A 121,896-nucleotide genomic window follows, 5' to 3' on the forward strand; every position below is an offset into this window, starting at 1 on the left:
TCAAGCCGGCGACCGCCCGTGTGCCGGCGGCCGCGGCTCCGCTCCCCGGCGCCGCCCGCCCCGCACGGCCCGCAGCCCGGGCTCTCCGCGTCCCCCCGCGCCCTCCCGCGCAGCGCCCCGTCCCCCCGGCAGATCCCCGCAAAAACTCCTGGCAAAGCCCAAGGGGAGAAGGGGAAATGGGGCGAGGTAAAAATGTAACGTTGGGGAAGGCCACCCCCAGGGCCTTGTTCGGCTTCGACCGGCGGCGGCCGCACCGCCACCGGCATCTTCAACTTGACCTTGGCGAGGGCTCCGCGTCTTCGCCTCATCTGTCACCCGCGCCCGGTGACAGTGATGCATTTCGCGGCATTGTCGGGGCAGGGCACGGGGAGAGCCGTCGGGGACGGGACGGGACGGGACGCGCTGGCGGCGGAGCGGGCGCGGTGTCTCCGGGCGGTGGCGGGGAACAAAAGTCATAGCGAGACGCCTGTGCGGCTAATTCCGTGAAAGGCGCGTCCCGGTCCCCCCCGCGGGAAGGTCAGTGCCGCGGGCTGCGCTCCGCCGAGGCGGGGGGAGCGGGGCTCCGCGCATCCCCGGCCCCGCCGACCGCGCCGTCGGGACGCGCCCGCCGCCCTGACACGTCCCGAGGGCTCCGTGTTTTCCCCCTCTTCCCAAAACTCTGCCGGCCCTGGGCCACCGGCGGCGGGCAGGCATCAGCGGGACTGTCCGAGCCGCGCCGGGACCCGCGAGGGCGCTCCCCGCCCGCCCCATCTCGCCCCCGGCCACTTCTCGCTTCTGCGGCGAGGGGCAGCTACCCGTGGCCTCGCCCGAGCCGGGGGCCGGCGCCGTCGGGGGTGCCCGTCCCTCCCCGGGAGCGTCCCCCCCCGCCATTCGCGGAGGAACCGTTGGCCCCGGGGCCGGGCGGTGTCTTTCGCCCGGGACATCGCTCTCCCCGGGGCCGTAGCGCAGGCGGCTGTGGCGGTGAGCGGCCGCCCCCGAACGGGCCGCGGCCCCGGGCGCACCCCCGGGGCACCGGGGCGCCCGGCGGAGACATTTCCCAGAACGGGAAGCCGCCTCCGCCCGCCCAGCGGGTGCGGAGCTCCCCTGCGCCCGGCCCTCTCACCGCGCCCCGCGGCGGCAGAGGGCTGGGGGTCCCCGTCGGGGCGGGGGCGCCGGCGGCAGCTTGTTGCCCGCCCGGGCAACCCCTCTGCACTTCTTCCCCCGGGGGGAGCGGGCAGCCTCCGTCCGGCGGGGCCGCGGGCTCAGACCGCGCCGCTCCGACCGGGGATCGTGGGCAGGCGAGGGTCGGGGGGACCGGGGCGACGGCGGCCCGTCCGGGCCGGGCAGGGCAAGGTCGGGCAGAGCGGCCGCAGCCTCTCGCCGCCCCGCGGCTGCCCCGCGGGGCGCCCGGAGCGGGGCGGGGGCGGCGGGGCCGGGCCTCCCCTGCCCTCTCCAAGCCGCTCGGCGTTACGGGTTGCGCGGAGCAGATGCACGGGGGGAGCGGCGGGCCGCGGCGGGCCGGGGCGGCGGGCGGAGGCCGGGGGCGCGGGAGCCGGGGCGGGCAGGGGGGCAGGCGCTCCCGCGGGACCCCCCGGGGGCCGGCTCCGCGCTGCCCGGGCGGGCGCCGCGCCCGCGGCCGGAGAGGCGAGCGCTGCCTCCGGAGCCGGCGCCGCCGCCCCAGGGGCAGCCCAGGGGGGAGCCCCGCTCCTCCCGGCGGGGCCGCCGCCAGACGGGGCCCGGCGGCTCCTCGCGGGGCCCCCCCCGGGGCCGCCCCAGGCGCGGCCGCCGCGGCGGGGCGGCCCCGCCGTCGTCCCCGGGGGCGCCCGGCAGCCGGTCCCCCTCTTGGAGACCTCCATGCGCAAACGCGGGCCGGCGGGCGGGAGACCCCCGCCGCCGCCGCCCGCCGCCGCCCGCCGGGGCCCCGACGGCGGCGGGGCGGCGGCGGGGGCCGCGGCCGGGACCCCCCCGCGGCGCGGGGCCGCCCTCCCCGCCTCCTCCCGGCCGCGGCGGCGGCGCGGGCGGCGGCGGGGAGCGGCGGGGCGCACGCGCGCCCGCGGCGGGGTCCGGTCCCGCGGCGGGGCGCGCGGCGGCGCGGGGCGCGGGGGCGGCGCGGGGACGGGGCGGCACGGGGGGGGGCGAGGGGGGGCGGCGGCGAGGCGGGGGGGGGGGTCGCGGAGACCCCTCGGTGCCCGCCGGGGCCGCCCCCGGTGGCGGCGGCGGAGGCGGCGGCGCGCTCGTCCCCGCCGGGCGGTCTCCGGCGAGGCCACCGTCGTCCGGGCGCGCCTGGGCTGCAGCCGGAGCCATTCATCCCCCGCCCCTTTGTTCGCCCTGAGAGTAACGCTGTGAATTAAAAGAAATGACAATATTTCGTATCTGCTCGCCCGGCCAGGAGAAGGGCCCTTGAGCCTGGCAAAAATCAGGCGGATCATTCATCGTGCCACCCCGCACCTGTGGGCTTGGCATTGAAAACCCCGCGGACCTCTTCCTATTAAACTTAATTATTCCCCCAAGGCGCACAATGGTTGAAATGGAGCAGGTTGGAGTCTGTTTATTGGTCGTAAATGTTTTTCTGAAGATCTTCTGAATCTCATTGTTAGCTCGTTGTTTGAGGCTGCCCTCTTTCTTTCAGACGAGAGTAGCCTTGGACTTTTCAATTTTCAATCGTAACATCTGCTTAATCGTACGGATCAAAATATGGAGACACAAAACATATGTAATGGTTGATTTGTTAAATCCTGGTAATGAGTTATTAACAAGGGAAAACAATAGGGCAGGATGGTGAGAGCCTTATGGTAACAGAGTCACTTTATGTAACGCCTGACGTTTCCCTTCTTGATAAATGGAACTAAGGTCTGAGCGCCAGGTGATAGCAAGAAAATCAATGTCTTTAGGGGCCGGCACCGAGACTTTTTTTCTATGTGAAAAATTAGGAGACATAAAATTTAATTGGCTGATCAGGGGAAAGCAGTGGTCTTAAGTTTAATTGCCAGTAGGCTTAGCGAGGGAGACAAAACAAGATTTGGGCCTGTTTGTTTGCTTGCATCCCAGCGCCGAGTCCAAGTGTATCGTTGAAAATGTGTTTTATTATAACACATGTCATGCTTTACAGTTCCCATATTGTGTAAAGACAATAGTTAATGGTACATTAAAGACAAGCAAACCATGCCAACACGTCTTGGACACATTGTAAGGGCCTCTCTCTTTGCTCGCTTTAGGCAGCTGCAGTCCAGGACCCAGAAGCACAAAAAGAACAAGTTTGAAATACCAGGTGCATCCGAGAGAACCACGACAGGGATTGATATGTTATAGCCCAGGACATGAACCTAGCAATAAAGATATCATTGCGATTGTTTGCGGCTTCCACGCCATGTAAAGCCGGAGGCGCCGGAGCAGGCTGCTTTCTGGCAGCGGAGGCTCTGCCTCCCCGGGCTCCCCCGGCGCCCTCCGCCAAACCCGAGCACCTGTTGGCCAGACCCCGGCCCCGTCGTGGGAATCGCCTCCCGCCCACGCTTCCAGGTCCCGGCAGCCCGGTTTGTTGTGGAGTTATTTAGGACCAATTCCCACCGGCTGCGGGATGCTTTGGAAAGCGGGAGGTTTACCAGGGGACACTCAACTGGTGTTTGTTCGACCTCGCAGCTGGTACTCGGTGCCAGCGAGAGATGCGTGAATGAAAGCGCGGTGAGATCCCGGGCTGGGGAGGCTTCACGCCCTGCGAGGCGCTCGCCCGACTGCCGGCAGATGAGAGGCCCTGGGAACCGCGGCGGGACGGGTTCACAGTGCCCGGGGCAGCCCCTGCCTGCGCACAGCGCGGCTCGGCAGGCACGCACGCCTTCCCAGCCCCGGCCAGCGGGCTGGTGCCTCCGATCCTCGGGGCTTGGCTGGGGGGGGGTTGTTCTTCTTCTTCTTGTTTGGTGTTTTGGTTGGTTGTTTGTTTGCTTGTTTGTTTTTGGTTTGTTTTTTTTTTTTTTTTTTTTAACGGGGGATTGTCCGTTTCGGATAATTAAATCGGCTTTTCACCTGGAGCATCACGAGTGAGCATCCTCCCATCCCGGGAGGGCAGCGTCAGCCTGCACACCCAGAGCCCCGCACCTCCCTCCTGGGAGCCTGCGGGGAGCGAGCCGCCTGCAAGCGCCTCTGACGCCCCCCCCCCCCCACCCCCAAAGTGGGGCTGGGGATTTCCCCGCTCCTTTCTTCACTCCTGTCCCCCTTTGCAGCCCCAGCCTCCGCGGGGATGCGGAGCCGGGTGTGGGGGGGAACGGGCCGGTCCCGGGAGGGCCTCCCCCTTCCCCCCGGGGCGCCGTCGGGGCAGCGCGGCCGCGGAGGGGCCGCCCCTGCGGGAGGCGGTGCGGGGTTTCAGGTGGGCGGGGGGGGCTCCGTGTGCGGGGCAGGGGCGCAGAGCAGGCGGGGAGGCGGTGGCCGGGGCGCGCCGCGGGGGGCAGCGCTGAGAAGGGGCAGCGGTCACCGCAATCCCCCCCGCTCCCGGCCGGGGGCAGGCGGTTGGGAACGGGGGCTGCGTGGCTGTCAGTCACGCCTGCCCCACGCTGGTCCTTACCGAGCCCAGCCGTGCTCCCCACCGGCAAAAGCCCCCCCAAAAAACTACCTCGAAAGCTGGGAGACGGGGTTGCGGGAACCGCCGGGTCTCTCCGGGTCCCTCCGGGCCGGGGGACCTGCACGGGCACTTTCCTCCTGCCCTGTGCGGCGGGATTTTGCGGCAGGAGCGCGGCGCTGGGGTGAATGGATGATGAGTCAGTCAAAAGGAGCTGTCAGTCTCTTTGAAGATTGGGTTTAAAGGGACTTGCCAAGTCAAGACGGGAGAGTGACAAGATAGAGACCCTGGTGTTTTACATGCGAAGGCCGGCTCTTCCGCTTCATCTGCACCATACTAAAGGATGTGTTGAAGCATTGAATCACAAAAAAAAAAAAAAAAAAAAAAAAAAGAAGTGGCACGCCAAAGAAAAGGTGCCACATAACAATGATTGTAGTGTTTTAATTGTGGGGGACCGCATCACCAAAGCCAATTGAGACGGACGGGGCTATACAGAGAAGGAAACGGTACAACACTTCCATAACTTATAATTAAGCTGAAGTCCGACTAACATTTGACTTTCTAATGAGTGGTAATGAGATTACATGCCTGATGGAAGCATTTGTGCAAAAGCGACTTTCTGTGTTTAATGAGGTCCTAATACAGGACAAGATCGAATTATAGGTCGGCTCTTTTTCTCGCTCAAAGAGCCCCGTTTAAGTTCAATGACACCGGTGCCGCCCGCCTCCCGCCCGCTGCCGGCCGGGGCGAGGCTCGCAGCCGGGCGGCCCCGGGCTCGCACGAAAAACGGGCAAATAAATAAGCAAAAAAAAAAAAAAACCCCGCCCCCGGCCCAGCCTCGGCGTGTTTGTGTGGGTAAGTAGCTCCTCTAATTGCTATTGGAATAGATCCATGCCATCCGCGCTAGGGAACTAAATGTGTCTAACTAGGTTAATGCAATTAGCATGCACGCAACATATTGCACCCACTTTGCGGCAGCTTTGAAAAAAAAAAAAAGAGAGAGAGAGGGAGAGATGTGCGGTATATGATGAGTAATAATTACACCTTGGCTCACCCGGGCCGTTCCCATCCGCCTGGGCACGGCCCCGCTCCGGCCCTGGGCCGGGCCGGGCATCTGGGGCTCTGCCGGGGGCCAAGCCGTCGGGGCTGAGCCGCGGGTGCCACGGGAAAATCAGCACCTGCGGCGCCGGGCCGAGCCCCCATCCCCGGGCCGCCCCCCCCTCCCGCCCCCGCCGGTAGCACTTGCAGCCCCCCGGCCCCTACCGCCCCCTCCCCTCGCCCCCGGGCAGGTGCAGCCCAGCCGCCCCCCCACACACACACCCCCTCCCAGCAGCCGGGCACGCTGAGCTGGGGCTACCAGGGCGACTCTGCCACCAGTTGCACGATAGTTTTGCCACTGCGACCCCCCAGCGGCATCCCCAGGGCGAGGGATGCGGGGGCTGTTTCCCAGGCGCGGCCCGCAGAAGGCGGGGGGCAACAGGCAAAGCCCCAGCGCCGGGACGCGCAGCCGCGGGGGGACAAGCCTGCACGCCCCCCCGCCTGGTCCCCGGCACTTTTGGGAAGAGCTTTGTGCGGGTCGGGGTAGCGCGCCCATCCCCGTGGCGGCGGAGCCGAGGGGGGACAAGGCGGCGCGGGGTAGGGGGGTACACACACACGACACCCTCTCGAGGTTGGTGTTTTGGGACTCGGGTCTTTCAGCTGGAAACCACAAGCAGAGCAGAGGCACTGAAAGGAGGGGACCTCCTAGAGATAGACAAAGACATCAGTTGGAAGCACTTCAGGAGAGGACGTCAAAAGGGGTGGAGAGAAGGAGAAAGTGTCCCCCCGTCCCCCCCCGGCTGTATAAGAGCAGCCCGAGACGGCGATGGGGCAGAGCGAGGTCGGACCCGGGCGGACGGTGGCGGCTGGGGCGGGCTCCAGCCCCGCGGGGCCCGGGGCTCCCCCCGCCCGCCCGGGGACCGGCCCCGGCGTTTGCTACAGGGCTGCCGCGGGATGCGGTGGGGCTCTGGGCTGACGCTTCCCACAAACACACTGCTCCGCAAAGTACAGTCCGGGTTTATTATTAACAAACACAGGAAGAGTCCACGTGCGGTAATAAATTATTTTCACAGGTTCTGGCATTATTTTTTTTTTCCCCCCAAAGAAAGGTGCTGGTGGAATAAACCTATTGCATCTCTTAAAAAAATCAGGATAAATTATATAAATTATACATTCAAAACAGACGATTCTACCTCATTATCACTACTCCGTAATAAATAGATAAATAAAGTTGATTGCCCTTAGAGTCTGAATCTTAAATTACATTTACAATATAGGTCTCTACATACAGCATGTACAGGGCGGGGCGGGGGCGGGGGCCACCCGCGCGGCGCCTCACGCCACGAAGTCGAAGGGGGGCTCGTTCTCGATGTCGTTGAGGGAGGGTTTGTTGTTCACCTTCCGCGGGTCCTCGGGGGTCCACACTTTGGCTGTCCGGATGATGTTTTGTTCCTTGAGTTGCTTTTCATCAGTCCACGACAGCGAGTGGCCGGCCAGAGGGGGGAGTCCGTAGTCGGGGTCGCTCGGGGAGGGAGATCCTAGGGGACAGGGAGAAAGGCAGAGGGGTTACTGCTGGGGCCGGCATTCCTGCGGAGCGCGGAGCCGGGACGGGACGGGCCGTACCGGGACGGGGCGGGCCGCCACTTACTTGTGCCGCGGTGGCAGATGATGATTTTCTTGGGCTGGCTGGGGCTCTCGCTGCTGGCGCTGCGCAGCGGCAGGTCGGACTGCACCAGCTCGCTGAGGAAGTTGATGTAGCCGATGGCCAGACGCAGCGTGTCCACCTTGGAGAGACGCTTCTCGTAGGGCAGGGTGGGGATGTGCGAGCGCAGCCCCTCGAAGGCATCGTTGATGGACTGCATCCGCCGCCGCTCCCGCACGTTGGCGGCCTGACGGAGCTGCTGCAGCTCCGCCTCGGAGCGCACCCGCCTCCGCCGCTTGGCCGAGCCCAGCGCCTGCAGCCTCCCCCCCGGGGACAGCAACGCCGCGCCCGCCGCCCCGCAGCACTCGTAGGCGAAGCCGGGCGAGGCGGGCGAGGGCGGGAAGGTGGCGGCCGGCGCCGGGCAGCGGTAGCCGCCCTCGGGGTCGCCGCCGTCGCGGTAGTACTCCTGCAGCTGCCGGCTGAGGAAATCCACCTCCGGCTCCAGCAGCCCGTCGACGGCCAGCGCCTCCCGCGGGGGCGGCTCGGGGAAGAGGTCCTCCTCGTCGAAGTAGGGGGGCGAGGAGAAGGAGTCCAGCCCCCCGGGGAAGTGCTCCAGCAGCACCGTCTCCATGCTGCGCCCGGCCCCGGCGGGGACGGGACGGGACGGGGCGGGACGGGACGGGACGGGACGGGGCAGGGGGGGGCAGCCCCGCCGGGACGCGCCTCCAGCCGCTCCCGCCGGCCCGCTCGCCCAGCCGCCCCGGCGGCGGCGGGCCCCCCGCCCCTGCCCTGCCCTCCCCGCCCCTGGGTGGCCGGGAGGCCGGGCCGGTGCCGCCGCCGCTCTCCGGGGAGGAGGCCGGAGCCGGCTGGCGCGGCGGGCCGGCACGCGAGGAGTCTTATAACGACATCCCCGGGCGCGTGCCGCTGACCGCCGCCGCCAGCCAATCAGCGCGAGCCGGGGGGGGGACGGGGACAACACCCCCCGTCCCCCCCGTCGGGGGGACACGGCGGCGCTACCGCCGGCCGAGGGGCGGGGACCGCGGCGGGGATGGGGGGGGATGGGGGGGGAGCGGGCGGGCCCCACCGGTACCCCCCGCCCGGCCCCGCCCGGCCCCGCCAGGCCCCCGGGTCCGCTCAGACCGCCGCTCCCCGCACGTCGGGCGAGCAGCCGCCGCCGCCGCCCGCCCCGGCACCTCTCCCCGCGAGCCGCTGGCCGGGACGCGCGCGTTGGCAGCCACCGGGCACCCAGCCACCGGGCACCAGGAGGGGATACACACGGACACACACACCGCGCATCTTCCCCCCAGCACTTTTCTCGGTCCCCCGGGCCCGCCAGTCCCCGCCGTCGGCAGAGCCAGCGCCGGAGCGGGCATCGGGTGGATCGATTCTATCGTAACATCGGAATAAATCACGTCAGCTCCTTGCGCCCGGCCGGGCATCGATTTTCGACCGCATCGGGCCCTCTTACGTTTTTCCTTTTCCCACTCCCGTTGCCCTCTCGGGACGAGCTCGTTTGGCAGAGGCTCTGTTAATAATTCTCTAACTGACTCTCACTGATTAAAGCCTTAAAAATTCTCACTGGGGTGAAATGGATTACCCGGCAGATTAGGGGAGGATTATCTCTGTCATTAGCGCTGCAATAGTTTGTCCGGCAGAGTCTGTCGAGGTTTATCGAAAGTGACTTTCCAGCGTGCCACCAGCATGGGCAGAGATCAAACCCCGAGTGGAAACGTTCCCCGCTCTATCAGCAGAGCAAGACAGGGCCAGCTCCGGGAAAGTAATAAATGACTCGACTTCAAAGCCAGTGACAACGCCGTGATAACGGCGGCGAAACGCGTGAGTCACGGGAGGGAACAAAGAGCTTTGCAAGAGCCACTTCTTGGAAAGTCCTGCCTGCCGACGGACCACGCGAAAAAAAACGGGACGGGAAGGAGGGAACCTTCGCGCGAAGCCAGGAACGCGCCCACGCGTGGCCGGGGGACCGCTGCCACCGTCCCGGACACGGGGAAGCGGAGGAAGCCTCCCCATCGAGGGGCGATGCGATGGCGAAGCGGCTCCCCGTTCACGTCCAACGGGGGGGCGGGGGCGAGCCGGGAGCTGCGGGCCCGGCGAGCGCTCACCAGCCGGGGTGGACGGGCGCCTCCGGCCGCGGCTCCCACCGCATCTACCGGCTGCTGCAGGGCCGCCACGCAATCTACCCTCCCAGCTCCGGGGAGCGCGAAGATGGGGGCGGGCAGGGAATGCTCGCGGTGTAAGGGGGCAGCGCAGCCCCCCCGGCGAGCCGCTCGTGGGTGTTTCCTGTACCGGCTGTCCCCAAATCGTCCGCGGGACTTAGATACGGTCTCACGAGTGCCGAGTGTGGGGGAATACTCCCTTCCCTCGGTTTCCTGGGCTGCCGTCGTGTTCGTGCAGCCCAGAGACGCTGCTGTCATCCTGTGTAGTCAGGGCACACGGCTGGCTCCCGCCCACCGGCACCCCCAGCCCTTCCAGCGACGCTCGGCGGGGACCGCTCCGAGCCGCACGGAGCACGGCGGGCAGGAGGCCCCTCGGTCCCCTCAGCCGGAGCTTGGCAGAGGCACCGCTCGCCCCTGGACCGCTCCTCCCGAGCAGCCCTGTCCCGCCGGGCCGAGAGACTCGCCTGGGAGAGCAAACAGCTTTCGGACCGCGTACGGGAACGGCGGTGCTTCCCCTTCCCCGCCCCGGGGCTCGCCATGGGGGCTGCGCTGCCCCCTTACACCGCGGGCATCCCCTGTCCCCCCGCCTTCGTGCTCCCCGGCGCTGAGAGGGTAGATGCGCGGCGGCCCCGCAGCAGCCGGGCGTGAGGCGCTGGTGGGAGGACAGGGACCCGCCGTGCCCGGCCCCGGAGGATGCTGGGGGGGGGTGGAGGGGCCAGGGGAGCCCACCACCGCCCCCGCATCCCCACGAACCCCAGGAGCCACAGCCGGTGCAAGACCCCGAGGGACGGGAGCTCGGGCCGACGTCCCTCTCGTTGCCGGTGCCGCTGGCTCGGCTAGGGCACATCTGGACGTGTGCCCGGTCCTTACGCACCGGACCGGGCACGCCGGGCCACGCCTGCGTTGGAGAATCTCCTTTTCCGAAAGGAGATCAGCCAGCAAACCAGCCTCCTTCCCTCCCGCGGCCTTATCCTGGGAGGAGCACAGCCGGGGAATGAACGCTGACTGTGAAGGCATCGCGTCTAAGAAGCACATTTATAAATCTTGCAGGAATCGTACATGAAATGCTCTTGGATCCGTGTCACTCTTACCCCAAAACACCGGGAAAAAGAAGAAAGCAAACCCCTAAATTCTAACAACGCTGAGGTGATTTTGCGGGGATTTCCTGGCTGCAGAGCTGGCTCTGTTCCCTCTCCTGCATGCCCAGGGAGTCATCACCCATGGGATGGCAAGTCTTCGCTCCTGCCACACTCCGTCTGGAGCCAGGGAGTTCAAAGCCGATGAGCAAACCACGTCGAGTGGCCCCTGTCACCATCGCACCCACTCGAGACACACACACAAACACACTCTGACACGGACCCACAGCTGGCCTTGCAGCACGCTCCCCAGGTCAGGCAGACCAAGCGCTGCCAGATGCAGAGGGGGAGCAACCTCCACGAAACAGGCTCTTTTCCCCCAAAGCCTCTGCCACCAGCGCAGCTCTTTGACCACGGTCTGTCCCTGTCTGTCCCTGTCTTTGTCCTTGAGAGAAAGACAGTGCCAGGACATTTCTCAATACCTGGTGAAGCACCTTCCCCGAGGGCCAAGCCTGAAGGCTTTAGTAGGTGATGGGGAAGGAGAAGCAGGATCCCTGCTGTGGATCCGAGGACTGTCTGTGCCCGGAGAGTCCAGGGGACCCCAGCCCATTTACCGTGCCCGGAGCCTCTCCCCCTTCCCCAGGGCCGGCGGTGCCCGCTTGGTACCGCACAGCCGGGGTGAGCCCTGCGGCGCCGGGCAGTGGATGTCACACTGTGCTGGTAGCACGGCAGCAGCAGAGGAGAGAGCAGAGAGGTATTTTCGGAACCCACTGCTTCCAAACTGCTGGGGACGCGGAGCCTGTCTTGAAACCGTTCAGACCTGGCAGATTTTTGGAAAGTTTGCAAGCAGCGTCCCAGGGGAGGTAAGCGATGCGTGGGGCTGGTCTCGTACAGCCCTTCTCCCCGCCGCCGGGCACGGCCGGGGTTCTGCGCGTGTGCCAGGGTGCGAAGGCAGCGGAACACCGCTCCCACCGGCTCCGCGCCGCTCGGTGCCCGCTGCGACGCCCGGCTCCGGGGCAGAAGGGATTCCCTCGCTGCGCCAATCTCAGCCCACGCCCCTACCGCAACGATGGCTTCAAAGACGGACAATTCCCGTTTCGTACATCTGCCTTCGAGAAATTAACACAGACCGTCCCCGAAGGAACCGCTTCAGACGCAGGAAAGCTCCTCTCAGGTTTCCTAAGGCGTTACAAAAAGGAAACTTGCGAAAACCGGGAGCCGGTTCCAGCGCAGCCCTGGCCACGGCAACGCACCTGGGCCAGCACCGCCTATGTCGCAAATGCCCTTCTTTCAATATTTGTCCCGCCCGGGTGTCTCATCCTCTTGCCCTTGGAACGACACCTCCCGCACCACTCTCTGACACTTCGTTATTTCAGTTCCCCGAGGGTAGGAACCGGGGGGGGGGGGGAGAGGCGGGGAAGGACGGGCCCCAGGGGGGCATTACCTTCCCTCCAGAGTCAATGGCCACACGACAAATCTACCTGGCAGCCACCTTTACGGGGACCAGGAGCCGCTAAATGTCCAGAGACGGGGAGGCAGATGGGGACAGGAAGGGCTGTATGCCGGGTCTGGCCAACATTCCCCCACTCCCGACCCTCCGTGGGCTCACGCAATGCCCCCCCACCCCCTCCCACGAGGGAATAAGGGTAGAGTGCGCACCCTGCACCGAGGGGACCCGGAGCACCCGGGCTTTCAGGTCCTGCCTCTGCCGGGGTGCTCGGTGCTGTACACGCCCCGGCCCGAGGACACTGAGCCCTCAGCAACGGATGGGGCCCGTCCCTGGCTCGGGAGGGCGGCAACGACCCCCTCCGCGGGCCAGGGGCCTCGCAGCACAGCTGGATCCCGAGCGGATCTGCTTCTCCAGGGCCCATCCCTTCCCCTTGACAGGATTCACCTCGGGGTCCCTCGGGACCGGGCAGCAGGAGCAGTCCCCGCCCCCGCCGGGACCGCAAAGCGCGCACGACCCCCGGCGATGCTCTGCACAGAGCACGGAAGGAAACCAGTCCCGGCGGCGCTGTGCACGGCCGTGCCGGGGGGGTCGGGCCCCGGTGGGCTCCGCACCTCCCAAGGGTCTGCCCCGACTACCTCGAACACCTTTTTTATCCGCTCGCCCATGCGCCTGGCTGCCTCAGCAGCGGGGGGGGGGGAAGGGGGGGAGCGGCTCCCTGCGAGCCCCCACGCAGGAACACGGGCCCGGGCGCTGCCCCCCAGCCCCTCCGCCGGCGTATGAGCCCAGCAGCGCTTGTCCTCGTCGCCTCTCCGCGCCCGCGGAGCCCCCCGGGGATGCTGCCCTGCTGCCCTTAGCGGGTAGAGGCAGCCGGTTCCCCCCGCTGCCCAGAGCCCCGCCGCCGCCTCCAACGCCCCCCGTCCGTGCGTGCCCCGGCTTCTCCTTTCTGCTACCTTTTACCTTGAAGAGTTGGGAGACAGAAAAATAGACAAAAGGTGGAAGTAAGTGAACAGCAGCGAGGAGCAGCAGCGAGGTCTGAGGTAGAGAGGAGCCACAGGTGACAGGGGTGAGGTCCGCACCCCATGTGTTGCCTTTCAGTCCAGAAATAGCTCCAAACTCATGTGATACACCAGAATAACGAAATTTAGCTAAAGCTAAGGCAAAACCCCAGGTCACCTAGGGTCCCCAGGTCTGCTGGATTTCCCATCCAGGCCTAAAATCCAGCTCTTACTCTAACGTTAGTTGCACATTTTCCCTAACTCCTATTGCTGACTTAATGCCATGAAAAGACGAGGCAGGAGAGTCCCCCTTCCTGGCTGCAGGCACTACCTAATATTCTTCTGCAAACCTTCACCTCCACCCTGCCGGTGTTTGGTTAAACAGGAGGTTTTGGGTCCATAAAGCCACAGTGGAGTAAATACCGAGTATGGCCGTATTTTCCTCAAGATTACAAAATTCACCACCTCCTATTGCTGTTCTTTGGTGTGCTGGACTCTTTCAGAGATCCAATTATTTGATGCGGAAAGGAAGCTGGAGGCTTTTAAAAGACTGGACCAGAGTTGACCCAATATCTATGCAAACAATATTTTACCACAAACGGGTTGAAAAAAAACCCCAAAACAACCAAAAAAAAACCTACAAAAAACAAACCCAAAACTACCCTATTGCAATTCCTGCTTTCAAATGGCACTTCAAATTGGAAAAGATAGTATCTTCTCGTTTCTTTTTATCAGTGAAGGCATAATTTAAACTAAGTTTGCTCAGTGCAACCTTGGGGGATTGTGTGTTTCCTGGTAATAAACTTTTATACAACTTTCCTGCTCTGGAGGCGAGGGGAGGAGACCCGCACTCCTCGCCGGGGGCGTCAGGTGTCCCACCGGTGTCCCTGACACCGGGCAGGTCTGCGCGCTGCCAGACACCGGAGGCCGAAATCCGCTTTGCGGAGACGGCTGCGGGAGCTCTTTTGCTTCCCGCGGGCCAGCAAAGTCCCACCAGCCCTCACCGGCTCCAGGCTGTGCCCCGCAGCATCCCCCGGCCCCCGAAGGCAGGTGCCCGGGACCCGTGCGTGAGGCCCATCAATGCGGCGGGGAGAAGCGCTCCCCCCTCGGCGCCGCTACCGGGGCGAGGGCGGCGCGGCGGGGTGGCGGCCCCACAAAGGCGGCGGGGCGGCCCCGGGCCCTCGCACGCCCGGCGGAGGAGGAGGCACCTGCAGCCGGGGTCGGCCAGGCTGCGCGCCCTCCCCTCCGAGCTGGTACCTGGGCGCTGGGCTGGTAATGCACCATAAAGAGCCTCTTTCAGGCTCTTTCAAGCCGAGATCGCGGAGGTCACCGTGTCTACAACCCCCCCTCTGTCGGCCGCTCGGGCCGGGGTGCCAGCGCGGCAAGCTGGAGAGCAGGCACAGCCCATGGGAATCCCAACACTTGTGCCGCTGGCTCCCCCGGCCCGCCCCGCTCCCCCGCTCCCCCGCCCCGAGGAGCCTCTGAATGTAACAAATGAGCTGCAATCGATCTGCGGGCACGGGGGAAAATCAAATTATATGGTGCGGCTGGCTGGGCGGCCGCGGCCGGCACAAGGTGCGGGCGAGCGGCGGGCGGGCTGCTGGCGCCCCGCCGCCGGAGCGCTCTCTCGCCTCGCTCCGCTCCCACCCAGCCCCGGCACGCTCGGCTTCGCCTCCCCGCTCCCCGGAGGGGCTCCTCTCCCGGGGCTGGGGCTGGCAAGGGAGGCAGCCCCGCTCCGGCATCCTGTCCCGCACCTGCGGAGCCCGGGGCTCGCCGCCGGGGGGGACGCACCGCCCCGGCCAGAGGAAAGCCGGGCAGCCGCCGGCCTGGGCGGGTTGTGATCGGGGCGGGGGTAGGGGGGGTCAGACAGCGAGCTCGTACCTGAGCCCTCCCCTCGTCCCCGAGACGTGCGTGTGGGGGCGGCTCCGCTTGGGAAAACCCCGCGCAAGGCCGGCGGTTGTCGGCGGGTCCATGGGAATCTGGCCACTTGTGCCGGCCGCAGCCGGGAGGGGGCTGTGCTTCCTTTACAAAAAGAGACACAATTAAGCAAAATGCTCAATGAACATTATAAATGATGTGCAATCGCCTCGCAGATTGCTTAGCAAATCAAATTATATGGTTGCTCACGGATGATTTCCATGTGCTTTAAAACGCAAACAGGTACTTTCTGATTTTGGTTTTTTTCTTCTTTTTTTTTTTCCTAAACAACAACAAAAAAGCGCAGCGCTTTAAACATTGCGGAGCAATGCCACACGCTGAAAGGCGGCTGTGTGAATATTCACGTTCTCCTTTGTTCGCCCCTGAATTTCACAATAGCCCGGGGAGGGCACGGCCACTGCACTCTTGTAAATTTACCAATCCTTGACTAAAACCGCCAGGCACCTGCTTGGCAGAGCACAAAGCTGCCTACGTTTCCACCAACAATTTACTGTTTCATCAGCTTCTAAATTGGCCCGACAACAGAAGGGCTCAAAGCTAATATCATTTAAATCAACGGAGATGGCCGAGTTCAAGGCTCCGCCGGCTGTGGAGGCGGCGGGGCCGGCGGCGCCTGCGGGAGCCGTTCAGGTGGGAGCGGGGCGGGCCGTGCCCTGTCTGCGGGGCCAGCCGGGGCTGCCCCGCCAGGCTCGGGGCGAGGGGAGCCCGGAGGAAAAGGCAGACGCGGTGCGGGGTGGGGGACGCCGGGCGGGCGCCGCTTTTGCTGGACGGGGTGGGGGGACACACGCAGTGACTCCCCCCAGAGCACCGCAGAGGAAGGAAACGGCAAGAAACCCAACGGACCCCGCGGAGAAATGGCGCGGAGGAGACGCGGGAGCCCGGGAGCAGGGACCGGCTCCCCCGCGCGTCCCGGAGCCCCCGGCGGCATCCCGCGGCGAGCCCTGCCCAGCGCTGCCCGAACCGGCAGCGGGGTGTCCCCTCCCCGCTCCCCCCGGGGGGTAAGCAAGGCCACTGGAGGAAAGCAGCATGTAAAAAGCACGTTTTGATAAGGAGTCCCGTATTTTCCAGCACAGAAAACCACTCATGCTCCCCGAGACCAGGTCCCGACAGCACCCTGCTCCGACCCAGAGGATCGCTCATTTGAGAAATTACACAAGACTGCCATCCTAACTGCAGAAGGGCTGGTTGACAACAAAGCAAAGCAGGTGACTGCCAATGAAAACGCTACTTGCACTCTGTAGCGTTTTTAAAAGAGTAATACAGATCCTTAACACCAGCTGGCAGGAGGCGCTATGACTTGGTCTCAATTTTTTTATACCTCATAACTTCTGATGATTAAGAGTCCTGTCCCAATGGATAACAGGGCACTTTTTCATTCTGGTAAACAGCCGTGTTACAACATCTCTTTCATAAATATATCTGGCTATAGATTAAATAGAAGTAAGTTTTTCCAGTCATTGCTCCTTTCTGTGGGGTCAGAGTCTCCATCTGTTTCCTAACCTCTTCTCTTGATTCATTCCTCCCTGTTTTTTGCCCATTTGCTCTTGTGCGAATGTGGGTTCCCATGAAAGATCTCAAATCTCCACGGGATTTTCCCTCAGGTTTATATACTGCCGCCACGGTCCTCTCATTTTGCCAGGGCAAGCAAAGCTAGGTCAGGATTAGACTCCCTGATTCTTTATCACCCAAATCACCTTTCCCTGTCCTTTTCTCCATGTAAGTTCATCTGCTGGGACAACCAGAACTGCAACTGTACACAGTCGTCCAGGATCCTCACAGCTCCTTGGAGAATGCCGTCAGCATTTGCCTTTCTGCTAAAACCCCTCACTTCGTATTTTTCATGGCCCTGTTCCTCCAGCGGCTCATAACTACTTTGTCATTAACTAATGCCCCAAGGTCTTTTTCCTCCTCTACCTGGCAAGGACTACCAAGACCACAGCCATAGCACATGTTCTTACCGTACGTCCCAAACGGGCGTCCTCTTAATACTGGATTTCATTCCTTCTTTGCCACTCTGGTACTCACAGTCCTGGGTTTCCTCATGATGACTTTTCAAGCCTCCTCTGTGCTGGGATGCCCTCTCTACTCTGCACCTTTGTTAGACATTGTTAGCAGAGTTCTTCTTTTGTTCTAAAACTGTCCATGGAAATTTTCCATTGAGTCCATAAGAGCAAAGAGATGACCATCTTGGGCCATGGCATAGGTCTATCCAATTCCCTTACCTGCCCGTGACAGTGGCAAGAGCTCAAAGACTTCTTTTGCCAGGGATTTGTTTTGTGTCTCTAAGAGCTCTTGATACATTTACCTCTATCTCTTCTGGCTTTTAGAACTCAAACGGCAAGTCGTTTTATTAAAATTATGAGATGCTATTTAGTAGAGCTGAGTTTTAAATGAATGATTCCTGATTTGGCAACAGATGCAAGATTTAGAGATGCAGGTAAAACCAGAGGCCTAAAAGCATCTTAGGGGTCCATGTTCCTCAAGGATCTCTCCTCAGCTACTGCCAAACACTCTCTCCTGAGGAGACACTGTTGGTGTTTTGTTGGTGTTTTGTTTAATAGTCTTGGCTGTAAGATGATGTGAAAACTATCCTGGTGATTTTTAGCTATGAAGAGCGGACTTGCCATGGTTGTTCAGTTCCAGGAGAGGATTTCCTGGTTGACATCCCTCAGCCCTCACCTCTAAGTGCAGTTATGTTTCTCTCCAGCCCAGAGTTAGACATCTTACATTTGTTGGCTCCTTGCTGAGCCCGCTGGCTCACTCTTGCATTCTTTGTTGATCACCCGCCTCTCATCATACCAGGAGCCTTGGGGCTGGGTGCCCAGCACCTACAATTTAGGCATTGCAAAACCACATCTCTGCATCCATTTAGCCCTGAGGCTTTTATCTTTGTGGCGAATTATTAACCAAGTCAGGGACATGAAAAACATCTACACAAGGAGATGCTGCATTTTCTTTGGAAGTTGTCCACACATGAATAGTACTGTTCTACCTCTTCTGGTACCCCTTCTCCTACGCTCACCTTCCAGTAGGCACAGGAGAACTTGTTCACTCCAGTCTATGAGAACCGTTCTCATAATATGGATTGGTTTTATGTCTCCTCTCAATGATCTCTTCCTGATACTAAACAAGTCCATTTCCCCTCAGTGGGTGCTTTTTAAACACCCTAACATTTTTTGCTGTTCTCTGCTAATCTCCCTGTACCTTTTCTTCAAGTATAGTGCCCCAAACTGGACACTATAGTTAAGCTAAGCCTCACCAGTGCCAAGTAGAGCAGAATAATTACCTCAGTGTTTTACCTAAAACACTGCTGCTAATATATCCCCCAACGCCATTTGTTTTCCTGCATAGGTTTTATCCCACTTCATGTAGTACATGGTTCACAACAACCGGTGGATCCATTCCTGCACTATTGCTGCCTTATCAGTTATTCCTCAGTTCACAAATCACGCATTTGATCTGTCTTTTGTCCCAAGGCTGCGTTTTGTACTTGTCTTTATTACAGTGCAGCTTATTGATTTCAGGCAAGCTTTCCAATCTGTGAAGATCAATGTGAGTCCTGATCCTGTTCTTCAAATCAACCTCTCCCAGCCTCTCCCAGCCAGTGCTCTCAGGAGTTGAATCAAACACACTCTTCTCCAGTAGCCAACTTATTGTTGAAAATATCGGTGCCACAACAGACACCTGCAGGACACCACTTGGCATGTCCAGCTTTGACAGTGAATTGAGGAGGAGTGGTGTGAATCAAACGTTATGTGCTCGTTCTAATCTGGGTTTCATTTAGATCTCATTACACGGTTTTGTTTATAAGAACAGTAAGGCTTTTGACATTAACGAAGTCAAAGTCGACATACATCACATCTATCCCTTTATACACTTGGCTAGTTAGTCCTTCAGATAAGGACACTGAATTAATTTGAAGTGATATGTTCTTGATTAATCCATGTTGATATGTTCTACTGCCTTCTTATCACTTCTGTGCTTACAAATTGATTAATAATTGACTCTCATTATCATGGTTACGCTGATGGATTAATACTTCCCAGGATCCTCTTCTTTGCTCCTTATTTGGGCTTGTAAACACATGCCTCTGGCCATCAATGTCCTCAAGCAAGTCACCTAGGGTGTGGGTCATCATTGCCTCTAACTTTAGCTAGTCAAAAACTGGACACTAATTAGGGGAGGGATTCAGTTCCTTACACACAGGAATATGACACACATAGTCTAGTATCATGTTAACTATATCATATATATAGTACTTATCAATATATAATGCTTAATAATACATAAGTATATATAATATACATAGTATAAGTAATTACATACAGTACTTATATAAATACTTATATATAGTACTTATACAATACATAGTATTCAAGACATTTCTTGGGGCTTGTAGATAAGACACAGGACCCAGAGGAGACCTTCACCCTTCTGGAAGCTCGGCGGGAGTGTCCATGCACGCTATCCATGCAGGATGCCTGATACCATCTAGAATGAGATAGGGCATCTATATCTATGTTAAAGTAACTGCACCCCTAAGTATAAGATGTTCATTAATATTTAAAGAGAAAAGATGGGTGTAACAAACAACCCTCAAGTGGTAACTTTCTTAAGATGGAGTCTGCTGGCCTTTGGAGATGCCATTCCCATTTCACTGGCAATAGACGCAACCAAAAAATTTTAGCTTCAAGGTACAGCACTACACACTTTTCAAGGCATTCTGACATTTAAATGGTCCAAATGACTAGCAAGCGTTTTGAAGTATCTAAGTGTCTCACTCCCAGACTGGCCCATGCTTATTCTGGCTGATTTGCAGTATTACCAAAGATACCCAATGTAGGAAACTAATTACTCCAAAGCCTCCCAAAATCTGGAGTGCCCTCTTTACATGCTCATAGCTCTCTAACACTTACCAAGAGAACCTGCACTGATTAAACCTTAGCTTGGGTGGTTTTGTTGGTTGAGAGGAACCCAGGGTTTTATAACTCAGCCCTATCTATTAAGTGCAGAAAACAGCCTTTCACTCACTCTCAGGGTGTTGTGAGGATAACCACATGAAAGCTTGTGGGGCACTCTCATCAAAGCCACATGCACCCAAGGCAGAAGGGTTTGATGCACAATACAGATTGCAATACTGGAAGCTCACCCGAGCTGCCCAGAGCCCTGAGCTGCGTTAAGACATTCCTCCAGATCTACAGACAGGACACTGATGGCAAGACACGCCTAACACAACTACAAATGCAGTAAATGAGGAAAACATCAAAGATTGCATCAGATGACAATTGCTTCTATTTTGTTACCAAAAGGCTCAAGACCTCTTCTGTACGTAGTGAGTCCCAAAGGTACACAAGCATTGCGAATCTAAAGGTTGAGCTGCATGCATACACTCCTGCTTTTGTGATGTAAGAGACCTTTACGATGAATTATAGCTGAATGAATGAATGGCATACAGTACTGGTGAGGAAGGGGTAGCTGGAGAAAGCAGCATTTCCCTCATCTGTGCCTTTATTTGCAAGCTGTCAGAAATTTGCAGGAATAATTCCACGGCCACTAGCATTCAGGCTGTTTTATTTAATCCGTGCCTCCATCAGCTTCCCCATCAACAGTGCCCGTGAGGAGTTATCATATAATAGTTCAGATCCAAATGAGCTGCTACAGTTTCCCACCCCAGCATGAGGACTAAACTGGAATTACCCTAGGCCACCTGTCCCCGCTCACCACTGCAATGTACAGTAGAGGGATTTAGCCCTTATTTGTAATCTTTTGTCTGCAGCCTTGTTGTTTGGGTGGGGCTGCACCTGTTCGTGGGGAGTGTGAATCCCTTAATTACGGCTGTGGGGCTGGGCAGCGAGAGCTGGCCCTGCGCACTGGCACACAAAGGCTTAGGGGAATGCGTGTGAATTCAGTGCCCTCTTTATGCCATGCCAGCATTCATTGCAAATCCTCCACAGGTCTTCACGGCTCAGCTCCTGCATTCACAGGGCTTCTGTCTGGTATTTCACACACCGGATCGTCCTTGCTTTAGAAGGCAGAGATGCTGCCTCCCTATATTTTAGAATCTTGGCCTCTGCAAATCTTTTGGAATAGCAGTTGAGGGACAATAATACATTTTAAGGTGTACTTTTGGCTATAGCATCACCAGTTCTTTCCCGTTATCAAATGAAAATTGAGTTTATTAGTGATCATATCCCCATTGCTTTGAAGTGTCATGTTGGTAACGATAGCTTCAGCCACAAAGACACCCAGGCTATACACTCTACTGAATCCCCAGGGATGATGTGACCCCAATCTCTTCCCCCACTAATCCCAGTTACTGACGGAAGCCCCTATCCATGCCGCTTCACTTCAGTGAGTGTCTCACTCCCTCAATCCCCTGCCCTACACCCCACCTCTGCCCTTTACACCTCATCTCCCGGTGCCCGGAGCTGCCATCTCCTTTTGCTCCCTCATCTCCCTCCCTACCCAAGCTTTGCCCCTCTGCATTTCAAGCCAAATGTCACTGTCTACCACCAAAATGCCACCAGAGAAGACACAGATAGCATGTCCGGCCTCCACCATTTCACTCCAGAGGTCAACGCCACAGAAAACTCTCAAGACTTCAACTAAATTTGTGCCTACACCTTCGCACTGCTGGGACGAAGCGTGACCTGCTCAGCAGCAAACTACGGCGTACTTGGCTGCCAAAATCGACCAAGCTTCTGTTTACAGACATCCCCCCCCTCCCCGGCAAAACTCACAACACAGCAGTTTCGTCCCCCCTTTTTTCCTGTCCAGCTCCTGCCAGTTTTGGCAATTCCTCGCGGAAAGATGAAGCCGGCCGACCCGGCGGCGGGACCCGTGAGGGCCCGGCCTCGGGGCTCTGCCGCCATCTTGTGACGCCTCGCGGAACGGGCGCTGACAGGGAACGGCCCTGTGATGGCGCTCCCGTCGTTCGCACAGGCCCGGGGGGGGGCTTGGCGGCGTGGCGGACACGAAGGCCCCGAGCCCCCATTCAGGGGCTCGGGGCCTTCGTGTCCGCCACGCTGCCAAGCCCCCCCCCCGGGCCTGGGTGGGCAGCAGCCGGGCCTCTCGGTGAGTCCCCACCTGTCATGGCCACCCCTCACCTTTCCACAGCAGGGCTCCCCAAAACAGGTTACCCCCCCCCCCGCAAAAGAACCCCACAGCCTCACCAAAGCACACCAATGCCCGCAACATTGCGATATCGACTAAAACACCCCTGAAAACTGGTTGAAATTAGTTTTCTTGGCGAATAATGGCACTTCCCCTTCGCCTCAGCGGCTTGTGGCAGTGGAATGGGCCGGTGCATGTTCTTCAGCCCGCATTGACCCACCATAAAGACTGAAGCCGGTACCAGGTAATGAACGAGTCCCACCATGAATGACTTTTGTGAAGAGAAGGAAAAGGGGGCTTAGATGGTGCCCCCTTCACCTCCTCGTCCCTGCAGAGCACAGCACCCCCGCAGCCTTCTCCTTCCCTCGCTCCGTGATGAGAACCCCACGTCCATACCTTCTTTGAACCTGTTGTAATAGCTGCGAGGATAAACCAGGGTTGAGAGCCAGCTGTTGTTGTTGAGTTTATATGACAAATGAGAGGTTCAGATGCAAGATTGATAGCAATTAGATTGCCACCTGCTATCGCTTTAATCCGTATCCCGGATTTTTAATTGTTAAGGGAGGGGGGTGGGGGCTGTTGGCACATGAATACAGAAGGACTATCTTAAAAGGCACAAAGTGTTAGGATTGCATCCCAGTCATCACAAGCGGGGCTGCCCATTTTTTAGTTTTAGCCTCTACTGTGAAATTTGGTCTCATTTTTGAACAGTTTTGTCCTGAGCTTTCTAGGACTTCTGTGCTCTACACTTCCATCCATGATTTTGTTTATTTATTTACTTTAGCAAATGCGGACAGTTTAATTTTAGTCTTGGCCAGCTCTTTCCAGTTTGGCTTCCTGACAACCTTCTGCTGTCAAGTGGCCTGCATTTCGTTTGCATTGTGTCTGATTTTCAGCAGGTCCCTATCTGAGGTCTATTCCTTCTGGCTGTTACCCAGGTGAGCAGTCCTACTGCCGTCAGAGTGATAATAGCTGTCAGTAATTGGTACTTCCACAGGTTTGTAGGGTCAGGGCTTGCTTCTTCCTCCCCTTTGGATAGTGCTAATCTGCTTTCGAGTCACGCTTCATCAGAAAAAGAGAACGCCGAGAATTTTGAAAGGTTTGCTATCAGGTTCCACAAAGGAAAATGCTCGGGAGAAATGTTGATTTTGTTGGAGAGACACACAAAATAGACTATGATTTGCATAAGGAGCTACTGAGAGAGAGGAACTTAAGAGGTCGAGGGAAGGGTTTTCATTGACTTCAAAGAGTATTGGATCAGATCCATGCAGAGCATCTGCAACTTCCTTTGATGCACTAGCAAACTGGAGATAACAAGCCTTTCTTCTCCGAACATGCTCTACCTAAGGCATTATGTGGAGAAAGACTTTGAGACTGGCAATGGCACAAGCCAGTCTTCGAAGAGAAAGTAGGTCTGTATAATCTATTTGGGAGAAGCTGTTTTTTTCTAAGTGATCTAGGGTTGCATCAGGTTTGAAAGCAAATGTACCCAAGAGGTCGCTGCAGAGCATCTATTTGAGCCGCTCTGTGTTCTGAGGGAAAATTGTCAAAATATTCTGGAATATTGAAGTAGATTTTTTTCCTAAATGTATTTTGAGGTGACTCTGAGTAGTCACTGTCCACCCCTCTCCAAAACCACCCAGCCATATGCCATACCTTCACAGAGCAGGATCCCCAAACTGTACCCCTTTATCTGTTCCAGGTGGACACCACCTACTCCCTATACCATACCTCACCCTGTGAAGTCTTCCTGCTGCAGAGTAGCCCAACCTCATCATCCTGTGTGTGGTCACATCTCCCCAGCACCCACAAGCTGCCTCCCCCTGCCATGGTCCCCACAAATAGTCTCCTTTGTCCTTCTCCAGCCAGGAGAATGGTTCTGATAGCAGATAGGTCCCTGAAGACGTTGTTGTGGTTGCTGCAGGCAGGAAAGTCATCACAAGCACAGCTGGACACCTTTGGTCTGCTGTAGTTATCTGTGCAGAGGTGCTTAATGGGCTTAGTTAAATACCATGGCCTGGGCGGAGTGGAGGAGTTTTACTGTGTCTCTTTGAAGCAGTTCATCTGCCATCTCTGTTTCAGGCAATGTTTTTTATTGGCAATTTCTGCCTATTCTTGAGGCAGGTGTAGAGCAAGAAGGTGAAACTTGCAGAATAGAAGATAAATTGGCACAGGGGTGATAGAAATAAGAATAGCAACAGGACCAAAATAATAAGCCATCATAAGCATTTCTACAGCCCTTTTCATCTGTGGATGTCAAGCAATTTGCAAGAGCTAAAAAAAAATTAAGCCTCTCAGCGGTGCTCATACGTCAGAAATATGCAGTTTCTTTCACCTATTGCTTAACTGCTGTCACTCCTGAATTAGGACAGAGAAGCTGTTCATTGCTCAAGGCAACAACGCCTTGCAATTTAGGGTGTGAGGGGCTAACTCAAACTGTAAGACAAGGCGGCATTTAGAGTCTAGAGTTGGCCAGGCCACTGCCTTACAAAAAGAGCCATGGATCTTTAACACCAAGTGGTCAGGCCCTCAGTTTGACGTCTCAGCTGATAAAACAGGAAAGGTGAAAGCAGGGGCAGAACCAATCTTTTAACAGCTGGCTATAGGAGAAGACAAATTTGTAAACTGAAAGAGGGACAAAGGAAAAACATTTACCCCCTGCTTTTAATAGAGATTCATTCATAAAAGTAAAGTGAAGGCTACAAGGTCATAGAAAGTTACATGTGATCCGGTTTTGGAAAATGCCCTTCTTACAGACCAAGCCTGGAGGCAGAGGCTATTTGGGCTATTGCCAAGGAGAAGTGTCATGGAGGCCCTTTTTTTCCTTCTCTGGGGGCCTAAGGAAACTCCAGCTAGACATATTGTACATGAGAAGGTTTAATGACCTTTGTTCATAATGGACCCGAGCATGAATACCCAAGTGCATTCAGGAGAGGCCCAGGACTAAGAGGTAATGTAAAGCCTGAAATGGGGAGGGAACATTTTCTGGATTGGGAATAGGGTCATTTCTGGGGCAGTGAATGTGTGAGGGTTCATTTTGCACCTGGTACTCTGATTAACAGTGCGGTCAATCTCCTGAACTTCCCAAGCATGAACACCTGCTTCTAGCTTTGCTCAGATCCTAGCCCTTCACAAGGCTTTCTCCTTCAGTAATCCAAGGACACGCATAGGCATCCCATGGCTCTGTCAGAACTATCCCCAAGAGAGTGTCACAACAGGGAGGATTGATCTCAGTTCCCCCATTCTTGAGATCTCACGGTCAGTTCTTTAGGTGCCATCCTCTACATGATTTCCATCCATCAGCTGTGTCCTTAAACTTCAGTGCGGACTCCTTCTGGAAAAGAAAACAGGAATTCTTATTGTCTCTCTTTGACTCCAGCACCTTCCTCTGTGTTGCCTTTGCCTCTTTCCTAACAGTTGTGCAAAATACTTTGGTATCCTTTCCTGTTCCTATCATAAAATGCCTGGGTCCATCTTCTGATCTTCCAAAAATGACGAAGATGACCTGGCTGTGGTCCACATTTCTACATCTCATACATCAGTAAAGTGGCAGGGCAGCACGGTTTTTGTTTCCAGAACTAAGTAGGCTACCTGAACATCTCTGATGACTTTTTATTTTCTTCTTCTGGATTTTGTGGCAGCTCCTCTGTCCCTGACAAGTTTTTTCTGGAAGTCACTTTGTAAATGCTGTCAAACTGTGTGCACAAAGGAGGCGAGCTGGATGAGCATAGCTGATGCCTGCTCTGACAACCTCCCCAGAGCCTGCAGGCCAGATCCCCACAGTCACGTCCAGCCTGTGCAGGTAGCTGCTGAGTCAGATGTGGGCGCAGGACTGCGTGTCTGAGCATCTCTCTGGCACCGAGGGAAGCGGACTGAGTGTATGGAACTAGGAGGGTTCAAGCACAAGGTGAGGGTGAGTGCGGTCAAGAAAGGGATTTCTGAGGAGGAGAGAGGAAGGATACCACAGAGCAAAGGAAAAAAAAAAACCAACAAAAGAGAAGACAGTAAAAAGAAATGCAATAATGGGCATGAATTTCTCTTTCTTCTGACCCATGGCAAGCTGCCAGTCCTTTCTACGCACATTCCTCAGCGCTACTAAAACCAGTCCCCATGGACACACCTGCCTTGAGACAAATTCTTTTAGTCTTGAAAAAATCTGGGCACTTCTTCAATAAAGAGCTTTGCTTTTAAACTACTTTGCCTTTGTGAATTTTGGCAGCAGCTCACACTTGGAGAGCTTTTGAGAACCTTTTCTGTAATCAGATTTCCCTGCCCTGCCCCAGGGGACTGTGGGCGAGTCACTTCCCACAGCTGTCCCTCAGCTTCCTATTCTGTGACATGTGGCTCACCACTACCTCAAAGGCCTGGGGCTGGGCATCATTTGTGTGTAGAGAGCTGTGAAATCCATGAGGTTGGTGGGGTGCTGAGCGTTACACGGCATGCTGTGAGGGTAGTGTTACCGCAGCTCATCACTTGGGTATAGCAGGAGGTGGGACAGGCACGGGAATATGCTTTAAAACACTTGGCTCCCAGTATGAGAAGTCATCAAGTTCAAGGCAGTTCAGTTGTGTGGTAACAGAACTCATTTCTTCTACACAGTAGGGCCAAGGTTGAAGACCAGAAGTTGCAAATGTGCTTAGGAGTACTAGCTAAGTCCTCACTGTCTTGTTCAAAACCAGAAAAAAAAGCAAAACCCAAACTGAGAATTTTTCAGTTCCTTCTCATGCAGGCTGCATCCTGAGCCACCTTATACTGGAGATGTTCTGGCGTGGCAAAATCCTGTTTTTCCTCTGAGAAAAGTCTCTTCTCTTGATCTGACCAGAATCAGACTAGGTTCTCAACAAGCTTAAAAGAGAATCCAAATGATTTGCAATGTGGTGTAGCAGAAAAGAGCATCCCTACAGTTCTGTGGACACATGGCTAAAATAATGGGCATTATGATTTCTGGAGAAAGGAGCATGAAGCTGCTAGTAGTATGAGAGTAACGTGCTCCGTCTTTCCTATCTTCTCTCTGTGCTCACAAAATAGCCACGCTACCTCCAAAGCAAAGAAGCTGCTTTTCGCAAGCTGCCTTGCGTCATTTCTACCTAAAGCTGTCTTGGAACATGAAGAACATTGATTCATTTTAAACAATACATGTCACAGCCAAAGAATGCAGTGGCGTAATTCTTAACCAAGCCCGTGCCACCTTTGCTGTGAGAAAGAGGTCAAGTATTGCTCTTTATGTGCCAAAGTTGCCCTAGTTGACTTAGCTTTGGTTTTAATACCACAGCTGGAAAAACATACTCTAATTTTACCTCCTCTTTTTCGATAATTCACCCCGCTAAACAATCAATTACCGAAACAAGTTTTAGAAAAAGTAGCGTCTGAAGATCTGGAAGCAGTTAGGAGCCATGCAGAGTCTAATTCTGGCTTGGCTGCAAATTTAATTTGTAGTCTTGAGCAAGTCAATTAAACTCTTCCCATCAAGTCTTCCCTCAGTAAAACTGAGAGTAATTACTTACCTTGTAGAGATGCTGCAAAGACTAAGGAAGTCTTTAAATAGTTATATTTAGGATGTTAAAATCTTTTAAGAATTATGTGGAAACCCCAATTAGAATTTATAAAAAGGTTATTTAAAAACACAATGGAATAAAAAGTATCATCATTGAAATTAATTAATGAAATAACAATGTTGAAAAACTTCTCAGTTGTGAAGGACGGAGCATAAATCTGCAGTTGCCTGGCAGAGTATATTCAGCTCTTTATTCGCTATGGTGGAACAAAGTCAGTGCAGATACATGAGGAAATTCTTGTAGCCTATGATATGCATCTTCCATTATTATCAGTCTTTATTATTCAAGATCTTAGAATGCTTTGGGCCTTTAGCTGGGATTTGTCCTGGTGTGGTTAGTACTACAGACACAGAAGATGAAGTTCCCTGCCCCAAAGAGCTTATGGTCAGAGGTCCTGAATGTCCAGCAGTTTACATCACACGAGGATGAGACCATAAATGTGAACAGCTGACAAATTTTAGGTTTATAGACATAAAATTAGTTTGTGTAAATGCATCATCATGGGACATAATCTCAAATACATGATGAGAAAGGTCACATGGATTCCCCTGGCAGATGCATGAAGCACAAGGTAGCGGTGGCATCATTATGGCTGGTGTAACTGTCAGAGTACCCAGTTGCTTAGATGTGCTCTGTGTGAGTACTGAGAGATGGGAATTTCAGAGAGGAGGCCAGGAAGAGGCAGGGTAACTAAATGGTCTTGCAGAGTCTTCAATGGATCTTCTCTTTGGTTTTGGCAGCCCAAGATAAAGCACAAACATATTTGAAGAAAACTTGACCTTAAATTTACAAAGGCAGACATTACTGGCAGAGCACAGGCTGGTACCATCAGCATGCCTGAGACAAAACACAAGGTGGGACCATGCTGTGATAGATCTTAAAAGTGAAAAGTAGAAATTTGAGCTGATATATAGAGAATGAAAAGCCAGCAGAGGGAATGGTAAAACCAGAGAGGCAGAAAGCTTGCAGTCTAATCATACATGCAGATCTTGGCATATCCTCAAAATCAATTTTTAACCTAGTAATAATAATGCCCTGCTCAAGACATAATTATCTCGTACCCAAATGAACATGGTCCTTCTCCCCCATCTTGTACTGTAAGACAAACAATAGAAAACAAGGCTATCAAATTTGCCATTCTATAAAGGACTACTGAGGAGTAACCCATTTGATCCATATCATTTTTTCACAAGTGATAATGTAATAGAAAGACCCCTGCCTTATCCCTACCACGCTACTCGAGATTGCTGTGCAACCAGTTCCAGCCGCTATCTGATACAGCAGGGAATGTAAGAGGAGTCAGACATTGCCAAAAAAAAGCATCAGAAGAGCTAATTCAAGAAGTTCATACCTATTTCCTCCACTCGTTCCTCCCTTACCTTCCCCCCTCCCTTTTCCTCTGCTCAGTCCTGCATCATTCGTTCGTGTGGCTGTGTTTTAATAGAAGAGGTGCAAACTACTCGCAGTGGGGAGGGCTGGGAGTGATAAGAGGGCTTCTGGTGATTTTGGGTTTTATTCCAAATTGATTATTGACCACGCTTGCAAAGCAACATTATTTCCCCTGTTTCCCTACCGATATATACACCTGGATACATACAAACAAACATCTAAACACTTTTAGATTTACAGTGAGGTGTAAGGGGCAGGATATTCAAACACCTCTCAGTATAGCTACTCCCAACTGCGGGGTACCCAGCCACACTGAAAGGTGATGTGCGATTACTCTGATTTTACATGTGGTGAAAGCCAAACCTTCCTCTTCTCCCCATTTTCATTTGAATAAGCAGAACAATATTGCTTAGCTCAGTGTCTGGTTTCTGGGGCAGTAGAGTTGTGCTTCATGTTTTTTGCTTGGTAACATATCAGTGTAATGCAGGTCAGGCGCTCTCCTTGGAGATACAGATTTGTTCATATGATTATGTATCTGTAATAAACACTGCAGAACCTAAACTGGAGCCTTACAGGACTCTTTCCTGTATGAATGAGGAGGCACCAGCTGCTGCTTAGCCCAAACATCCAGTTGCATAGAATGATGTTTATAGGTGTGAAATAAATGCTCTTTCTGCTCAGGCAAGCTTCCTCTGTCTTCCTCTGTCTCCACCAACCGTGTACGTCCAAGGTACTAAACGGAGTGTGGTTTGCATACAAGTCTATGTGTGAATATTTGTTTTGTCAGCTCCGTGGTGTATTTGTTTGTATGGCATTCGGTCTCATGTGTAGAAGGTGTCAGTGAGACCTGGTATTTGTGGGGACAGGCAAGAAACAGTTATTTTGCCAGTTCTCTTCCTACTTTCTGCCATTTGTAGAAATGAGGACCATTTCAGCTTGGTATGCCAGCCAAAAGTCTGAACACAGGAGTCCAGCTGGGGACACCTTCTAGTCACGCTCCTTTCTGAGACAACCCTCTCCTGATGGGAAAGGTGAGGAGCGGGGAGAGGGCTGCCTGACTAAAGAATGCCTGTAAGGGCCAAACCCACTTTCCAGTAGCTGTGCAGTAGATTTTAAGAAAAAAACAAACAAACCAGTGAATGAAAGTATATCAGGATAGGGGAGTACATGAATTCAGAGCGTATGAGGACAGTGATTTCTTTACAACCTGTGGAGACGCTTGAGAGCAGAGACCTGAGCAGGCTGGGAACGTACATGCTGGTCAGAGCAATAGGTGATACAGCAATGCTACAGGCTTGGGGCAGAGTGGCTGGAAAGCTGCCCAGCAGAAAAGGACCTGGGGGTGCTGGTGGACGGGCAGCTTAACATGAACGAGCAGTGTGCCCAGGTGGCCAAGAAGGCCAACAGCATTCTGGCTTGTATCAGGAATAGCGTGGCCAGCAGGAGTAGGGAAGCGATCATCCCCCTGTACTCAGCACTGGTGAGGCCTCACCTCGAGTGCTGTGTTCAGTTCTGGGCCCCTCTGTACAAGAGGGACATTGAAGTGCTGGAGCGTGTCCAGAGGAGAGCTACCAGGCTGGTGAGGGGTCTGGAGACCAAGTCATATGAGGAGATGCCAAGGGAGCTGGGCATGTTTAGCTTGGAGAAGAGGAGGCTGAGGGGAGACCTCATTGCCCTCTACAGCTACCTGAAAGGAGGTTGGAGAGAGGTGGGTGTTGGCCTCTTCTCCCAAGTAAATAACGACAGGACCAGAGGAAATGGTCTGAAGTTGCGGCAGGGGAGGTTTAGATTAGATATTAGGAAGAATGACTTTACTGAAAGAGTGGTCAGGCACTGGAACAGCCTGCCCAGGGAGGTGGTTGAGTCACCATCCCTAGAGGTATTTAAGAAACAAGTATATTTGGCACTTCAGGGCATGCTCTAGTGGCAGATATTGTAGGGTTTTTTTTTTCATGTGTATGGTTGGACTCGATCTTAAAGGTCCTTTCCAACCTTGAAGATTCTATGATCTCTGCAAGGCAGAGCGTAATGCAGCACAGACACAGAAAGCAGCATGCTGTTGCCATTAACAGATGCCTCTGATGACAATGTGGCTGTCACCACCAATACACTACATAAAACCAGTAGCAGCAAGTGTCTGCTTCATCTATGCTGCTTCACACCTCTGGTGGCCTTTGTGCCATTCTGGTTTAGGTTGGCTGTAGTGATCACTCTCTTCGTATGATGTTTTTAAAAGTTAAGAAACTGTAGAGTTCTCCTGTAGAAAGTACAGGAGAATGAAAAACTGCAGAGCTCCAAGAAAGAGTGAGCAAAAGTAAATTCAGTGCAATAGAGGTCCATTTTCTGAAGATATTAAACAGTTTTAAGACTACACCAGTAAATGAACACACCCTTTTTATTACTGAGGCAACCAAAGTGGGGAGAATGGAAACAGCCTGTTATAGGTAAAGCCAAATGAGATGTTGCCTAGTAACTCTCAGCAGGGAAGCATTTAAACCCAGCCAGTTTAGCGAAGCTGATGTTCTGACTCAGAGATTATTTTCTCTGGAAAAAAATCTGAAAGCAGGAAAGCTCAATTTAACAAACATATGATTTATTTTGCTGTTACAGCAAACCATGGTGACAATGCTTGGGAGAATACAGAAGTATTTACAAACTTGTACAAGGAAGAACAGACAAGGCGTATTTTCAACAAAAGCATCACTTTACTGAACATGTGTTTTGATGCTGATTTTTTCCCTTCATATACAGTAAATTTCACATTGATTTTTGGTTTTGGATTCTGAAATACACAAGTGATAACAGAAGTCTGGAGATATTACACAGATCGTTACATTATTATCATTTATGTATGAGGAAGTTTCTGGAGCAAACCCTACTTCAGCCTTGCTATTGGACACAGAATCAAAGTAATTGATTTAAAAGAAGAAAGACTCCGTGCTTCCACTGGTTCTGTTGCCTGGAATAGTTTTAATTAGGCCCTCCATCAGGACTTTGCTTTTATGGGTTCACGGAAAAGTCACTTGGCTTGGCTAAAGGTCTCTCACATCAGGAGACCCCCCCTCCAACCCTAATTTGGAAATTCACATTTTTTTTTATTCCCTTTAGAATGATATGATGATTTTACAGAAGTAAAAGGTCTGGCGTGATCAGCCATGTGCATCTGTATTCCTAGGTGCCACAACTATTGTTCGGCATAGGCAAAGTCAGGTCAGGAGAGCACTTAATTTCAGCATTCTCAATACAGTTAATGATGATAGTTATGAATGGGAACTATTGCATAGATTTTTTTTAAAATTAAAAATATACAATAAACAGATCAACGCTTACATCACACTAACCATGAAAAGGCAAACTGCTAAAGAGTTGCCATAAAAATATGTATTTTATCAACACTGATAACAGCTGGAAAGCAAAGCTGCAATGGCATAAGTACTAAAATTTGAGTTCTATATTAAAAGCGTGAGAGTTTTTCACAAGCCTGTTGTACGTGCAGTGAAAGGATGTTCTGTAAGCCACAGAGATCCACTTCTCACTAACCAGAGCCTGGTTTGAAGTTTAATGAAACACTGTTGATACAGAACCTCTGCCCAGAAGGTGTGGGACCATCATCAAACACATGGCCTAGATGGGCGTCACACTGCAACAGAAATGATGTACCCTTATTACCATTGCAATTATGGACCAATATTGTGCTGGTACCTACTGTGCTATCCTGGATTAAGAAACTTGTATAATTAATTCACTGTTGAGTTGAGTAGGTGGGGGAGTCTTGGGGAGTGACTAGAAATACATCCTGGAGTAATCACCTCTGGCCAGTGGGAGAATATCTGCCCTCAGACAAGCAGATCCCAGAAGAGGAAGTCAAAAGGTACTAATGCCAGAAAGTATGGGAAGTAAATGGGAGAATCTAGACATCCCAATATATAATGAAAATGTCAAGTTAATTGAGACAGTCACTATAGGTCCTTCTCACAGGTTAGCTGAGGATTCCCCCCCCCCAGATTACTGATAGGAAAAAATTAGACTCAGAATAGCTATCAGGGGCTCATTATAAAATTAGATGGTTGTCTTCAGCTGGGGTTCTTGAAAGGCGATTGCTGGATATTACTGCAAACATGAACTCTACCATGATAATGGACTGCAGCGGGTGCTTGTTACATTTGCAGATAATACCTAATCCTGCTAGAAATGGCTGCAAGCACACCGGAGGACAGTACTAGTAATCTTAACAGCTTGGAAAAACAGACAGACGCGCACACCCCCAACACAAAAAAAACCCAAAACCCCAGCCCAAGAAGCAATTCATTAAACTCAGTTGCATATTTTTATACCTTAACAAAAGTAATAAATAGTGCAGATTTAAGGTTGTGAAGAAATGATTAGGGGTGGCAGTTCTTGAAAAAAGGACCTGGGTATTACAGCAGGTCCCAAAACAAGTATGGGTCATGTGCCCATGGGTCAAGGTAAAAGTGTAAGGACAGGAGCACTATCTATAATGCACCTAAACAGCCTTGAATCTCTGATGCAGACTAGGCCCAGCTACAGTGCTATGTCCAGCTTTGCACTGGCCTTCAAGAAGCAAAAGGATCAACTGGAAGGAGTGCAAAATAGAGCAACAGGAAGATCAGAAGAGAGATGATGGAGGGAGTCAAAATAGCCACGCAAAATAGAAGGGTGGCTTCTGTGCAATAAGAGAACCCATAGAAGATAGTTGTGAAGATGCAGGGCACCACCATCACTGTGCAGGGCAAACAGTAATAAGTTTCAACTGCTGCAAAGCAAATTCAGTGTTTTCCCCAGTGTCTAACCAACAGTAGGAGACATGAAGGCTACAACTCATTACCTATTAAGGATGTGGAGTGTCCATCACTGCATAATTTAAGAAGAGCTTCAGCAAACATTTAGCGGGACTGAATTAGGAAGAACCGCCTCTGTGATGGGAAAATGTGTGGATTAAATCTCAGAGTCCTTTCTACTGTCTGTTGTGACATCCTGCAGTTCACCCAAGGTCCTCTGAATAAACATTCTGCCTAAACTCCAGCTCTTGGCTATACTTACACAACTGCTCTCCCCAGTGACATCATTTTCTTCACACCAAACTGACTATCTATATTTGATACTTTGAACTCTACTTGTGTTTTGTACCAAGAAGTGAGACAGAATGGTTCTAGTGGTTCTAGTGATACCGTAATTCTCACTGCTGTATTTAGGTAGATTCATTCACGGGCACAAAGAAAACTTACTTGTTAAGATTTGGATCTTTGGGTATCACCTCTAAAATAAACATACCTGTTTGCAGACGACTTCGGTTCTAGTTGATCCCAACGAGTTATCTGGTCGTCTTGTGATATTGGTATTACTTTCATCTCTGCCACAAGTACCATAAGCCTCAGAAAATGACGGCCATCCAGTCCCAGAATTGTACTTCTTCTCTGAGCTGTAGTGGAAATCGGATCTTCTTGTTAATTAATAACAGAGATGTTATAAAAAAGTCTGGTTTTAATAAGGACATTGGCTTTTTTCCTCATCTCTGTCTTGTACTACTATTAATAATATTTGGCACAGTAGAAGTTTTCTCACTGGCATCAAACTGTGCTGGAAGCACTTTTCCAAAGGGAATTCTCCATCAGCCCACGGCAGGAGCTTTTGCCTCACTGTTTCTATTTCACTGACAGGTTGGCATTTTATAAAGCTTGAAAAAAGGTTTTTCCAACAACTGAGCACATTGTTTAGCTGAATTACACCTGCAAAGTTGCTGTTCGAAGTGTGGCCCAATACACTACAACCTCAGAGAAGAGAGTTTACAAGACGAAACAAAGTATGGAAAATGGCTGGGTTGGGCCACCGGACCAGGCTCATGTCCAATGATATCTTCGGCCTGCAGTCAGCCATCAAACTGCTTTGGAAAATCAAATAGAGCCTTGCTCAAACCTTCAATCAACCAATGACGAGGCCTTACAGCACAAAGATCTACTTTTCCCAAGAGATAATCACAGCCATCAGAAACAGTACTACAGGCTCTCAACTTATGGGTGCCTCCTGTTAACATCCAGGATTATCAAGCCTGTTTAGTTGCGTATGAAAACCTAGATCATATTGGAAAATATTTTTGGGATTTAGCATACAGAAATGAGATAATACCTCCTTTTTAAAGTCGTGCGAGCTTTGATAGCAATAAGTACTTTCTCCTAGCGAAGAGTGACCTAGTGTGAGTTAAAGCGAGAAATGAAGACAGACTCACATACTACTAGGATAAGTGGTCTGGAGACCCACCACAACCGTTTTCCTCCCGGTTTCCCTTGTTTTATCCCAGTTTCACAATCCCAATGCTCTTACTGGCATCTAGTGGTAGATGGAGACACCAACACCAGCAGCAGTTTTCTATAATCCAGGGGATTAGTCCATCAGTCAATGCAGAATTTAAACAAGATATCTAGTATATATCACATATATTTTGGTAGGATATTAATACAGTGAAGAAAAACCTGCATATCCTACTTGCAGTGCCTTTTAGAAAGACAAGACAAGCAAGCTGGGCAGAAAGCTTAAAAAAATCCAACCCAAAGAACAGTGCATGCTTCAGCATGCATTTTATAATTAACTGTACAGAGCTGTCTTTAAAGAATACAAATGTGGAAATAAAAGAGGATTTTCAAACACAGAATGACCAAAGGTTAGTTTTTGTGGGGACTGCTGCTCAGTCCTTTGCATCAATCCACAAAGATCCATGAGAAATGCTCTCCTACCTCCACCCCTCCATAAAAATGGGGAGAAATAAGGACACAGCAGAGAAGCAGGCTGCACCAAAGCAAATGCAGTTTGCAGATGTAGGGCTCCAGGCCTATTTCATTCCAGCCAAAGAGGGCAAACCTCACGAACACTGTACCTGCCAGCCCCAGGATCCCAAAGAATCACCTGGGGGAACATAAATGTCCGTACATGCCCTCCAAGTTTCCCTGACATATACCTGTGCTGTTTCTTTTTTATTTTCAAAAGATTTCAATCAGAACCCTTCATTTTTTTTTGACACAGGGATCTTTCTGCGTATTCATACATAGATATGAGGATTCTCTCTGCAACCCTGTAGAGTCAAGGAAGGTCTTTAATGCTTTGTGGGCTTCGCGTCTGACCCTGACTGACTCGATTCCTTACATGCCGCTCACAACGCTTAAGTTTATTGTAGATGTTTTCCACTGCTAAAGGATCAATCTTTTGAGCTGTTAAACTAGGTCTCAACAGAAATGGTTTCTGTGTGGTTTTACTAACAGTAATATCACTTAGATTCCCTAATAGAAACATTTTAGTACCCCAAAATATTGCTGTTCAGGATCATATTTGTCCTTTGAAGTATTTCACCACTTAATTTATGGATAAATGGACTTTCCCTAAACATATGCATTAGATTAGCCTTCGACACACCATTCCTCCAGCACATGTCATTTACTTTGATCCCTGTTTCAGTCGTCCTGGATGGAATCCAGATAATTCTAAAAAGTGCTTTTTGTTGTATGAATCTCAGCTGTAGGTTTATGGTTCGGTGGAGGTTTGAGATTTCATTAAAGCACAACAATTTGCTATCTATAAAGGTTAGGGGGTTGTTCCATGTATTTCCAACTCTTTCAAATGAATATTTCATAGCAGAAGTTAATAAATTCTGGTATAAATATATGCACACACGTATACTTTGAAAGAAAGGAGGAAATGCTTTGTGTTTACCTGTAGCTAATGATCTAATGCATTGGAAAAAATAAGGACATTTTTAATGCACTAGGAAATAAACCTGATGAATGAATCTCTTATCAAATACCATTTTATCCCTCATTCTTAGTGTCCTCCACAACATAAAGCATTCATGGAAAATAGATTTTCAGACTATTTTGCACATTTAATAATTTTCTTAAAAGTTTTTTTCTGTTAAGTTTTTTTTTTTTCATCTCCCTGTATCAGTCTGTAAGGCTCAGCATTATTTTATGCTTTAAACAAAGGTACTTATATTCTCTGAGAGCTGGATACTGCAAAAAGCAGCATGATTGTTTGGTTATATTTTTGTTTTGTTATTAGTTTAGCAGCAGAAGCAATTCCCTCCAGTGTTCATCTCTCTTCATGTTGGCCTGTCAATATCTATTTTCTAATATAAAGGATGGCTAAATTGAAGGAACATTTGAAGGAATGGAAGGAACTCATCCACAGCTTTAGTAATTTAAAATTTCTCTAATTTATCTGAATTTTCCAGAGATATTTTTAGGTTTTGTATTTGTCTTCAGAATATTCTGCAATGCTGCATTAGCTTCTGAAATAAATTTATTTAAGAATGTTTATTAGCAAACCTCTACAGAAAAAGATACATTTAAGCAAATGTTCAGTTGCATAACAACAGTTTTCTGTACTTGGTCAAAGGAAAACTAACTGTTCACAATTATCAGCCTCTGATTTTACCATTTAATTGCTTAGTTTAGGTTTATTTTTAATACGGCCGTTACATTTTTCCTGTTTTCTTACTACCCAGATCTCCTGTTCCTCAGCTTCCCATTTGTGATGCAGCCTTTAAAGTCTTCATAAAAATGGGCATATCGGCCATATTCCATTGAACTCTCAGTTGGGAATAAATAAAGGCTATTTTCTAGATCAAAACTATGAGGAACTGTCTTTTCTGGTTCAGTTACAGAGAACAGAACACCCTCTGCACATCCTACTTCGAGGCACTCTATTTCCTTTTACTTAGACTTTAATGAAGTTGCAAAATATATAGTATTGTAAAGAGCACAGAGGTTAATAGCGCAGTCGTTCGCGGTCAGGTTTTAAAAAGTAGATGTAACCAAAAAGGCAAAAATAGTGGAATTTAATTTAGGGAACAAGAAGGGGGTGGGGGTGAAGAGAAAGTCTCAGCTCCAGTACGAGGGACCCAGCAGTAAACCCAGCCAGACTAAGGCAGACCAAAGGTCTCTCCAGCCCAGTAGCATGAGGGGCAGAAGATGACTGTGGAAGAGCAAACATACAGCGATACTCATTTGAGGAAACTTGTGGCTTAGGGACCTCTTAGCAGAGAGTTATTATCAAGCAAAAAGGACAGTGTGTATGGCAGGAGAAAAAGGCAGACCCTCATGTAGCAGCTGCTGTCTGCTGGCCACTGGAGACCCTCGTATGCTCAAGAAAAGGGCATACCATGTACCCGTATCACCACAGGTATGCTGGAGATCTTATACATACCACTCTGGCACCAAAGGATGGTTCTCCTGACCTACGCTTTCCGTTCCTCTCATGGAAACACACTGCCCCTCCTGCCACAGATACAGAATTTTAAGGACGCTGTGAAATCTGAAGGATGTTACCTGAACAGTGGGGCGTTGCAGCACACGCAGTAGTATATTCCCGATTCTGTGTTATTCAGATAGATCCCACTAAATGGCTTTTTAAAAAGGAAGAAAAAAAAAAAGAGAAGTTAATAATGCAGGTCTTTAAAAGCTCACCATCTGGAACAAGCATGTAGGAATCAGATTCAAAACAGGAGAAAAACCATAAAAAGAAGGCTTCACAGGGGGGCTTTGAAGAACAAACATTAGCAGCCTAAAGAAATGAAGGGGAGGATGCCTTTGGATTAATAGTGAAGACTAGCCCCTGCCCCAAGAAACTTTGAGACCAGTCAGATGCATAAATCATCCAGGTACCAGGGCCGGAGTCGTGACCTCCGAGGAACTTGTGACATGTGCAGGACCCCAAAGACCAGGGCTCTGCTGTGGAGTGACACGGCTTTAAAGTGTCTCTACAAAGGGACTCTCCTCCTCCGTGCATGCTCTGGAATTGGGATCTTTATTTTGCAGAGAAGGATTTGGGCATGGTTCACATGATTTAATCCCATGGTACACGCTCCACACACGCAGAATCCCTGTCTCTGGGCTAGGGACACCGGCTCTCCACCCACAACACTGTGGCCTCCATCACAGAAGGGAGTAAAGTGCAGGGACAGGTGGGTGGGTGATCTGGCACACGAGGGATAACCTGGCTCCTGAATGCAGTGCTATGTATAATATTTCCATGGCTAATCTACATATGGTCAAAAAAAGGAGACTATAGGACAAAAATATGATCTTCTCCCTCCCCTCAGGAGAGGCCTCCACTACTGCCACACAGACGGCTGAGCTGGCATTAAAGTATCCCAGAAAAAAAAACAGCAAAAACAAAATATGAAAAGAATGCAGAATGTTTTTTCATCTGCAAACCAGTCTGGGTCAGAACAAAACGCACACAGTTCAGTGTGTTGAGTCTAACCTTCATCTACAGAAAGGCAGGGGAAAACCTCTGAAGAAACTGAGTGGTGGCAGCTCCCCACAGCAGGTTTTTCTCTGCCCAACAGGCAGAGGAGGTGGCTTAACCTTGGATAACATCCGTGCTTTTGCTCACCGGTTCGGTTCCTTTTTCTCTTGTAACATAGAATTGCTCTGGAGTCAATTTTTTTTTCCAGTCCGTAGCAACAGTTGCTTCAGCTTGTTTAGTCAGAGAGCCTGTGTCTTCAATTAGATACAGAAAGTTAATTTGTATGATTTTTAACACCATTTTAACTTAGACACTGTTGATGTTTTCTGCCATCACCTCAATTCTCCCCAAGTTTCTGTGGGTACAGACAGGGCACAGGAGGGCAGCTCAGGGACACAAGAGCATGGGCGAGTGCAGGACTTTGCATCTGCTTTCCATTCTGTGTGCTGTGTATGGAGAGCAGCTCCAGCGCGCCACTGAATGGAAAGGGACACCTACGACCCAAGGTACCATCCACTTTCCCGGCGCAGCTCTCTGTCCTGGCTTGGGATAGCTGCTGGTCTGATGGTGCTCCTTCTTCATCCCCGGGTATCACTGAAAGCTTTGGCAGTTTGCCTCTTGGAAACCCTTGGAAATCAGAACTAATGCTCATTTATGGGCCATTAAAGACTAGCAACTTCCGCAAGCCTCAGTGAAAAGTGGTGCTGAGAGGGAGAACTGGAAGAAAGCAACACCTATAGCCCAAAAGAAATGGGGCCATAGTTATGTGAGGGACACTGAACAGGAGAGCAGAAGTCACCCATCATGGTGCAAACCTCCAGCAATGCCTCCTATGAATCTGTACTCAGCATGCAGAACATTTATGGTGGTATGGGATTGGCAAAGAATTAATGAAGAACTAATAAAGAAAAACAATGAGTAAAATAGTTTAATTCCCTCCTAATCAAAAAGTCTAAGGTGGGGAACAACCTCCACGCTTATCTCCCATCAGCATCCTGGAAGATCCCATCAAGGATCCTTGAAAAAAAAAATCAGTTCCTGAGTGATAAACACTTCCCTGGATTCATCTCTTGCAAGGCAGAGGTGATATTGCAGGGGGAAAAAAAAAAACGGAATTTGCAAATTACAGTGTAACTATAAAAACTGTAGTGTAGCCTGCCCGTTCAAGAGCAATACCCACAGCAGGCTGCCTTAGCCCTTTCCGGCGGGCTAGAGGACACCGGGGACGAGGATGCCCGCCCCTTGCAGGGCTGCTCCTGCCCTTTCCCCCCCGCCCTCCCCATGTACCTGTGCCACGGCGGGCGCAGCCGCCGCCGGAGCCCCGCGCCGGGGAGCGGAGGAGGAGGAGGAGGAGGCGGCGGCTCCCGAGCATCCTCCCGAGCAGACGAGCCGCCATATCGGCGGGGCGGGACCGGGGGAGACGTCTAATCCCTGCGTTCAACCTAAATAATTGCACCTTACAAAAGCAATGAGTAAAGCACCCGCTTAAATACCGATGCAGCCTTTGTAGGTAAAGGTTTCAATCACTTCTGACTGAGAGGCAAAGAGATCAGCTTAAAAATGGAACGATCGCTGCAGACATAAATATGCCATAGATACAACAAAATCCTGTCGAGGCATTTGTTTGCAGTTGTTATAGGTTGTTTTTAGGGAGAACAAGTGCGGTATTTGCATGCAAAAGTGCTCTTGCTCTCTTAAATGCATGTTATAGGCATTGCACTTAGTTATATTGATCAAGTAATCGCAAAGGCGAGGTGCTATTTAAGTGGCTACTTGTTTATGCAGCGTGATTTGCAGTCACAGCTGCTTTGACTTGGCCTATAAATATACCTGTAATAGGACACGTATTTTAGTTTGGCCCCCTGTGCTTGGAAGGTGAACCTAAGCACAAGTCAGTTTGCCAGGGTAAGCCTTACTGCTGTTCTCTGCTTTTTTTCCAGTAGCTCCCTTTCTAATTTGGAATTAGTTCATCATTACTGAATGATGTGGAAGGAACTGTTGTGATTGCATCAGATAACAAAGCTAATAATGGTGTTTAATGCAAAATAACTTTATTTTTAGTCTAATTCTTCTAGCATAATTTTAAAGTCAAAGCTAAAAAAGAAGTGTTGTGTGATCAGCCTTGTATATACATACCCTTCTTATTGAGCCAACCTCATGTCTAAGACGGTGAGTTCGATGGCAGCCAAGGATATCCAGCACAGCGTATGATCCATACCACGGCCGTAATCAAATGCTCTGCTGGGATGCACTAAGCTGTGCATGGAAAGAGGGACAGCAGCAGGGCTTGTAGATCATCGCATTCGCTGTCTGCAGTGGCCGGGGAGAGGGGGACACCCAGTTGGTTAATGGCTTTGTCCTATACAATGAGACACAGTGGAGCGGAGTCAGGATACCTCCGTAAAAATCTTGGACATGTGATGCCTGTGAGTCCTCAGGACCATGATTCGGGATGGAAGGGCAGTGGGGCTGCTGGACACAAAGGAGAGGGCTTCGCCAGGGCTCTCAGTGCTGGTGGAGGGCAGCGTCTATGCTGTAAGCAGAAGGATGACATTTTCCCATGTTCAGCCATTTGGGGAAGTGAAGACCAGAGAAAGATTTTTCCAAACCCCTTCTAGCTTACCCCTATGGCATCTTATATCAGTCATTTAGCCATGGTTTAGGAGGGAATTGGAGCATGTTAGGGAACTTCTGGAGAGACCCAATTTGACACTCCCCAAGTTCTGGCAAATGGCTTAGGTCTGGAACGTGGTGGCAGGTGATGGTGTTGCTCCCAGGGCTCGCTGCTGCTCTCTCCGTGGAAGGCACGCATTTCCCTCCCATTCCTGGCCTTGGTGTCAGGCAGTGTTTGCTGCTGAGGACAGGCAATCAATGGAGTTCTCCCTGAAGAACTGTATCTGGGAAGTGAGGGAGGGTGAGAGAAAGTGATTAGTCCTGAAACTTGCATGTTTTAGTGCAATTGACATTGATTTAACTGCTGCTTTTTTAAAAGACAAAATTCAATAAAAAATGAACCGTCAATATCTTCCTTGCAGGTCTCTGCTAGTGTTACTACCCCAAAATGCGGCAGTTTCGAGGCAGTGGGAACTGAACCAACACAGGTGCGTTGTGGTGCCGTGTTCCTCATGCTCTGGAGGAGAGGAGCGGGCGCCTGGGCCACGCGCCCTGGGGAGCAGGGGGAGCAGGAAGCATTAAGCTCGTCAGCCCTAGCCTCGTCATCCTCCCTGTTATCCAGTCTATCGCAAGCCACCCCCTGATGAAAATGAGCGCGGTGGTGGAAGAGGCAGTTCCTGTTCATCCCAGTGGCTGTGACCCACATGGGAGGTGTTGCATTGGCAGATCGCATCCTCCATTTTTTCCTCCAACAGAAGCCTGACCTGCAATCCTCCAAACCGGCATGACAGGTCTTCCTCAAGCAGAAAACAACCCCCCTGGCTGGAGGGATCTCATTTTTCAGATCTTCAGCGCTGAAAAACCAAATCATTGTCCTGTCATGCCTGTAATATTGCCTCCCATGGTTACAGCACATACCAAGCTTCGTAGCTAGGCAGAGAACCGGCCTGCATTTCTCCCCATAGACTGTTATAAAAGCCAATTAGGCTGTTACTTAATTTTCCTCCTTTTTTTTTCTCCCTTATGCACAAGGGGAAGCAGTTAAAAGTCTCCCTTAGCTACATTATGTAAATTCTCAAGTAAATTCTCCCTGAATCATAATTCAGTGGGTTTATTGTTAAAAATGTCACCTGACTCCAGCACATACAGAAGCCGCATCCAGGGAAGGGTCACTCATCAGAAGCACAATGTCTTATTAGATGTGTGGAGATGGGGGAGAAGCTCCTCGGCTCCTCCTGCAGCGTTCCTTTGCGCCGAGGCGGCAGCAGCAGCAGCAGCAGCAGCAGCATGTGTGTAGGCAGGTGAAGGTGAGAGTAGGAGGGAAGCGGTCACGGTCCAGGCTATCCTGCTAATATTTATTCGGCTCTAACCATTTCCCAGCCCAGGCTCTGTCTTGACTGACAGCTTTGGGGACAAGCAGAGCATCACATAATGCCTACGCTGGCAGATACTGAGCAGTCAGCCAGGAAGCGGCGAGGTGCAGAAATCAAATGAACCCTGTGCAAATTCAGACCTCCGCTTAAGCAGCTTTTGCTAATAAAGCCCCTTGACATTACTACGTGTGGAAGCAAACACCAAAACAGTGGTATTTTTATTTTATATGCATTTGCATGCAGTTTTCCTCTGCTGATTTTGTCACACCTAATGTATGTCCCCTCCTATGGGATGTTCCTGTTGAAACACATGGGAGCTCATCATACAAGAATTTAGCTTGGACCTGTCGTATGTGGTGGTCCTGTGTGCCCAGCTCCCCGGAGAATGAAGAAAAGGGGACCAGCATGAGCACTTCGGTAGGTAGGTTATATCTGTGGTGGGCTCCATGTTCCCCACAGAAATCCTCACAGCTTTTGTAGGAGGTGATCGCAGGAACTCCACATCCTTCCTCAGCAGAGTCTTCCCTCTCCTCTGATAGACTTGATACAACCCCACAACTACTTTCTAGACACTCAGATGTGATGAAACTCTAAGCTCCTTGTATACGGACATACTTTTTCTGCATGGAAATGTTATCCAAAGATACGTGGTAATGCTCCGGTGCTGAATTCCAATGGAAAGGGATTTCAGCAAAAAATATTAGTAGCAGAAGTGCAAAAGCACCTTGGAAAAGGGTGTTGCTGGTTTCCAGAGGCACGGAGAGACTGAACGCAGATCTGAACCTCCCTGAAGCTGAGCCATGGATTCTGCTGAGATTCATTTGTGGAGTAGCGTGATGTGATTCAGGTCAAAGAGGTCATCAGAAATAACAAACACACAATTTCTTGCCGTGTTTCCTTTACGGTTTAATATCTCTTTCTGCTAATCATAAGCTATAGGATACCTAATTATTCTGACCTCTGTTTTTAGAAAAAAAAAGGTCATATTTATGGACGAGCTTAAGCAGGAGCCTTCTACTGGAGTCTGAGAATGGAATTTAGAACAGCACGGCATAGCATAGCATAGCATAGAATAGTTCCAGATGGAAGAGACCTACAGGTTTGGTCCGCTGTGACAAATGCTTTGAGTTGGATTAGACCAAATGCCTTCTTTAGGTCCTGTCCAGCATAAATTATTCTGGGATTCTAAGTGCTTTGAGAAATTTCTTGCAAAATGACTGAAGACATGAATTCAGAGTGAAATGGGTATTTTGCAATCACTCTTTGATAGAAAACTCCACTCTGCAATCGGGCCACTTGCTCAGCTACATTTCGTCCACTTTGAAAAGTAGACATTCACTCTGGGATGGGGTGAATGTATCTGCAGGGGCAGCCAGCTATTGGGAAGCAACAACTCCGGGCTATTTCCCTGGATTGCCCCATGCATCCCCCTATATCATACCATCCAAGTTCCTTGAGCCACATAGACAGTAATAATACATTCCCCAAACTCGTGTGTGATTTCTTATCCCTTGTACTTCAAGGCAGTGAAGAACTGGGATGGTTCTTCTTCTAGTCAGTACCCAAAGCCTCAACAAAGCATTGAATAAACGGTTATTTGGCAGCAACCGCCGCAGCAGCAGCTTTCTGTAGGTTATCTTAATGGATTTATCACCCTGAACTAAGCTCTGACCATCTGTTCTATCCTCTAATTACAAATGCAGAAAAAGCTAATGCATGATTGCATCATAAAAAAGTAAAATATAAATGATTTAAGAGTAGAGTATGTCATGCTTCACACTCCGATTGGGGGAAACTGCTCTCCCTTCAATGGACTGACTTACCTGGTAGCAGTTTGTCTCTTTCCCAGCAAACAGGAATTCCTGAAGAGCAGGGCTCACCATAACACATCTTATTCACGCTTATTCATCTTAAATGTATTTTGAAATTGGGGATTCACATAAGTGCGGTTATGAACCTTCTTTCCTTCTTTCTTAGGTGAGCCCCAAAAGATTTATTTTTAATGCCTTTTCTAATCAGGGAAAGCACAAAATCATCCTCCTTAAAAATCCCCAACCCCCCCCAAACTCTGCCTTTCCTCCACCTCACGTTTGCTGTGATGCAGGCATGTCTGGTAGAGTTGCCCACTGGTTTTGTGCTGGTAACTCATCTTCACTGCAATGCTCTTGGCTTAGAAGATAGGCGGAAAGCAGGGGGCTGAGTGTGCATGCCCAGCTGCTTATGAATGACCTTAAATTCTTTTGTACAGCCACTGCCCGAGCTGCCGGCAGTGGTAACGGTTTAGCTGGGAGTTCAAGTTCTGCTTCGCTTGTGTGGTGTGGGTAAGGACTCCGAGCAGCATCTGTCCTCTGGGAATCCTATACTAAAAAATGGATGCAATTGAACAAGTTATGGGGCCAAGAAGCAATATCTTGGTCCTCTGTATTTTTTACGGGGTAAATCCTCCTGCCACCAGCACCTCTTCCCAGTATGAAGCGACACGCCCTGGGTCTGCAGCAGTTTTGGCAGAGCTTTCAGCAGCCCCAAAGGCCGTGCCCTGGCTTGTGGAGAAGTTTGGTGGGGCACTCGAACACGCTGCTGGCTCCCTGCAAGAGATACCTGCCTCGGGGCAACACAGGGAGGCTGGACTCGCCTCTTGATTTCACTCAGGTAAGAATTATGAAGTAGTGAACAGGGCTGTTGGTAAAGTAGATGAACAGTGGAAGGGGGGAAATATCAAAATCAATTAGGCATCTGGGGTTTTGGAGGCTTCTTAGTTGTTTTTTTTCCCCCCAGTTATCTATCTAGTTCGAAAAATTGCCTGAGGGATTTGCAGGTGTACAGTGTGTGGTTCTGTTTGCCTAGTGTGACTTGCCTGCCGTAAACTCATTCTTCCAGCAGTACTTCAGGATTTGGTTATAATACTTGGTCTCCAGCATGCTCACCAGTTGTCTGCTGGGTAAACTAGTTGGAAAAACCAGCATTCTCAAGGCATGAGCTGGTTTTCCATTTCATGAAATGGGCAGTCTGGCCCAGCTCCCGCAGGAACGGGGTTGCCTTTCCAGAGTCTATCTGAGCAGCTCTGGGCTGAGCAAAAACTTCTGCTCCAGCTTCACGTGATATAAACACTGGCCAGATCTGCAGGGACATCTACCTCTATGGGAACTGTAGGTTAGGAGCCTTTTAAAACACTGTACTGAGTAAATGCTGCTGCTGTAGATGTTTTAGTCCATATTTGCTATGTAGGAAGAGGGTAGAAAGGATCAGAGCAGGCTCTAGGTTTTACACAGACCTCTTGTTTCCACACCGGACTGCCATTCACCTAGCAGGGGAAAATACTGGTAGGTCAGGTATTGCTAGCATGTTCGTTAGCACGCATTGCTTTCATTTTTGAGTGGCAAGCAAAGACACCTTCCTAGCATACCTAATGTCCAGTGGCTTTCAGCACCAAAACTGAGCACAGACCTGACTGAAATCTGTGCTTTTGTTTACTACTGTATTTCTGTGGTCAGCAAACACACGGCAAGTGACACCACCACTCTAAATTGGCGATGGCCCCTTTCTTATCCCTCCTCTATCCCACGGTAACAAAAGCTTCAGACCAGTCCCTGTGTAAATAACCACAGATTTCTGGCACGAGGTTTCGCTCTGAAGAAGGCGCCCTGGCCAACGGAGCAGCGTGCTCCTTGGTGCGTGTAGCACTGCATCCTGCACTCACCCTGCACTTCCTCTTATTTGTATTTTAGAAACATGCCACCTGCTACACGGTGCTTGGCTTGCAGAAACTGCCATGAGATACTTACACCCAACATAAAATTTGGCCCAGTGCTGCAAAGCCCCAGTCCCTGTCAATTCCTGGTACTTAGCTGTCTCGTCATTGGGAATTCCTGAAGGAGTTTAATACCTGAATAGCTCTAAACTCATCCAATGTTTGGTCTTACGACCTCTGACTTTTTTTTCATATATTTATACCTAAGTGCCAGCCTTTTGTCATCTAGCTCTCTTTTTGGTACGGCAGCTCCTGTTAATAGCAGGTGGATCTAGGATTAAACTCACTTACATTAGAAGTCGACAGCAAAAATTGTGTCACGAAAAGGAATGGGCACTCACAGCATGTGATCCTTCTGTATGACCTGCCATAGATAAACTGTGCCTTAAGATCCCCATTTGTCGCAGAATGCTCTGATTTTCCAACTTTGGAAATTAGATATCAGTACCAAAATCTCTTACATCCTGAGACACTAAGCAGAACCTCCACCCTTTCATAAGTTGTTCCCTAATGCCAATTAAAACTAATGACGTGACACGTTGAAAAGCTTTTTGACTCTTTAATATCCTTTTGACACTTGGCCTTTAAGGAATCTCCTTTCGAACTCTGTCACTAAAAGCATCTTGTTTGGAGAAGTTCATATTAAAAAGGAATTAAAAACATGCTATGGTGTGTTTTTTTTCAAATCCTTCTTATAACTAGGAAGCACTGCTGATCTGTAGAAGGATGTAGTTAGAAAACACAAGAGATGAGTATCAGGAACAGTAAGATAATCCAGGGACATCTCCTGGAAACAGCAAGAGAGAGCAATAACGAAGAAATGGGGAACACTGAGTCTATGAGCTGTAATTTAGACGTGGGACCAGCATGCACTGAGGTGTCTGGTTGGGTCTTCTTGCAACAGAAGAATGGACTGGTTTTGGAGCAGTTCCTGTTCCACAAGAACTTAATCACCATGTTTTAAAGCAAACTTGCACGTCACTGGCCCCACAAAAGGGAAAGATGTTACACACTATGGAGTCCATGGAGGAGTTTGTTACTTTTGGCAGTTTTATGCAGTATGGATGAGGGAGGGAGCAACCGCAGTGGACATCTCTAAAGCTTTATGTAGACTGGAAAAGGTTTGCTCACAGATGGGCCTCCATGCAAAACCTAATGGCACTGCACTTTCTAGAACAGTCTTTTGCTGAAAAGCCTGTTTTGTCTCTTATTCTAAAATAAGCAAGGAGATCTTGCATTGATAAAGCATTAGGACTGCTGGAAGACAGGGCCAAAGAAACCCTCTGCTGTGCTCACTTGCAAGGTAGGACTAGGACGAGGAGAGCTGGTTGTAAGCAGCGCTTGTGTAGGCGGGTATAGCCCGGGCAGAGGACCTCATGGGCGACAGGACCTGCTGCCTACTTTGGTGTGATTGCTTTTCTCATCTTGCTATATTTCCCCCAACGTTTATCCAACTTCAAGCAAGAACTGACTTCAATTATGCTTTGCACATGGTTTCCATAGATGGCATCTCAGCATGTCAGTGAAACATCAACGAGCTGGAAGAACTAGCTGGTTCATTAGCATGCAAATAAGCTCACTGCTTAATGAAAGAAAAGCTTTTACTAGCTCATTGTGTCTCTGATACACTAATTTCGTCCATGTCCTACAAATAACATTTTTATAGGTCAAAGACGTGCGTGTGTGCATGTCTGTGTTTCTGTCATTTCTGCTCATGCGCTACCTGTACCTGAACTGTAAGTTCTGCCTGGGCCATAGTGGACAAGGAAGGCCAGATAAAGTTATTCCAATGTTTCTGATATCTTTCGGTGTCAAAGCCAGTGTCTGTGTAACAGAAAAAATAATTGGCTGATTAAGAGGGTAAAGTTCTGCTGTAAGAGCCGTACTGGTAAACAATGTGAAAAAACCATGCCCCAAGTCCCCATAGCTGTAACGCAAAGCCCATGGCAAAATGCTGGAGCAGAGTCCCTTGGCGGTTTCCCTCGTGCGGTTTGGGGAGAGGTGCAGCTGCCGGGGAGGGGAGGAGACACCTCGGCACAGGTAGTGGTAGAAGGTCTGCAGTCTGGATGTGCCAGTAGGTGGTTGTACGTGGGTATCTGCGCTGTCTTCTGTGTTTTCCCCTCTGTGTAGCGCGTCGTGGTGTTTTGGATGTGCGGGTCAGCGCTCAGCAGTTAACGTATTTTGGCTGCCCGCTGATTCCCACCCCTGCCCTCCGCAGGCACAGTCCTGCCTCCCGGAGCTCACGGCATGGCCAGCCCCACTTCTCAGCGTCTCGGTGGGATCCCTCTGAAATGTCCAGTGCCTCACATAGGTCCAATGTACAGCATTGAAAGAGCTCTTTTTTAGCTTCTGTAGTTCAGGGAAATAGTTCACACAGGTGAAAAAGAGGTCTTTTGTCAAGGTCCTTTGTCCCACCACCAGCTGTGGATACTTTGCTCCGTGTTATGACCCCAAGTGGCTCCCAGCATCCCCAGACACCACCCCCCAGTATGTCTTGTTGGACAGACATGCCTTAACACGTAGGCTACAAACCTGCAGGAACACGGGCTGAACACACACGCGGGCGGCCAACACAGGTCTTCCAGCTCACGTGCGTTGATGTGTGCTGCTGTACTTGTGCTTCTGCGTGTGGAAAAGTCCTCGAGAGAAGATGCAAAAAGAGAGCAAAAACAAAAAGGAGGGAAGGTGAAGGAAAGAAAGGAGAGAGCGGGTTAACAGATGATCTGTTACACAGGCCAGTATCATGAATAACGTACTGGTCATCTTCGATGATGCTTTTATTGTATAAATAATAACTTTCTGAACGCATCTTGATTGTCTCAGAGCTATGGTTTCCAGCAAGTGTCATGCCTTCCTGGTTCCCTGCTGGCCTGGTTGGTGTGGCTGGACCACGCTGCATGGGCACCGTGCCTGGGGGGACTGCCCTGCCCCAGTGTTTCGGGACGGGACACCCCAGCTCCTACCACAGAGCAATGCTTTGCATTTGGGTTTTTTTTAAGGATAGAGAAGGATACCAAATCTTTTTATTAGTTCAACTCATTTGTGAAAAAAACATCCCCTGAGACAAGGGGTCATTGTTAAGATGATGAGGATAAATACTAATAGGCGCACAGACTGGATGCGAGAATGCTTCTTCCCGTTACCTGTGGCTTGACGCAAGTGACGTTTCACCATCCACAGAAGCTGTCACTTTGGTTTGTGCTGTGTTCCTCTGTGCCAGCTGTCACCCAACAGGCCACGCTGGTTACTTGTTTGTAACTCCCATCACGGGGGCAGGGGATGGTGGCACCGGGGCTGGGCTGAAATGGGGTGCTGGGCTGCGGGCAGGGCTGGGGATGGCGGGTCAGGGCTGTTAAGGCCTGTTGCTTCACTCAGGACCCTGACAATTGATCATTATAGCAGGAATTTTTAGCCAACATCTCGCACTACAGTACCAAATATCCCAGTGGCCCAAACCTGCTATTGCTGCCTGAACTGTCACCTCCCCGGCGGCAGCAGCTGTCGCATGGTGGTACCTTGTTATGGAAAAAAAAAAGGCTTATGAAGAATGAAAACCTTTGTAGTATAAAATAAATAGATCTGAGTGACTAAATCAATAAATGTGACTCTGCTGACTGCCCATTTTCATACACCAGTGAAATCCTTGAGGTTTTTAAACGGAGCTGCCACTGAACCTCCTTCCTGGCCCTCCAAGCTCTGTAGCACTAAGAACTCTGGCACAGGATTAGAGACCCCATTTTCACAACCAGTCTCTGAAGGCAGAGCAGGAACAGTAACTGGAGAACACCTTCGGGAGCTTGTGGGACTCTACAAACCAAAATATTCAAGAGAACTGTGAAAGACTCATTTTTCTCATTTTGGCTGGCTAGCTGGTCCTTACACTGTGGGAGTGAAGCCATGGGAATGAAGGAATGAAGCTTGGCAGATGTATTCTTCTAGTTAATCAAGGAAGATACAAGAGGCACAAGAGTTGTGTATTTAATTCTTTCCTAAGTCTTGAACTTTGGGCTTGTCTTTATTGGGTACATCCTGGTCTTCAGACTCTTTCTCCGGTGTGTCTCACCATCCTCTAAGATCAGAGGCAACAGAGTGTATACATGAAATGGGCTAAGTCCATGAAGTTAAAAAAGCATCTCCTGGAACTTTGGACCTTCTACCTAGTGGAGCATAAGAGCTGCCATTTTACTGTTGCATTTAGCAGCTCAGGATGTCACAAAGGCATAATGGCCAAATCCTTTATTGCATACGGAAATTGTGTATTTTGAAGGCCTGGGGGACGAACCGCAATGCCGTGTTGAGCATGTAATTTCCAGAGACAACAAAGGAGATGCTTCTTTGCATAGTGAAGACAGAAAACTTTAAGGGATATTAAATACATCGACACATAGGAAGTCCTTGAACTGCAAACGCTGAACACTGCCAGAGCACTCTGGAAACGTGTAAATGTATTTGTGCCATGTTCTTAACCTTTTCTATATTGGCCATTGCTGGCGATGGGACACGTGGTTGGCTAGGCTCCTGGCTTGAGCCTGTACGGCCAGTCTTTTACTTTGCTGCGATGGCACAAGCTGTCTTCAGGCTTTAAATTACAGGGGGCTTATTTTTGCTTATTTTCAGTCTTCTGAAGGAAAATAGGTACTACCAATGTGTTTGGAGGAGAAGACTCTTGTATAAACCAGCAAGAGAGCTATGAATATAATAAATGTATTAGTGCACATTTCTATCTTAATTAAGTTGTCCCGCCAGCCAGTAAACGTCTACTGCCTCTGCGCAGTCTCCATTTTGACACTTTGCGTTGATAATGAGCTGGATTTATGGAGAAATGAATCATGTAGTAGAAGAGCTGCAGATTCATACACAGGAGCTATGAATGAAATAATATGTCATCATTCAAACCCCATATTTACTAGTAAAGACTTGTTTTTCCCTGAAGTCAAGTTTGATGTCAAAAATAACAGAAAAAAAAGTTCCTCTTGGGTCAGAAAAGAAACACATGTTTTGCTCTAAGAGCCTTGGATTCTTCTCGGGCTCAGTGGCAGAGATTTACTGGAGGAAGAGTTCGTTTCAATTTCTACCGTGCAAGGGAGTACAGTTTGAGGGAGTGACGTTCTGCCACTGCTGTAGTTTAGCAATGCGCAATTGGAAACTATTTGAAATGGGTTATTTCTATAAATTACACAGTTGTTCCCTGCTAGCATAGAGATAAAACAAGTGTAAGTTAACCTCAGTGCTCCTACTGCTCAGGGATCAAGGGCGACCGAAGGGAAGCACAGAAGTGCTGGTATTGCTGCTGCCAGCAACCTGTACTGCCTCTGCATCTGCTTGGGGAAATCAGAGGAATCCACTTCTGCAGCGAGGTGTTCACCAGAAGCACCCCTCAGAAACAGGCCTCGGCCAAAAACTGAAGAGCCCGGAATTATCCACTTAAAATCCCCTTATCCACGATGGTTCCGGCACACACCGAACAAGCAACGGCAGAGAAGTGTGCAGGGTCGAAGCATTAGACTCCCTCACACCAAAAGCTGTATTGCAACTTGAAATCACATTGGCAGCGCCACCAGTTTCGGTCTGCTGCTTTGCTGCTTCGTGTTCATTAGAAAGTTCGAAATCACGTCTGACCTTTCATCAACACAATCCGGTTTTGTATTTCTTGATATGCAGATGTGCTATATATTAAACGTTGTGTTTTTCAGTGACAAATCAAAATCAAAATTCTTTTTCATGAAAACGTGTGGCAGGGGTGAGCGTGTGTTCATTTGTGGTGTGTCAGTTCCAGGTGCCTTGGAACAGACCGTGCAATAAGCATCAAGCTGAGCAGGGCACTGAAGTTCAGCACAGCCAGTATTGAAGTTAAGTGGTTCCAGTGAACTAGGGGAACCAAGACTATGGTGTCCTCATGCTATCTTCTCTGAGAAGCACAGACATCACAGTAAGGATGACTTAGAGGTGCCTCTTTCAAATCAGGGTCTACGGTCCGCATCACTGCCCTGGGATAATCATCTACATGCCCTCTCTCTCAAGAAGCTGAGCATGTCTCATTTGGTTTCCATTCTGCACAGCTGCCGGCCATGAGGCCTACTTTTGTGTAATTGTCCAATGGTTACAGCTGTGGAGGAATGAACCTCCTTTCAGTTCCTGACTTTGGTTAAGACAGCTTTTCACCGTGCAGGAGAGCTCCTGCCCAGGAGCGTGTTGTTCTAGGTAGGGTACAGTTCCTACATTTTACAATAGACACGCAGTAAGCTGTAAGAACATTTCCAGCAGTGGGCACTGGAGACCCAGACTCTCTTTTCCCAAAGCAAAAAACCTAACTTAATATTAGACTGAAGAGGTTGTCCAACTTTTCTGTTTCTATAGTCTATAAATCCTGCATTCTTTTCTACATGACAGCAGAGCTTCAAAAAGGGGGCTGAAGAGTGCTTAGTGACTAGAATACACCCTGGCAAGTAGGTAGCTGCAGACTGTTTTGTTCATGATGAGGACGGTATCAAGCCAGACCCCTTCCATGTCCTGAGTGACCGATCTGCCAACCAAACCATTACGTAAAAGGAAAATTTGAGGCCCTTCCTGGTCTGGTCCTGAAAAGAAGGTAGGTGATCCCTTCACTCAGGCTTGGCCCAAGCCGAACGGTGTATGCTGGGCATGTCCTGGGAATATTCCCCCAGCTGAGCCCTGCAGAAACTTCTGAACATTTTGTTTTCGGATCCAGACCTGGAATGAGTGTGAGCTGGGCAGCTCGTGTCAAGGCTGGGGGAATTCTTCACCAGGGCATAGGCACAGCTACAGGTCCCCAGGAATCATCAAATAAAAAAGTGTGGCACCTCGTGACTCACTTGACAACTAAACTGCAGTTTTCAAAGCAACAATATGGGATTTAAGTGTTTATATGCTACCTAGATCTTATTTCTGAAACCCAAATGCATTACAATTTTGAAGTGACAGAACTCAGCTAACACAAAGCTAAAAATTGTGAAAGACATAAACCAACCCTCATCCAACATTTTTGGATCATCAAATTCCACATTATACAAGGTTGTGTAGTATTTTTTTTATTTGTTTAGCTAATAATTTTATGTAAAGCAAGTTTATATGTCTAAAATAGAAGTTTCCCATTTTTAATTTTGAAAAAGTTACATTTTGTCTTTTTTTATTTATTGACTTTTATTAGAAACAACAGAAATTGCTTTGATTTTTCAAGACCTCAAACAGAACAAGTCACACTTTTACATTATGGTTCCAATACAAAATAATGAAATTCCAGCGTAGGAAAACCATACGAAATGATAGCTAGTAGGAAATTAATTCTTATTTTACTTCCATTTCCTGCACTTTCAAAGTTGCAGGTTTCTACACCCGATCGTGCCTGTCAGCGAGAGCATATCGCTATTCAGCAGCCCCCTACCTGCTACGTAGCAATGATAAGAAACACATCCTCACCTTCCACTCGGTCCTGCTCGCGTATCATCTATTTTGTTTCCAGAGTTCTTTTTCATTCTGATGTCTAGGGTACTACTGAACATAAGGTAAAAAAAACCAAACATGAGGCCATATGAGTGAATTTACAACAGAAAGATAAAATGTCCCCCAAAGGGCTACCGGAAAATCATGCTGCCTGTCAGAGGAGGAGGGAGGGGGAGTGGTGGGATCACGCTCGTAAGCACTAATGAATTCAACGGATACAAACCTCTGCAAAGCAAAGCAAAGTAACTGTGCGTATACAAACATTAAAAAACTACAAGAACACAGACACCGCATTTTTTTATGGTTCTTGGGTTATTTCGCACAAAAAAATTGTCCGGTTGTTTTTAGGTGACTTGTTATTTCACCAGATGTCACGCTTCCTTGCTTCATGGATATATAATTCCTACAAATGTGCATGGGAATTGAAGGAGTGTAAAAAAAAAAAAAAGGATATAGTGTATTTGGGAAATAATTTAAACCTATTTAATAAGCATTATAATGTTAACACATACCAAATATTCTTGATCTCACAAATTTTAATCTGTAGTTTTACAGCTTAGTCTTAAAACAGTACCAAAAAATAAACAAAATTTCTAAGCCTTGAAGTTGGATATCTAAAATGTGTTTAATCAAACATTTAGGACAACATACCAGCTATGCTTCTTCTTGATAGCTGGACCTGAAACCCCTTATGTTTCATAAATATTAGCACTGCAAACATCTTTAACATAGTCATTTTGGCAAAATTTGTCAAGATGATTAAATATGTTTGTATTGATCTGCCTCTGCACTTCCTTGTTTTATCAAGAAGCCTGGCTCAAACATTAGATCTACCATATACTTTTTTGGAGGAAGCAGAAGCCCAGCTATTCCTTGAGGAGAGTCTTCAACCAATTCAACTTCATTCCACGCTCTGTTATACTCGCCACGAACTAAACTACAGCGAATGCCAATTCTGTCTGCTATCACCTAAAAAAGGAAAGAAAGAGGAGTTAATCGCAGTTACTACACGTGGCTTCTGTGATGTACAGCAAGGCCAAGAGATGCTTAAAAAGAAAACAAGTACCCGAAAGGCCAAGAGCTTTCTTGAAACAGACTTTGTAAATCTCTAAAGTGTTCCAAACTGCAAATGTTTATTTTTGGTTCCGCTTAGAAAGTGCAGGCTTTTAAATGTTATTTCTACCATATTCTATGCACAACACGAAAAATATTCATTTTAACTCTTTTCAGACACGGATACATTTGTTTATCAGCCAGTCCTTCAGATCTCAAATGAAGTGCAACACCCACAGTACCCAGCACTGGTTTTTTTCCAGTTGGAAGACTTATTTCTGAATAACATTTTGAAGAACCGTCTATTCAGGCAATGAGGTGCGTGTACCTTGCACACACACAGCTAGTATGAAATATTAAGTGCAAAAATGCAACACTTTTATCTGTGTAAGTTCAGGACCACTGCTTCGCTCCGAAGCACACTCCTTGCTTTTCAGGCCCGGGAATGTGGGAAGCAATGAAATGCGAGGCCAGCGCCTGTGAGATGAAACACCTGCCTTTCCTCTGTGCTGCGCTCTCACCGACAGACGCTTAATGGTTTCCAGCTACAAACCGGCTCCCTCAGAATGCATCTGCCGGGAAGGAATGAAATCCTGAAAGATTTTTAACTTGTTACAGGGATATCCGTTGCTTAGACTGCCATGGCTTTAAGAGAGGTGATCCGTCCCTACTGGCTCGGTATTGGGGCCAGTTCTGTTTAATATGTTTATCAATGATCGAACGAGGGGATCAAGTGCACCCTCAGAAAAGTTGCAGATGACACCAAGTTGGGTGGGAGAGTTGACCTGCTTGAACGTTAAAAAGGCTTTGCAGGGGGACCTGGACAGGCTGGATCAATGGGCTGAGGCCAATGGTATGAGGTTCAACAAGGCCAAGTGATGGGTCCTGCACTTGGGTCACAGCAACCCCAGGCAACGCTACAGGCTTGGGGGAGAGTGGGTGGAGAGCTGCCTGGTGGAAAAGGACCTGGCGGTGTTGGTCGACTGCCAGGTTAACATGAGCCAGCAGTGTGCCCAGGTGGCCAAGAAGGCCAACAGCATTCTGGCTTGTATCAAAAATAGTGTGGCCAGCAGGAGTAGGGAAGTGATTGTCCCCCTGTACTCGGCACCGCTGAAGCCCCACCTTAAGTACTGTGTCCAGTTTTGGGCCCCTCACCACAAAAAAGACATTGAGGTGCTGGAGCGGGTCCAGAGAAGGGCAATGAAACTGGTGAGGGGTCTGGAGAATAAGTCTTACGAGGAGCAGCAGAGGGAACTGGGGTCGTTTAGTCTGGAGAAAGAAGGCTGAGGGGAGACCTTATTGCTCTCTACAACTGCCTGAAAGGAGGCTGTAGAGAAGGGGGGGCTGGTCCTGGTCTCTTCTCCCAGGTAACAGGCAATAGGACAAGAGGAAATGGCCTCAAGTTGCGCCAGGGGAGGTTTAGGATGGATATTAGGATAAATTTTTCCACTGAAAGGGTTATTAAGCATTGGAACAGGCTGCCCAGGGAAGTGGTTGAGGCACCATCCCTGGAGGTATTTAAAAGATGTGTAGACGTAGTGCTTAGAGATATGGTTCAGTGACGGTTTTTGTCAGAGTTAGGTTGATGGTTGGACTAGATGACCTGAAAGATCCCTTCCAACCTAGGGAATTCTATGATTCTACGATTCTCTGAAAGGCTTCTTAGGACAGTGGAGGATACGCAAGCATCAGTGCTGCTCCAGTAGAATTAATTCATGCCCACAGACCTCATAAAATATGTCGGGAACTTTCTCTCCCCATGGATACTATAAATTTAGGATTGTGCTCTTTCTCCTGTGTACTGTTTCCTAGGTCCTTCCCACTAAATGTGCTATGCCTTTGCTTTTCTTTTCCTTTCCATCCAAGAAGGAGAAAAGTCCAGCCACCCAACAGCCAAGGAAAAAGGATGGGACAGATAAGCTGTACCAGTACAGCTTCACATGAGGACAGAAGAAATGAATCTTCCCAGACTAAGAAACTAGAACCTAAAAGCTGTTCTACACTATCATAGAATATTGGATAGATACCAAATAAAAATTATCCCAACAAGTGTACATTTGCAGCACAGGAAAAAAAGGAAGCTGCATAATTCAATATTTTACAGTTTACAGAAAATGTAAAATGTTTTGACTCCCAATCAAATATTTTGGCTTTTTGCCATTTATCAAGTATTCTGCTGATATCACTTAAGACAATTTAATGACAACAAGAATGTTTACAGAAAGAAGCGATGCTGGCTTTCATTCACTGGGAAATCAACTTTGCCAGTGAAAAATTACTTCAGTGTATACAAAAGATTTTGCATGAATATAAATATTATATTATACTGCTGCAAGTATACTTTAGTTCATAATACCCCTTTCATATCAATATGTTGTGTTGTAAAATAAATGTTAATGTACCTTGAAAAGTAAAGCCCTGTGGTAGAACGTCCCTTTTTTGACTTTCCCGATAGGCACGACGTTGCTTTTCAGTTCAAATTCTACTTCACTTACGTGAAGTTCCCAGCTGAAGTCATGTAGTTTGTCTCTTTCAATCGGGCCACCCATCTTGTCTGCAACAAACCTGTTCCAATGTGTTATCAATTACATCTATAATTCCTCTTCTATTTATCACAAAAGTATAGCAAAATGAAATGTATACAAGCAATATGTGAATGATATATAAGGCTTTAATACTCCTGCTATTTTGCTTTAGTTATTTTATTAACTCATATTTTAAATATGCTCACTGTTAAACACAGGTAACCGTAACTCAGGTCATTCACATTTGTCACAGACAGAGATTCTGGAGAGGCCTAGTATAGGCACAAAGTCCTCAGAGAAAATCACCAATATCAGTGTAATTACTGAGGAACTTGCTCTGAAGCTAACATCTTCTTTACATCTTTACATCATCTTTACAGCTAACAGATTATGTGAGCTATGTATTACAATCTCTAGCCCTTCCGTTTGTTTCAAATAGTAATAAAAACGTGTTGAGTCAGAAGGGGAGGAGGAGGAGGAGGCAGCAGCCATATTGAGAGACCTGGACAGGTTGGAGATTTGGGCAGAGAGGAACCTTATGAATTCAACAAGGGCAAGTGTAGGGTGCTGCACCTGGGGAGGAATAACCCCATGCACCAGTACAGGTTGGGGGCTGACCTGCTGGAGAGCAGCTCGGTGCAAAGAGACCTGGGAGTCCTGGTGGACAACAGGATGACCATGAGCCAGCAATGTGCCCTTGTGGCCAACAAGGCCAATGGCATCCTGGGGTGCATCAAGAAGAGTGTGGCCAGCAGGTCGAGGGAGGTCATCCTCCCCCTCTACTCTGCCCTGGTGAGGCCGCACCTGGAGTACTGTGTCCAGTTCTGGGCTCCCTGGTTCAAGAAGGACAGGGAACTGCTGGAGAGGGTGCAGCAAAGGGCTACAAAGATGACTAGGGGACTGGAACACCTCTCTTAGGAAGAAAGGCTGAGGGATTTGGGTCTCTTCAGTCTGGAAAAAAGACGACTGAGGGGGGACCTTATCAACACTTATAAATACTTAAAGGGTGGGTGTCAGGAGGATGGGGCCAGGCTCTTTTCAGTGGTGCCCAGGGACAGGACAAGAGGTAATGGGCACAAACTTGAACATGGGAAGTTCCACATAAACATGAGGAGGAACTTCTTCACTTTGAGGGTGGCAGAGCACTGGAACAGGCTGCCCAGAGAGGTGGTGGAGTCTCCGTCTCTGGAGACATTCAAAACCCACCTGGGCACGTTCCTGTGCAACCTGCTCTAGGTGACCCTGCTGTGGCAGGGGGGTTGGACTAGATGATCTCCAGAGGTCCCTTCCAGCCCCTCCCATTCTGTGATTCTGTGATTCTGTGATTCTATGTGACAAAAATAAAGCCATCGGTAATGATCCCAATATGGGAAAGCAACTATATCCAGGAAGGGTACTTCAACTTCTACATATGCTTTCTTATTCAGTGTTAGGTTTATGGTTGGACTTGATGATCTTAAAGGTCTTTTTCCAACCTAAATGATTCTACGATTGGTTATATCGAAGCCAATATTTGGGCGGTGAGGGACATGTATTTATCCATTAAAAAGGATGTCTCAGTCAAAGAAACAGAAGATCAGAAATCACAATCTGTGCAAGCATTGCCAAAAGCATGTCTTTTGGGTGATTGTGTATCTACAGGATCAAGCCCCTACCTCCTCATAGACACCTTCACCTCCCCTGTGCATGGCCCTGTATGCGAAGACCTTTGTTCCTCAACATGTCCTCAGCCACAGGCACCAGTGTTATTGAGGGTTCTCACTCTGAACAAAGTGTTGCAGAGCTGACGTGGGAATCACAAGCCACTGCTTTGGGCAGGGAGCTAAAATCTGCGTGACCTCCTCTGCGGTAACTGTGAACGGGTTCTGTCCTCACCGTACGTGCAAGGCAACCTCAAAGGCCGCATTTCTCAAACCCTAGTGCCTGAGGAGGTGCTGGTTGTGACAGCACGGGTACAGGGAGCTACCGCTGAGCAGGCTAGGCATGGTGGCTTGAAGTGGGGAACTACTGGATGAGCCTGAAGAAGCGGGGGGGCTCCACGCAGTCACTTGTGCCGCTTGTGCCTGCAGCCAGCCCCCAGTAAGGAGAGCAAAGCTTCCCAAGCCTACATGCACAGTACAGAGGTGTGCTGCCGTTGTTTAAAAGCAGAGAGCCAGCACTATCGCGTGTCCCCCCCTCTGCCCCAGCTCCCTCCCCTGTGAGCACAGCAGGAGCTCTGCTCGGGCTGCCCAGGGCTCTACAGCTGCCTTCTCCTCCTCCTCCTCCTCCTTGCCTTCCGACTCCACACACGCTGTCCAGGCAGCCCTTTAAAATGGAACATACACATAAAAATCCCTGCAGAAAACATTCTACTTAAATTTCCCGTGATTGTTTCTCTGGGTTATGCGCCTGCAAGTATTTTCGTTGGTGTGTTTGAAGAGGGGATTTGAAAGAGCGTTTTATGGATTCCACCTTGAGGAAGGCAGCGTGATTTATACACAGCTGGATAGTTAAGGATGAATATCTGTCCTGCCAAATTTTGCAATCAACAGAAAAGTCATTCCTCATATCACATTAGAGCACTTCATTAAAAATGAGAGTTAGTAGAAGAAACAAATTTTGTGAGACTCAGCGGGATCTGACGCCGAACTCCCCGGATTCAGGAGGCAGCCAGGAAACTGCTAAGATAGTAAAGGTTAAACCAAGGAGAAGATGAAAGCAGCACGCTGCTTGGAGATGACAGTGATTGGTGCCCAAGGCTGAGAAGTCAGTGTAACTAATGAATCACACATTGATAACAACAGTCTGTACACGCACCATTGCGATATTCTGGCACTATTAAATCATCAGGATGTTAATTACAGTAGCACCTAAAACCTACACTAGAAAAATGTCTCGTGCTTTTGGCTCCATAGGAAAACAAAATACAAGAGAGTTTCTGTCCCGAGGGGTTTCCAAACCAACTAGGCAAGAGAGGCTGTAAGAGAAACAACAGACATCCTACACTAAGTTGCAACAGTCTCAGTGTTAGGTGAGGGTGCCTCCAGTTCCTTGATGATATAGATGCTATGTGCAGCTGATGTGCTCCTTGGAAAGGATCAATACACGTATGTAAATGTGAAAAAAAAAAAAGAAATTGTCCATATGAATATTTTCAGAATGAGAAGTTTGTACCCTTTTGTTGCAAGTGGTATTTTATTTTAGAAAAATTAAACTAAATACAACAAATTTAGAAACAAGAAGCTTAAAATCTAAAATTATGTCAAAATTCTGGATCAAAGCTCATTTGGATTCCAATTAAGGATGGGAAAAATAAAAAATTTGGAAAAGTTGTCCTTGGATGAGAAAACTGTTATTTTACCAATTCAACTTATTTGCATTATCTACGGAAACACAATTCGGTACTCACTGCGCAAGAGCCACAACCTGTCCCCGGGTAGTAGTTAGTGGTAGAATTGTTCTGGAAGCATCATTAATGTAATCCAATAAAATGAAGTCAGGTGGTGGTAGCCAGTGTGAATTTTCTAGATTTATTTCATCCTGGACTTTAGATATAATCTGAGCAACTTCTTTCATTTTTTCATCTTCTTTTTTCCCCTTCCCTTTTCTTACACAGAAAAAAACCATACACATATTTAGAATACTGTAATCTCTAAAGTCCAAATTCTAATACAGTAGTTCTCCAACAGGACATTTTAGACAAGCTGATTTTGGGGGAAAGGTAGGGGAAATCTTTTCTCTTGATAATGAATAGTCCAAAATCTACAAAGCTGTAGAGAATATTTGTGGAACATGCCCTCAGGAGAGTGACACTAATTCCATATTAATATTCCTGTAAATTCTCAGTTTATGTTTGTCTGTGGCTCTGATATGCTTTTCCCATACATGGATTATCTAGGGGAGAAGACACTTACCTACATACAGCTACATAACAACAATACCAAGTTTTTAGAGAGTACATAGGAAACATTTTTAGACAGTTACAGCTCGGTTGCATACGGTCATGAATTAAAAATCATGAACTCCCCTGAGTTTTTACTCGATAGAGATTTGGACTTCAAATAAAGGAACAAACGGTCTCACGAGCCCGCCTGAAACCTTGGCAGGACATGCCAAGCGGTGGTCTCTGCAGTTGCAAATCCACGTGCTTCAAGCATTATACAAACTACAACAGGGTTTGCAGACGGAGATTTTACGAGGGATCTGTTTTTGCTGACTTTTTTCATTGTACACACTGCCTTTTTCACTAATGTTCAGAATCTGAAAAATGACTGTGATCCTGAAGAGGCACCATAAGCACCCAGCAGAGGTACAACTGAAATGCTCGTTCAGCTTAGCTAGTGCGTTTCACAACTTAGGCAGCAACCACAAAATCACTATCTTATCAGAGGTATCATTAAGATCTATACAATCAGACACTTCAGGATTCTTCCTTGGTGGGAACACAGGCAACTCGCGTTTTTGTAAACATTACGTCTTTTTTCAGCATAGGTCCCAAATAATTCCAATGTGAAATATGACAAAATTTCTTTCCTTAGTTTAAAAGTTCTGGCTTATTTTTTAAAATCCATAATACTTCTGGCATTCTTGGAAGGAAGAAAAAGAAATAAAGGACGACTGGAGTACACGGCTCCAGGGCACACTATCATTATTGTAAGATTTTCAAGTTATTCTTAAAATTTTTACAATGAACAGCACTCTTAAGACGGAAGGCACTGGATAAAGCAGAAGGGCATATACCATTATCGGTAATCTAATTCAAGCAATCTGTCTTCAGAATACTTTGCAAACTTTTCTTTTACCTATCGAAATTTATCATATTCACAAAAAGCCCTTTTCATAGATTTCATAAAGCGCATTTTTTTAGAAGGATAACCAATTAAGATTTAATCTCCAAATTATAGAAAATCCACCACCCTCTTAAATAAACTGTTCTGGTTATTAATTACACTTATATTTGAAAAAAGCAGACAAACAGTTTTCTTTATCTAATGTGACTCTATTTAACTATAGCCAGGGGACTTTACAATGGTGGATTAAACAGCTACCTACTTCTCCATTTATACACTTCTGATTATGGTTAAGTATATCCTGTTTAAAAAAAACCACCCTGAATTATTCCCACCTCTCTGGTGTCTGACTTAGCAGGTTTTCAAAACAACAATTTCTACAAATGGTATAATCCTTGTTCCTTGGCCATTCTCTCTCTGTGTCCCCTGCTCTTCCCTTCTCTTCTCCCAGTCCTTTCTTTTCTCTATGAAAAGTGCACTGCTAAATTACAGCGCTATAGCAGGAACATTTGTTCCCTTTTCCTATCTACTCAAATGACTCTTGAATTCTTATTCTCCTTCTTTCCAGTTTTCAGGAAGAACTTTTAGAAGACTCTAGTGTCTGAATTCATGAAAATATTTACTTTCTAGCCAGCTAGGCTATGTGGGATTCAAGGTCTTGGTGTTTTCGAGCCTTGCCAGGTGCATGGATGAGGAGGAGCGAGGCCCGGCCTGGCCAACAGGATTATTTTATACGGTGAACATCACATTCGGTATAAATTAGAGTGTTTGCTGCGTAGTTCTCTCTGTCCCTTGATGGTGGCGGTCCAGAGAACTCCTTGCCCCGGTGCCGGACCCCTGAGCCCTTCCCTTCCTCCCGAAGCCATAGCGCTCGCAGTGTCTGACATTTGCTGTCCACTGCTGGGAGTGCACAGCTTCCTGCTGATAGAATTGGCTGAGTATAATCCTTGGATGTTTTACATTGGTATCGGGATCAATACTGGTTCTTTAGTGTTATCGTTAATGATTTAGTCTTATCGTATTAAACCTATTTGTATTTCAACCCTTGTGTTTCCTTGCTTTTCCCGATTCCCCTTTCCAGCTGGGGAAGGGTCATCAGGTGATAGAATAATTGTCTAAACGACAATAAATTGTTATGGGTTTTCTTAAACCATAACAGTGAGGAAGAAAGCAGCCAATACAATACCCTACCACCAAAAGACAGCCACGACACCTATTTTCATTCCTTTTTTGCATAGCTTAATGCCTTGGCTGTTTTTAGAAAAGGACTAAATGAGCATTGGAAAATACTTCCTTAAATGCTATACTGCAACATAGCATGGAATAAACGCACATTTATCAGTCTACATTAAATATTATCTTTTAGCCCAGCCAATGTGTACATCAGATACACAACTGTTTGATCAAAAATGTCTCTATCTGTCTATGCAAATGTATGTCAAACTATCAGCGAGGCACTTCCTTTACATCTAATTCAAACACTTCCAGCAGACAATTCCAACTGCCCTTTCTCTTCGCTTTCAACTATGGTTTATATAAAGTAGTATCACATTTTCAAAACAATGGCTTTAAACTGTGTCCAGTAGTACTTTCCAAAATAATGATGAACAGAAGCATATGATCAAAGGAAAAAATATGTAGGAAGAAAGTCTAAGCATGTTTGAGACTTGGAGTCAGATACTGACCTTCAAGTAACTCCCATATATCTCACAAATTAATAATAATAATGATGTATGAATTATGGATTCAGAATGAATGACAATGGGGTTATAAATCATACAACTTGATCATGACATTCAAAAGCAATTATTTCATACTTGAAGAAAGAAGTCTTTGTATCTCTGCAAGTTTGCTATGTGAAACGGAACCACGTATTTGTTTTTTCCTGAAGAAAATTTTTTGCTTTCCAAAAGTGTTATGGTTGCTAACAGAGCAGTCATTTACTGTGTAACTGACATAAATTACAAGCAACCATCCATCCTCATCTCACACTGCAATAAACAAGCGTATTATCTCGTCAGAACAGGTCTCCCAGCTCTGCGCAGCTGCTTGAGACTATGCAACATGGTCTATGATTCCAGAGCATCTTCTGAGATGAAGGAATCCCCCACTGGTGCAGAACAAACTTAACTGGGGCTCAATATCTCCCCTTGCCTCCTGCTCCCTTTGAATAAACTGGCATACGTGTGCTGGGTGATGACCAGAGCATGCTGGGCATCAGGAGGACCTGGTAAACGAGCAGAAGCTAGAATAGGCCTGGTAAGACACTCAAGATGCAGTATCTACTCTTCTGCATCAGGAACTGTTTGCAACAGGAACCTTCCACAATGCCATCCATATGATCCATTTCAGATATCTACTACAAAATGATTTAAACTGAATTGCAGAAGTGCTTGCAGTCCAAATAACTAGTCAAATGTAAATGTCTGCCTTGGAAGTGAATAAATTCTGTATAGACTTATCTCACAAAGAGGGTCCTGATTTAAGTCAGAACCTCAACCCTTCACAGTCAGTAGCTATTATCTGTCAACAATTTGCATGTCAGTTCTAAACCAACTGATACACATATAATTCAACGTATAATACCTTAAGCCTTTTTCTCCAGTGCTGCTTTTGCTCAGTGAAGACCGTTGTCCAGATAACTCCTGCTTTTCCTCCACTGGAGATACCATTGAGCTCCTGAGATTACAAAGCAGGTTCCAATTTGCTCTTGATTTCATCTCTCAAGCACACACAGATACATACATACACAGACATATATAAGCAATCTAAGAAATCAACCATTATCTCTATCAATAAAATGCCTGTACAGACAGTAGGATGTCATAGTTCATGGATGAGCTCCAAGCTACAAACTGCAAGCACAGCACCTCAGTTCCTACAACAGACACTCCGTCTCTACCTTTTTTCCCAACCCTGCAGCGCTTAGCATTTTGTAACGCCCACCAACAACTAGAATCAAAAGCCCTGAGGCATGGCTAAGGCCCCCTGTACCATAAAATAAGGAAAACCAGGAAGTCAGGACTGGGACCCACAGAAACCAGCATGATAAATGGTCAGCAAACTAAGTTAGCTAACAGAAAAAATGAGAAGAGCTGTAGGTTACATCACAGTCCTACCATGGACTAGACACCATCCCACTGATAGCAAAGAGGCCCTATTTGGACTGGGTTTGGAATCCTGAACATTCCTCTGGAATTAGGCAGAGCCTTCTCTGACAGGCGCTGTCGTGGTTGTGATTGTGCTGCTGTTCTACATAAAGAGTTACCGGTTCAGTTGGGAGACCATGGTTCAGTTTTCTTCCACAGGAACAAACTAAGCATTTTATATTAAAAGTCACCAAGACAAAGAACTAGAACTTTGGTCTCGGCCCTCTCAGGTCAGTGCCCTAACAGCTGAAGTAGAAAGCTCTGTTCATTATGCCCCTTCGTTAGTGAACACCTACAACGAACCAGAATGAGACTGCTAAACCCCAAATATCTTGTGATCGGCTCTCTGCAGGTGGGAGGGGCAGGCTCAGATCCTCTGTCTGTAATAGAAGTAAATTAATTTCCCGCAACAAGGTTAGAGATTCTGACCTGTTTGGTGTGAGGGGACGTGCCCACCAGGTCAGTTCCACAGCAAGGACAGCAGGACTGTACCTGGTGTATTGTATGGGTCAGAGGGAGCCCTGCAAGAGCGAGGCTTTTTTAGGCTTGTTGCTGTCAAAACTGGCACAGTTCTGAGCACACCTCTCTCACCTCTAAGTCATCTATGGAATTTCACTGGAAGAAATTTAATCTAGAAATAAGGATGCATGTAGGCAGTGTAGGAACTTTTCGTGGGACTGGGTTCTAAACTGAGAAAGAACTTCTACCCCAATTTCCGTGGGTCTTGGTGTCAAGCTGTAAAATAACAGCATTTCACTGCCTTCAAGGGATATTGAAAGGAAAAACAGCCAAATAAATGGGATATGTCCAAATACAGCACGGGGAGGGAGAGGAATAATTACTAAGGTAGACAAAGGAAGATTACTGCAATTAGGAGGTGAAAGAAAGACTCTGAAAACATATTTAACATTGCATTTGAGCATCTGTACTCTGTTAGGAAACTGTCTATCACCATTTTTCACTCAGAATTCTACTTCTAATGTTAGAGCATTGACAACTAGCAAATCTTAAAACAATACCTTGCTCTGTCTCTACTGCTTTTTCTTGAAATAGAAGGTGACAAGATAGTCTGTTCAAAAAAGGAATCCTGTGCCTTCTCCTCTACTGCAAGACTGAAACGGAACAAGATATTTTTGCATGTTATTTGCAGAGCGAGTATTTGCATGTTAAACTATGAAAACAGAGTTCTGATTTTAAAGGGCCGTAAATATATTCATAGGAAGTATATAAGTGGAAGAAATACCATAACCACTGATAAACTGGATATTGATTCGGGGATCAAAAATGAAGTATGGAATACCAAATGATGAACACAAAAGTAACTGGGGAGTAAGACTGTTGCCAAGGTGCAAAGGCAAGAAGCTGTATCAAAGTCAAAGAAAGAAAACCTGATAGTTAAAGATAACACTAGGGATCAACACAAAGCATGGAAATTTCATTTGTCAAAGATATTCTCAGACATCTTTACGGTGTCATATACAAGCTTAAAAGGGAAGCTAATGATACTGTAAACCAAATATGTGATGTGTTGACAGAGAAGACGGTTTTGGACTTGCAAAATATTGGTAGAGCATTCTTTGATCTGTGAGACTGTTTACAGGAAATGACTCCCAGTTAAACAAGCCCAGTACCAACTTCCTGCATTCAAATCTAAGAAGATTTGTTAGGCTGGCTTCAACTTAAACAGAGAAGAAATGGACACAGGTTCTTTATCAAGCCCGAAAGCTCAGTGCTTGGCTTTGTCCTGCCTCTTGGGATGCTGTGCTTAAAACTCCATGCATTTGTCTGTACAAGAAGATCATCAGGTCATAGGTTTCATTGTCGCATGTTGACATTCAGCTTAGGTGACATAATTATTATGGCAGGTGACAAGCTTTGTTACAACTAATAAAACACGGGGTGTCCCACCATCAGGAATCAGAGGGTGTTAAATGAATGAGTTTTAGTGGCTGAGTTAAAAAAAACAACTCAACTGAATAAATCTTTTCTGTCTAGAGGGAAAAAAAGCTATTTTCCAAATTCTTATAAAATACAAATCTCTTGCCTTCTAGAACATGATGCCCTTTGCTGGGATTACAACAGATCTCTCTATTTTATATATGTGTACGTATATATATCTATACTACGTAGTTTGTACTGGAAACAGTGGAAATGATAGAAAAGATGAGCTATTGCAATAAATGCTAGTAGATCAAATGTCACTCACTCTTCTTTTGGTTTAGCATTAATGAAGATTATGGCCCGCTGGTCAGTAAGCTCTCGCATGCTGAGTTCCTCCAAAGATAAAAATTTCACTCCAGGTTTTATCTACAAGAAAATTAGCATAAAAGATAAGGTGTTCTGTTCAGTTAAAGATGAAGAGAAAAAATATATTTAAAAGGTATCTAAAGAGTAATTTAAAATTCCTGATCTTTAACAGAAGACTTACATAAGAACTTATAAGGCCATTCAAAATACATGAAATTGTTTTCTTCTTCTTTTGCATTTTCTTCATCAATTTTCTCAGAGAAGATTGTTTATAAATGATTTAACTTGTAGTTATTGTTAACTATGTCATTCCAAACAGTTCTTGAATAAGGAAATGTTCCTGTCTCTGAAGCCTTTACAATATAGGATGGAATCTTCAAAAGCAACCAAGTGCTTTAGGACCAGGTATTTCACTGATTTTCAGTAAGACTGGTATTTCTAATTCACTTAGGCATTTTGAAAAGTCCTTCTCAGATTTATACCGAACACAGCCCTCACAAGTGATGCTGGAGTCAGTTTTTATATATAAACACCGCTTTGTGAGAGAAAGGGTCATGACCAAGGTGATAATATGAACTCTTTACTTCTTTATGTAAAAATAAACAAGCAAAAAGTCCATAGGTCATTCAGTGTCAGGTTAGTGTTAAGTATACTGCAGGGAAAGAGACCAGAGGAACCAAGGTCTGAGAAAGGATCTGGAAAGGAACTAAGTCTGCAGAGCTTACATAGGATTGGGAAGCAGACTGCAGCTGGGGGATAGTGTGAAGATGATGAGATTTCATCCATGGAGAAAGATAATCAAGAGAAATCAGTATAAAAGTTGGGAAACTTCAGGACAAGAGAACAAAGTATTTTACATCGCCAGACTCTGGCTTTTGCTATAGTGCTCTTACTTTTTCTAAATCAAGATGAACATTTAAATCTTTCTAAGTAGAGGAATTTATTTAAAGTAGTTTACCTGACCACAATCGTAGAATCCATCAGTAATGATATTACTTGATGATAAATATCCCATCCGGCTGTACTTTTGGGAGAGATTGTTATCAAGTAACTTTTCCAGAGCAGCTTCACTATAGTTATTTTTGCACACTATTGATAGATTAATTTCTTCTAGGATGTCTAGAGCACTGTTAAACAAAATACAAAGGCTAATTCATCATTAAATACTAATTAATTGTTACTATAGAGTTCAGAGTTTTCAGCATTACCAAGGCCAAGAGAGATTCATTTCCAAGTGCTGCACAGAATTCTTTCTCTAGAGGAGGAAAACGCCTCGCAGTGCTCAAAAGCAAAAGGGATTCCTTTAGGCAGTTAAACTGTTACATAAAGAAATGCAGACAGGATGCCACGGCATTTTATCAGAAGGATGTTAGGACCACAGAGAAGTTCAGAAAAAGAAGGATGTAAAAATCGAGTAAAAGGAATAATGTTCAGAGCCGACCACGTGATACGGGTCAGGGAACCCCTCTCTCTCGCTCGCTCTCTGTCCAACTTGCAATGCAATTTGCAGATTCCAGTTGTGCATCCCGCCATGTGTGAATCCTTCTGGTTTAGGACTGTTGCTGTGTCCGCGCGGCTGGCAGAGATTTACTAAACACAGATGAGCACGGAAACACAAGCGGTTGTGTCAGCGACACCCGCATGGCAGGATTTTTGCAGCGGGGAGGTAGAAACAAATAGTTGTGTGGGGACACGGGAGGACAGGAATTCATTTCTTAAGCTGTTTCTGGTGCTGAAACCCACGTACTGATAAATTCTGACTTGAAAATCTTAGGAAAAGCTCACTAAGAAGATAAACTAAGAGGATAAAGGAAGCTGAATCAGGAGAACATAGCATACTGCAGTTTTGTAATTTTTTAGGAATGAGAAAAAAAAAAGAAAAAAAGGCAATATACTCGTGTGTGTGTGTGTGTACATATTCGAATTTATATCTGTGTGTGCCTATACACACAGGCAGACATTCTTCACGTGCTAAGGAATCAATATTTTACATATATATATATATACACACATACATATAAATGAACTCCACATTTAGACTGCCCATTTCTCTCTGTGAACTACACAGGGAGCCTCAGCTGTGGACATTTACAAGGTAGACTTCTGAAGGTACGTCAGATGAATTCCAGAGAACAAGTTTTTCAGGCAAGGCAAACGGCAACCTTCTCTTTTAGAAGAATCATAGAATCATAGAATGTGTTGGGTTGGAAGGGACCTTTAAAGGTCATCTAGTCCAACCCCCCTGCAGTAAGCAGGGACATCTTCAACGAGATCAGAACAATGGGAGAAAATATTGGAAGAGTACAGGCTCTTTGTCATGCAGCATACTGCAACAAAGTCAGGTAACCAGCAAGTAATGCAGGGAAGAATTTTAAAGGGGAAAATGAATAAGGAAAGGCTAATATGTACAGCAGTGTCTAAAACAGATGACATTACAGGCACAATGGCACATTACCCTCACATGGAGGAAAGATGAGTCAAAAAGGGACAAATACGGCTGCACCAAAAATTCAGTGAAGACCCATAAACCGAAAAAAGGACTCATACAGAAATGGAAACACTGACACTTCCAGCAGAAAAGAAAAAGTAAGGGACAAACCCAAAAGACCCACAGGCAAAGTGAGACACAACTGTTCAGGGACTGAAACCAAAATAAATGTTTCATATGCTGCAAGTCAGAGAGGCAAATGTAGGCCTATTACTCAATGTGGGAAGAAAACTCATAACAGATGGCACAGAAAAGACTGAAGTGTCTGATGCCTTTTTTGCTTCAGTTTTCATAAAAGGGTTGCAAGCAGATGCCTGGCAGTAATACTAACAAGGAGGTAGAAACAGTAGGTTTAATGTGTCTTCAATAAGTTTGAGGGGACAAAGTTAGCAGCCCCTGGGGACACTTATCTCATACTACTCTATGAATTGGTAAAAGCAACCTCTGAACTATTTATAATTGTATTTGAAAATTCAGGGAGGACAGGCTAGGTGCCAGGAGAGTGGGGAAGGGCAAAGATAGCATCTAGATTTGAAAAACAAAGAACAAGGCCAAATTTCAGTGTCCAAAGAACACCATATCAAATTATTAAACAATCAGTTTGCAAGCAACGAGAGATAAGAAATAGCCATTATGTATTTGTCAAGAATAAATCATGTAAAGCCAATCTAATCCTTTCCGTGATAGGGTAAATGACTTAATGTATAGGCAGAAGAAGTAGATGTGAGATATGAGTTGACTTTGAGATATGTTTTGACTTTAATAAGTCTTTTCACATACTCCTACTTCAATACTCATGAGCAAGTCAGGGAAATATGATCTACAGGAAAATAACACGAAGTAGTGTCTGACTGGTTGAAAAACTATGCTTAATGTATTGTTATCAATAATATGCTGTCAAACTGGAAGGACAGATAAATTATAATCCTACTCTGATACTGTCACAAAGAAGGGATTAAATAAGAACAGTGCTATATGCAAGATATAGAAAATAATTACTGAGCTTTATTTGATGGTGGTCTGACCTCAGTTGAAGTACCTCATCCAGGCTGGGAGGTGTCACTTCAAAATGGCATAAATAAGTGAGAGAAATTCAGAGATGTGTGACAAAATGACACAAGATTTCAAAAAAGAAAAGAAATTTAACATTTTTACTTTGTCATGAAACGAAGATGAGGGAGGGACATGGAACATGAGAAAATTCAATAAGTTAAACTCAAGTTGCTGTAAAAAAGGTAGTTATTCAATCCCACTGAACGTAGGACAACGTGTAGTTGGATTGATTTGCTCTAAGGGATATTTAGAACTCAGAAAACTCTTCTAATTGTAAGGATACTCCAGCACTGGAACAGGTTACCTCGGAAAGCTGTGAAAACCCCTCAGAATTGGTATTTACACTGAACAAGCAAAAATATGTCAGTGAACCTGATTCAGTCTTACAGTGGGCAGATGGATAACATCACCTTTGAGGTCCTCTCCTGACCTAAATTTCTGAGATTCTCACTCTGCAGAATCCCCTCATAGATGGATTGTAACTATCTGTGCAGTAAGCAGAGAAGTGTCCAGCAGAGGGAGCAGAGCAATTACATATATTTTAATTTAGCAATAACTAAAAAAGTCACCCTGTATAAGGTGCCCTGTGTCATAATTCTTATAACCTTTTGTAGTTCAGATATTAATATATAGAACTTGGAGCTTCTAAGAAGGAATACAATAGAGTCTCTTTTACGTGACAGTTCAGCACACCTGCAGTTAACCAGAGCTTGTAAATAAAATTTAGCCTGTGTGTAAGAAGTACAATTTACTGTATATTGAACCTAGCCTACAACCTTAATTTCAATTTCATATGTATGGGGCACTGTGGCATGTAATTTTGACTGAAATAAGTACACCTTCAATATAAAGCCTAATTCAGTCACAGAAACAATAAATGTTTTCATAATTCCAGACAGTTCTCTCTTCAGTCTTACGTTTTTTTCTTAAGGCTTCTGTTACTTAAAATCAGTACCCTTTCACCTGTAACATCTGTGGTGCAAAAGTAGTTTCTGCTTACCAAAAAGTATAGCTTAACTTTGTTATTCTGCTACAAATATGTAAAGATTGACTGAATGGAGGTCTCACTTCAAAATCTTCCCTCTGGCCCTTGATGCTACTTCTACTCACCCTAGCCTGCACAGTTCCACAGCAGTTAGTTCATCACTTGCACAGACCATAACAGCCAAACAGGCATTTCTTCTGACTTCTTTATTCTTAGAATGCAGCAATTCAACGAGGGGTCCCAGTCCACCTGCATTTCTTAACTATAAAAAAATGAAGACATTGCCACTTAGGTATTTCACCTATCCCAGCCTGTGAAGTTCACTGTCCAAAACACTCAAGCGTCGTAGACAAGCTGTGCTGGGCTGGCAGAAAGGCCATTTATGGGGATTCTGTGCTTCTGTGGACTCTGCATGGGCTGGAGCTGAAGCGAGCTTCAGAGCGGTTCAAGGCACACATCCCTCCTGGCTCCGCCGTGCTTTTCAGTTACTAGACCGTGGTGTGGAAACTGAAGAGACTGTGCAACCCAAGACTGCCACGGAGAGTGACACAGCTTTTTCTGTATTCTGTTGCCTCCTAGCAACTAATTTGCATCACAATGTATTTGAATTTGTATTGTATTGTATGTATGACAATCTTATAACATCCTATTCTCTTGTGTGCTATGGTCTCTTTCCTATACACGCTGGAGGAAATATTGCTCATTTGGATTTTTGAAGAGAAAGACATTTTAAGGACATCGGAGGAGGTAGATTAATTATCTATGCCCCTTATTCATGTCCTAATTAACAGCCTTGACCCATGAGAAAACCTCAGCTTATGATCCATGAATGCACATAGCATCATCCTCATTTATGAAAGGAAAATAGCATGACCATTGATAAACAGCAAAAAGTTCTACTTGCTGGATGCCACTGATCAAGGCATTAATTATATTTTGAGTTTTGTCTGAATTACATTTATGCCATGCACATCCAGTATCTTATTAATCAAGGTCAGACATTGCTGTACAGGCCTTGAAAGTGGGCAACAGAACGACACTGAGGGAGAGTAAAGAGGACAGAACTTATCTTCAAAGTTCAGCCGACAGTTGCAGCTGAGCGAAATCTTAATGTTTAATGCTCATAAACATGGGGATTAAGATATAGCCCTGGTTAAAGCTCACTGAAGCCGCTGGAAAGCTGTAAAAAATTAATTTGGTGCAAGCAAATACAGCAGTATAAATACAAATGAAAGAAAACTCTTTCCAAGTTCTCATGACAAACTGAGCTAAATGGAGCTGAACAAGCCGATGATGAAAGCAAAAAACTAGTTACTATCTACAAAGCTTGGGACTTTTAGGACAGACACAAAACACAAAGATTCTAGGTTAAGTATAACACCAACCTCAGGATCGAGAAATACAAATAACCACAACGTCGAAGAGCAGTTTTACCTCCGTTCTTGCATCAGCGTCACAACCAAACGCAGCCACAGCGAACGCCGCTTTGCTTTGCACTTGGCTGTTGGTCGAGCGCAGCGGTCCTGCAAGCGCACGCATAATACCACGGCTCTGGATATTTACGCGGAATGGCTCCTGCGAGGCCAGGTTTGTCAGCGCTGCAGCAGCATTAGCAACGGCTCCATCCCTCTGAGCGTTCAAGGTATTTACTAGTGGCTCGATTACTTCAGCCTCAGCAGCAGCCCTAGCAAAATGAAGGAGAAAAAAAAATAATCTTGGTTATTTTAGGACCATTTTTTCTTCTTAGTGTGCTGTATTTACCAACTAAATTAGTATTACATATCAAGATTTTATATATATATATATACACACATATGTCATTTATATATGACTCACAGTGTCAAGTTCAAGAGGCACAACCTACACAGACAGGCCAAGTCACAAACTTCTGGATTCTTTAACTTATTAGGACATGGATTCTTTCTGAGGTTTTGAACAAGTGAATTAAATCTTGCATCTTTTCAAAGATGCAGAATTTCTGTCCAGGCAAATGCTTCTGCAGACCTTTATCATCTCTCCCCATAATCATTCTAGCACTACTCCTAATAAGGATTATAGTGCATGGAATATCATGTTGTTGTTCTTTGTGCTGTCTCCCTAAATTTCTGTGATGAGATACCTAGGTGGCAGAAACGTCGTACACCAGTAGGTGTTCATGGTGCAGTTCAGAGCAATGTGGAAATTACTGAGCTGGCTTTATACAAGCTGATTTAGACAGCGGGAGTACAACAGACACATCGGCACAGAGCTCAGGGCTGACTATGGCCACGGTTCCACACCAAGTAGTCTATGAGATCCAGTTTAAATATCCCCTCTGCTCCCGGGTGATACTGCAGCCGTGGCTGAAGGGTGCTGCCCCCCAGCAGCGCTGGGGCAAATGCTGGTGCGGCCACATTCTAAGCTAGATGTGCAAAACAACCTGTTGGCAAATAAAATTGAGGAGGATTGTTGGGATTTTAAGGATCATTTCATAGATTTAGGTTAGAGAACAGCCAAGAAAAAAAAAGCAGTTGAAGAAGCACTAGTAAGGACATAGCAACTTCAGGCAGAAGACAGCAGAAGGGGCAGGCAGGTGCACCATTAGAGGACACATTCGCAAAGGACTTAAATTTTATGTGCTGCAAAAGCAACAGTCACGTGGGCCTACATCTCGGTCACAGCAGAAGGAACCGGCCTATGAACACTTCATCTCAACACTGCCATTCTGCTTCCGACACTCACTGGGATAGCGCCTTTTAAAAGAAAAAAAAGTCAACTTCATATTTAATACCTGGGGTAAAGAATATATTTGAAAGCAGCTGGCGACATGGTTTATAATGGTAGTAAACTCTTGACCGCTACTGACACAGACCCTCAGATGAAGAGAGAACCTGGCCTGGCTGAGGGGAAACTACCGTTCTCTAACAAATCTGAAAATGTTTCTGGGTTACCACTGCATTACGTATTCTTTGGTTTCTTTGCCATAGGCAAAAAAGACTGCTTATACAAACGTAGTTTACATTCTTCAGATGCCATAAGATATGCCATAACTTAAGATTTTTGTTGACCGTCTTGCCAAAACTTTGCTTTCTACTAAACAACAGGAACTTATTTCTTCGTATCATCTTTCATTCGTTTCAGTGGTATTTTTTCCAATGTCATTATAAACCAGCACACTATAAAAATTGAATTGTCTTCCTTCTGAGTTTGTATATAACATTTGATAAAATGATTTGAGGCATATGTCCAATTTACTATCTGCTCTTAGTAATTTTACATTGGGCTCATGTTTGTTAAACAAAAGTTGGCAATATTGTTAGCAATGGAAATGCGCAGATGGCAATTTGAATTTTCCTTGCAACTGCTTTTTATACCCCCTTTTAGTACATTTTGTCTATATCAAAAACACAACAAACTCTCCCACCTCTATACAAGCATATCTGAGCACTTCAACAACAGAAGAGTGCACATTTTTTCTAAGTTTTGCTAAATTTCTGTCAACACATTAATAAGAGAAATCTGGATGCGAAAATCTTATTTTTACTGTAACAGTGTCTTATCAAAATCCAACTAACCTTTTGGTAACTTTCACAGTTACAAAATAAATGCAAGCTTAGAAGCATTACAGATACAAGGAAGAGTTATGCTGTCAAAGACTGTCAAGGCATTGATAAAAAAAAACAACTCAGGAATGCTGATTCTGTGCTCTTATGCAACCAGGACAGAAAGCAGAATACGTGCCAACCTGTGCCAAAAAATCCCATTATAAGGGCAATGTGATGTTGATACTGCGGACTCAGTGCAAGTATCTCCCAAACCAGATTTTCAGAGAGGGGGATGCAGATCCTCCTGAGCATTCCTGGAATGGATCAGCAGAGGCTCACAGGGTTTGTCACCCTGATCTCTGCCTCAGTGACAAGGTGATGGCAGCTGATGGGTAGTGCAGGAGCACGGGGGTAAGGAAGGCTGGCAGGCAGGCGGGTTTGGAAAACCAGGGAAAAGGCAGCAATCCCGGGACTGAAAGTTTGTAGGGTTATTAGCTTGGGTGCAGCATAAAGGCATAGGGCCGGTTTGGTGTTGGCTAATTAATCCTCCTGGAGTAACTTTATCGCAAGCACTTGAGTCTCCGTTCAGTAGCAAATCCGATGTTTTCGGATGTCCTGCACTGCACTCCTCAGACTGTCTTCAATTTGCTGGATTTCCCCTTATCTGGGTGTCCTCCCTCCCCTTCCCTCCTTGACCAGATAAAGAAGAGATGAAAATGTTTTGTTTGGGTTTTATTTTTTGTTGGGCTTTTTTGTTGTTTTGTCTTTGTTTCGGTCTTGGTTGGTTGGTTGGTTGGTTGGTTGGGTTTTTACCCGCCACTGTATTTCTAGGCTCTCCGGTTAATATTGTCTTCTCTTCCCCATGAAAATTTTATCCAGATTTCCAGCTTCAGGAGTGCTGCAGCTCTATCCAGGCTGCTGTATATGACATGTTGATTGCACATGTAAGGATCAGCTATACACATGTATCACAGGTTTACCGGAAAACATCCCATTCATAGCACGTGTAACAATGACATAACGTACCTGCTGGCAAAGTGTGGGAGAGACTCACCATGGCAGCAAGGCATGTCCATAAGCTATCAGATTTACAGCATTATATACAGTATATACACACACAGCTTATCCAGGAAAAAAACCCAACCAAACAAAATCAAACAGGTTTTCCTGTACAATGTACATGCAGAAATTCCAGGATTTATGGGTCAGATCCAGTACTCATGAAATGCATCACTGCATCTCTCTGGTGCAGTATATCCAATACTTCTGCAGTAAGTATAGGACGTACTATTCCTATACTACCCCAAATAACACATGTATTCTCCCATAGGAAATCCTAATAAACATATAGTCCTTAACAGACTGATCCCAGGACGATACACGGAATTGAATGACGTAGCCCAATCACATTATAAGCAGATTTACTATAATTTCCATAAAGCCAGCAAGTACACAAGTACTTAACAAAAGAGCAAGGTGACAGCTCCTCGCGTGTTCAGAGCTGACCTCAGCGAGGTACAGAGCACAGCCAATTTTCTCAAGTGCCACTCAACTTCAAAAAGGTCGAGAACCACTGATTTAGACAATCATACATATTTATTTCAATCCTGCGTTCTACTTCTGTGAAGATTCATTTCGAATCACAGTTTCATGAGTACAGTTTAATCAAGTAGCACAATGAATCACAAGGCAGAAAGAATTCATGTGAGAAGTGACAACAGCAGGTAATGAGAGTTGAAGGCAACCAATACCTTTGAGAGTAAGATTTTAAGAGGGCGCGAACACCTGAGGGCAACGCTGTGCCCTGGTAACAGAGATGCGTACAGAAGAGGTTATGAGGGATGAAGGAGGAATGGGGAACCCATGGCTCAACTCACTCCTACTCTGTAGCCCTCTGGAGAACACAGAAACAGGGCTGTCACCCTGGGCCAGGGACCCCCAGCTGCTGAAGAGACAGCATAGCCTGACCTCAGAGAGGAGCTGAAAGAACAAATATGCTTAAGTTTTTAAGGTGCTGAAATACTACAACATTAAGATTGAAGGCTGGAGATCCTCGTTCCCTTCCATCTTCGGCAGAAATATTCACTCTGTCATTTTTTCATGACAAGGAAACAAAAGTCAGAGGAAGAAGCTTTTACCAGCACTGCCTTTGCCTAATGCAGATCAGCATCACCCTCTCTCCCCGCCTCCAGAACACACTCTGCTTCGGACACGTCCTGCTTGAGGTGGTGCACGTCATCAGTGCTCCCACTACAGGACTACATCCTCAAGGAAGAGGGGAGCCTTGGTTTAGCTGAAAAAAAGCATAGACTTTTTATGCGGAAAAGGAGTAAATTACATAAATGCACAGCTTTTTCCCTGCGTGTTGTGTAAAGATTCAGAATACATCAACTTCCCTAATCATGGAGAAGAAAGATCAGGGAAAAGGAAAAAAGACAATGAGAAGGGGCGGTGGGGGGGGAGGATGTTGCATTTGCAATATCACCATGTTTTTTTGAAAAGTGGAAGCTGACTATTTGAATTACAAACATACAAAAAAGAAAAAACAGACAAGATACGTGTAGAAATTGCAGAGCTTGGATTAAAGTTAAAATAATTTAAATGTTATGATTTATAAGCACATGGTTATGATCATTAGAGTGCCTAACCTAACAGGGTTAGGCATTTATCTTAATCAGGATATACACGGTTCAGGTACCCTAATGACCTTAACCACACCCTGGAGTGAAACAGTAAAATTCTGATTACAATTGAAGTCAAAATACTGTATTCAAGAATAGCTAAAATATTTTTCTCAAGTGTCAGTGGAAAGGCAAACATTAAAAGGTCGGATAATAAATATTTAATCTAAAACATTAATTTTAAATATACACTATAAGTTACTAAGAGATTTTCTTGAAAATTCTCTAAAAGATCGCTCAAGACTCAAAGAATAAATGCTGAAAGTTTGAGAACAACAAATGTTTTCTTTACTGTTTTTACTGCATCATTACCAAAAGTTTCACAATGCGAACTTTTTTTAAACAGTTACTTTGGAGACGCATGTGAATTTCACTGAACTGAATGTTTTGTTGCTTTAGTTGTCTGGGGTGCAAGAGGAAAGCTCAGACACTGGTAGAGTGTGGTGAAAACAATCATCAGTAAAAACTGGATGAAAACTCTGTGGGGCTTTTTTTATTATTATTTTATTTTTTTAGGACTGCAGGCTCTCTGGGGCAAGAACCACCTCTTTGTTGGCATCACATTAAGCACAATAGCTCTGGTCCCTGACCAAGCCTCTTGGCCATGGCAAGGAAGATAACGGATTATTTACTTAGCACATAGGGAATGGTCCAGCTAGCTTTTCCTCCTGAAGAGAAGGTCCAGCCTAACACAGAAAGCAACTATCAGTGTTCAAAGAGCTGACAGAAACGGCCGAGGCCGCCCCCCAAACCCATAACCCGTGGAGGGGAGATCAAGGGGAGATCACACCGCTCTCTAGTCTGGATTGTGCTTAATTTACACTAAACACCTTAGACCTTATGCTGCTATCCACTTCATAAAAATGGTAAAGTACGTTTGGTTTTGCTTCTTTTACCACAACTGAACACAAACTGGTTTATATTAAATTATATTTTTGTTCACTTCTATGCTGTTTACTTCCCCCCTTCTGACTGAGGATTTAACACAATTTCTGCTCAGAAAAAAATCAAATTTCTCCTCCTCACAAAGGCCGTTGGACTCTTTATGGACTTCATTTTCCAAATGTATTTGCAACTGCATGTTTAATTTCTGTGCAAAATTACTGTGATTGTGTGTGAGGTGCTTAGCTAGCCATTTATGCCTGTGCATATCTCATTTTCATACATAATTGCATGTAAATTATGCATAAGAATTATGCATCTAATTAAACACACATTTTTTAAAATCAACTCTATCTGTGTTAAATCGCATGACTTCTTTTTCACCCAAGGCGTTTTTGATCCAGCTCTACTACGTAATTTCTGACTGAGAAAGTATATCATAACCAGAAGTTTGAAAAAGCTCCAGAAATATCTTCCTTTTTATCCCTTAAATGTATTAGTATTCCTCATTTGCCTGGTTATGTCGTCAGAATAATCACATCCAATAAATGTCTTCTGCATTTACCAAAAATCCCACTTTGCGATTTAATTATTTTCCAAAGCAATTGACTGTTGTATATAGCCACTCGTATTTTATTTAAAGATTAATATTACTTCAATTTTCTTCACTATACAAGGGAAATTAATGTCAGTATGTTTATTCTGAGTTAGAATCTAGCACAAGAGGTGCTGATCTACAATTTGGGGCCCCTTTGTGCTACAATAAAAATATTGATGAAATCAACAAACCATATTCATTTTTCATTTCAGGAACTGAACCCTCTGTTCCTGTTTTTTAATGGCAAGTATCTTGTTAAAACATCAACCAACCCAAAATTCAATAAACCTCACGGTCTGGAAGCAATAAAATGTTAAACTGTCTGGTGTAGCAGAGACTGTAATACCTGACTCTCATTTAGCGATACACAGAGATCTTCTAATGTCAGTCACTGAACTCATCTGACAAAGTTACAAAAACCTCAGTTCTAAAGCTGTAGTATAGTTAATTTAAAATATTACAGGGGCACTGATAATGAGCTATCAATGCATGATATCTGAGCCTTTCAATTATAATAGTACTTGCAACTTTTATTAAGAATTTCTGACACTTCCACTATTCCGAGAAAGGCTTGAAATTCAGCAACAGAAACCCATTTTGCGTCTTAGAGATCCCACATAGCTTCAGCCAGGACAAGCTCATGAAAAAGACCCTACCTACCCCCCTCTCTCTTTTTCCTGATCCAAGAAGTAGTGCATGCAAAAATCAATAACTCAGCACAAATGCTGAGAGTCTGGAATCCACATTGTTACAAAAGCAAACCAACAGGGAACATTCAGGAGCTGCCAGAGTGGCCTTCATGGAGGTGTGAGGGAAGGAAAGAAGACAGAGCTGGGTCCTCACAGCAACTCGCCTGAACACGGGCACTGAGGACACAGTGGCTCTTCTTCATCTTTGGAAGCACCAGCTGAGAAAGGACAACGAAGCGGTGCCGAGTCTCTCTCTCTACACATAGTACTTGTAACATGAAGCTTGACCCCATCTTTCACTTCTGGATAAGTCTTTTCTGCACCACTGTGAACTTACCTCAAACGGCAGCAATCTGTTTTGCCTTGCTAAAGGCTCAAGCTCTTATGATGACTCAGTGTGGAGAAACATATGATTTTAGTTTTCTCTCTTAAAATTAAATCTCATATACTAGTACATTAAGATAAAATTACTGAGGTTGCAAGTCAAGAGGTTTGAAGTTATTTGTGAAAGCTTATTTTTACCCCCTTGTGTGTATGACAGTCCAATTAGACAACATGCCACAGTCGGCGCACAGGTTATTAAGTTTGGATGATCTGCCATAAACCTGCAATTCCCTCATATACATTTAAAATAAATAACTTCACACTATACTAAAGTTAAAACATACACTTAAATAACTTGAATTTAATTTAGAAATATGCTACACAGAAATTGTGCATGTAAAAGCATGAGTACATTTGTCTGAGGTTTACTCATATGTAAAATAACCCTTGCAACTTTTAATTCATAAAAAGTATAATTCATCTCAGTGCGCATCCCTGGATGTCATCGTAGGGATACACACTCAAGAGAAATCATTGTACTTGTGCCACTCCAAACCCCACAGTTTTCTCTCCCAGGCTTAAGAGTCTCCATCCAGGAAGAAAAAAGTTTCACCTGATCCCACAGAAATCTACCATGGGAAATTACAGGTGACAACACACAGGCTCTGAGTGAAATTCCAGCCTTCCAGAGCTGAGGTAAATACTGATCATCCTGCAAGGCTTTGAAGCTAGGAGAGTACAAACAGGCCAAATGATTTTGCTCTATCTATAAGGGGTAGAACTTCTATATAGTTGCCATTATCCCAATTTATAAGTGTTCTGTTTTCTATCTGAAACTATTTTGGATATACTTAGGTTCTCATGCACTGGAGGATGCTGTGACATGGGATTTGTGTTAGAGATGAATGCTCTATATTGGTTTCTGTCTTCAATATAGTTGCCTGATAGGCAACAGAATTAAAAAACAAACAAACAAACACACAGAATCATGGAATCGTTATGATTGGAAAAGACCTTTAAGATCACCAAGTCCAAAACGCATAAAAGGAAAATGAATAGCAATATTTTTTTTTGTGAAAGAAGAGCTGTACTGGGAACAAAATGCAGTTCCGGTGTCTGAGTCTATAGAGGGACTTTTCCATATAGCCACACCTTCACAAATCTAAGAGAGAAAACCAACAGCTGGCTGAGCGAAACATTTTGCACCTGCCAGCAGGGCATGATTTAGGGTACTGTGAGGGTGGTGAGGCACCGGAACAGGTTGTCCAGGGAAGTTGTGGATGCCCCATCCCTGGAAGTGTTCAAGGCCAGGCTGGATGGGGCTTTGAGCAGCCTGGTCTAGTGGGAGGTGTCCCTGCCCATGGCAGGGGGGTTGGAACTAGATGAGCTTTAAGGTCCCTTCCAACCCAAACCATTCTATGGTTCTATGGTTCTGTGGGTTGTCTCTCAGTCGTCTCATGTGATGTTAAAGTCATAAGGGGAACCCATTTCTGAATGACATCCCAGCATTAGGCCTTGATTCAGCTTTTCTGCCAAGGGAGAAATTTACCATAAAACGTTCTGCAGTTTTCAATGGAAGTCAATACGTAACTTGCAAGGAAAAGCTTGTCAGCTCTTGGGTAATGACCGTGTCGTCTTTTTTCTTTAGAAAACACCCATCATGCTATGGATACATAGTGAGGGAAAGTCAAAACAGGAATCTGTTCATGGCATGAGTTAACTGCATTTGCATAGGGCTCAGTAGAATGGCTGCTAATGTAAAAAATAACAACACAAACCACAAAACCCAACAAAATCCCTTTACCTTGCAGAACAGTACCTCAAAAATATAATTCAGTCACTAGGGGTCAGTATTAAAACATATTACCTTTACACAATACAGCTAGTGGCATTCTATTGTTGATTCCCTCCTTCAGAAACACAAACTTATGTTACGAAGAAGAACTATTAAACCATAAAAAAGATAAGACATATACAATGGATTACTATCTAATTTTGTTCTTAAATGTAGCTCTCACGTACTAGAAATTTTTGTTCCTGTTCTCATAAATTAAAACATATATTCATGCAAATGTATTATCTTATGTAATACCAACGTGTCAATATTGATCCACTTATATGAATTAGGTTCCATCTACAGTCTTGAATGAGAAAAGCTATTATTAAGTTTCCCGTATTCTAATAGGGAAGATTACTACCTAGTGATATTACTATTTAACAGTAATAATCATTGCTTCTTAATGATAATCACAGAATTTGAAATGTAAGAAAACTGGAAATTCTTTAAATTTGACAGCCATACCCATCTTAAAAACCATAAAAATCTGTTGTGGATACTGAAAATCCTCATTTAAGAAGGTGAGAGACTCGCACTACAGGTGAGCATTATCCACATGGAATAGACTGAGGATGTATTTTGGGTCACTAGATCAAGTATATGAATTTCGGTTTGGAATAGATGCAGCACCCCTGAAGTCAAGGAAACAACTCACTTTCTCCTCACTGGGCACTGCCCACAGCCAGTGGGCCCCAACTATCTCCCTATCCCCAACCTACTCCCAAATCTTGGAAATCTTGATGCATTTGAGAAAGCACACATTCAGGTGCCGTCATAACGCCTATAACTGCTGATATGGACATAATTTTGCTAATGTAAATAGGTCCACTGACTCCCCTGAAGAATGAAAGAATTAGAAAATTAAATAACATCAAGCTTGCTGACTTTGCAAATTTTGGGATGACACTTTACTATTTTGAATCCAGATATAATACTTAGAAATATGTAACATGACACTAATTATACACCCCAGGAGAAATATTCTGCCAGATCATAAGTCTGCCATGTACCATAATTTCCTGCGGCCCTTAGTACAGCTGAACAAAAACCATCCCTTTCCTTCTTCCCCCAGACCAAATTCTAACTGAATGCAATAAATTTTGCACTTAAAATAAACAATTTAAGACAAATATCATTGAGGCTGTTAATTAGTTTTCATGTCCAGTACAAAGCTCTAAATTTCAGAGCATATGTTTTTCTTTAGCTGTAACTCCATTAGGTGCCCAGAATTCAGACATTGCCAGATTTATGAAGACAGCTATTAGAAATGGCATTTGTGCTACGACAATACTGAAGAAAAGAGCTGGTCAAATTAATGTCTGACTAACGGGTACACCTGAGATCTCATTTCTATGTGTTACTTCTAACTATTTATACTGAACACAATTACCTTATCCTAAATACGCGAAAAGCAAAAATGATTGATTACTTTAAATTGATACTTTAAATGGGAAAAAAATAGGCAGAGGCTGAAGTAAAATGTTTGTTCTGTAGCTAGTTGTATAGCACAGAATAATTTATTTTTCTGTCCAATAGATGGCACTGCTGTTTCTTTGTTTGTGTGTAATTTTTCAATTTGTGCATAATGTACATTATTGAAGTGACTGTGCCTACATTTCCCGATGCTTGGACACATCAAAAATAGACAGATTTCAGAGAGCCCTTAAAATGGCATTCTGCTGTCCAAATAACTGTATACAGTTTTCAATAAAGCAAGTTAGTATTCTGGATTAAAAAATGTGAAGTGGATGCAAATACCCAGCTGAACATAATTTTCTTCTTCCCAGAAGCAGATCATAGAAACAAATTCTGACACATATCTCAAGGATGGCCTTGGAGTATGTAATGTTACCCAGAGTAACATAACAAAATAATTTCTTTATCATATGTTAGAATAAGTACATGTGATTTTAAACTGCAGTATACTTTGCAATTTTACTGTTATTTAGTCAAATTATTAACAAGTTTACAAAGCATTTACCATCAATATACAGCAGCATTAAAATTCTGTCATTACTTTATGATAAAATTCTGATAAAAGCATCATCTGGGGGTGTCAATCTGTAAACTAATGAGGCATTTGACCGCCGTACTTTTTTATATGTGCTACTGATGCATGACACAACATCAGCTCTGCAGCAAAAACTTCTTAAATGCTGCAATATTCTAGACGTTATTTATAGTAATTTTTGTGTTCTGGTAGAGATCATATTGAAAATCCAGGTTTTCCAGGAAACCTGAAAACTCAAACCGTTTGTATGGGACTCATGTTCTCTTCTGATCTAGATCTTTGGTTAAAATAGTACAGGGGCCAGAGTCATTCCTTGATTTATTTATTTTTGCCAAACTGTGGTTGTTTGGGGACTTGTGTGAAATGACAAGCTGGTCTCTGTCCCGTTCATCGTGAACAGGTGTTCTAATTACAAAACCTCCACCATATTTGACACCTTTATTAGCTGTCTCGGTCGAGAAACAAAGGATTGATTGGGTCAGGGTATAGAACGAGCCTTTCATTGCTGTGGGGAAGCACCTAAAGGTCAAGGTTAATATACATTAGCGGGGGGTAGTATTGCCCATTGCCTATGCTGTTCTTGTGTTATTAATCAATGGAAGACTTTATCCTTATGAGCTAGCTATTGTGGGAGCCTTAATTGCACAATTTGTTTTAACTTGTACTTTTTTCCACACAATGTGAAAAGCAGACAACACGACCAAATATTCCTAACAAAAACAACAGATCCCCAGCAAAAATGGCAGTGTCTTGTATTCTATTTACATGCTGTAATATATACTGTACACAATGGAAAGACAAGATACATATCCTTCAATCAATATAATACATGGAAAAATGCTCATGAAATGAAATACAGCAGAACGTGTGTATATGAGTTCAACAAGATTGAATTTTTGGCTGGCCACTAAAAAGTGAAAACATTTATAGTAAATAAGTCTTCCCCTTTACTGTAGCCATTTTGTTCTGGCCACATAAGGTCTACCTGCTACTACTAGCTTTATGATTTAATATTCTTGGAGGGTTTATAACAAGAATCTAATATATAACCAATAAAAGGGCACTAGTCTCATTAGTCTCATTTGGGACCAGAAAATTATCAACATAATTACACAGCTAAGTCACATCGTTATAAAAGTATATCAGCATCTTCATTATACATACACACTTCTTTTCAGTGGTTTACAAGACACACACACACAAAATATTCCGGAATGAAATATGATTATGGTAACTCAATCTGGAATGCATTTTCTCCAAACAATTTTTTTTCCTATTATGTGAATGTAAAATAAATATGGGCCAGATACTCAGTCAGTGAGCTGGAACTATACCAATTTGTATCAGCTGAGGGTTCAACTCTATATATTCATTTATAGATCCTAGTCACACTTGGACCCTTCTATGACTTATTAATGGTTTTGATTTAGAAATGAAGCTTTGAAGTAATTATATAGTCAGATGGCATTCATCCAATATACATATTTAATGTAAATTATTGCTTCCTGATTTTCACAGAAGACCTGTGATTAGATTATCTGGTGCTTCCATATTGTACTTGGAGCTGGATTGCGAAGAGAGAGAAGTATGTGTAAGCCACCTTTACAATTTCCTGACTCTGCCCAGCAAGAAACAAATACGGAGTCCATTATAATGCAGAGGAACAGAGACAGCTATTTCCCTGCCTGAGGTCTCAGCGAATTGTTCTAGCAGTTGAGCTAAACAATGTCCTGACTATCTCCTTGGCAAAAGAAACTGAATGAGTTGGCATAAGCTGCTATACCAACTCAAAACTCTCCAGAGATTCCCTTTTCACAATGTGAAACCTCAAAGGGCTGTGCTACGAAAAACAGCTGTAGCGGAGCTGAAAGTTTGACCCCTAGACTCCAGCACTGTGCTCTTTTTATGTGTGCATGACTCCCACTGACACCAACTGAAGAGTCGTCCACATGAGGAGAGCAGAAAATCAGACAAAAAAATCTACTATGTGAATCTGAGAACAGAGTATTATTCTCTTGTGTCAAAGTATATCTCCATCTGGTAACATTAAGCGAATACTGGTGACTATTAGAGCTGAATCAATAAATTGAAACAAATAATTTATTTGGTGAGTTATTTTACATTTTCACTTCAAAGAATGCCTGTGACTAGATTACAACTTCCTTAAGTATATTCCAGGAAACTTTTAAGGAATTTTATTTTATGGTTTGTTAGTTACATGTGATTGCTCATATACGTCAGGCTGCTCTGTTTCTTTTCCCTGAACAGAACTTTTAATAGAGTTGGGATAACAGAACTCTGCAACTGACAGTAGAATTTAGTTGATACAATTATTTTGGAACTTATAGTCAGCTAACGGTCCTTAGTTAGTTATTTTAGGTACTGAAGTTACACTTCTTTTAGAGAATGCACTGTGAGCATTCTCTATTACCTGGGAAACAATAAAAAAAGAAAGACAATGCCAATATTCAGAATATCTGAGTGCTAGCTCCCTCAAAGACTGGGTTTAGATCAGTCAAAAAAGTTGCACGGACCATCAAATTTGAAAGGATGCCTTACTGATTTTGGATTTTCAAAAAATATCTCACATCAAATGTCTTAGATTACGAGGCATATTTTCTTCATATGTTCTCTTCAAAACATGATTTATATCTCTGCTTTCATTACATCTGCTTCATACCTTCCCTTGATAAAGCAAATGTTAGTAGAGATAGCGTAACTCTTGTAACACTGATGAGAACCAACCTCTTCCAGATGACTCATAAGCACCAAAAAGTGCCTTACAGTCAAATTCAAACAGACCCGCCTTGTAGGATAAGGACAAGATGAGGCATTCTTTAAAAATCAAAATATTACCACTTCTGCTCAGATTAGTGTTTTAAGTAATAATTTAATTATTGCAGACTCACCTGGCGTTACTAGGACTGGCTGCTGTCAAATTAGCTAATGCTGTCACTGCAGCTTCTTTTACCTCTTCGTTGTCACTGCTTAGCAACTGCACTAGCTGGGGAATCCCTTTGAAAGAAATAATTGTATACATGAACCTTCAAATAAACCCTGGCAGTCTGCAAAATTATAATATGCTCCTTATAAAAGGAAAAGCGCAGATTCTCAGCTCATCCCTTCCCACCTTCCTTACCCTGGAGTCCCAGCGCACGTTTGCTAGCTGAATTCTCACACATGGCAGAAATTGCTTCGGAAGCAGCAACTTTCACTCCATCATTATTAATTTCCAGAAGGTTTATGAGACACTTCTCAACCTCTTCCTCCTTTAAGATTTTTCTGTTTTCCGCTTTAAACAAAAAAGAGTAATAGCATTAATCTGCATTCATTTTCCAAATCAGTGTAAGGACATGAATTTGATTTCATATAGTTGTTTCCAACATAACACTTGCTTTTGATACCATGGTAATGGAAATATTTTGGTAACAGAGGCACCAGCAATTAAGAAATGTGCACAAAGGACCTGATCCAAAACCCATTAAACTTCAGTGAACTCTGAATCAAGCCCAAAAGATGACTATTAAATACAGCTTTAAACATACATACCCCAACAGAATGCATAGTTTGTTCTTTATAAGACTCAAAACCGCAGAATGCATACAGGCTTGATGAAAACAGCTTTTCCAATTCAACAGATCATACTTACTCAGGATCATGCTTAACTTTGGTTTATGCTAACAAAGTCCAAATGCATAAAACTGAAGAATATACCGGTAAATGTAGAATTGAAGTTGGTGGAGTACCAGTTCACATACTACAATAGCCAAAAAAAGGCAAGAGGTGTTAAAAATTGAATTTTAAATTCTGCACTGCTTGCAGTTCTTCATTACTGCACACTGTGCAGAGAATTTAGATTTTGTATTTTAGCCTGGTGACACAGGGTTCGCTGCTGACCTACGCTGCAATGATCGGCCGCGGCTAAGGAAGGACATAGGTGTTCCCTTCCTCTACGCAAGTAACAGCAGAGAGTGTCTACAAAGTATCTACAGACATCTGACACTCATCCCAATCACTCATCCCAAAATGGATGAGATCAGAAGTGCAGGTGTTTGTTAGAAAGAGTCTTGAGTGAAACTTTCTCAGCCAGAAAGGCACTGGACACCATGGAAGATCTACAGTTACAAGGGTCAATAAACATTTAACTATATGCATAATTTAGAGCAGATTAGTCACATGTTTGGAGTTATATCTACATGGTAAAATTTTTTAATGTATCAAAGAAATTTAGGAACTGAGAAGTCGGCAGGGCTTCAACACATTTGGAAGTTTTACCAGTGCTTACCAATGCTTTGAAGGATCATTCGCTTATTTGGACCGCTGTCTTATGAATAAAAAATTTAAAAAGGACAGAAAAATAACGTAAGTAGTCTTTTAAATAAAACTGAATCTATAGTGAATAAAAGTAAACAAATAGAGGTCCACAAGGTCAATGAAATGAAAGTTTGATTAAAAATCTAGTTACAGCAGAAATGGCTCAATGAACACACATGAGGCAGCTAGCCGTTTTCTTCTCTCTAGCTCAATTTTAAATATTTTTAGAGTCATCAGAGATACGCAACTGAAATCACAAAGCAAAAGATGCAATAAAACAGAGAGGATTTTAAGTGCTAGCAGAACCTTGGCCACAACCTTGATGCGTATCAGCCAGCTCTCAAGAGAAGGCCTTAATTAGGATTACAGACTGTTTTGACAAGTTATCAAGTATGCCGCTGGCCTGTTGCTTGCCAAAGTAGTCCATAATCCCTAATAATGATCTCTAGAGGTTCTTCGTGCCTCAGTAATTTGCTTCTTGTACAGCAACTTACTTATTAATATACAGATTTTCTAAAAATTATTCTTGATTTTCAAGGCGGTTATGATGATGGGTAAGCATTTCATTTTAAAGATAATTTATGCTTATATGAAACAATAGTAATAAAATAAAATGAATAATTTATTTGAATGAGTGAAAATAGTGATTTAAAATATTTTAAACAGAATAAAGAATTTTTCAATAATGTGGAAAAACAGATCATGGATTTGAATTTACAGTAACGAGTATGCACCTATATTTAGCTAGGTAGACATACAGATGAAAATTATTAATATTTTAAGATCCAGGTGCCAGTTCTATTTAAGGGGTGAATATTTTCCTTTCTCTGTTTGTATGAGTTGTTTCCTTTACTAGACAAAAGAAAGAACGTACAAGCACTTAGCACTTCTCCTGTCAGTGCCAAGACAGTGATGAATTTCTTGACCCCTAAGTAATTCGAATACATTGATTTAACATGGAGTAAAATACTCAGGCACAGCCATTAAGAGAGTCTGGAGTACTAACACTTCTGTGCAGTTTTTCATACAATGAACCCATCATGAGCCAACCTTTGTTTTTCAATATATTTTTCTATTTTCCCTGCTTACCCCAAGATCATGATCAGAGTTCTACTGATTACCTTTTGGCTCACTGACATCACCTTATGGAATTATTTATACCAATTTCAAATGAAAAAAAGTTAAACAGTGTCATGACCTCTCACTGATCTTGAGTTGAGATAACCCAGATAAATAAAAACCTGTGTTATGAAAAAGCAGATGTTAATTAGGCTACAGAACATGTTTAGTATGCTCCTTTTTGAAAGGATTTGCATTTTGGATACACGTAAAGAACGGGGAGAGTTTCAAACCAGAAGTTTGGCCGCATGAGGCCAAACTCCAGTGAGCAAGATCACTACTTTCTGGTGTGTCTGTCATTGTCAGGCCCTCCTTAATTAACAATACACTCACAGACATTAAATATTTTATAGCATTAAATTATATTTTGCATTCTGAAATGACTGCATTATTTGCTGGGCAAGGGGGGAATCACAGGAAAATTCACCACTGTAATTCTGAGCATACAAAATAAAACCATCATCAAATTAATATATTAAATTCAAAATTATGCTACAGAACAAAACAAATTTTCAGGGGCAAAGGGCTAATGATTATGTATAGAAATATGATCAATTTTAATTACTTAAATAGAGCATCATCCTAAAGCTGCTATTTAAAATTGCATACAGTGTTTGTGCCATGTAATTTATTCTGATATTGAGAATAGCTCTTAAGGGATACATCTGCCTTACAACAACAACAACAAAAACTTACAGGAGTCCCTTTCCAAAGGTCTGAAAGGGACATAAAACAAAATTGTTTGCTATGATCACATCTATCAGGAAAAAAACAAAGCTAAATTCCATCTGTCACCAATAATAATTTCAAAACCAGACACCGCTGTATATTCAGCTGCCAGGATTATAAAAACAGATAGATACATGTTCTATCATAGCAGAAGTAAGTTTTTCGTCTCAGTGAAAAGCAGTATTTTTTTTTCTCAAGTACACAGGAAATGTTGGTAAATTGCAACCACGATTATCAAATCTGAAGAATGTGGACTACTGTACGGCTACTGCAAATTTAATGAAAAAGTCATAAAAGAACTTAGAGCTGTGTTCTATTATATTGGACTTACATCAAGGCAAGTATTTAGTATAGTATACATTAGTGTTGCAGCTTGGACAGGCTGTTTAGTATATTTACAACCAGAATCCAAACAAAGAACTGCAAATATTTCTGATTTCTTTTTCTACTTGGACTATTTCTTATAATGGCCCCAATGTCACTTTTCTTTCCACTGGAAGGCTGACTTTAGACCAGTAGCTCTCTGCACCTGAAACAAATTCAATACTTCTGGGGGCCAGGTTGAGCAGCAATTTTACTAGACTGTGTTTTCCACTGCATTAGTACATGTTGCCCTTTGTCTCATTCTACAGCTTGGAAGCAAATATTTTAAATCTTCTTTTGATCTATTTTCCCAGCTTGCTGCAACCATACCGACTGTCATAGGCTGAAGAAGAGAGCAAACCTTTATAATGAAACCACATTGACTCCATTTGTAAAGAAGTATGACAAGAAGATGCATCTTCTCTGACGGTAACATCCCATGATATAAGATCATAGGCAGTACTGTAATATATTATGTGTAGTTCTTGCCACTGTGCTTTAAAAATGTTGTGTTCAGACACACTTCTACTACAGCTGCTAAAATATTAGGCCACAAAAAACGAAAAAGGTGTGAAACAGGAAAAGAAGGCTATGCTTATTTGAAAATAAATATGAAAAAGGAGTAAGATGCAGTAGAAAGTAGTAGGAGCAAATATAAATCTGCTTAGCATGCTACTTACAAGCCTGTCCCAGGACTATCAAAATGATACTGACAGTCCTAAGTAGCATAATAAAATAACAATACACAAAAATACACATAGGAAATACTGGCATAAGAAGGTCCCTTCCTATCTTTTATACCTAAACATTAATGAATATAATTTTCAGTGACTTGCAAAGCTTCCACTAGATAATGATAAAAGCATACAGAAACCCACAGAATACTAGGAAAGATAGTTTTCACTCTTTTTATGTATCATTTGCAATCCAAATAATTACATATATTCAGGACATCAAACTAAGGAAGGTAAGAAAAGAATTGGTAAGATAGGATGGGGAGAGAAGAAAGGAGGTCTGAAATCCTGTAAAAAGGAGATATTATCTTCGCCATGTATTAAATAACATATTTGTAAAATACACATAAAATAAAGCCATGATTCAACCACGAGATGATAGAAATATGAATGAAATATTTAAGCTCGATTGCCATAGTTAGTGTCATCAAAATCCCTTGACAGAATTAAAATCTTCTGTAGACAGAGTATGTTATTTCTTACATTGCGTATTGTTACATAGCATTACTAGGCATATGTTGCAACTCAGAAGCCAAAGTATAGAAGGAAATCCAAATGTAATTTATTTAAAGAGAATCCTTGTGGGCAAAATGATGAACATGTTCCACCTAATTCAGAATTCCTTGGTCAATTAAAGAAAACTGTATAAAAAAACCCTATAGGATGAATAATTATAGAATCATGGAAGGGTTAGTGTTGGAAGGGACCTTAAAGATCATCTAGTTCCAACCCCCTGCCATGGGCAGGGTCACCTCCCACTAGACCAGGCTGCTCAAAGCCCCATCCAGCCTGGCCTTGAACACTTCCAGGGATGGGGCATCCACAGCTTCCTGGGCAACCTGTTCCAGTGCCTCACCACCCTCACAGTAAAGAATTTCTTCCTAATATCTAATCTAAATCTACTCTCTTCTGGTTTGAAGCCATTACCCCTCATCCTATCACTACGTGTCCCTCCCCATCTTTCATGTAGGCCCCCGTCAGATACTGGAAGGCCACTATAAGGTCTCCCCGGAGCCTTCTCTTCTCCAGGCTGAACAACCCCAACTCTCTCAGCCTGTCTTCATAGGAGAGGTGCTCCAGCCCTCTGATAGTCTTTGTGTCCTTCCTCTGGACCCTCTCCAACAGGTTCACGTCCTTCTTATGTTGGGGACCCCAGAGCTGGACACAGTACTCCAGGTGGGGTTTCACAAAAGTGGAGCAGAGGGGCAGAATCATCTCCCTCGACCTGCTGGCCACGCTTCTTCTAATGCAGCCCAGGATGCGGTTGGCTTTCTGGGCTGCAAGCGCACATTGGCAGCTCAAGCTGAGCTTCGCATCCACCAACACCCCCAAGTCCTTCTCCTCATGGCTGCTCTCAATGAAACTATTTAACTCTACTGGCAATATTTATCTAAAAGCCATTTGAAAGGCTTTTTTTTCATGTCGCTGTTAAAGGAATTTGTATTTGAGATTGCCTGACATTTAGATGAGCAGTTGTACGCAAAAGCAAGTAAGCTTCTGATTAAGTCTTAACTGATAGCAATGAGAAATAGTGCCAGCAACAGTGTCTTCAGATGGCCTCACTAAACAAAAGATAAATATCATATTTTCAGAGCTCAGTTTTCCTTTTTGAGGACAGCATTTTGCAAGAATATATTACATTTAAAAATACATTGAGGCAAAATCTTAACATTTTCATATATATATATATATATATGCCTATTCATCTATATATAGCCTAGCATCCAATTGCTGCTCTGAGTGGCAAGATTCATCACTGTAATTCATTCTTGCCAGTGTCTTCCTCAGTACAAGAACTATCCTCAACCAGATAAGATGGCCTCATTCTGGATGAAAATTTACTTCATAAACAAATTCATGTCCATGAATTTTTAAAAAGTCACATACAGTCATAAGCTGCTCTGGTAATTGCCTTTGCTGCATTCTTCTGAATATCTGGAACAGTAGAGTCTCCTACAAATGAAAGTAGCTTTTTAAGGCCTCCTGTCTGCTGAATCAGTTGCAGAGTATGGGCATCTTCCAGACAATTTCCCAAAACTGCAAGAGCTTCCACATGTAGGTCGCTGAATTCCTAAAAAGGAAAAAAACCCAAACAAATATCCTTCAAATCAGGATTTAAATACCTTTTGCTTTTAACTTCGTAGGATAATTGTCATAACTTTCTTTGGGACAGTTTATTCATACTGTAAAGTACATCTTTTCATACTCATATTTTTTATATAATTTCATTGATGTGCCTTAGGATGCAACACAATTCATCAACAACAGTAAAGACCTTGCAAGTTTCTCATTTACATCAAAGTGGGTTAGGCAAGTATTCAGAAAGGACCTATCATCTTAAAATCTTAAAAACTTCACAGATTCTCTATGCATTATATTTCCCATAGTGACATCTGAACTAAGAACAAGAGTCTTATAATAACATAAACAACGCAATTTCCAAGGTAGGAAATTATATTTAAGGCCATTGATATCAAAGTAAATTCAGAAAAAAAGATCAGTGTTCAAACTAGGAACCAGCACCAGAGTTCAGCATATAATAAGAAATTTTGAGAAAACATAGTATAAAAAGCTATATGTTGAATTTTTCTCATATTTACAACAGTTTGAGAAATGGACAGTAAATGCAAAACAGTATTACTAATAGCAATAAAGTAAGAAAACAAATACTAACATTTTGATGAACCCCTTTGGTCCCTTTCTTAGTAAGCTAGGTATCCTACCTTATCCTATTTTTATGTAGTTAGCTCCAACTAAGGAACTATTTCTTCTTTTATCACTCTTTCATAACATGAATAACATTTCGCATTAGTCATACAAACATTAGCAGCAAGAACAAAAAACTTTTAAGGCAAGTAAACCGTACATTGGTTTCCAGTATCTGCAGCAGACAATCTAATCCTTTATTTTCTCCCAGTATTATCCTGGTTTCTCCGTCTTTGCTAATTTCTTCTAAGGTTTTAAGGGCTAACAACTGAATAACTGGGTATTCAGATTTCAGTAGTTCCAGCAAGGGTGGAATTACATTCAGTTCACGAACTGCAGCATGGCTTTGAAAATCCTGCAGTAAAATATTCAACAAAGACTGTTAGTGATAGAGAATATAACAGTACATCAGTTCCCGACTTTACAGAAAGAACACCAAAAACCGGATTTCAAACATACAAAAATGAGTTAATATTCCAGAACTTCCAGTTCTGAAGATTTCTTTCTTTTCAGCTAAGAATCCAACTGAATATAATCAAGCCCTACCAACCTTAAATTCCATTTTTTGCATGACCGAAGTACACACTACAGAATCTAGTCCTGTCTGAGGAAGCCTATTTACTCTTGTTTTTGCCATGGCTGTCTCAACGTGCATGTTTCTTTGAGGAACTTTTTAAAATTTATTTTCATTATTTTTATTTACCTCAGTGAGGGGAAAATAGTTTTCACACTCTATTGTGGTTGCCTGGTTATATCTTCTTTTGTTTTAGTAATTATAAAATGACAATTTAAAATTTCAACTTTGAACAGTATATATGCAGCTTAATAAAAAGACATTAGTAGATGATATTAAAATAGAAAATAAATAAATAAATTACAATTTGCTTTTAAATAGCTTATTGCACATGTGCAGCATGCAATTATCCTTATCAATATAAGCAAGCACCAGGTGCAGTTATCCAGATATACCCTGCAACAAAGACAGCGAGATAGTAAAAAGGGAGAAAGAGTAAAATGTGATTCTGAATAGACATGCTCTGATGCCCCAAAAGAGATAGAGTTATAAACTGAATTCATTATTGAATTGATTCGCTTAAGCCACGGAGAGAACTGCCATACAAATGCACCATTCTTTTGCTAAGCAGCATATGGATGACATTAGTGCTGAGTGTGAAAGTAGCCAATAACAAATCTATTCCTCCCAGTATGGAAAGTAGCTGTTGAGAGCATTCACCTATCACTAAAAAGATGTTCAAAATTGTGACTATGGACTTGCTGGCCAAAACAAGGCACAATGCAATTGCAAGTTCTTTAATTTACAAGATTATTCCAACCTTTTGGATAGACAGGTTATAACTCTCATTACCGAGATTAACATTTTCCAACTACGAAAACAAACTGATCTTTAATTAAAAAAATCTGAATCTGATCTCACTTACATTGCTGTACAGCATGGATAACTGTATTAAGTTCAACAGAATTTGAGTCAAATCAGCTATATTCATAACTAATGCAACAATCAAGGACTTGGGTGTAATGTTTTCAAATACAATGACGAACACTGGGGAGTAAAGGAACCAAATATTTTAAAATTATTAACCCCACAGAGGATGGCAGCGGTCAGTGCTCTTCTGCCTCTGTAATTTAGAACAACAACAAACTTTACCTGCACCAGGAGGTAGATACATTCAAGTGAATTCTTCTTAACATCAGGATCAGGGCTACCTAGCAGTCTGATAAGTGGTTCTAATCCGCTTTGCTCAAATATTTGTATTTTAGTAGTATATTCAACAGCCATATGTGCTAGGCAGAGAGTAGCAAATTCATGGATAACTACATCTTCTGTGGGGAAAAAAAAAAGAAATATTTTGATCAAGCTTTATTCGGCACAGTGTTTGTTTACTAATCCAGTGGTTTAAAATATTATTTGAAGACAATAAACAATAGCTGTTAATCATACCTGACATCTCCATAAACATCTTTCTCCATCTGTGCAACATAAAACACTACTCAGTGAGTAACAGAGCCAATCCTATAAAAGTAATTACCTATTTAACATGTGGTATGACAAATCATAAGTTACAAGGAAGATTTTATTAAATTGTCCAATCAAATGGCAGCCGTAAATTATTTCTGAGTGTATTTTTGCACAAGGAATGAATACTGCAAGCTACCTTCTGGCGCCAGCTGTGATATAAGTGAATTTGTGACATCCAGTTCCCTCAGTAACTTCTTGACATCATCTACAATGAAATAAATACAAATATGAAGTCTTTCGTTTGGCATTCTTGGCTAAGTAAAGAAACAGATTCCACTCCAAGGGAAATGCACTTATGGTTACTCCCTGAGTGACAAAAAGATCTGACTAGGAATGACACACAACTGAAGCTATACAAAGATCATAATGAGCCCAGAAAACATAGAGATTTTTCTAGTACCAGACGACATTCTTTGACGTTTGATATACAGGAAGTTCCTCAATACTTCATTGAAACTTTATTCAAAATACTTGCATCTAGCAGGTTCTGATTAAGTATTGCACAGCTTTAGTTGTCAAAGAAATCATAACCCAATTGTTAAAATTATTTGTGGTTAAAATTATCAAATGGAAGCAATCCTTCCATTATTTAATTTTCAAGCTATCACTTCCTAATTTTATGCTAACACAGCCCACACTCAAATTGAAAACATGAATTATATAGGTCTTATTAAAATCACATTAAAGACTTTCAGAATGCATTTTTGCTGTTATCAATGGCAAACTAGCAAAACCACAATCACTGGGTAGAATAACTGAAAAACACTCTTTGGGACAGGCTTCAGGTGATCTTACCGGGCTGTGTTGTTACTGTCAACACATTACAGCGTTGAAATGTAAGAGAAAAGGTATGAGTTCAATTTACTTTTAAAGAAAAAAACCCAATGAAGATGTGAACATCAATGGAAGATCACCAGTCATTCAAATCCACGTTTATGCATCAGCGTTGGAAGCCAAGGTCTGAAGGGAGTACCTATACGCCAGTGCTGAGTTGCAAGTAAGGTAAAGAGCATAAGGTCCAGCACAGCAGTTGATGAAAAGACTTAAGTGGTGGTTAGGACACCACCATGGTGGTGATAGGTAGATAGATAAAACATCTACCAAAATAAGGCCTGATTAATTATAGTAATTAGATGTAGGTTTACAAAGCAATGTAAAAATAACAGCCACTGAAACTCAACCTCATGTCACTTATTCTTTCATCTTCAGGTATGTGAACCTACCACTCACTGCAGCTTGATTATTTGGCACTCAGCCACCCAGCATGGATGTAACACAGCCGTTCTCATCCTATTAAAAGGTACAAGAATATCTGCATATACTGTGTTTAAATCATTTAATAATGGTATGGCTACAGCAGATACACTACCTTGCTGTGAATGCAATGTCTCTGAGAGATATTCAAGACTACTTGAATTTCACTAGCTCGGATATAGATAACAAAACATTTATATCAGCACTGACCTGCCAAAGAAGCTGGGTAAATATGCATGCCAATGCCTGATACTTCATGGCTTTTTTTTTGCCATCAATACTTGAGTTAGCTACTCTAAATTTAACACATTTTCTCCCTTATCACTGTGGTTACACTAATGCCTCAAGGAACAACTGATATTGAACCATAGCGTTTTCTGCAGATGATAAATGCTACTTTATACTTCTCTTCCAACTTTTGTAAAAGAGAAGAGTGTATCATGTCTGCATTGGCGGGCATCTTATGTAGTCAGGCTTTCCCTTCTAGACATAATTCCAGTATTAAACTGTTTCAGTTTGGTCCTGTCAAAACAAAAATAAGGGTTGGAGGAAAATTAACTTCTCTTGTAACTTTTTTTCAAAATCAGTGGAGTTCATTCATTCTAGCTGAATTTGTTCCTTTACTCTGGGCCGTTAATAAAGGATTTTTTCACATGGGCCACCTATTGCTTTGATGACCACACTCATACACATTGAAAAATATTTCAAAATGGAGACTCTTACGATTAGAAGCCATGATGCCAAGTACCATGATGGCATTTCTGCGTACAATTGGATCTTCATGTGAGATGAGTTTATACAGATGTTCCACTGCTCCAAGACCAAAAAGTGTCACTTTGTTTTCATCACCTGAAAAGTAATTAGGTTAAAAGTTCTGTAAGAATGCAACAAGCTCACAGTTCTAATGCAACAAAGTAAAACAGCTCTCAATCTTTTATTGGACTGTAGAATCAAAGAACAAAGGCCTGGACAGGACCTTGGGAGATCATCTAATCTATACCCCAAATAAACATGTGTCAAATAGCATCAAGGATTAATAGTACCTAGGACTAATTTGCATTTGTAAAGCAAAGGATGCTTCTGTCTATTGGACACCCAACTCATTTGTTGGAGACTGCAGTGGTAGTACAAAGGACAGCTTTCAATTTAGCGAAGTACAGGTGAATGATACCATCAAAAACCTCATTTTATTTTCCTCTTTTCTTGCCAGGGCAAGAGTAGAGGGGGAGGATGACCTCCCTCGACCTGCTGGCCACACTCTTCTTGATGCACCCCAGGATACCATTGGCCTTCTTGGCCACAAGGGCACATTGCTGGCTCATGGTCATCCTGTTGTCCACCAGGACTCCCAGGTCTCTTTGCACTGAGTTGCTCTCCAGCAGGTCAGCCCCCAACCTGTACTAGTGCATGGGGTTATTCCTCCCCAGGTGCAGCACCCTACACTTGCCCTTGTTGAATTCATAAGGTTCCTCTCTGCCCAACTCTCCAACCTGTCCAGGTCTCTCTGTATGGCGGCACAGCCTTCCAGTGTGTCAGCCACCCCCCCCAGCTTTGTGTCACCGGCAAACTTGCTGAGGGTGCACTCTATCCCCTCATCCAGGTCATTGATGAACATATTGAGGAGGACTGGACCCAGTACTGACCCCTGGGGAGCACCACTCGTCACTGATGTCCAACTAGACTCTGTCCCCCTCATCACAACCCTCTGAGCTCTGTCTTTCAACCAGTTATCTACCCACCTTACTGTCCATTCATCTAACCCACTCTTCCTAAGCTTCCCTATGAGGATGCTGTGGGAGACCGTGTTGAACGCCTTGCTTAAGTCAAGGTAGACCACATCTACCGCCCTCCCCTCATCTATCCATCCAGTCATGCCATCATAGAAGGGTATCAGATTAGTCAGACATGATTTCCCCTTGGTGAATCCATGTTGAATACTTCTGATAGCTTTCTTTTCCTCCACATGCCTTGAGATGACACCCAGCACAAGCTGTTCCATCATCTTTCCAGGGATGGAGGTGAGGCTGACCAGCCTGTAGTTCCCTGGGTTCTCCTTCTTGTCTTTTTTGAAGACTGGAGTCATGTTGGCTTTCCTCCAGTCCTCAGGCACCTCGCCTGTTCTCCAGGACCTTTCAAAGATGATGGAGAGCGGCCCAGCAATGACTTCCACCAGCTCCCTCAGCACTCTCGGGTGCATCCCATCGGGGCCCATGGACTTGTGAATATCTAATTGATCTAACTGATCCCTCACTCGATCCTCCTCAACCCAGGGGAAGTCGTCTTCTTTCCCCATTACTTTCCCCAAAGCCTGGGACTCCTGAGGGCTGGGCCGAGCCGTAAAGACCGAAGCAAAGAAGGCATTCAGTAACTCCGCCTTCTCTGCATCCTCCGTCACCATGGCTCCTGTTTCATTCAACAGTGGGCCCACAACTTCTCTGGTCTTCCTTTTGCCTCCAACATACTTGTAGAAGCCCTTCCTGCTGAGCTGGACATCCCTGGCCAGGTCTAATTCCAAGGCGGCCTTGGCTTTCCTTGTTTCATCCCTGCACGCTCTGGCGGCATTCTTGTAATCCTCCCAAGGGGTCAGTCCATTCTTCCACTTACTGTAAACTTCCTTCTTCCACTTGAGCTTTATCAGAAGCTCCCTGCTCAACCATGCAGGTCTTCTGCATCCCTTGGCTGATTTCTTGCTCTTAGGGATGCACCAATCCTGAGCTTAGAGGAAGTGGTCTTTGAATACCAACCAGCTCTCTTGAGCCCCTTTGCCTTCCAGAGCCCTAGCCCACAGGATCTCTCCAAGCAGTTTCTTGAAGAGGTCAAAGTTAGCCCTCCTGAAATCCAAGGTTGTAATTTTACTTCTTGTTGTTTCATCAGGGAGTGTAGTGATAGGACGAGGGGTAATGGTTTTAAATTGGGTAGATTTAGATTGGATTAGATTAGAATAAGGAAGAAATTCTTTACTGTGAGGGTGGTGAGGCACTGGAACAGGTTGCCCAGGGAAGCTGTGGATGCCCCAGCCCTGGAAGTGTTCAAGGCCAGGCTGGATGGGGCTTTGAGCAGCCTGGTCTAGTGGGAGGTGTCCCTGACCATGGCAAGGGGGTTGGAACTAGATGATCTTTAAGGTCCCTTCCAACTCTAACCATTCTATGATTTTATGAAATAAATTAACTGCAAAGTGAAAACAACTCCTTCTCTTGTGACACACTGCAAAGTCTACTGGAAGACTGCAGGAATATCAATGATTTATCGATGATAATATTAACAATTTAAAGGATTATTCATTTAGTAGAAACAGAAAAAATGAATAGTTGTCTTCTTGCAGTGTGCCATATTTTAGTGTGGACAGCAGGGAATGAGCCCAACGTTTATGGTGTGCGGTTCATAGCTGTCCCCAACAGTCCAAATTCTCTCTTCCCATATCCAAAATTTGGTTGCATGTCCTCAGCTGAGCTTGCCATATTAAGCTGAACCTAAATATCTTTCAGAACCCAACCATCCCTAGCCAACTGCAAAGCCTTCAGCTCTTCTCTCACAACTTCAGCAGTGTTCATAATTGCCATCAGTACAACAATCAGCATATAAACCCATAATTTTTTAAGAAAACCAAGAATGCTACCAGTGTACACCAATTAGAGTGTCTGGCATAGAATGAGTAGGAGACAACTTAGGACATTATGTGCTACATAATTTTGAGCCTTTGTTATACAGTTGTCTTCTGGGTACCCGGAACTTGACACTTAGCTATAGATAATACAGGGACCTTTGAAAATCTGGAATCTTGGGAGACTTGTTAGATTCCCAACAAATACTGAAATAAGCTCGATAAAGGAGGCTGAGCAGTCTAATGAATCATCTGTCACAGAAGTACTGACACAAGAGCTATACGCCAAAATAACAGAAACAGGCTAAAAAGTAATTTTCATTGAAAACTGAACCTTGAAGTAACTACACTGGTACAGAAGTTTCAAACTGTAACATAAAAAAGAGAATTCTTTCCCAGATGCAAGTCTGTTGCTCATAACAAAAGAGATCTAGGTTATATTTAAATCAAGCTCTATAAACAGAGAATATAAAATTCTACAACAAAATGATAAAAATTTCTTTCACGCAAACCACAGCACTTCTTTATAAGTGCAAATACAGGTTTGATAGATATTTCAGAAAACCCTCAAAACCTTGACAGAAAACTTTGAGATGAATTGTGAACTACTATCAAAATCTAAGCAACACAACACTGCAAAAAGACTAACCTTTTGATGCAAATTTATACAGAGCATCACATGCTTTGGCCAAAACTTCCTCTTCAGGAGAACTAAGCATTAGCACAACTGTTGCTGCTGTTTTGCTTTCAACCAATAAAGGATCAAACTACAAACAAAAAAATAAAAGGAAAGAACAGTTTGATTTATACTGAGCCTTCCCCACATTTCATTAAAAAAAATATAGTTTGAGATCCACACTGAGTTAGAAATATTAACATGAGTTGTTATTTACTTGGAGAAATGCGATTTTTTAATAACAATTTGAGACATTGTTGAAAAATAAGAAAGAATAACTGACTTCCAAATATAATCATGATTTCATCCTGTATGAAGATTTTGGGAAAACCTTGACACTTCCCTGTACATCTGGGAAGTCTTGAAGGAAACAAACTATGTAATTCTGTCACGCATGTAAGAGCATCCTGTGGCTTCAGAACTGCTGGATTCTGAGGTTTCTTTTGAGCAGCTGTGCGCAGAGCCTGAAAACCTGAAGACACTGTCCAACGTCACGCTTGCTGTGACAAGCTGGAGGCATGGGACAAGTCATGGAACAAAGCTCCTTTTCAAAGAAAATATAATCAGCTTACTGTACCGTAAGTTATTTTGCTTAATAATGACTCAGCAACAAGAATTAAACCAAACAGTGGCAGATTGGTCCAAGTTACATCTTAATAATGGGCCTCAAATATTGGAATTCTTTATGGGAATTTTCTTTTTGGATTGTAGGCAGGTAAAAAATTCGGCTTATCGCAGCAACATTCATTCATTCTACCCGTATGAGAGGCACATAGGAGAATTAAGAGATGATGGAAAGCCCCTTTATCCACCTTCATACTTGTCTACTTCTGCCCATTTGTGTCCTTGCGAGGACATGATCCTCCATGTGCTATAATTTAAGCACAGACATGTCTCCTGAGTCTGGCCAAATACTTGGTGATGGGATAAACTGTAATTTTTAGAAAAGCCTTTTAGTCCTCCAGAGAAAAATAAACACAAAGACTGATCTCAGATGACGTTTAATAAGAAATGAAATATGAAATAAGAGTTTTAAATCTCAGTTATTTATTTACATTGATCTAATACCAAAGACGCTGTTATATTTCTCCATTTTTGTTGTCTCTCGTGTTCACAAGTAATCAAATGAACTACAATTCAACAATAATTCCTAGGCTTTAATGACTGGTTGGCACATGAGCAGAGTGAAATTGGTCTAATCTCTACCCATTTGTATAGACATTAGATTCACTACTACTGTCAGAAATATTCAATAGGCACTTACTTTCCTATCAGAAGCAGTTTTGTGCTGAAAACACAGTAAGAAGAGTCACTGAAATCAATGTATGTTTAAGAAGTCAGAGCCCTGAGCAGGTCAGTGATTTGCTGGGAAATAACACTGTCCCTCAAAACTATCATAGAACTGGACAGGGCTTTTGCTTATCAGAATGCCAGCATAGCTAGAGTTCCCCCCTCCTTTTTTTTCCCACTTTATTATTTTTAAAATCAAGGCTTGCTCCTAAATCTTCATACATCATTAGACTCTTCCCTTAATGGCACATACAGGACATTACCTGCCAGAATAATATGCCTGAAGTTACAAACAACCTTGAATTAAACACAGAAATTTGACTGGTTTATAAGCAACATTTCCAACATTCAGTTTGCATTAAGAAAAAGGCAAGTTAAATGAAAAAGAAAGCTATAATTCAAAAACTCCTATATGTCTTTGATCATCATTTTTGTGTACATTTGACTTCAAAGCCATTTTTTGGCTTCTATCAACTTAACTTAGTTGAAATTGAAGGTAATACAAAATATGTTTCCAGTCAGACCAAAGACCCATCTAGCCCAGCATCCTGTCTCCAACAACGACCAGTAACAGGTGTGGGCAAGCAGACTGTTAAATTTACCTATATTCCCTCTCAGACTCCAGCACTCCGCAACCTAGAGAACCGTTGAGCTACCGATTTTCTCTCTGTGGTCAAAAAGTCCAAGAAAAATTTTCCACCAGTTAATTTGGTAAATAATTTTTGAAGCCATCTGCATTTTGAGACAGAAGTATCACAGTTTAACAGTCATATAAATAGTTGTGCCTTTTCTTTGTTTCAACACTACCACCTGATCATTTTATTTGTCCGCCACAGTTCATTCACCGTAAGAAATAGCAAAATAAATGACACCCATTTGCCTTCTCTGTATATTCATTTTGTAAGTTTCTATGATATTCCTCTACACAGTAACTTCCTTTTGGGGATGAAGAAACCTACTCTCTTTGATCTTTCCTCATACAGAAGCCACTCTCTCTATTCTTGTCTTTCTTAGCGCTTTTCTATAGTTCAACTGTACCTTTTTTGAGATGGAAACACCAGAACTCTAAATGGCATTCAACACGTGCATGTATCTGATAGACTGGACGACACAGGACGCAGAATAAAACCCCATGACCTCCCACTGGCAACCTCTCTCCATTATGAAACTTGAACAGTAATTTGTTTTCTCACTTTTGCTTTCTATTTTATAGCCAGAAGAATTTCTTTTTACCTGTTAGCGATTATGTGAGTGAAGAGCTTGGTCTAAAAACTTTTGAAAAAGCTCAATAACTCTATCAACAAGATCACCATTATCCACTTTCTCACTGACTCCTCTAAAGAATTCAAATAGATTTCAGAGATCAAATTTTCCGCTACAAAAGTAGTATTGATTCACCCTCATTACTAACATATTTATCCATGTATCTTTTTTTTTGTGTGTAACTATTTCTACCAATTAACACCATGTGAAAGACAAACTTTCTGTAATTTTTGATATATTTCTTTTTGAAAATGAAATTTTCTACCCTCCATTCCTCTGGTACAAAGAGTATACATTAATAGCATAAGTAACAGTACCAGAGTTTCAGATTTTAGTTATTTTTCAGTTAGAACAAGACCTGTGCAAATATTATTTATTCATATTTTAGCAATTTCTTCACATTTGTTTTAGTGATTTGCTACACAGCTTTGTCTTTTGACAAAAAAATAACTCATTTAGCTTTTCTTTTATGACCTTAATCACCTAATAGTATCCCTCTCAGAAGCTTCTTGCTTCTAGTCAATTTAGAAAAGCTTTATTGCTAGTTGTATCTTTGCTAGTTCTCTCACAAAATATTTTGGTGCATTGTGACACTGCGCTTTTACTTCTCACTTGTGAGGGCAAGGGTTTTTTTTGTTTCCCCATTTATATGCAAATCCCCCCTTTTGAAGGATGTATTTATCTGTTATTATTCTATTGTTTAATAATGCTGTCATTTAAAAAAAAAATCCTTTAAATTTGAATTAACTGACTACAGGTCTCCTTTATCGTTGCACTTCTCATAGATTCTTTAGAAGCATTACTTATATCTTTGGTATTCTTAACCTCTTTTCCTTTACTTAGAAAAACAGAGTTACTATATACCTAGTCATGCTAATTGTTTCAGTTCCGTCATTGTCTGATCTCCTATACTAGCAATATAAAACCAAGATATTCCACTGAATCACAAACAGTTGATTTTAGAAGGCACCTCTGTAGATGATCTGGTCCAACTGCCCTGTTCAGAGCAGGGTCAGCTAGAGCTCAAGGCTGGTGCACAGTCTGATTTTGACTGTCTCCAAGGATGGAGACTCCATAACCTCTCTGCATGACCTGCGCCATGTTTCATCACTCTTACAGTATCTTTGGTTATGATTGGTTAGGTGGATCTGGATCAGGTGCCCCCTCAATCAGTTTGCAGATGACACCTAGTTGGGTGGAAACGTTGATCTGCTTGAGGGTAGGAAGGCTCTACAGAGAGACCCAGACAGGCTGGATTGATGGGCTGAGGCCAATGGTATGAGGTCTAACAAGACCAAATGCTGGGTCCTGCACTTGGGTCACAACCACCCCAGGCAGCGCTACAGGCTTGGGCAGAGTGTCTGGAAAACTGCCTGGAGGAAAAGACCTGGGAGTGTTGGTCAACAGCTGGCTGAACATGAGCCATCAGTGTGCCCACATGGCCAAGAAGGCCAACAGCATCCTGGCTTGTATCAGAAATAGTGTGGCCAGCAGGACTAGGAAAGTGATCTTCACCTTGTACTCAGCACTGGTGTGGTCACAGTGGTCACTCCAGGTGTGGTCACTCCAGGTGTGGTCACACTCACCAACACTGAGTGGAAGACAATAGTCCTCTCTCTCAAGTTGCTGGCAACACTCTGTCTAATGCACCCCAGGATTTTTTTAGCTTTCTTTGCCCCAAGTGCACATTGCTGGTGCACATCCACTAGAATCAACAGGTCCTTTCCTGTAAAGCTGCGTTCCAGCTGGTGATCACCCAGTCTGTACTGGTTATCAGCCAGTCTGTACTGGTTATTCCTCCCCCAGGTGCAGGACTTGGAATTTCCCTTTATTGAAGTTAATGAAATTCCCATTTTCCCATTTCTCTAGTTTGTTGAGGCTGCACAACCACCTGGTCCATTAAACATTCCTCTCTATTTCGTATCTTCTGCAAACTTGCTGAAGAGGGTGCACTCTGTCCAGTCAGTCAGGTCACTAATGAAGAGGTTGAAGAGTACTGCTCCTGGGATCAACCGCTGGGGCACAACACTGGTGCCTGACCTTCAGCTGCATTTCATGCTCCTGATCACAACCCTTTCAGTCTGGCAGTTCAGCTAGTTTTATACACTGTCCATTTATCTTGTCTGTACTTCATCAATTTGTCTATGAGGATGCTATGACAGACAGCGTTGAAAGCCTTACTAAAGTCAAGTCAAATTAATATTTAGGCATTAATTACTCAAAAGAAGGTGTTACTGTGGAGACTCAATTTCAGGAGATGACAGTGCCACTTCATATATTCCACCTTTTTAACATCAGTGTTGTGAAGTAAGACATTTTCAAAAATACTCAGCTTGCTTTCAGTGATAACGCCTCAGTATTTTCTCTAGTCGTAATCTTAGGCTTCCCTTTTAATGCCTATGCCCTAGCTGATGATCAAATAGTAATATTGTCTAGACCAAACTTAATGAAGATATCATATGAAAAGTTCCTATCGATCTATGTCAAAGCTAGCATATTTTATCTGCCTGAATTACTGTCTAAGGTCATCCATATAGAGACAGAGGCTTAAAGCAATATTTTTCCTGGAGAAGCCCAATTATCAGAATGGATAAAAGACAAATTATGAAAGGCAGGGAAAACGAAGTCCTCGGAATACTTTCTGAAACACATAAGCAGTGTCGAGTCTAAGAGATGCATTTCCCACCTGTTCCTAGAAAACTATAAAAATTAGTGGTCACCTGCAGTACATACATTCTCAGAGCATTTCACATGCACAAAGGCCCTCTTTGATCAGCCTGTCCACATTATCTCAAGGCTTCTTTTCTTGGACTTGACATTTTCATAAGCAGATTATCAATCAGAAGATAATAGCAAATACATCTTTTATTTTGTCTGCATCTCATTTCCTGCCATCTGAAATATCCAGGTGAAATTTAGAGATTTAATTTCACATGATCACTATTAACAATATTCTCATAGCTAGATGATTTTCTTAGTTGATAGTTACAACTAATCCATAATCTATTTTCATGTTTAATACTGTTTTGCTTTGCAACATTCAGGTTTTTTTCTCCTTATAGGACTACTAGAAGAGGTATGCTAGCCTAAAGTATGATAAGGGTGAAAACTAAGCCAAAAACTACAGATGCCATCTGGACTTCACTCTTTCCAATTATTTCCTTTTTAACAGTTTTATTCATCCTTTCTGTAATTTTATTTTTTTTTCAATTGTTGAATATCTTTTCTAACATTATTCACAGTATATTGTAGTAGTTCATAGGCTGTACCATAATTTTTTCTCGAAACTCTGACAGTGTCTTTTGGATCTAGAAGTTGTGGTGCTGTCTCTACTGACTTTTAAATATCTACTGAAAAAGTCAATTTTTATTACTTTGGAGGGGCTTAGCTCATCTGTATGCCTTAAATCTACTTTCATGCCTTTCAATTTTTTTTCTTAGACTGCAAAGATACTAAGTTTTCTTTCTTCAGGCTTGTTTTAATTAGTCCTATCCACATACACCTTCTTTGTGTCTCCTCCTGGTTTTCTAGGTTATTCCATACAGAAATAGCTTTAGATCGATTTATCCTCTCTTGTTGAAGTTTTATGTCAAGTGTCCTTTCACAAGGATTTATTATTGATTGGAGCTTATGAATTACGTTTGTAATATTCATCTTTCCACAGAACAGTTGGGCAAAACCTGATATCAATTGCTGTGCCTCAGTGACGTCATGGCGATTGGATATTACTGTCTTAGTCAAAATAATTTATGGTTATTTAATATTGAAATTATTACGTAGTTCTTGCTGATCAACTTTTCTGTGACCTTTGAAAAAGCTCTTGCAGTCCCATCACTCTTTACAGCCAAACCCATTGTTTTTTAAAACAGCGTACTGAACTTTGCGTTTAGTTTCATGCTCCTCTGTGGGACTCGCTGAGGTCCTGATTTTCATTAACTTAGTTATTATCTGGCATAGAATTTATATTATACTCTTTTCAATATCTCTGCCTTATTTCCTCTACTTCTTTCCGAGTAAACCAATTAAACTTTAAAAATACCTATATTTTGAACCTGTCTTTTTGGGGATCTCTTTGTACCTTGTGAATTTATAGACACTCTTGAAAAGTGTGCTAGTGTCAGGCCCTTAATCTCCACCTGTTGAAAAAAGTCACATTACCACCATTATTCCATATTTGGCTTCAGCTCTTGTACTTCTCACTGTGAACTTCCAATGATACGAGAAAAACCTGAACGGCTGCTAAAGGCTGTATATCTTTGCAAAAGATCCAGAATACATAGTACTGTCATTCCAAATGTCTGTAAAATTCTGTATTCAGTAAAAAACTCTGTAGATCCATCTAGGCTCTTAACTCTTTCATCCTTAAAGAAAGGGAATGTCTCCAAAGTTGAAAGGACAGGCAGACTTCAGGTCACTCTTCTCCTTTCTCCTTTGATTTTTACAAATGGAAAGCTAATATTGCTCTTCAAATAAAAAGAAGCCTGGATTGTTTCATACACTATTATTTGCAAAGCCTGCCAAAGACAACAATCTCCACAAAGAACTACACATGCCCAGTCATGCTGGTCTGTATGCTGTCCAAGAAAAGCAGAAACATAATCATCTTTAAAAGACATTTTTAGAATAATGTGAGTAACCTAGGAGAGCGAGGAACTATGTAAGGATGGTAGAGCTGGGCCTATAATTGTGTAATGTTTATATTATAGCACATAGCAGTTTATAAACTTACCACATCCTTGGGTGGAGGCTCTACTTCCTTCTTTACTTTTTTACCCATTCTAAAAACAAAAACAAAAAAAATAAAAGCAGACAAACAAACTCCCGTCTGTGTTTTAGGAATCAATTTACTAGTGATTCATAAAAGCTTGTAAGACACTCTTTCTCATTCATCTGACCCACCTAATCAGTTTGAAGATTTCTTCGACATTGTAATTTCTATGCAGAAAGTTGTCCCTTATAAACAAAACAAACTTTCTAACATTTCAACACATTTGGTAAAATACATCTATCAACAAAATACACAACTAAAATGAAAGATGTGAGACATTACGTGCTCAAGCTGTAATGTGGTACAAATGCGTAGGACATGCTTTTCTGCACGTTAGTTTTATCTGCATCTGTATTGGGTCTGCCTGAGGTGGGGTTAATTCTCCTTGTAGCAGCCCTCATAGTGCTGTGCTTTGTGTTGGTAGCTAGAAAGGTGTTGATAACACACAGGTGCTTGGGCTACTGCTGAGCAGCACCTGCACAGCACCAAGGCTGTCTGTCCAACACTCCACCCCTCACCAGTAGGCTGAGGGTGGGCAAGATCTTGGGAGGGGACACAGCCAGGACAGCTGACCCCAACTGACCAAAGGGATATTCCATACCATATGACGTCTGCTCAGCAATAAGAGCTAAGAGAATGCAGGAGGAATGGGGAGCATTTGTTATTTACGATGTTTGCCTAGTGGAGCAACCGCTTCGCTTACTGAAGCTCTGCTTCCCGGGAAGTGGCTGGATATCGCCTGCTGATGGGAAGTAGAGAATAAATCTTTTGTTTTCCTTTGCTTCTGTGTATAGCTTTTGCTTTATTAAACTGCCTTTATTTTGACCCATAAAGTTTTTTTCCATCTGTTTTTCTCCCTCCCTGTCCACTGAGGAGAGAAGTGATAGAATGGCTTGGTGGGCACCTGGTGTCCAGTTGAGGTCAACCCACCACAATCCATAAATCATATATGAACTTGAAGGTCTTATTAGGGTATTTCCCCATATTTGTCTATATATTCTATTTTGGCAAACATTCTGTACAATTGCAGAATGTACAATTAAGTTCTACCTTGAAAATGTGGTTCAAATTCAATTTGTATTCTCTGTTCATATTTCACAGAAGACAAAAATCAGGTCTGCAGGTATTAAGAAACAGTTCCGCACAGTACAAATTTCACTGATTTAAAAAAGTTACATCTATTTACACCAAGTCCAGCTTCTGTTTTTTTTGTATTAGCACATGTCCATGTGAACCAGGAAGACCTTCTCAGCTGCATCTAATAGTAGCTTCTGAAGCATATGGATGTAATACCTCATGTGGACCTAATTTCATGTGGCTTGCAAAACTTCTGCAGGCCAATTAAATTACAGGCCAAAGTAAAGAGCAACATGACCCACTAGCACTAGCTACGCATAGAACATAACCAGAGTTATGCCAAACTTAGGTTTGTTTTAACACTGCGTAAAAGTGAAATGTGCACTGTTAGTACCCCTTAGTAACTCCTGGGTTAGTTCTCAAAGGGAAACCACACATTTACCCTCAGCCAGGACTGTCCTGACAGCCTCCCTGTGGTATAAGAGATTATTTTCTACTGCAATATGAGCTGTAGCCTGGCTGGTTACAAAAGTCAGGGCTATTGCTGTGCTCAACAAGCATTTGGAGCTCTTCTTGAACACTCAGAATTTTTGGGGGTATTGTTCCTCTACTGGCCTCTCAAATTGTAACACAGCAGTAGTAAACCAGTTGATAAGCACATCCTAAAAATAGACCTGAAATTTAAAACTTCATAGGCAGGTCACTAATTATAGTTTTGAGAGGAAGACCCATACAATCAAAGATTCTTCAGCTCCAATCTGCTTTACCCTTGTGCATATATACATACAAATACATACACATATGAACACATGTAAATATGAACACATACACACACACTAGAATTCAGTGTTCCAGAAAGTGCACCTTTGGCTAGGGACTTATTATTATAAATTATAAATATTACTTATTATAAATTAACTTATATATGAGAAAGCATAAGGACAAATTACTGACAGTATATTCAACAAAAACGACGAACATACTACCTTCTGATTTACGCAGTCACTATAGAAAGTAAGCATCATGCACACATACAAGAATCAGATTTACAAGAACATTCAGGAAATCTGAGTTATTTAAATTGTGTTAAATCCTGGTATAGAGACATGGATACTTCCTTAGAATTATTCAGTTCAGCTCAATTCATTTCAGATATAAATTAAGCTAAAGTCATAAAAAGCAATTTTAATTCTGAATGAGTTTAATTAGGTTTAAACCAAACAATTTTAAAAGTTAATTCATGTAAAAGTGCTTAAAATGTTGTACAATTAATGTTCACAGAATCAAATAATTATACATATTCCAAGACTCTGAATAACTAAAGCCTTAATTGTAAACATCACTTCATGCTGTATAAATACATCCAACTTCTAAGAATATTTTGAAGAAACTTACACATTTCTACACGTCCAGAAATATTTGGTTCCTTGGTAATATTAAAAAAGCAGTATAATCTTTAGCAACAAGCACAGAGAACAGAACAATTACCTTATTGTGGATTGTGTCCCTCAGTCTGTTTCTCTGCTGCAGTTACTATTCTAGATTTCAATGCATTCTGACATCAAATGTTGGTGTTAGCTTTGTTCCCATAAAGCTCTCTGTATTCAGCGGTCATTCTCTGACTTGAGGCAATGATGCACGTAGAATTCTTTGGCTTACTGATAATTAAAAATGTGTCTTCTGCATTGAATTGTAATTATTGCAGACAATCAATGTGTACAGGTATTGAAAGCCTACTGACCCATAAAAGAACTTCTTATTCAAATCCCTTCCTCCCCATGATAACTGCATGTTGTCTTTCTCAGTGGGTTTACAGTACGCATATCTTTGATTCTCAGTTTACCATTCTAAATATTTAGAATTCAGAAAAAAATTGTAGCAGGATTAGATTTTTAAATGTCATTAAATGCTGGGTCTGTTACCCAAAAAACTTCTAAAAAGTAAGACTCTATGCACTACTGATTAAGTGTAATTAATTAAATTAATTAATTCCTGGAGAAATTGTCTGCTCATGGCTTGGACAGATGTATTCTTTGCTGGGAGAAAAACTGGCTGTCTGGCCAGGCCCAAAGAGTGCTGGCGAATGGAGTTAAATCCAGTCAGTGGCTGGTCACAACTGGTGTTCCCCAGGGCTTGGTATTAGGGCCAGTTCTGTTTAATATGTTTATCAATGACCTGGACAAGGGGATCAAGTGCACCCTCAGTAAATTTGCAGATGACACCAAGTTGTGCGGGAAGGTTGATCTGCTTGAGCACAGGAAGGCTCTACAGAGAGACCCAGACAGGCTGGATTGATGGGCTGAGGCCAATGGTATGAGGTCTAACAAGACCAAATGCTGGGTACTGCACTTGGGTCACAACCACCCCAGGCAGCGCTACAGGCTTGGGGGAGAGTGGGTGGAGAGCTGCCTGGAGGAAAAGGACCTGGGAGTGTTGGTCAACAGCTGGCTGAATATGAGCCAGCAGTGTGCCCACATGGCCAAGAAGGCCAACAGCATCCTGGCTTGTATCAGAAATAGCGTGGCCAGCAGCACTAGGGAAGTGATCTTCACCCTGTACTCAGCACTGGTGAGGCCACATCTCAAATACTGTGTTCAGTTTTGGGCCCCTCACTACAAAAAAGACATCGAGGTGCTGGAGCGGGTCCAAAGAAGAGCAACAAAGCTGCTGAAGGGTCTAGAGCACAAGTCTCATGAGGAGCAGCTGAGGGAGCTGGGGTTGTTTAGCCTGGAGAAAAGGAGGCTGAGGGGAGACCTTATGGTTCTCTACAACTACCTGAAAGGAGGTTGCAGTGAGGTGGGCATCAGTCTCTTCTCCCAAGTAACAAGGGATAGGACAAGAGGAAATGGCCTCAAGTTGTGCCAGGGGAGGTTTAGACTGGGTATTAGAAACAATTTATTCACAGAAAAGGTTGTCAAGCACTGGAACAGGCTGCCCAGGGAAGTGGTTCATTCACCACCCCTGGAGGTATTTAAAGGATGTGTAGATGTGGTGCTGAAGAACATGGTTTAGTGGTGGACTTGGCAATGTTAGGTTAATGGTTGGACTTGATGATCTTAAAGGTCTTTCCAACGTAAGCAATTCTATGATTCTAAATCTTAAAGACAAAATAAAGAATATTCTCATTTGAGTAATATTCTTTACTTCATGTTTGCAGGTTTCTAAAATCATGGGAGCATACTTTTTCCACATGTTTTTGAGATTAAAGGTTTGATTGTTTTAAATCATGTAGAGCTAGAAGTAATAAAGGACTTTAACATAGCAGATCTAGCCAATGCAGAGTCAAGCAATCTACGAAGTTATCATTCTATGCTACTTCCTGTCCTTCACCTGGAATTTACTGCCTTCAGTGGTAGACAAATTAGCCTGCTTTACTTTGCTCCTACCCAGTTGCAGTGCAATGGTCTAACCAGGTGTTGTCTCTCAGCCAGCAGGACAGTAATTACATCTAACTAAATCCTCATTCCAAAACTACAATCGCCAACACCCTCCCTCAGCTCTGGCTAGGTGCCTAAGCTCAGCGGGCACTTCCCTGTTTCGCTCTTAACTTCATTAGGGCCTCCAATTTTCCCATAGGACCAGAACTACCTCAGTGTGAGTATTTTAAGCTGAACTAGTATCCAGAAACTATGAGTAGCGTCCACTAAACTAAATTAGGCATCAGTATTTAAGTTAGTCACTCTCCTTGATAATCGATGGAGATCTAGCCAACATACTCAATAGCTCTTAAGGCAGATTCATCCCAAAGTTGGTATCCAAAATTGAACTGCACCTTAAAATAACTACCAAAACCAGTTTAGAGTTGCTACCTCATGTACTGACATTTACAGTGACATCTAAAGTTAGTGAGATAAACTTATTACCCTGTTTCTCCACATGAATCCACATGCCATGCTAGGTCTGGCAGACGTTATCACAGTAGACTAAACATTAATTACCAGAAGTAGGCATATGACAAAACACAGCCACCTTGTCTTGTTAAAAGTGGCTGAAGGAATACGCCCATCTCCAGTAAAATCTCTGTGACCAGAACATCTTGCCCATAAGTGGAAAATGATCACGAGGAAGGTCACAAATGTAGATGTTTTAGTTCAAAAGTGGAACCCTCTAACCTCTTGGCTATTATATCATGAACTGGCATCGCTAATATGTCAAATAAAATAAGGAAAATTTATTTAGCTTTTGAAAGATTTGTTGCAGATGCTAAGTCCAGAGGAGCAGATTCCAAGTACTAGATCATAAGATAATGATGGCCATGATCCCTGTACTTACTTCATTTTATTGTCTTGCTCTAGGAACCTCTCTGCTCAGTGTGAATAGTTTCTTAGATTGCAAATCTGAGATATCCACTTATTTCTAGTCACTACACTTTTTCTTTTTTTTTTTTTTTTTTTAATACAAGATGATGGATAGTAAGAGAACTGTAACAAAAAAAAGAGTCTATAAATCATACTTTGAAATATGAGGAAAGGTGGTTTTTCTGTTCAAAATACTGAAATCTTAAACACTTCCTTTACAGTATGGTGTGTATACCTATAATATCAGAATCCTGTTCCATACGCTTAAAGACCATAATATTTCATTGGTTTAAGTCAGACATTGGATTTAGAAAACAATACCTGTTCCATTTGCATCTTCTGTTTACTAAAACCTTAAATAACTGACACAACAACCTAACACCCTGCACATACTGAATGTTAGTGAGACATGAGACAAAGGACAGGAATAAGTCAAAGGCACAGTGGAACTTACCTCTTAGTCAAGGAATCAAAGGTCTCTTCTGAAAGCAATTACTCCTATGGAAAAGCAGTGCAGAGAGAAGGATTTAAGAACAGCTTCTAACCAGTTATCTATTACATGATCCACTTTGCGAATTAACTGTCCCATGCTTTAAGACAGTCTGAAGCTGTGTTACTACAACCTGGCCATGATTTTCAGGTTCTTCCCAAAAATGATGCACAAGGGAGATTCTTTTTCCTTTCCAAGTGATAATTACGTAACCTCAATTTAGTCTAGCTAGTTTAAATGAATTCTTGCTGTTTCTTCTTGTCTCACAGAAATTAAAATCTTTTTTCTGTGGTAACAGTGAAAACTGCCTATAAATTGGTCATCTTCATTGATTATTTCAATTGATTTCTGTATGGACACTCTAGTTCTGCTGCCTTCCAATGCAATCAAAAGGAACATACTAAAATTACAATCATAGCATTACCAGACAATCTCATTTGTTTTTTAGGTCCATAAATTATTATGTCCTTTGTATGCCAGTTTAAATATCTTCAACATAATTTTCAGGTAGCTTTTTCATAATTGGGAGAACAACGTGGAATAAACTTGAAAGTCCCTTCTTTCTTTCTCCCAAATTCTTCTTCCAGCTTTCTTCCATCATACTCCTTAAATATGGATCAACAGACTCCCTTTGCCCAGTGTTGTAATGCCAGTGCAAGCATTAATACACTATAAAAACTTAGCTTCACAGAAGAAGAGCATTAAAAAGAGATACTAGGTCCAATTCAATATTCAGCTCCTGAAGATATATGCTCTATGAAAATATACATTATATGAGAGACCAATTAAGACAAGACCTTTGAATGTGCCTATTGTTTTATCTGAGCTCATGTGTATGTTAGGCAAAAAAATTATCAGGATTAAGTCAAGAGCTAGCTACCGTGCAACAGGTGTTAACTAACCAAACTTAACTAGAATCTGTTCCTAGACACAAGACAATATTTTCTATTTTGATTCAAATTTCATCCCACTGCAGAAAAAAACCCAAGACTAAATATACTCTGATCATTCTGAGAGTCCATGTAAAGATTAAATTTTTTTTCAGATGACCCATGCATTTATAAATTACACACACAAAACAAAAGAATCATGAAGAAAAACAAACTGAGAGATGCAAAGTGAAGTACTCTGCAGACAAACCCTTAAAACCAAAATGAGTTTGTAGTTAGATGCCAGGTTAAGGAAATAGCTATGAGAGAGAAAAGGTGAGAATTGTAGGTGAGCTGAAAAATAATACAATTATTTATTTAAGATCTCAGAACTTTTAAGATACATCGATACTTTTTATTTGCATTCTGATATCACATTAACTTTCAGCTGAGTGTTACTTTCAGAAGCTCAAGGGTAGATGCTTAGATTTGTAATAAAAGCCAAGATTTTCAGGTATTTGATTCTGCAACCTCATGCTGTGAAAATATACAAAATTTGCAATAAAATTTTGACTCATGTACAGACTCTGATTGATAGCAGAACCTTTTTTCACACTGCCAAGGACCATACTTCGCTGTTTGCTGAAGCTGAACGGCTTGGTACATGTAGGAAGAGGTGTACTAAATCAGGAGTGTTTCAGTCATGTTAAGATCCTAAGCTGTAGAGGTAGAATGTATTTTCCAATGTGTACAGTGTAAAAGAATGTGTACAAATGTTAATGAAAAGAAGTAATGGGAACTGAAGAACATGATAGTATTCTTTCCAAATCACAGAATAACTAAGAGGCTTCAGCACAAAACCCCTTCTTCAATGAATAAAACAGTCTTCCATGGCAGATCAGTATCCTGCCTCGATACTGGTAGGAGCCAAATGCTTCCGATAAATGCATGAAACCAATCCCAAAAGTCAAATTTCCTCCATCTGTTACAGATTTTTTTATCTCCCTTAAGTACAAAGGTTTAGATCTCCTGAAGTTTTTATGTTCTTCCTAACAATAGTAGCTATTTTTACTGTCCACATAAATGCTTAATCCTTTTACTCCTAATTCTTAGTCTGACATGCTACGGCACAGGTCCAACTGTCTAGTGTACTGTATAAGAAACTACTCCTTAGATTTAAAAAAAATGTAAACAGTTTAAATGTGTTATTCAATTCAACACAACATCCCCTTGTTCTTGTATTACAACTTTAGTTAAAAGATGTCCTGACTTGGTCTTTTCTAATTTCTTTTATAACTCCCTGTACATTCTGATTTATCACCTTTCTAAGCTGCCTTAATTATTTTTTCCATCTAGCTTTTCTAGACATATATGTTTCTTGTCTCAGAGTCCCTCTGTGACTGTTAAATCTTTCTCAGATATGATGAACCTAACCTGAAATACCATAATCAATTCTAGTACACTACAGATTTATTCCAGTGACATTATAACTTTTTGGGTACTAATTTTTACCAAATTTCCTCAGTGAGGATTTTCACTAAGATATTCACATATGGTAAACAGGTTATTTTGCCAATTGATCACAATTAATTTAGGTTCACTACTGAAATTGTGCCAAATATTCCTGGCAGTGTAAATTACATTGGTTTCATCAACAACGAATTTTATGTCACGGTGTTACCAGGTCACCTAACTGCAGAAGAGCTTTCAGAAGTTTCTATCAGTCTTCTTTAGTCTTAACATAAATTATTTTATCTCACCAGAAAATTTTGATTTCTCTGTTATTGCTCATTTCCAAATTACAATGAACATATTAAATAACTTCAGACCTAGGGTCTATCCTTGGAGAATCTAAGCTGTGACAACCTGAATGAAGGAGATTTTTAGGAATTATGTGTGTGATTTTCAATGTTTTGCTGAGATGTATAGTGAAATCCCTCATCCCATGAGAAAGAGACTAAAGAAAAATTGACTTAATCTAAAACAAATGAGTAGTTACCCAACCACTGCCTGAGCAACAGTAGCAGGGCACTTTTCATACAGATGTCAAAGATGGTCTGCCTGAGGAAGAAAGACATTTTAAAGACTAGCAAAAAATTAAAGACATTCCGAAGTTTTTAGCCAGCTGTGCCAATCCACATCTTAAACGAATGCCTCCTCCTGGCAGTTTCACTGCGACATCGGGCTGAAAGGGACATTCTGAATGATCAGATTCATTCCCCTCCCCCGTCACAGCCACTGCATTACGTTAATCCCACCAGATACCCATCATGCTGTATCTCAAAAACTGTTAAGTATTTTGTTCCCACTCCTCTCCTTAAAAAGCTGTTCCACAAGCTGATTGCTCAGACAGCCAGGGACCTTTTGTAATTTTTAGTCCACATTTATTCATGACCAGTCTACTGTATTTGTGTCATGTTTGAAACTTTGTCAATTACTCTCTTTGCTGGCATGTATCAAAATATATTATTTATTCGAAGTATTTATACTATAAAATATATATTTACTATATTCTATACATATTATATAGTATATTATATATATGCTATACATATTTACATATATAGAGTCAGAATATATTTGAAGCTAACAAACACATCCCCACTCAGTTTTAATTTTGTTAGGTTAAAAAACTCTTCTAATTTCCTGAAAAAAATGATTCTTCATTCCCCATATCACCCTCACAAGCCTTTTTTAAGTCAACCGCTTGAAAACATGGATGACCACAGCTGAACACAGCATCCCAGATGAAGCTTCTCCTGTTTTGTACAAAATTGTACTCATATTTCTTCGCCAACACTAGAAATACCTCAGCTGTGTTACTATCACATTCATGACTTTTATGGTTATGTCAGACTGCAAGAGTAGTGCCCTATCATTTAATTTTAACTGATCATTTACCAGGCTTCAATATGTTAATGGTTAAAAAAAATAATTTAAAAAAATGTTACAGTTTAGGACAAAAATACAAATATCAGGTTTGCAAACAAAAGCAGGAACTATAGGACATACAAGCCCATCTTGGCATTCATCACATTAGCAGAACATTAGATAATCAGAAAATGGCTGCATGATGAAAATCACAAAAATGAAATAAAATAAAAAAAAAAGAAATCTTGCTTCCATCAACAAAGGTAAGAAAGTGAGTTTGCTCAGTCACTGAACAACAGAAAGCGGATGCTTGTCTTGCATAGGTTAAGATAATACAGTATCAGACTACCTTATATAGATAATAATTTCAGAGTAGCAACAAAATTATAAAAGAAGAGTTCTGTTCTACAGATGATGCTTCTCTGACAGCAAATCCATACTTTGTTTTGAAATTCCTGCCTGCAGGCACCCCAAAACCTTTGAAACATCAATAAATTAGGTAAGATTTTCTCCCTAATACCCTAATCACCTGTTAGTGCTCTTTAGGATAAAACTTCTGTATTTTTTTTTCCCTTCTCATCTATTATCCATACAAGGTCTCACACCTTTCATGTTACTGTCACACATAAACTCTACACATCTTATCTGTAGTGGACTGTTCTTTCTTTGTTCGTATTACCTATCCCAACTTTTAAATAGAATTCTTTTCCTCTACCGTGTAAGTTTCCTTAGGACAGGTCCACTGCAGTTTTTTGATTCACACCTAACAGTGCTGGTCTCAGTTGCCCTCTGCTGAACTAGCCCACCTGTGTCTCCCCACCTTTGCTGACACCAATTCCTAAGCTCCCAGTTTCCTCTGGAAATAGCATCAGGAGCCCCCTAAGAGCAGGATTTGCCCTGCCTGGTTTTAAATGTTATTTATGTTATCTGATATACTTCACCTGTTATCACATCATACAATTTTATTATAAATCTTGCAATTGTCACTGCTTTTCTGCAGATGCTGTTATCAAGTGGTCAGCAAGTTTTTAGGGTTTTTTTGGTTGTGGTTGGAGGAAACTTCAACATGTGCCTTTAAAAAAAAATACTAAAAAGAATCGTTATTCTTTTATAACTTCGACTCGTGGCTTCGTGAAGTCCCCAGGCGCGTGGCCCTCACTTCACAGGTGGAACGGAACCCCCCCGGAGGTGAGGCACAGACTGGGGCCCGCTGGCAGGGCGGCAAGCAGGCTCTGACGGCTCACCGCCACCCTCCTATCGCCACCGCGGCCGCTCACTCGCCAGCGTCACAAAACGCGGTATTTCCGCTGACTCGGAGCCGACGGCACCTCAGCCCTCAGCCCTGGCGGTACCCGCCCCCTTCACCCGCCCGCCCTCACTCCGCCACAGACCCCCTCTCCCGCTGCGGGCCTGCCGCCGCCCTCCCTCACTCACCGGCCGCGGCCGGGCCGCGCCGCCCGGGGGCGAGCAGGCAGCGGCGGCCCGCGCTGGTGTTGCGCCGGTTGCCAGGAGACGCCCGCGGCGCATGCGCCAGCCGCCGCGCGGGGCAGCGGGCGGGAAGGTGGGGCGGGCTGTGGGGGCTCTGAGGGGAGGCTGGAGGAGCCGGGCACGCCGGCGCCGCGCCTTCCCTGCCCGGGCCTTCCCCCGCCGTCCCTGGGTAGCACGTTCAAGTGTGTTCCTTTAATTTGAATTTCCAGAGCCCCTGGAGAGTGGTTTCACCGTGACACGTGCGTTAATCCATTAATCCATTTCTCTGCAGTTTATCCCAATTCCAAAGTGCTGGTAACACGTGTTTGAGGAAAGTATTGATACTGATGGGCTGGGGTAGTGATGAAAAAAATTAATCAGTTATTTCTCAAAACTAAAGGAAAAGACTACCTTCTCGCCCCAAGAACACAGTATTTCTGAAAATTAACGGACATGCGCAGTCTGTCTTAAAAGTTGCCATGCTCGTGCCTTGGTTTTGTTATTTTCTCTTGTTCCTGTTTCATCATAGAACCATAGAATGGTTTGGGTTGGAAGGGACCTTAAAGATCATCTAGTTCCACCCCCCTGTCATGGGCAGGGACACCTCCCACTGGACCAGGCTGCTCAAAGCCCCATCCAGCCTGGCCTTGAACACTTCCAGGGATGGGGCATCCACAGCTTCCTGGGCAACCTGTGCCAGTGCCTCACCACCCTCAGAGTGAAAAATTTCTTCCTGATATCTAAATCTCCCCTCTTTCAGTTTAAAATCGTTACCCCTTGTCCTATCACTACATGCCCTTATAAAATGTC

General features: G+C 44.3%; 3 protein-coding genes across 6 annotated transcripts; all 3 read right to left on the bottom strand.

The window, feature by feature from the left end:
• Positions 1–6,849: 6,849 nt before the first annotated feature.
• Positions 6,850–7,860, bottom strand: PTF1A (pancreas associated transcription factor 1a). The gene is made up of 2 exons (XM_063323874.1): positions 7,212–7,860; positions 6,850–7,101 (listed from the first exon to the last, which is right to left on the bottom strand). The coding sequence occupies exons 1-2, from the start codon at positions 7,834–7,836 to the stop codon at positions 6,899–6,901; spliced, it is 828 nt and encodes a 275-aa protein (XP_063179944.1). The 5' UTR covers positions 7,837–7,860; the 3' UTR covers positions 6,850–6,898.
• A 23,607-nt stretch (positions 7,861–31,467) lies between these two features.
• Positions 31,468–40,613, bottom strand: MSRB2 (methionine sulfoxide reductase B2). The gene is made up of 5 exons (XM_063324669.1): positions 40,437–40,613; positions 39,297–39,403; positions 38,228–38,304; positions 34,188–34,335; positions 31,468–32,535 (listed from the first exon to the last, which is right to left on the bottom strand). Exons 1-5 carry the CDS (start codon positions 40,543–40,545, stop codon positions 32,431–32,433), a joined length of 546 nt encoding a protein of 181 aa, XP_063180739.1. The 5' UTR covers positions 40,546–40,613; the 3' UTR covers positions 31,468–32,430.
• Positions 40,614–54,052: 13,439 nt separating this feature from the next.
• ARMC3 (armadillo repeat containing 3) lies at positions 54,053–121,126 on the bottom strand. 4 transcript variants are annotated; one of them, XM_063323875.1, is made up of 20 exons: positions 121,054–121,126; positions 115,844–115,887; positions 109,976–110,024; positions 102,667–102,784; positions 99,140–99,265; positions 97,299–97,367; positions 96,791–96,966; positions 95,285–95,479; positions 94,306–94,489; positions 88,299–88,451; positions 88,069–88,174; positions 74,048–74,297; positions 72,739–72,875; positions 69,046–69,214; positions 68,047–68,147; positions 66,860–66,952; positions 65,278–65,370; positions 61,311–61,508; positions 57,800–57,962; positions 54,053–55,313 (listed from the first exon to the last, which is right to left on the bottom strand). In XM_063323875.1, exons 3-20 carry the CDS (start codon positions 110,021–110,023, stop codon positions 55,104–55,106), a joined length of 2,589 nt encoding a protein of 862 aa, XP_063179945.1. In that variant the 5' UTR covers position 110,024; positions 115,844–115,887; positions 121,054–121,126; the 3' UTR covers positions 54,053–55,103. The 4 variants fall into 4 exon arrangements, with proteins under 4 accessions (XP_063179945.1, XP_063179946.1, XP_063179947.1 ...); XM_063323876.1 differs by lacking the exons at positions 97,299–97,367; positions 121,054–121,126 and having other exon boundaries at positions 115,844–115,880; XM_063323877.1 differs by lacking the exons at positions 102,667–102,784; positions 115,844–115,887; positions 121,054–121,126 and having other exon boundaries at positions 109,976–110,000.
• Positions 121,127–121,896: the final 770 nt, after the last annotated feature.

Source organism: Chroicocephalus ridibundus, chromosome 2 (assembly GCF_963924245.1).
Source record: "Chroicocephalus ridibundus chromosome 2, bChrRid1.1, whole genome shotgun sequence".
Classification (NCBI taxonomy): Eukaryota; Metazoa; Chordata; class Aves; order Charadriiformes; family Laridae; genus Chroicocephalus; species Chroicocephalus ridibundus.

Bases quoted from the DNA above. Each gene is read 5' to 3' on its own strand.
- MSRB2 (XM_063324669.1), bottom strand. From the start codon at position 40,545: ATGGCGGCTCGTCTGCTCGGGAGGATGCTCGGGAGCCGCCGCCTCCTC. The intron at 38,305-39,296 runs GTGAGCAAAAGC...CTTTTTAAAAAG, and splicing joins GAGAAAAAGGAACCGAACCG to CCATTTAGTGGGATCTATCT. The intron at 32,536-34,187 runs GTATGTTTATTT...TTTCTGTTGCAG, and splicing joins CCGAAGTCGTCTGCAAACAG to TGTGACGCCCATCTAGGCCA.
- ARMC3 (XM_063323875.1), bottom strand. From the start codon at position 110,023: ATGGGTAAAAAAGTAAAGAAGGAAGTAGAGCCTCCACCCAAGGATGTG. The intron at 94,490-95,284 runs GTACGGTTTACT...TTTCCTTTTTAG, and splicing joins TGCAGATACTGGAAACCAAT to GAATTCAGCGACCTACATGT. The intron at 65,371-66,859 runs GTATTGTTTTAA...TTGTAATCTCAG, and splicing joins AGCAGTAGAGACAGAGCAAG to GAGCTCAATGGTATCTCCAG.
- PTF1A (XM_063323874.1), bottom strand. From the start codon at position 7,836: ATGGAGACGGTGCTGCTGGAGCACTTCCCCGGGGGGCTGGACTCCTTC. The intron at 7,102-7,211 runs GTAAGTGGCGGC...CCTGTCCCCTAG, and splicing joins CATCTGCCACCGCGGCACAA to GATCTCCCTCCCCGAGCGAC.